At 45.0% G+C, this 144,179-nt stretch overlaps 2 protein-coding genes and 1 long non-coding RNA gene across 3 annotated transcripts; 1 reads left to right on the forward strand and 2 right to left on the reverse strand.

The window, feature by feature from the left end:
- Positions 1-15,618: 15,618 nt before the first annotated feature.
- On the reverse strand, positions 15,619-72,457 carry METAP1 (methionyl aminopeptidase 1). The gene is made up of 11 exons (XM_068232149.1): positions 72,225-72,457; positions 45,644-45,695; positions 44,260-44,375; positions 41,266-41,326; positions 29,942-30,033; positions 28,855-28,938; positions 27,920-28,058; positions 27,261-27,392; positions 25,446-25,589; positions 23,564-23,629; positions 15,619-15,960 (listed from the first exon to the last, which is right to left on the reverse strand). Exons 1-11 carry the CDS (start codon positions 72,336-72,338, stop codon positions 15,800-15,802), a joined length of 1,161 nt encoding a protein of 386 aa, XP_068088250.1. The 5' UTR covers positions 72,339-72,457; the 3' UTR covers positions 15,619-15,799.
- Positions 72,458-72,505: 48 nt separating this feature from the next.
- On the forward strand, positions 72,506-81,759 carry LOC137504137 (uncharacterized). Its single transcript, XR_011019432.1, has 2 exons — positions 72,506-72,660; positions 81,396-81,759. It is a non-coding gene; the product is annotated as an uncharacterized lncRNA (long non-coding RNA).
- A 53,906-nt stretch (positions 81,760-135,665) lies between these two features.
- Positions 135,666-137,089, reverse strand: LOC137570482 (uncharacterized). The gene is made up of 2 exons (XM_068279190.1): positions 136,368-137,089; positions 135,666-136,029 (listed from the first exon to the last, which is right to left on the reverse strand). Exons 1-2 carry the CDS (start codon positions 137,081-137,083, stop codon positions 135,666-135,668), a joined length of 1,080 nt encoding a protein of 359 aa, XP_068135291.1. The 5' UTR covers positions 137,084-137,089.
- Positions 137,090-144,179: the final 7,090 nt, after the last annotated feature.

The raw sequence follows: 144,179 nt of genomic DNA on the forward strand, positions 1-144,179 counted from the left end.
GTGTCAGAGGTGCAAGCAGGGGATGGGGAATAGTTTGATAATGATTACCAAAATTCTAAGCATCTATAGAAGTGATTATTATGAGCACAGGACCAATAGAAAGCTACTACTGCAGTTGAAGAAAGGCCTGTCAGAGCCCCGATGCAGTCGCAACCTCTTCACCCCCTATTGCTACGCTCCTGGTACTAAAACTTCAGATATAGTAAAAGATCAAGGTCCAAGCCAAACAATCATAAGTATGTGGACGTAACACCCACTAAAGTAAACCCGAATAGAATAGAACTTTTGTTATAGTAAATTGCTTGTTTGGGAGTTGGAAACAGCCGTTATTTCCCACAATACAATGAGGTTCACAGACAGCAAAATGTCATGACATCACACTGTGGGAGGGGTTTGACCTCAATACCAGCCATACAGACCCCCCCCCCCCCTCCCTTCGATCTATTTGAGAAAAGGAAAATATTTCTCATGGGAAAGGGGGTATCTGCTACCGAACCTTGGTTAGGTCATTGGGAATCGATTAAAAAACAGCCAGATAAGTACCAAAGCTGTCCTCTGGGTCCTATAGAGCCCAGGTTCTCAACATGTAGTACGAGTACCCCAGTGGGTACTTCTAAAGGTGCCAGGGGGTACCCGGGCTTGATATACTTAACCAAGAATAACAAATTTAGAGTTTATAAAAATGATAAATCTTACTTAAATAACACCAAACTAGTATTTTAGCTAATTAAAAACAATAGTAAATGCTTGGAAATATTTTAGAACCAATTATGTACTATGATTAAATATATTTGTCAAAGGGTACTTGTGATAATGTTTACTATGCTAGGGGATACTTGGTGAGTACAGGTTTTTAAAAGGGGTACATGCCAATAAAATGTTGAGAAACACTGCTATAGAGCAGTTTCCCCAACCCTGTCCTTAAAGAGAAACTCCGACAAAAAAATGTTACTTCATCCCAATCAATCAGTAGCTGATACCCCCTTTTACATGAGAAATCTATTCCTTTTAACAAACAGACCATCAGGGGGTGCTGTATGACTGATATTGTGGTAAAACCCCTCCCACAAGAAAAGTTCAAACTTTTGTCAGTTTCCTGTCTGTGAACCTTATTGTATTGTGGGAAATAGCAGTTTACAGCGGTTTCCAACTGCCAAAAACCATGCAGCAGCTACATCACCTGCCAACAGTAAGGCCCCGTTCACATCACAAACGCGGACGGGCACGCACGCGGAACTCAACGCGTATGAACGCACGCCATCCGCGTTTGTGTGCGTTGCGTGGCTGATCCCATCACTGAAAAGTGAATGGGACAGCCACGCGTTTTTACAAAAAATGCGTGCAGCATGCGTTCCCGGACCGCACAGGTCCGGAACGCATGCAGTGTGTACATCAGATATTGCATTCTATGCAATGTCTGATGTCGTGTGTGTCGGCCACCTGCACGCGTTTCCAAAAGACGGCTGGAAACGCGTGCAGTGTGAACGGGGCCTAAAATGTTCACTGAAGTTCCTCTTTAATGGTGGCAATACATGGTACAATTTTTTTCATACAAGCTTACCATTTCTATGTAGTATAAGGGAACTGCCTAAATTATCCTTTCAGGTTATTCACCTAATTTACCCTTATACTACATAGAAATGGTAAGATTGTATGAAACAATTGTACCATGTATGGCCACCATTAGGCTCACCAACAGTATGTTTTGCAAAAAAACAAAACCACAATCACAGGTAAGGTAATTAGTATTGCAGCAGAGCTTAATTGCCTCTGTGGATTTCCACAAAACATACGCTGTTGGTGGGCCTTGAGGGCAGGGTTGGGGAACACATCTTATAGAGCCTTTCTGCTCCTCTATGTCCCTGTTCCAACACTGGAACCCCTGTAGCAGTATTCAACCAATTTGGTCAAATATTACTCTCTGCCGCCAAAGGGAGGCTTCGGAAGCCCGAGTGCTTTCAATCAAGAGCCCTTCACTCGTGAGGAGTTTGGAGCCACCCATCTTTGCGAGGACTGTGCTCCCGAAATCCCTCATGGTGGGGGATTCAAACAGTGAAGCAGTCACAGCAACGAGGGGACAAAGAGGAGGGACAGGCTCTATAGAACCCAGAGGTGGTATATTATAATCCTAATCCTCGTGTGCACAATGACATGCCTCTGGGTCATTGTACCGCTGCTGCCAGCCCCCCCCCCCCCCCCCCATCTTAAAAGATCACTAGGCTAGCGACAATCTGCTTGTTGCTAGCTGGCTTTGTGTGAGGCTGTCAGTCAGACTCATAGCATCTCTGCCTTGATTCTAGGCTCCCACCACCGCTGTTAGCTTCCACCAATAGAAAGCCAGGCTGTGACCCAGGAAGTAGTTGTGCACATGACATGCCTCTGGATCCTATTAGGATTATAATATGCCACCTCGGGGTTCTCTTTAAAGTGAACCCGAAACAAAGCACCCGCATGTATTTTACCATAGATATCAGTGGGAATATTAGAGAAAACACCTACCATGCTCTGAGTTTTATTTTTAACTGCTCAGCATGCTTCTTACCAGCCCTGATAAAATCCCCAACTGAGCATTCAGTCTGGCTTTGCTCAGGAATCATTATAGCCGAGTCTGTCTTCTCTGATGTCTTTTCAAGCCCAAGCCTGCCCCCTTGTGTCTCTGCTATAATGACTCAGCTATAAATATTCCTGAGCAAAGCCAGACTAAATGCTCAGTCGGGGATTTTATCAGAGCTGATAAGAAGCAAGCTGAATAGTGAAGAATGAAACAGAGAGCCGGGTATGCATTTTCTCTGTGTCCACTGATATATATGGTAAAATATATGAGGGAGATTAGTCTCTGGTTCACTTTAAGTATCTGGCTCATTTATTTTAAAGATTCCCATTGATTTTACAGTTCCTCTTTAACTGCTCACCAGCCACTCCTATTTGTTTATGCCACACTGGTGGTTCCTTACATGCACATCTCAGTAGGCAGTAAGGGCTGGTGCACACCAAGAGTGCTTCTAAGCACTTTTAAAACCGCTTGGCTAATGTTACTGAATGGGAGTGATCACACCAGAGTGATGCGATTTTTTTTTTTTTTGTATGCAAACGCATGTCCTGCAGCATTTTGGAGGCAGATACACCTCAATGTGAAGTATAGAAAGTGGAAAATTGCGCGCACACACACACAAAAAAAGCCAACTGATTTTCCTAGTTTTTTTTTCCCCCAAGTTGATCTCTTCCAGGTAAAAAGTGTAAAATCGCTACAGAAAAACGTTCCAAAGATCAGCAGGCATAAATAGACAATCACTAGGCACATGCCTGAAATCGCTTATAAAAATTGCCTTAAAAAACACTAAGCATTTGTGATTAGGCTAGCGATTTTTGGTGTGAATTATCCATAACTGCACCACACATCAACTGTTGATACGCATGTGGTTTCAAATGTTCCTATGCAGTTGCATTCTAGAACCAGAAGGCACTGACTCCTGGCAAATAGGCAGCTAAAAAGCACATATGCAGTCCACCTGAAAGAGGCCTTGAAATGCAAATTCTGCGTCAGCTCAGAAAATTGCCACTTATCTCTAGTTATTACCACATGTCCATCAAAGTAGACCTGAGCCAGAGAGGGAAAAAAAAAAAGTGAACTTACGCACCTGAGGCTTCTTCCAGCCCCCTTAGTTTGAGGTCCCTCAGTGTTCTCTGGGTTAGCTGCTTTTTACTGTCACCCCAATTACAGTTTAGGAGGACCTGTTCTGCCCATGCAGTTATAGGTCTTTATGACTTGTACATTTGCAGAATGCTCCCGGCCTCAGGAACATTATCAAGGAGAGACAGAATTAAGACAACACTTGCACTGTAAGCACATGGGTCAAGCTGCCTTTAATTATGCTCTGGTATAGTCCAACATTTAGAAAATAATTAAAAGTAAAATAGAACATTTAACCCAAAGAATGAACACAAAACACTACAGATGAGGTTTTCAATACATTTTAATTTAAACAAATATTTGGTTGAAAAGCATATTAAAAATGACAGGCAGACCTTAAATAAACCTGCAGGAAACCCGGTCAGTAGAAACTTAGCGTGAGATGAAGAAAATTCATAACCAGTCCTTAATTTTAGTGAAAAGTGCTTGTGAAAATATTCAGCAGCTCCAAAGATCTTTCTGTAATCAAAAGGAAAGTGAAATAGGTGGGGCTACTAAGCTTTTCTATTGAGTAGCAAGGCCACATCACATTGAAAAATACTTTGGGGTGTATTCACTAAACTGCGTTAAGCAGAACAACATGCATAAAAAGCATCCTCACACAATGAGTTGAGCAGAATGCAATACATTTCATGCAATCCATTACACTCTACTCATGCATAAGACTTTACAAATGCTATTTTGCTTACTGCAGTTTAGCATTTCTACCTCTTTAATTGGAAGGGAACAAACCAATTGGCATACAGGTAGTCCCTTACAAAAACGCCCAACTTACAAAAGACCCACCGATACGAACGGCATGGATTCTCTGTTTCCAAGGGAACAAGCCCAAAAAAAAAAATTCAAATTGGACTTATCGTTTTTGAGAAAATTGATTTAAAAAAAAAATCAAAGAAAAAAGGCTTTTAAACTTGCATAAACAGGTACAAAGGGCAGAGGTGACACAGAGGGGGACACTGGAGGCACAGGTGACAGATGACACATTGTTCTGACTTAAGAACAGATTCAGGTTAAGAACGAACCTACAGTCCCTATCTTGTTCATTAACCGAGGACTACATGTATTGTTGCAGGAGTCACAACACTCCACTGCTCCTGTTGTAAGAGGGAAATGGAGGCTGCTGTTTATTTCCTTTAAAAACATGGCAATTGCCTGGCTGTCCTGCTGTTCCTCTGCCTCTAATACTTAAAGGTAGAAAGCACATTCTGCAGACATGTATGCTTCTGCTGTTCAGCTCTGCATTTATGTTTTGGTACGAGTTTGCATTTTTATTTCCTGTAGGATTTGCATTGGAAAATAAGCACCAATGCGATTTTTCTGCAGCCCATAGACTTACATTGTATGCAATTTCAACCATGTGGCAAAATGCATGCAATTCAAATAAGTGTGCTCATAGAGTTTGTCTAGTCTAACTCCATTCTTGTTTCAAGGTGTGCGATAAGTCAGTATGGAAACCAGAAAGACGTAGTACTGCCGTTGTTCAAAATTAAACAAATATGCCAGCCTCCACATGGTAAATGCAGAACGATCTGCCTAATGTAGTTCAACAGCTCTTACCCATCCCAGTAGGTACTATACAAAACCTCTACTGCCAGATGCTGCTGGACAACATTAAAGACGATCAATGATGTGCAAATACTTGAGTTGTAGTGCTGTATTCAGCATGAAATTGGACCAATCAAGTCCCACTCAGGTTTAAACTAGTCCAATTTCAAGCTGCATATATTTGCATAAACTCTGAAGTATTTGCCTATAATTGATCATCCTTATCTGGCACATGAATGTTAACATCAGACATTTCAACTCTTGAGAAAAAGGTTTTTAGTTGGTCTCTGTTGAAAGAATTAAACACACTTGTTTTCAGCTTAAATACATTTGCTACAGTGCCTCTTAACTTCTTGCAGACCAACAGGCACTCCCCCCATTAAAGCCAATGGGTACCACTTTAAAAATTAAAAAGTCAGATACTCACCTAAGGAGAAGGAAGGCTCGGTCCTAATGAGCCTTCCCTCTCCTCTCCCGATGCCCTCGGTGTCTGCCGCCACAGGGACTCCGGGAGCACTCGGGCTTCCGAAGATGGGCCGCTCCACACTACGCACACGCGATTGCGTCAGAGGGCGCTCGCGCATGCGTAGTATGGAGTGCTCCTGAAGGCTTCCGAAACATCCCTTCGGCAGCGGAAGTGGCAGTATTTGACCGAACTAGTTACGTGGGACCGGGCACCGGGAGAGGAGAGGGAAGGCTCATTAGGGCCGAGCCTTCCCTCTCCTTAGGTGAGTATCTGACCTTTTGATTTTTAAAGTGGTACACATTCACTTTAAGGACCAGAGTTGTTTTTTTTATTTATTTATTTTTACACTTCCAGATCACTGTGATTGGCTTAGTGAACAGGGGGTCAGGGGAACAGGAGCCAATGAAATTGGCTCCTGACCAAGGTACAGATCTTTAAGCCTCATCTACACGGTACAATTTTCCGTCAGACTGGATCTATTAGATCATTTCCAACCGGTCCAATCGGATTGCGTTAGATTTTGCAATAGATTTTGGGTACTTAAAGCAAAATCTATTGCGAAATTGATCAGAAACAATTTGGATGTCTACACACGATGCAATTTCTTGTTAGAGCTATCTAATAGACCTGTCTATCTGATGGAGAATTGTACCGTGTAGATGAGGCTTATGCTGGGCATACACGGGTCGATCGGATCACCCCCCGCCGCATCCCCACGGATCGATTCCCGCTCGTCCCTGCCGGCGCTTCTTACCACCCGCTCGATTCGCCGATATTGTCCGCCTGCGAGGATAGAGCGTGGAATTTATCCCCGCGGCAATCGGACACGTCGGATATTATCAATCGAGCCATCAGAGGCTCGATTGATAAGGGGGCATCGAGCCGTGTATGCCCAGCATTAGACAGCAGAGTTTTGTGCCGATAGGAACATGCAATCGCAAGTGCTGTGTGATTTTAATTACGGCTTGCCCAGAGCTAGATAAAAAAAAAAAAAAAGCCGGTAACTAAGGGTGGCAAATTGAGGTCAGGCCATGGATTAGTTAAGATGAGAATCAAAGCCTCCCTATACAATTCATTTCTCTTGTAGCAAGGTGAGACTTTCTGGTCAATCAGCAACTGTATTGCATAATGAGATTACCGTATATACTCGCAAGCAAGCCGAATTTTTGACCCCCCCAAAAGTGGGCCAAAAGTTGGGGGGGGTCAGCTTGCTTGCGAGTCATGTCCGCTTAGGCACCCCCCGCTATTACCTTACCGGCGGCTTCCAATATTCCCCTCTGTCTCTGTGCAGGGCGTGTAAGTAGTTCACAGCAGCTCGCCCCACGGCTATGTGATGACGGAGGAAGCGTAGAGAGAGCGGTTCCCATAGTAACGGCGATACATATCGCCGCTACAGGAAGCCGCTCTCTATGCTTCCTCCGTCATCACACAGCAGCCACCGTGGGGCGAGCTGCTGTGGACTATTTACACGCCCTGCACGGAGACGGGAATATTGGAAGCCGCCAGTAAGGTAATAGCAGCGGCTGCTGGGGGGGGGGGGGGGGGGGTTAACTACCTACCTACACTGAGCACTATACTGTGGCACTATGCTAGCTATACTGGCCACTATACTAGGCACTTTACTAGCTATACTGGGCACTACCTACCCATACTGGGCACTATACTAGCTATACTTTGACACACTGGGGGGGGGGGGGATTACGCGGCCAGCATTTCCTACCCCCGGCTTATATGAGGGTCAATCATTTTTTCCTGGTTTTTCGGGTAAAAGTTGGGGAGGTCGGCTTGCTTGCGAGTATATACGGTATTACTGATAAGGCTGCAAAGAAAAGCAATTACTGACCATGTTAGAAATGTTCACATTAGCTACAGATTAGATTACAGGGAAAATAAAAATGTCAACATTCAATTGCAAAAAGAGCTACCATATATACTACCAATTTTCTATTTAACAAAAATGCCATAAAGACAGTGCCATTCTGTAAATAGCAAGTCCTTATGGATCAGACGTAAGCTTGATCAAATTGAAAATTTGGGTGGGAATAAAACAATTCATCATACCAGGATACCCGCTTCCATTGTTCCACTTCTAACACGCACCTGCCAACTGCCAGAGCTTTTTTACCAGGGGGAAACGATCAACACAGAGTTCTGACAGCTTTCTCTCATGGCCTGCAAAAAGTTTTTCAGTTATTTTTTTGCTATAGTAACTCTTCTGTGGAATCAGACAAGATGAGCTAGCCTTTACACCCAGTGCAAATAAATTATGTTGCCAGTTCAATGGTGGTCCTTCCCTAGACCATGCATGGGCTCACGAGTACATGAGTACTTTAAATTTGTGATTTGAATGAGGCTTAATTGCCTCAGGTGCACTGCTGGATCTGAAGGGGTTATTTACCCATGAGTCCATCATATAGCGCGCACTCCAAACAGATTGGACGCGTTGCAAGCCTCACCATCGCACACTTCCTCCTTAGAACTTGGAGGAAATGCGTGTAGTGAGGATTGTAACGCATCCAATAGGACGCATGCAAGCTGTTTGGAGCTATACGACGGACTTATGAGTAAATAACACCTTCAGATTCAGCAGCGCACCTGAGGCAATTAAGCCTCATTTAAATCACAAATTCAAGTGCTTAGCCACTCGTAGGTATTCGTGAGCCCATGCCTGCCTTAGACCACTTTCAGTAGGCAACACTGCACATTTGTAACTAATCTCTCCTCCACCTGTCAACCAGTAATCTCTAATCAATAGTATTTCCTTCATCATACAGTTTCCAGAACCCAGATTTCCTATAGGCTAAAGGTGGCCATACATTCATTGATTTTCCCCATTCGATTCATCTGCTAGGAATCGATTTCCCTTAGGTCGCATTCACAGTGAGACGTTATGGTTGCACGTTATGATGTCTTACAACGCAGCTTACCGCACTGCAATGTTAATCCTATGGCCCGTTCACAGTGCGATGTTAGTCGCGTTAAAAAATGTTTTTGCGTTGTGGTAACTCACTGCTTGCAGTGCGTTGCCTCTTAACGCAGACACGTTGCGACTTTGTCGCACTAAACCGCCACGTCCCACTGTGAATACAGCCTAAAATGTCAGATCAATAGTTTGACTGATTTTGTCAAAAAAAAAAAAAAAAAAAAACCATCGAAAATATCAGACAGGATGAACAGGTGGGCAAGAGCATTGGCAGATGGATGGCCTATAGCTTTGCACTGCATCAAACAGTGCAACTCTGCAGTTCAATTTATTTTCAATAGATTCCCTGTTAGAAGCTATTAAAAATTGATGTGCAGTGCAGCTCTGCTCCCAGCCAGTGGCCCGGGGTCCTCTCTGTTGGAGATGCAGACATCACCAGGTCTGCATTTTCCTCATGGCTCGTGATTTGAAGCGTTCTGCGCTGGCGCAGTACTTCTGCACCTGTGCAGAACACTCCAAGCCACGTGAGTGCAATCTTGAGCGGTGTACAGCAGATGCCAACCTGGCCAGATCGGCATCTCCAATGGAGGGGACCCAAGCTGCGGCGAAGGACATATCGGCTGTCAACGGCTGGAGGAAGCCCCAGGTAAGTAGAACTTTTTTTCCCCCCCTGTACCTTGAATCCCTTTAAAGGGAACCCGAGGTGAGAATAATATGGAGGCTGCCATATTTATTTCCTTTTAAGCAATACCAGTTGCCTGGCTGCCCTGCTGGTCCTCTGCCTCTAATACTTTCAACTATAGACCCTAAACAAGCATGCAGCAGGTCAGGGGTTTCTGACAATATTGTTTCTGGTGTAGTTCAGTTCACTACTGCAGCCAAATAGATCAGCAGGACTGCCAGGCAACTAGTATTGTTTAAAAGCAAATATGGCATGGAATCTATCATTTTGGAACATTGGGTGGAAAATCTATAAGTGTATGGCCAGCTTTACTATAAGGAATGATGGGTCAGTCAGACCCTCCCACTGGGCAGGCGTTCCAGCAACAGTAGAGCGTGTGTACAGACTGTCAGCAGACTGCTGAGCGGATCGTTCAGAAACAGTGTTATCAGTCTGCCGACGGACCAATAGTTCCTTATAGTAGTGCATGTATACGCACCTTAGTGAAATACTAATAAGTAAACAATGCAAAATGTCGGTAATGCCAATACAAATGGGAAAACAAAAGCAAAACAGTGAAGAAAGCACATGATTTTAACCAGCTTCACCAGCTGCAAAAAGATGCCAATGCTGTAGACAATTGGTATGATTATCACACTTCCTTTAAATTAAAGATTTAGCAAGTCCTAGCTGTACATTCAGCTACAGCAGGTGGGATGGATAACTGCACTTTTATAAGAAAACATACAGTAGTTTCTAAAATACCAGTAGCTCTTTCTTAAAAGTCCCATACATCAAAATTACATGTATTTACTACCGGATAAGATGGTAGTTATTTACCCTGCAAGTTCATTATTTTCATGGTAGCTGGGAAAGAAATGAGGGCAGAATGCAGAAAGATGAGGCCAACAAAGGTAAACTGCTGCTACAGTTTCATCTCTATATCCTTGGTGGGGAAAAGCTGGAAGACCCAGCTAGGGTGTTGGGCTAAGTTCACACCATTTCCCATGGACCTTGAGAATGACAGAGAATGCTAGGCAAAGAATTATTTTCTATGACTTTTCATGTTGCTTCAGTGCAGCACTTTATAGAATTTTTAGGTGTGTTCTCTCTCAGCCAGCATGGTCATTTCTCCTGAGAAATTACCATGCAGGCAAATGCACAGCGACATTGATACAGCATTCTTGACCATTGTCGGGATTGCGGACCAGGAGACATCAACCCAGTCTTGGTCAAGAATCATCTACAGGTGTCGAGACAGCATCTCCAAGCACACGGTTCTCCTTACCCCTTCTGCTGGAAGCTGCTTCATCATGCGCTGCACCTAATCCCTTCTCCATAGAAACAGATGCATTGCTCTGCTATAGCAGACCAAGGTGTCTGTATAGGACTCGAGCCCCAGTTGTGCATGTAGCTTAAATGACACCTAAACAAAGTGATATGGAGTCTGCTGTATTATTTTCTTTTAGACCATACCAGTCCTGCTGATCTCTTAGGCTACAGTAGTGTCTAGATCACACACCTGAAATAAGCATGCAGCTTGCTGCAGACTTGCAGTCCTGTATACTTTTAGCTCTGTGGCTAAAAGTTTTGGAGGCAGAGGATCAGCAGGACAGCCAGGCAACTGGAAAGGTTTAAAGCAGATCTGTGGTGAATTTACAGCACATTAAAATAAACATATTACTGTTTACCCCATTATTTCCCCTCTTCATTTCTCCTATTTTTGCAGCTCCCCACTGCCAATAACTTCATTAATAAAATATAATTTTTAAACCTTTGGGCCAGATGGCTGCAAAGTAAAGTGATTCCAGGTCAGTACAGTGTCTCCCTGTACTGCTGTGAGCTGAGCTGAAGCCACAGGAGGCAGCTTTCCCTCCCCCCGCTGTCTGGAGTTTGCATCTGCCAAGACAAATTCCTTGTAGGTGCAAACTTACTTGGCGAAAATAAATTGATTCTGATTCTGATAAAGGTCAGGGATGACTCATCAGATTATGTGCAGCAGGGGGAGGCTGAGAGCAGGGAGGAACAGCTGCTGTATTGTCTGCTTCTTCCTGCAGCACAATATTCGTCTAACTAGACAAATAATTAGAAAGGAGCAGAAGAGACAGCACAGCTGTTTCTACTGAGACAGGGACAAAAAAAAAAATCTATTAATTTAAATTGCATTTTGAAAAAGGGCCACAGAACCCCTTTAAAAAGGAAATAAAATATTACAGCCTCAATATCCCTCTCAGTTCAGGTGTACTTTAATGCTGCATACACACTTGAGATAAAAGTCTTTGGAAAAGGCAAGATCACAGACCAATGTTACCCCCTTCCATGTAGTATGAGAGCCATACACTACACAGTCTATTCTATGGAGCTGCACTCCCCATGGATAAAATCTTTGCAAGATGCTGCACACAAAGATGCCCGTACACATTCAAAAGATCATTATCTGCAAAAGATCTCTTCCTGCAATAGATCCATTCCTGCAAAATGCATTCATAGTCTATGAGATCTGCAGATCATCATACACACCTTGTTTAACAGGCAATCATCTGCATATCTGGCAATCATCTGCAGATCTGAAAATCCATCCTGGTGGATCTGATCTGCAGATGATTGCCTGTTAAACCAGGTGTGTATGATGATCTGCAGATCTCAGACTATGAATGCATTTTGCAGGAATGGATCTATTGCAGGAAGAGATCTTTTGCAGATAATGATCTTTTGAATGTGTACGGGCATCTGTGTGCAGCATCTTGCAAAGATTTTATCTGATGGGGAGTGCAGCTCCATAGAATAGACTGTGTAGGTATGGCTCTCATACTACATGGAATGGGGTAAAATTGGTCTGTGATCTTGCCTTTTCCAAAGACTTTTATCTCAAGTGTGTATGCAGCATAAGGATGAAAACACTTTGGATCCAATCCAACAGTTGGATTGACTTCTTATCAAGCCCCATACACACGATCAACAGCTGTCTTTTATGCAGCACAATTGTTGAACAACTTTTGTTGTGAAACCAAATGAAACAGCTAAAAAAAAAAAAAGTATTTTGCTTTTGTTCAAAAAGCTGATAAGATTGATAAGAAGTCAATCCAACTGTTGGATTGACTTATCAGTCTTATCAGCTTTTTGAACAATAGCAAAATACTTTTTTTTAGCAGTTTCAACTTGTTTCACAACAAAAGTTGTTCAACAATTGTGCTGCATAAAAGACAGCTGTTGAGCGTTTGTATGGGGCATCAGTCTGATCAGCTCTTTGAACAATAGCAAAATCCTTTTTTTGGGGTGTTTCAACTGGTTTCACAACAAAAGACCGCTGTTGAGCGTGTGTTATTGTCACTTCTTAAAGTGGATCCGAGATGAACTTTTACTCATTGCATAATTGTGTTCCTTTCCTATTGTTTATAGGGCATTCCTCAAGCCAAATACTTTTTTGTTTTGAATACTTGAATTCCCTATAAACTAAACAAACCCTGCCCACAGTTTTCGGAGAGCCTTGGCATTTTCACACAGTGGCAAGGGCTCATGGGAGCTCAGTCTGGGCAGGAGGAGGGGTAGGTATTACTAGCCAGAGATTTCAGAGGCAGAGGGGAGGAGGGGTAGGTTTTTTTCACAGGCTGAGTGCTGAAGATGCAGATAAGCTTGCCTGTGTGTTAATGTTTACAAACATCATGGCTGCTGTCATTGTATCACAGGAAGAGATAATCATATTCTATTGAATCTGTTTGCAGCTAGATTTACTGTGTAAACTATCTAAGCTTCAGATAAGATATATAGACAAGTTACTTGTTTTAGTTTTTCATCTTGGATCCACTTTAACCAAGTTATCTCAGATGCCAGGACTTAAAGTCAATGGGTACCGCTATCCAAATAAAAAAAAAGTCTTAGGCCCCGTTTCCACTATCGCGAATCCGCATGCGTTTTGCGTATGCGGATTCGCATAGACAATATAAGTGAATGGGCCCGTTTCCTCTTATGCGTCTGCGGGAGCATTTTATTGTGCAGAGAAAATCTGCACGGAAGACCCTGCAGAATTCGCCTGCGTGTGGAATGCAGGCGAATCGCACACAATGTATTTAATAGGGAAATCGCATGCGTTTTCCCCATGCGTTTTTTGCCGCGAATTCGCATAGGTACCAATGTAAATTCACACAGGCAGTGACATGGTTAAAATCGCATATACCCTCACCTATGCGAATTCGCGGCAAAAACGCATGCGTAATCGCATCCGCATGCGATTTAATCAGCGGTGGAATCCAGGCGATTCCGCACCGCAATAGTGGAAACGAGCCCAGATACTCACCTAAGGAGAGGGAAGGCTCGGTCCTAATGAGCCTTCCCTCTCCTCTCCCGGTGCCTTCGGTGCTGCGCTGGCTCCCCCGTTCGTGTCCGCCGCCACAGGGACGTCGGAGGTCTTCGGGAGCACTCGGGCTTCCGAAGACGGGCCACTCCATACTACGCACGCGCGATTGCGTCATATAGGACGCTTGCGCATGCGTAGTATGGAGCGGCCCGTCTTCGGGAGCCCGAGTGCTCCCGAAGGATCCCTTCGGCAGCGGAAGTGGCAGTATTTGACCGAACTGGTCGAATACTGCTACGGGGGATCCTTCGCGGGACCGGGCATCGGGAGAGGGAAGGCTCATTAGGACCGAGCCTTCCCTCTCCTTAGGTGAGTATCTGACTTTTTTATTTTGAGAACGGTTAACATTCACTTTAAAGCATTAGGTACATTGCCTACAGAACACCACAAGTTCTGGTACTGTCATCTTTTCTCATTTGTCACTTCAATGAACAAACAACCCCTCCCAAAAGCAACAATTCTGTGTCAGACAAGAGCTTTAAAACATGATATCTGTGTACCTGGTAGTCATGGTAAGTCATGTAATTACATTCATACAGTTTTGTTTTAAAAAAACAACTGCATCTGCAGCAGTGTGTGAATAGAATTGGATCTGCACTGCATTGGGTGTTAACATCAATGGAGCAGACTGTAGCATATAATGTTGTGGGACATCGCTTTCTCTGTTTATATGGAATACAAAGCATTGCATTCAGTGCTGTTCTGAACATCTCTGCAGACAGAACTACTCATTTTGCATATTAAACTATTCACAACCTGTTCAATGGACTCCAGTTGTGTGCAAACCGTCGCTTCTGGGCATAAGAGATTAATAGATCATATGCAACCTTTGTTATATACCCAAAGTAGACTTATAACCAGGAAGTGAAATTTGCATACATCAGTAGGCAACAATACTAGTTGTCACTTAATTATGAGCTGAACCAGAAGTTTTTTGGTTCACTGTAAAAGCTATGGATTATTTTTATTATTATGGATAATTATGCCTACAAGACAGTGTTTAAAAAAATACATGCTGGGAGATTTGCTTCAGTGAAGACTGCCAGGCAGCTTTATTTTTTCCTCAATAAATCATTATTGTACAAGCTGAACAATTAGAGATGGTTCCCTTGTTTTGCGACAGGAGAATTTTTTTGTGTTACTAAATATATAAATACTTTTTAGGCAAGAGACTGAACATATTCTGTATTGAATTTAGCTAAACCTTAAAGTGCAAACAGCCTCTGATACGTAGTAATGTAATTAAGCTGACAATATCAACTTTCTGTGGTATGGTGTAATAAGAATAATGCAAGACAAGTTTATTAGTTGCCATGGTATGCTTCACTCTGCTGTTGTCCCTCAGCAGCCAGTGCTCCACCAATTGCACAGAGAGTGAGTTGGTTGCAACATATTGGAGATCACAACTGTGTACTACGACAAAGCATGTTAACTGAAAACTGAACGTTTCACTACTGAAGGCACCAATATTATACAGAAAAGAAAATGAAGATAACATGACTAGTAAACGCACTGCAGGACATACAGACAAGTGATTTGCTACCACGGCCTTGAGTGCCAACAACGTTTAACCCAATCCATTAAAGTTTTCTTCAGCACCTGACAATGAAGATGTATGAATTACTAGGTAAAACTGGCCAGTGATCACTGATGTGTTTGCTATTAGGTGCGCCCTGCAGCAGAAAAGACAGCCAGAATTAAAGCCAGGCCAGTCTCAAACACAAATGCATAGCTAGTACATAGAATGATGGAAGTTGTATCAGCACCCCCAAAGAGCCATTCTGTGGGATACATGATCAGAAGAAAGTCTTATGGAGGCAGCATGTGTTTTCTGTCTGAAAAAGACAAGAGAAGGCAATAGAGAAACTTGACACAGACAGATCAATTGTAAAACCTAAATCAAAAAGGCATTTTTGAATATCATTATTTAAAAAGGTGGGGGGTGGGGAAGAAAAAAAACAAGTACAGACTGGTTTCCTCATTGTTTGAAAACATTAAGTTCTTTGTTTCAAGTGGTACAGTGTATTGCTCCATCACACACATATACACTTATGTGATAAAACTCCACATCTCCCTCAGGTACCTTTCATGTAAAAATGTATGGTGCAGAGCAATAGCCACACCATCATATGTATTCAACTAGCAAAGACAAGAGGGGTGTGCTAAGACATAAAATGAGGCCGTCCATTGTCTTCCAATCTCCGTGTGAGAATCTCACAGCCGGTCTCTGTGACTAAAAGGGTGTGCTCAAACTGTGCGGAGCGCTTTCCATCTCTGGTCACTGCAGTCCAACCATCTGGCCAGGTCTCATCCTGCCATCCACCTAGCAAACATAACAAAAGGCATGTTAGGAAGGCTGGTACAACCATTATCAGTATCTATATATAAAAATTACATTAAGCACAAAGAAGGCGCTCAATGAGAGGCTAAAGCCTGGTACACACTTTCAATTATGATTGGACAATCACTGACCAATTTTACCACCTCAATGTAGTATGAGGTTCAACAGATATTGAATACTATGAGCAGAATGTTTAGGTGATAAAATCTGTCAGTGATAGACCAATCATAATTGGAAGTGTGTAACAAGCTTAAAGCAGCCCATACACTCAGCCGATTTTCTGGCCGACCGATCGATCCCGATCGATCGATTGCAAATCGGTTGGCCAATCGACCGATCGACGGCCGATTTCGATGGATTTCCATCGAACTTGCAGGGTGGAAAATTTAGGTCGATCTGATGAGATTGCTTATCAGTTTGCATTGGCCTTAATGGAAATCTGATGGCAAAAAAATGCCATCAGATCGAATTTCAATAGATTTCAAACTGAAATCTATTGGAATTCTATCCTGGTAAAAATTGTTCTAAAAACGCATCAGATAGATCATCAGATGCATTTCTTATCTATCTGCTGCCAATCTGACGAGTGTATGGGCACCGAATTTCAAGTTGATTTTATGTTAAAGGGGAACTTCAGCCTAAACAAACATACTGTCATTAAGTTACATTAGTTATGCTAATTAGAATAGATAGGTAGTATAATCTCTTACCCACCCTGTTTTAAAAGAACAGGCAAAGGTTTGTGATTCATGGGGGCAGCCATCTTTTTGGTTGAAAGGAGGTGACAAGGAGCTGGAGACACAGTTCCAACTATCCTGTGTCCTGATTATCCCTCCCAGCTGCACACGCTAGGCTTCAAATGTCAAATTCAAAATGTAAAAGAAAAAAAAATTGCACCAAAACAGCAGGAAGATCATCAACATCAGAAATCCCATCATGCTTTGCACAGCATCAGGGGAAAAAAGCCCGGGCAGTTTTCTTCTGTGCAGCTAAAAATGGGGCTTGTAAAAGAGAAACAAAGTTCTGATGCTGTGAAACTGTTAAAGAAACACCAAGCCTTTTCAGTTCTGCTGAGTCGATTTTTAGTCCGGAGGTTCACTTTAAAGTAATGGAAATTAAATTAAACCTGTGAGACTTACAGGTCTCAGATTAAGATTCTGGCCTCGGTAGAGTGAAGCCTCTGGATCCTCCTGCTCCCGAGCACCAATCTAGCACTGGGACCCTAAAGGTGCGTACACACATGCGACTATAGTCGTTTGTAACGATCGTTCCCCGATCTTTACCAACGACGATCGTTACAAAAAACGAACCACCGACTATTAAGGCAAACGACGAACGAGCCAAATCGCTACAAAAAAAAGTTCTGTCTCGGCGGATTTTAACCAACGACGATCGTTTGCAAAAGTAGTACATCGTTGGAAACGGTCGTTCGTACTAGGCTTGACATGCGCATTTCACTATTTCTCCCTGAAACTTCTCATTTTTATGCGCAGGCGCAATAGTTGCTTTACGTGATGTAACGTTCGTTCTAACGATCAGATCGTTACACACCTTTTAAAACTAACTTTACTTAGGTCGTTCTTTCATCAATTAAAAGTTCGTTCGTCGTCCTCAACGAACTATCGTTGTCGCATGTGTGTACGTAGCATTAGAGGCTTGTGGCCACATTCCTGTACGAGAACGGGTGCAGTCACACTATGCAAGCGTAGGATGGCTCGCACCAGCGCAGTAGCAAGAAGACGCTGCTCGGTGAACAAGAGATGAGCCTGTTGAGCTCCGTGCTATTGTGCAGCCACCAGCTATCTGCGCAGTGTGGCCGAGGCCCATCAACAAGCCTTGTTAACATGATGCAACCAGAGTGTGAGAGCACACCTTGTTCAGGTTTTCATTCCGAGCAGCAGGCCGGTCCTTCAGACATCGACAGATCGCTTCAAACTGTATTGTAAAAAATGACCAGCACTAGAAGGCTTTCAAGAAAAACTTTTTATTCACCTCAAATAGTGAATAATATGCAGCCAACGTCCATTTAAAGCATCAGATGTAATTATAGCAGAAGTGAAATCGCTCTTATTCTGCCAAGCAATGGATCAACCACCAGATGGAGTAGGCAGTGTCACATTGTGGCGTGTTTCCAACAACGGACTGACGCTGTTTCGGATGGTATCTCCGTCCTCTGTCAAATAGGTAATTACCTATTATGTCCTTTACCTATTTGACAAAGGATTTTATTTTGTTCACTATTTGAGGTGAATAAAAGACCTTTCTTTAAGGCCTTCCAGTGCTGCTCATTTTCTACATTACGCAAGCCTGGATTGGGAAAAGCCTGGATGGGTTATCCAGAGGGTTTCCCTCTATTTGGGACAGTTTTTTCATTACAGGTATTCCTTAAACCTTGTAATCACATTAATTCATTGCTGCATCTGAATGGTCATATTTCAGCTGCATAAAAAATTAAAATTTGCATCAACACGATAAGTCACTTTTGTTTTGCTTCCATGTGACACCACCATGTGTCAAATGCCAACACGTGTGATATCAAATGCTGCGATTGTATGAAATTGTAGCCAAAAGGCGCTCAGTCAACAGTTTAGCATGACAATCATGCAGTTCAGCTGTCTGTGGGAGAAAGGGCCTTAAAGTGGTCTGAAACTCAGCATAATTTCTTTGCTCTAAAACATTCCTCTGTTACATTCTTCGCTGTGCTAATTGAGAAGGAGCTGTCTCTGCTTCTAGCATACACACCGTTGATCAGAGCTCACTAGAAGAGAATATATAATAAAAGCAACTATGAATAAAATGCAATGGCAGCTTTCAGAGTGGATAAACTGTACTTTGTGAACTTTTAATTTTTGAATGAATGAGTAATAAGAAGTGGGAAAACACATTTTTATTGAATGTTATGTCAGAGTTTCAGACCACTTTCAAAGAAATCTGAAGTGAAAATAAACTTATGATATAATCATTTGTATGTATAGTACAGCTAAGAAATAGATTAGCACAAATATGAGTGTCATATGGTTTTCAGTACAGGAAGAGTAAAGCTACGTACACACGTCTGAGTTTTACAAACTACGGGTAATCAGACCAATCCGCGGGGCGGTCGTTCTGACGACAGTTTGCTGGTGTGTACAGTCTGTTGTCAGGCTTAAGGCTCGTACACACGCCTGACTGCAGCCAACGACGGGCGGATCGTTCAAAAACAGCCTTATCAGTCCGCCGACAGACTGTACACACGCTGTACTGTCTGCTGAAAACCCGCCCAGCGGGAGGTGCCGACGGACCAGTCGTTGGCTGCAATCAGGCGTGTGTATGAGCCTTAAGGCTGGTTTTGATCGATCAAAACCAGCCTCATCAGCCTGACGACAGACTGTACCCACCGGCACACTGTCGTCAGAAGGACCGCCCCGCAGTTTGTAAAAATCAGACATGTGTACGAAGCTTTAGAAACTACAGTTCTCTATGCAAATGAGCTTCGATGAGTTCGGCACAGCACTGTCTTCTGAAGCACTTATCTCAACTGTCTCTCACCATTTCCTGTTTAACCACCTGGGCGTTACGGACAAGCTCAGCTCGTCCAGTAACACCGCGGTGGATTGCTCAGGCCCTGGTGGGCCGATTTGCATAATTTTCTTTTTAAACACGCAGCTAGCACATTGCTAGCTTTCCCGATCGCCACTGCTACCCGTTGCGAAAGAGGGCCCCCCCCGCAGACCCCTTGCGTAGCCTGGCCAATCACCGCCAGGCTGCGCTATGTAGTGGATCGGGACTCTCCCTGACGTCACGACGTCATACCGTTCAGAACGGGGATTTCCTGATGGGTTTGATCGCCATCAGCGATCGGAAGGGTGGGCGGGAGAGAGCAGGGAGGGGGGAATCATGTAGCTAGCGCTAGGCTAGCTACATACAAAAAAATAAATTAGGTAAAATAAAAACCTCACACGGCCATGCGCCGCGCGTAATCAAAATGCCAGGGAGGTTAAAGTTTTACTGCAGAGTCCAAAGGGTCAATGCAATGTGTAAACTGCAGTTATTAGAGAATGATGCAAAACGCGTTTTTGTGGCGTTTAACGCAGCGTTTCAGACGCAGCGTTTTTTGGGATCTACTGCCATCCCATGCAAGTGAATGGGAGCGTTTAGAGCTGGCTTTTGCAGGCTTTCATGAAAGCCTGGCAGTAGATCCCAGCGTTGCGTCTAGTCTCAAAAGCAACATGCTGCTTTCAGAGGGAGTAAACGCGAGGAAACAATAGCAGAGACCAGAACTGCTAGCCTTGAACGCTTTTCAAAAGCTAGCTTTTAAACGCTGGCGTTTGAACGCAATGCCAAGCAAAAGCTCAGCAGACGCCCGTGTGAACCAGCCCTTAACCTTCTTGGCGGTAACCCTGAGCTGAGCTTGGGGTAAGCCGCCGCGGAGGATTTCTCAGGCCCTGCTGGGCCAATTTTCACAATTTTTTTTTAGAACACGCAGCAAGCACTTTGCTTGCTGCGTGTTCGGGTCGATCGCCGCCGATGCGCCGCTACCTGCCGCGATACAGGGGTGCCCCCGCATACCCCTAGCGCAGCCTGGCCAATTGCCGCCAGGCTGCGCTATGGGGTGGACCGGGACTCCCTGTGACGTCACTCCGTTCGTCGACATGGCGACGGAGGAAGCCCTGAAGGAAATCCTGTTTAGAACGGGATTTCCGGATGGGGTGGGAGGGAGGCCGCAGGGAGGGGGGGGGGGGGGGGAAATCATGTAGCTAGCGCTAGGCTAGCTACATGATAAAAAAAAATTTAGGCTTAAAAAACCTCCCGCGGCAGCGCAGCCGCAGAACAATTGACCGCCAGGAGGGTTAAGTATTCGTACTACACAACCAATTCATTGTATCAATTTTTTTTGCTTTAGAGTCACTGCAGAAAGTACAGGCTCTTGACTAGCTTCTTAACATCCTTAGCTGTATGCCCGACACTGTCGGGCATGCCGCTCTGTGGCCCCAGGAGTCCCCCATAATAAAATTTTTGTCCCAAATGACTGTAAACCCTTTAGCTAGCACTAGGCTAGCTAGTACAAGTGTCAGGCACCCGCCTCTCCCCTGCGATCCCCCCCCCCACCCCGTTTATACATTAACACCCCCCCCCTCCAGATCCAGCGATCGTGCAGCCTCCCTGCACAGCTCCGGTCTCTCTATTGGGAGGATAGGGTTTGCACATGACGTCGGCGTAGTGAACACCGGAGCTGTCCGGGGAGGCTGCACCGATCGCTGGATCCAGGCTGGGTAATGTATAAACGGGGGGAGCGGCAGGGATCGGGGGGTGTCCAACACCTTTGCTAGCTAGCCTAGTTCTAGCTAAAGGGTTTACAGTCATTTGGGACAATATTAGAAAAAGTAACAAAACCTCCTTTGCGGCGTAACGCTCAGGAGGTTAAGGACTTTCAAAGCAGTAGACTACAATCTTTCCTGATTTTTTTTTTTTTTTTTTTTACACACACACAATTGTCCTTTTACAGAGAGATTTCTCCCACCTAGCATGGGTATGTGTAAAAATACACCCCAAAACACATTATACTACTTCTCCTGAGTACGGCGATACCACGTGTGACACTTTTTGCAGCCTAACTGCGCTAAAGGGCCCAAAGACCTATGAATACCTTTAGGATTTCACAGGTCATTTTGAGGCATTTGGTTTCTAGACTACTCCTCACGGTTTAGGGCCCCTAAAATGCCAGGGCAGTTTAGGAACCCCACAAGTGACCCCATTTTAGAAAGAAGACACCCCAAGATATTCTGTTAGGAGTATAGTGAGTTCATAGAAGATTTTATTTTTTGTCACAAGTTAGCGGAAATTGTTTTTTTTTTTTTCACAAAGTGTCATTTTCCACTAACTTGTGCTCAAAAATAAAATCTTCTATGAACTCATGATACACCTAACGGAATACCTTGGGGTGTCTTCTTTCTAAAATGGGGTCATTTGTGGGGTTCCTATACTGCCCTGGCATTTTAGGGGCCCAAAACCACGAAGAGTAGTCTGGAAACTAAATGCCTCAAAATGACTGTTCAGGGGTATAAGCATCTGCAAATTTTGATGACAGGTGGTCTATGAGGGGCCGAATTTTGTGGAACCAGTCATAAGCAGGGTGGCCTCTTAGATGACAGGTTGTATTGGCACTGAAGTGCAGGAAGCGCAGGATGTTCTCAAATCGTGACCAGGACATGGCAGCAGAGAACATGGGCATGTGATGTATTGGGTGCGTAGACCAATAAGACCGCAATACATTATTTTTGACTAGACCCATGTTAAGGAGAAGGCCCCAAAAAATGTTACGTTCGGAAACTTGGGAGTGGTTTCCACCGAAAAGGCTGGGCATGGTAGCTTCTTGTCATTGGCGGTTGCGTATTGTGTGGCATAACGGTTGGTCTCTGCTACCTGCGGTGGGGTGGGTGAGGGTTTAGCCGGGTAGATGAGGGTCTGATCTGATGGGTATAATGGGTAGCAGTGACAGGGGGTGATTGATGGGTGATCAGTGGGTGATTAGAGGGGAGGACAGATGTAAATAATGCACTGCGGAGGTGCTCAGGCGGGGTCTGAGGGTGTGGGCGGGTGATTGGGTGCCCACAAAGGGCAGATTAGGGTCTGATCTGATGGGTAGCAGTGACAGGTGGTGATTGATGGGTGATTGACAGGTGATCAGTGGGTGATTACAGGGGAGGTTAGATGTATACAGTACACGGATGATTAGGGGGGTGATTGGGTGCAAACAGGGGTCTGTGGGGGTGATCAGAGGAGGGTCTGAGGGGTGCTGTGGGCGATCAGGGGGCGGGGGGGGGGGGCAAAATCAGAGTGTGTGTTTACTAGGGGGGCTGCCCCCTGCCCTGGTGGTCCCTCGATCATTGGGACCACCAGGGCAGGAGGCAGCCTGTATAATACGCTTTGTATACATTACAAAGCGTATTATACGATTCTAACGCGGCAGATCGGGGGTTAACAACCCGCCCGCGCCAATTGGCCGGCGGGTTGACGCTGCGGGTGGGCGGAGCCTAATGCCAGCGGATGCGCGCGATCCCCAGCAATTCAGTCCCCCATGAGCCGCCACCGATCGGAGTTACGCAGCCCTGGGGGTGCCATTTTGCCGCCGCCCATAGGTAGTGGGCGGTCGGCAAGTGGTTAAACAAATGTGTGCCGAATGGTTTATTGTACACTTTTTGCTTCTACATATCAACATATACTACCATCAAAACACATCCATTTCAGCAATCATATTTCACAAAAATCTGAAGAACACAATAATTGTCTATGGTCGAACTGTCAAACATTTCACAATCTGATTAAGGCATCTTACCACCAGCCATGTAGTGTGAGCCAACAAGCAAAACAACGTCACAAAATGTCTATGAAGTGTAAATGATGCCTATTGTAACAGAAATAGGGCAATTATCAAAAAGTGCAGCACACGTACAAAACCGAACAATTCCTTTCACATAAGGCTACTGCACATCCGTTTAAAGCATTCTGCAAAGCAAGTATATGCAATTGTAATAATTTACCATCAAGATAAAAATAGGCAAATGCATCTCAGGAAGAGACAGCTTTGACAGGCTTTCTAGCTTACCTTCACAGATCATTGGTTCAATTGTAAATACATGACCTGGTTTGATCACACCAACCGCTTTGTTTTCTGGAATAAAAAAAATAAAAGTATTTCTAAGCATTGTGTCATAAGAAAGGTCTGCAAAAATTATAGTTAGACAAAATAAGACCACATCATTCTCAGTACGAGGGCTTTAATAACTGGCTAGGGACGGTCAATGAGATGCAAATAATTTCAAATTGATGCAGGATTATGCAACTTTTGTATGCAAATGTATGCAGCTTGAAAATGAACCAATCAAACCCTGCTGAGGTAAAATTAGATTGGTCCATTTTAAAGCTGCATATATTTGAATTCTAAATTTACATACATCAGCTCGAAATTATGTGCATCTCATTGACCATCCCTAAAATTAGTCAACACGTAATGTGCAAGTTAACAATTTAAGGCTACTAATAGTCTACATATTTAGAGTCAAACTCCTATTCCAACTGATTTTTTTTTTTTTAAAAAAATTTGTACCATTCTGACTACAGTTTATCTACCAATATTTACCACCACAGACTTCAACGAAACCTGAAGGTGAGAGGAATATGGAGACTGCCATCTTCATTCTCAAACAATGCCAGTTGTCTGACTTGAGTGCTGGAGTAGAGTACAATAGAACTGCAATCTTCCCTGGTAAAAAGAGCATTGACTGCCCTGAGCACCCCCCTCCACTTTACTCCGCACAGTATCGCCATGGAATACCAGGTGACAACTATTTGACTTTTATACTGCACAAGTTGTTTTATAATAAATGAGCTGAAAGAAGGATGGTGCCCGAATCTGCTTCTTGATTACAATGAATACTTGATTGCTTCTTACTGCCAACAATGCGAGGCACACGTCAGTGGCTGAATGTCAAATAGTGCAAGATATTTTTACAGCAGGAGTTTTGGATTTATTTTTTCTCAACCCACAGATCCTTCCTGACCCTAACAGGAGTGCCACACTCTTTCCTTTTGACGACACTTTTATACTAGGTACACACCATACAATTTTGTGTCAGATGGATGGTTCAATAGATAATTTCTGACATGTCTAATCTTATTTAATCTTAATCTTATTTTCGATCGTTTTTCTGATCGATTTCTCATAGAAGTGAATGGAAATAGATAAGAAAAGATAGCAGTATCGAATCGGAAATCAATGGGAAAATCAAATCGGAAATTCGATCGGATGGAAAATCGACAAAAAATGGCATTGTGTTTACCCAGCATTATTGTCTAACAGACTTTCAAGCAACAAGGCGTTTGTACGACAGTTCAAGGATCCGCCAAGCCAATCAGTCAAAACTGCTGCTATCAGTCTAAAAATTGTTCGTACGCACGCCAATGTGTCGTTAGAACGACAAGTCGTTGAAAAATAGCAGACGTGTGTACGCATCTTTAAATCATTCCACATGCAATAAAAACAGTTTGAGGCTGGTACATTACCTTGCTTATCTAAACCGGCCACCTTTTTATTCCTTTAAAGGAAGCAGATAAAATAATTTGATGGAGGGATGGGGAAAGCCCCGCATGATCAATGTGTGGTCTGCTATTGCCTTCATAAGGTGGGAGAGGCTATTGCATATGCCTTCCCTAGTAGGGAATCAGAAGCTGAAAATATAAAATGCTACTCTGGCTGAAAAAGCATGAGCAGATTACTCAACTACTTGAGTGTGAAATTGATATTTTAGTGATTAGTAAAGCTTCAGTTTATCTGTTGCATCCTCCAATGTTTTGCTTTGTAGCACAGTAAGTAAATACCACTTTTTATTACACATCATACTCGGAAGTGCAACTAGAAAGGCTAATTTCCATTGCTGCTAGTCCAAAAAAAAAAAAATAGTATATTGTCAATGCTTTGGCTAACTTACTGGCATAGTGTGGCACATTGGGGGCTGTATGGAATAATTTATGAATGCCATGTCCACAGTAGCTCCGAACAACTGAGAATCCATTTGCTTGAGCATGCTTCTGAATGATATTGCCGAGTTCTCTATACCGAACTCCAGGTTTTACTGAAGGGAAAAAAAGGGGATTGGATTTACCACATTTAAATAAATCTCATCATACAATTTGGACCAATAAAATTCATAATTCCAAATTACAAGCAAAAAACCTAACAAGGCCTGCATGGACGGTAATCATTTTTCAGTTTCACTTTGGTATTTTAGACTTTTTTTTAATTCACTATTTTGTTTCCCACATGCTGGAGTCTGCTGCAATCAGCACAGCACAGCCAGCTGTTCCCTGGCAGAGGAGAGCAGGGTGCTGCCGTTGTATCAGGGACTGGCAGGGCTGCTACAGCTCATTCTGTGCTGGGGACAGGAAGACTAAAGAGACATCGCCCGTGTCAGCTCCACTTGCCTTAGGCCATGACCCCTGCATGCTGCCTGGAGTAAGGTGTGGCGGAGAAAGCAGTTTGCCTGATGAGTCAGTGCTACTTGCTGGCCAGTATGTGGGCACCTCTTCTGCTCTGCCTGCTTAGCCAGGGAGCTCAGCATGCATGGTGGTCACTGCAGACGGCTAATGGAACGCACAGTCAGGGACCTGCCACTATCTCTCTGTGCTCCAGGCTGTGCTGAACTCCATTACTGACAGCTCTCCCCCCCCCGCCCCCCCCCTGGGATGAGTAAATTACGTCCCTGCTTTACCTTGCAGGGTCGTAGACACTCCTCCCTTGCCACCGTGCACTCCCACTCGCCACCAATTGGTAGAATGATTGCCGGTGATTAATGAGAAGCCGCAACCATTCACAGATACAGAAAGTAACATGGCCACACATTGCTTCCTGTTTAGCGTACTAATAGAACGCTACAGAAAGTAATGCACAAGGACATCTTCAGACCAAATTGTAAAATTACACCTATGTACAATTTCTTTTATAAAAAGTCCCATATTTACATTTGATGTCCCTACTAAACGCTCCAATTGCACCTTTTTTTGTATTAAGAAAAAAAATCAACAAAAAAAAAACCAAATGGTTACCTTAGGGACTGAACTTTTTTAATATGTATGTCAAGAGGGTATATTACTGTTATTTTTATATCATGGATTTGTAAATTGATGTATGCAAAAAAATCCCCTTTATTTCCAAATAAAATATTGGCGCCATACATTGTACTAGGGAAGTATTTTAAATGTTGCAATAGCCGGGACAAATAAAATGTGTGAGTTTTAATTATGGTAGAATGTATTTTTAAAAAAACTATAATGGACGAAAACTGAGAAATTATTTTTTTCCCAGTTTTTTTCCTTATTTCTATTAAAATGCAGTTGGAATAAAATCATTCTTAGCAAACGTACCACCCAAAGAAAGCCTAATTGGTGGCAAAAAAAAAACAAGATGTAGATTGTTTCGTTGTGATAAGTAGTAATAAAGTTCTAGGCGAATGAATGAAAGGAGCGCTATTGCTCTGGTTTTAAAGGAGAAAAACCCTTGGAGGTGAAGTTATTAAACACTAAACATTTCTTTTTGTTTTACCGAATGTGCTAATTTGATTAATTGAGGCATTTACTGCACAAATCTGTAATTTACCTCACTAGCTGGTAATGTAACCGCATTACCAAATGCAGTAATGCTTTGTGAGTTGAGCCCAAGATCTGAATACTGACAATCCAACTTCACTAGAAATACAGAGCCTAGATTAAAATTGAGATCTAGCTGGTTTCTGCTGCCTAGTACTTACCTTCATCAATAGCTTGCATTAAGCATTCAAACGTTGTCTGCACAAGCCTTTTTGCACCCTCATCAACATCTCCAACATAAAAAGTCTCATTCAGATCTCCATGATAGCCATTCCGGTAAACTGTAATGTCCACTAAAAAACAAGTGTGCAATGTAAGTGCATAAAACGTAAAATTCAAGTATACATAGCGGTCTTGATGTAGAACAATGCTGTTTAAACTGGTCATAAACCTATATATTTTGTTGTCTACTGCATTTTAAGTGCTCTTCCAAAAACACACCCAAGTCTTCGCTATCCTACCATACAAGGTTCCACCAACTGGACATTAAGCCAGATCCAATAGCTGCTGATTGATCAGCACACAAACACACAAGATGGTTGTTGCCCCACCCTCTTCAGAGTGTGTGAGTGTGTGTGAGTGTGTGAGAGTGAGTGTGTGTGAGAGTGAGTGAGTGAGTGCGTGAGTGAGTGCGTGTGTGTGTGTGTGAGAGAGAGCGTGTGGAGAGTGTGAGAGTGTGTGACACACACACACACACACACACATCCCCAGCTTGTAAGTAATGCTTGGATGCAATATTCTGAAGTTTTTTGTTTTTTTTAATTCCAACAAGCTCTCTAATGTTTCTTCCCTCCCCATGGAACTGTAGGGTCAGAAGTACCATTGACAATATCTCCTTCTTGTAAAGGCCTCCTGTCTGGAATACCATGGCAGATAACTTCATTCACTGATGTGCAGCAGGACTTAGGAAAGTTATAATAATTCAGCGGAGATGGGTAACAATTTCTAGAAACGCATGCCTGTAAAAAAAAAAAAAAAATTCATGAACATGGTACAATATCTAGTTTGGGGCATTTTAGTGATTTTTCTACAGAAGAAGAAAAAAAATCCTCAGAATTTTCCATTTTGTCTGTCTTGAAGCCAATCCTGACATTTCCTCCCTTACTCTTTGTATCACTGCTCGCCCCCTCCCAGTCTTCAGACACTCTCACCCAGGTCTGCAACAGAAAGTGCATTGAGAAATATCGGCCCATCAGATAGGAACAGAGGTGTGGGAGGGGAAAACAGGAGGGAAAGACTTCAGCCAATCAGGCTTCATTAGTTAAGTCTGAGGGGAAAGTAAAGAAAAAAAGAAAACCCAGCATGCCCTGCAACTTCCTTTGTGTGGCCGATGTACCATATAAGCTCCTTTGTGCAGCGGATGTACTAAATAAGAGCCAAGGAAACTGGGGAATGATGTTTTATGAAAAAGAAAAATAAGAGCGATTTTAACTTTTGGATTGCCTGGTTAGTATCCTTATTACTTGTTTTACCGGATAAAAAAAATAGAATTGATTTTTTATTTTATGCCCGACAGTTACTCTTTAGTACCACGCAGAAGCCTGTGTGAGCCAGCCCTTAGTCATCACAATGTAAGGCATACACTATTAGAAAGTACTGTTTGGCTATTTACTGATAGATTTCTCTAGACCTATGGCTCAATTATTGGAAGCTTATATCTATTTAATAAGGTACATTAAGTATTATAAAAACCACAAAACCAAATGTAATTCAAAGCATGATACAGTTATTTAGAAAAATAAAATGAACTCTCACCAAATGGACTGCATGATCTATCTCTTCAGTTGTGACACCAGCTCTAACCATCATGGCCGCTACACTAAGCACCTCCCTCGCAAGCTGCAGATAAAAACCAAGACAATTCATTGTAGAAAAATGAAAAAATATTAATCTTGCCATTCTTGCCATCTTAACTGGTTCCGGACCGACGCAATACGAATCTACGTCCAGCAGGTGGTGCTGGATGATGCTCTGAATTGCGCGTCCCTGCCGCTCTACACCCGCCACAATTTGCTCTGTAAGAAGGTCAGAAGCCAATTTAGCTCCTGACCGCATGATCACAGAGAGCCAATCATATTGGTTCCCATTGATAGCCAGCGTTCGGAACCAATGAAAGCGGCTCCTGACCGTCTGTCAGCACTCTGCCATCATACAAACGGCAGAGAGAGGAGCCTGCGGCGATGGGGCAGCGCCGTGAACGGCGAGTATGTGCGACGATTTGTTGGGATGCAGCGCTTTACTGTACCAGCAGTCTTTGGTCCTTAAAGAGAAACTCCAACCAAGAATTGAACTTTTTCCCAATCAGTAGCTGATACCCCATTTTACATGAGAAAGACAATGATTTTCACAAACAGACCATCAGGGGGCGCTGTGTGACTGATTTTGTGCTGAAACCCCTCCCACAAGAGGCTCTGAATACCGCGGTACTGCTGGCAAACTGCCACAATGTAACAATGTTCAGAGACAGGAAATAGCTGTTATTAGCTGTCTGTAACAGACAGAGCAGCTAGAAACAGCTAAATAACCTGCCCACAGTAACAATGTCACCATGTAATAAATGTCAGAATGTGAATCTGGGAGAGGAAAGATTTTACAATGAGCAAACACTGACTAAATCATTTATACATAATTATGGTAAAAAATGAAGCACTTTTTTTACTACATTATTTTCACTGGAGTTCCTCTTTAAGGGGGCAGAGACTGCTGGTATGGAAGTGGTTAATGTTGACACACACATAAGATATGTATACATACTGTACACATCACATGCTTTCACTTCATATTGATTCAGAGTGGCAGTGGGGGAAAAAGGATAGGAAATACTAAGCATTAAAATACATACCCTACATACGACACGCATTCCCTCTATATCATCTGGAGATAGAACTTTGATTTGGGAAGTTCCTTTTAAGGCTTGTTCAGACTCTGACATGCCTGATGAAGTGAGAGAATGCATGTTAAACCACTATTAAATAAACAAAAAACAAACAAAAACAGTATTGGATTGATCGATGTCTACAGGGATTGTTCACTAGTGCGTTTACAGGGTGCTGGCATTTTTTTTTTTATTACATGCACCTATTCTGCTCAATTTCCCTGAGGTTTCAAGTACATACTTATTAGAGACCTCTCTCTGAAAGTAAACCAGTCCAACAGTGACGTAGAGTGGCACAACAATACATAGTAGCTTAACCACTTGAGGACCTAGGGCTTTCTACCCGACCGGCCACTTTTTTTCCATTCAGACCACTGCAGCTTTCACGGTTTATTGCTCGCTCATACAACCTACCACCTAAATGAATTTTGGCTCCTTTTCTTGTCACTAATAAAGCTTTCTTTTGGTGCTATTTGATTGCTCCTGCGATTTTTACTTTTTATTATATTCATCAAAAAAGACATGAATTTTGGCAAAAAAATGATTTTTTTTAACTTTCTGTGCTGACATTTTTCAAATAAAGTAAAATTTCTGTATACATGCAGCGCGAAAAATGTGGACAAACGTTTTTGATTAAAAAAAACCCATTCAGTGTATATTTATTGGTTTGGGTAAAAGTTATAGCGTTTACAAACTCTGGTGCAAAAAGTGAATTTTCCCATTTACAAGCATCTCTGACTTTTCTGACCCCCTGTCATGTTTCATGAGGGGCTAGAATTCCAGGATAGTATAAATACCCCCCAAATGACCCCATTTTGGAAAGAAGACATCCCAAAGTATTCACTGAGAGGCATAGTGAGTTCATAGAAGATATTTTTTGTCACAAGTAAGCGGAAAATGACACTTTGTGAGAAAAAAAAAAAAAAAGTTTCCATGGCCTCGATTCATAAAAGTGCCTGCGAGCGGGGAAAGTCGAGCGGGGAAACACCGCTGTCGGTATTTCCGCCTTCAGGGAGGTAATTCATAAAAAATTAGCTAGTTGTGACAGGCGTGCGGAGATACTCCGCTGTAGGCAGGCGTTAGGCTGTCCTACGCATGCGGAAACAGGAGAAGCAGGCGGAATCCCTCCGTGCGGTGTTCTCTCTGCAGCTGCTTGGGAGGTCTGTCCCATTCACTGCAACGGATTCCGCACACTTCTCGCCACATCAGAGGTAGCGGTAATACCCGTCCGCATACCGCTACCTCTAATCTTTATGAATTGACATTTGTTACTTTTGCTGTGATAATCACCGCGCAAGGCGGTGATTGATCACTCTGCTCGTGGATGTCGGCTTTTCATGCGGAAAAAGCCTTTATGAATACATATTTTGCTGTGTGGTCGGTAAAGCGAGCGGCTTTCTGCATTTCCTCATGCGGAAATGCTTTATGAATAGAGGCCCATTTCTTCTAACTTGCGACATAAAAAAAATGAAATCTGCCACGGACTCACCATGCCCCTCTCTGAATACCTTGAAGGGTCTACTTTCCAAAATGGGGTCATTTGTGGGGTGTGTTTACTGTCCTGACATTTTGGGGGGTGCTAAATTGTAAGCACCCCTGTAAAGCCTAAAGGTGCTCATTGGACTTTGGACCCCTTAGCGCAGTTAGGCTGCAAAAAAGTGCCACACATGTGGTATTGCCGTACTCAGGAGAAGTAGTATAATGTGTTTTGGGGTGTATTTTTACACATACCCATGCTGGGTGGGAGAACTATCTCTGTAAATGACAATTTGTTAATTTTTTTTACACACAATTGTCCATTTACAGAGATCTTTCTCCCACTCAGCATGGGTATGTGTAAAAATACACCACAAAACACATTATACTACTTCTCCTGAGTACGGCAATACCACGTGTGGCACTTTTTTGCACCCTAACTGCGCTAAAGGGTCCAAAGTCCAATGAGTACCTTTAGGATTTCACAGGTCATTTTGAGAAATTTCGTTTCAAGACTACTCCTCACGGTTTAGGGCCCCTAAAATGCCAGGGCAGTATAGGAACCCCACAAATGACCCTATTTTAGAAAGAAGACACCCCAAGTTATTCCGTTAGGAGTATGGTGAGTTCATAGAAGATTTAATTTTTTGTCAAAAGTTAGCGGAAAATGACACTTTGTGAAAAAACACAATTAAAATCAATTTCCGCTAACTTGTGACAAAAAATAAAATCTTCTATGAACTCGCCATACTACTAACGGAATACCTTGGGGTGTCTTCTTTCTAAAATGGGGTCATTTGTGGGGTTCCTATACTGCCCTGGCATTTTAGGGGCCCTAAACCGTGAGGAGTAGTCTTGAAACGAAATTTCTCAAAAATGACCTGTGAAATCCTAAAGGTACTCATTGGACTTTGGGCCCTTTAGCGCAGTTAGGGTGCAAAAAAGTGCCACACATGTGGTATCGCCATACTCGGGAGAAGTAGTACAATGTGTTTTGGGGTGTATTTTTACACATACCCATGCTGGGTGGGAGAAATACCTCTGTAAATGGACAATTGTGTGTAAAAAAATAAATCAAAAGATTGTCATTTACAGAGGTATTTCTCCCACCCAGCATGGGTATGTGTAAAAATACACCCCAAAACACATTATACTACTTCTCCCGAGTACGGCGATACCACATGTGTGGCACTTTTTAGCACCCTAACTGCACTAAGGGGCCCAAAGTCCAATGAGTACCTTTAGGATTTCACAGGTCTTTTGTTTCAAGACTACTCCTCGCGGTTTAGGGCCCCTAAAATGCCAGGGCAGTATAGGAACCCCACTAATGACCCCATTTTAGAAGGAAGACACCCCAAGGTATTCCGTACGGAGTATGGTGAGTTCATAGAAGTTTTTATTTTTTTGTCACAAGTTAGTGGAAATTGATTTTAATAGTTTTTTTTCACAAAGTGTCATTTTCCGCTAACTTGTGACAAAAAAAATCTTCTATGAACTCACCATACTCCGTACGGAATACCTTTGGGTGTCTTCTTTCTAGAATGGGGTCATTTGTGGGGTTCCTATACTGCCCTGGCATTTTAGGGGCCCTAAACCGTGAGGAGTAGTCTTGAAACCAAATGTCGCAAAATGACCTGTGAAATCCTAACTCATTGGACTTTGGGCCCCTTAGCGTACTTAGGGTGTAAAAAAGTGCCACACATGTGGTACTGCCGTACTCAGGAGAAGTAGTATAATGCGTTTTGGGGTGTATTTTTACACATACCCATGCTAAGTGGGAGAAATATCTCTGTAAATGACAATTGTTTGGTTTTTTTTACACACAATTGTCCATTTACATAGAAATTTCTCCCACCCAGCATGAGTATGTGTAAAAATACACCCCAAAACACATTATACTACTTTTCCTGAGTACGGCGGTACCACATGTGTGACACTTTTTTGCAGCCTAGGTGCGCTAAGGGGCCCAACGTCCTATTCACAGGTCATTTTGAGGCATTTGTTTTCTAGACTACTCCTCGCGGTTTAGGGCCCCTAAAATGCCAGGGCAGTATAGGAACCCCACAAGTGACCCCATTTTAGAAAGAAGACACCCCAAGGTATTCTGTTAGGTGTATGACGAGTTCATAGAAGATTTTATTTTTTTGTCAAAAGTTAGCGGAAAGTGACACTTTGTGGAAAAAAACCAATAAAAATCAATTTCCGCTAACTTTTGACAAAAAATAAAATCTTCTATGAACTCGTCATACACCTAACAGAATACCTTGGGGTGTCTTTTTTTCTAAAATGGGGACACTTGTGGGGTTCCTATACCGCCCTGGCATTTTACGGGCCCAAAACCGTGAGTAGTCTGGAAACCAAATGTCTCAAAATGACTGTTCAGGGGTATAAGCATCTGCAAATTTTGATGACAGGTGGTCTATGAGGGGGCGAATTTTGTGGAACCGGTCATAAGCAGGGTGGCCTTTTAGATGACAGGTTGTATTGGGCCTGATCTGATGGATAGGAGTGCTAGGGGGGGTGACAGGAGGTGATTGATGGGTGTCTCAGGGGGTGGTTAGAGGGGAAAATAGATGCAATCAATGCACTGGGGAGGTGATCGGAAGGGGGTCTGAGGGGGATCTGAGGGTTTGGCCGAGTGATCAGGAGCCCACACGGGGCAAATTAGGGCCTGATCTGATGGGTAGGTGTGCTAGGGGGTGACAGGAGGTGATTGATGGGTGTCTCAAGGTGTGATTAGAGGGGGGAATAGATGCAAGCAATGCACTGGCGAGGTGATCAGGGCTGGGGTCTGAGGGCATTCTGAGGGTGTGGGCGGGTGATTGAGTGCCCTAGGGGCAGATAGGGGTCTAATCTGATAGGTAGCAGTGACAGGGGGTGATTGATGGGTAATTAGTGGGTGTTTAGGGTAGAGAACAGATGTAAACACTGCACTTGGGAGGTGATCGGACGTCGGATCTGCGAGCGATCTATTGGTGTGGGTGGGTGATCAGATTGCCCGCAAGGGGCAGGTTAGGGGCTGATTGATGGGTGGCAGTGACAGCGGGTGATTGATGGGTGGCAGTGACAGGGGGTGATTGATGGGTGGCAGTGACAGGGGGTGATTGATGGGTGATTGACAGGTAATCAGTGGGTTATTACAGGGGAGAACAGATGTAAATATTGCACTGGCGAATTGATAAGGGGGGGTCTGAGGGTAATCTGAGCGTGTAGGCGGGTGATTGGGTGCCCGCAAGGGGCAGATTAGGGTCTGATCTGATGGGTAACAGTGACAGGTGGTGATAGGGGGTGATTGATGGGTGATTGATGGGTAATTAGTGGGTGTTTAGAGGAGAGTAAACGCTGCGCTTGGGTGGTGATCTGATGTCGGATCTGCGGGCGATCTATTGGTGTGGGTGGGTAATCAGATTGCCCGCAAGGGGCAGGTTAGGGGCTGATTGTTGGGTGGCAGTGACAGGGGGTGATTGATGGGTGATAGGTGATTGGCAGGTGATTGACAGGTAATCAGTGGGTTATTACAGGGAAGGATAGATGTAAATAATGTCCTGGTGAATTGATAAGGGGGGGGGGGGGGTCTGAGGGTAATCTGAGCGTGTAGGCGGGTGATTGGGTGCCCGCAAGGGGCAGATTAGGGTCTGATCTGATAGGTAACAGTGATAGGGGGTGATTGATGGGTGATTGATGGGTAATTAGTGGGTGTTTAGAGAAGATAACAGATGTAAACAATACATTTGGGAGGTAATCTGCCGGCGGGTTTGCGGGCGATCTAATGGTGTGGGTGGGTGATCAGATTGCCCGCAAGGGGCAGGTTAGGGGCTGATTGATGGGTGGCAGTGACAGGGGGTGATTGATGGGTGATAGGTGATTGACAGGTGATCAGTGGGTTATTACAGGGAAGAACAGATGTAATGAATGCACTGGTGAATTGATAAGGGGGGGTCTGAGGGCAATCTGAGCGTGTGGGCGGGTGATTGGGTGCCCGCAAGGGGCAGATTAGGGTCTGATCTGATAGGTAAAAGTGACAGGTGGTGATAGGGGGTGATTGATGGGTGATTGATGGGTAATTAGTGTGTGTGTTTAGAGGAGAGAATAGATGTAAACAATGGATTTGGGAGGTGATCTGATGTCGGATCTGCGGGCGATCTATTGGTGTGGGGGGGTGATCAGATTGCCCGCAAGGGGCAGGTTAGGGGCTGATTGATGGGTGGCAGTGGCAGGGGGTGATTGATGGGTGATTGACAGGTGATCAGGGGGGATAGATGCATACAGTGCATGGGGGGGGGTCTGGGGAGAATTTGGGGGGTGGGGGGTGATCAGGAGGGAGCAGGGGGCAGGGGGGGGTATAAAAAAAAAATAGCGTTGACAGATAGTGACAGGGAGTGATTGATGGGTGATTAGGGGGGTGATTGGGTGCAAACAGGGGTCTGGGGGGTGGGCAGGGGGGGTCTGATGGGTGCTGTGGGCGATCTGGGGCGGGGGGGGGGGGGAGAAAATCAGTGTGCTTGGTGCAGACTAGGGTGGCTGCAGCCTGCCCTGGTGGTCCCTCGGACATTGGGACCACCAGGGCAGGAGGCAGCCTGTATAATACACTTTGTAAACATTACAAAGTGTATTATACACTTTGTATGTGGCGATCGTCGGGTTAACATCCCGCCGGCGCTTCCGTATGGCCGGCGGGATGTTGCGGCGAGTGAGCGGCGACAGGCGGAGGCGGAGGATCGCGTCACGGATGACGCGATCGCTCCGCCCATGCCCAAACAAGGACCGCCGCCATTTGTCAATACGGCGGTCCTTGCGGCGTCTGCTTCCCGGCCGCCATTTGTCTATACGGCGGTCGGGAAGTAGTTAAAGAGGAACTTCAGCCTACACAAACATACTGTCATTAAGTTAGATTAGTTATGTTAATTACAATAGATAGGTAATATAATTTTTTACCCACCCTGTTTTAAAAGAACAGGCAAATGTTTGTGATTCATGGGGGCTGCCATCTTTTTGGTTGAAAGGAGGTGACAAGGAGCAGGAGACACAGTTCCAACTGTCCTGTGTCCTGATAACCCCTCCGAGCTGCACACACTAGGCTTCAAATGTCAAATTCAAAATGTAAAAAAAAAAAAAAAAAAAAAAAAAAAAAAAATTTGCATCAAAAACAGCAGAATGAGAGCAACAACATCAGAAATCCCATCATGCTTTGCACAGCATCAGAGGAAAAAAGCCCGGGCAGTTTTCTTCTGTGCAGCTAAAAATGAGGCTGGGATAAGAGAAACAAAGTTCTGATGCTGCGAAACTGTTAAAGCGGATCCGAGATGAAAAACTAAATATAACAAGTGACTTGTCTATATATCTTATCTAAAGTTTAGATAGTTTACACAGCAAATCTATCTTCAAACAGCTTCAACAGTATATTAATATTTTTTCCTGTGATACAATGGGAGCAGACATGTTTTCTGCTTGTCATTATTACACAATCACACACACAGGCAAGCTTATCTGTATCTAGGCATGCTAATCTGCATATTCTGTGAAAACTCCACTCTTATCTCCTCCATTACACAGGCAACTGATCTGTATCTGCACTGCAGCTCTCAGATTGTGAAAACTCTGCCTCTGAAATCTATAGCTAGTAACACCTTTTTCACCTGCCCAGACTGAAATCCCACAATCCCTTGCAAGCGCCAAGGCACTCTGGAGAAGCTGTGGGTGTGGCTTATTTAGTTTATAGGAAATTAGGGTATTAAAACAAAACAAGTATTTGGCTTGAGGAATGCCCTATAAACTATATGTAAGGAACACAATTATGCAATGAGTAAAAGTTCATCTCGAATCCACTTTAAAGGAACACCAAGCCTTTTCAGTGCTGCTGAGTCGATTTTTAGTCCGGAGGTTCACTTTAAATAAGAAACACAACTTTAGACAATGTAATTATCATGGACGTGAATGTCAAAATGGGCGAGAGAAGATTTAAGGGACTTTGAACGAGGGATGATAGTCTGTGTAAGAAGAGCTGGTGCTAGCATCTCTGATACAACCACTCTTTTAGGATTTTCTCACTCATCAGTATATTAGATGTTTAGAGAGCAGTAGATGAGAAAAAAAAGCAATTAGGACTATTCTGGTAAAAAAAAAAAAAAAAAAAGCTGGAGGAGAAGTGAAAGACGAGTAGCACACAGTGTGCAGCAACAGGAGGGCAACAACACAACAAATTGCAGCTGAATTCAATGCAGATGCATCACAAATCATATCCCACAACAACATGGATTTTTGCAAAGGATGGGCTTTAGCAGCAGGAGACCATCAAGAGTGCCTTTGGTATCACAGAAAAATAGGAAAAGACACCTGTTGTGGGCTCTTACCACTGTGCTTGATCGATCTCAAATTGGTTTGAGTAACATCAATTGGAGTTTAACCTGCTTCTATGGTCAGCTCAGTCCCCTGACTTCAATCCTATTGAGCATTTGTGGGACAAAGTCGAAAGATCACTTCAAAGCTTGGAAAAACCACCATCCAATTTGATCCAACTTAGAACTGCCACTATGCCAGCATGGAACAATTTTTTTTTTTTTTTCACATTTTAACCATGGAACAAATTTCTTCGACGCCATCAGCATATTGTTAAATCCATGCCAAGAACAATATCGGCTGTGATCAGAGCTAAATGTGGACCAACTGGTTATTAGAAAGTGTCTCTAGTATTTTTGGCCACTCAGTGTAAATGAATGTGCATTGACAGCCTGCATTTTCCTTTCATAAAACTCTGGTCTGCCAGAGAAGACATGCAAGACAATACTAAGGCACGAAAGAAAAAACGCCACTAACAAGGGACCACTATAATAAAACACCGTAATAGGGGTACTAATCCACAGTCTATTGTGACAGTCAGGGATTTGTGCAAAACTTGCCACATGCAGCAATTTTTTGAGCAATCGCAATGTGTTTCAATTGCGATCGCTCGAAAAAAAAACGCAAAAATGTCCAGTGAAAAATATGCATTAATCGCGTAAAAATCACTGTTGCAAAAACACTAGCGCTAATAGCTAGCGTTTTGTGATCTCAAGTGTGAATGGGGCCTAAGTAATTCAGAATAGGACACTGCCCTGTCCATTATGCCATCGCCTACTGATTAACTGCTAGTAGGAAAAATAAGTTTGAAAACCAGAACCTCTCCATGATTAACTGCAGAACAGATTGTCACATCAAAAGACTAAAAAGTTTTAGGACATGCCCAGCCCCACCTGCCTTCTGCACTGCTTGGCAAAATCCACCTTTGTTGAGAAATGACCAATCCCTTCCCTTTAGCTTTAAAGTGCGTACAAACACACACTATTTTTGCATCTGATTTTGAATCTCTAGCAATGTGTTATAAGTGTGACTGCACAGGAAGCAAGAAGAAGTAAGTTAAATGAAAACCGGATGGGAAAATTTGCATCGAAAACACAGAAATATGCATGCTATACCACTGACTCATTACAAGTGAAACAAAAGTTTGCTTTCTTAAAACAGAAAGAAAGAATTTGCGATAATTCAGGTTGGAGTGAGCTTGAGATGTCTCCCAGTGGATCACTGCTGAATATATGCAAATTAACCATTGTACCTATTGGAAGCTAAACAAACCTCCAGAACCGCTGGAATGCAATGATGTGTCAGCTTGTTAATTTGTACAGAACCATAATAATCCAACATGCATACAGACTGTTTCGGATTGTTTGATCCTCCTCAGTGCATGGCATGGATAAATTTGGCTCTATGCAGTAGGGCTTGTAACACCGAGAGGTACAGACTAACCACCAAGCTCATGGTGACCCAGAACTCATTGGAGTGTGTAAGGGACTACAATGGTCCTAAAAGCCCCCTTACTAGGATGTTAAGAAAAACAAGTTTGCTTTCTTAGAACAGAAAGAATGTGCGATAATTCAGGTTGGAGTGAGCTTGAGATGTCTCCCAGTGCATCACTGCTGAATATATGCAAATTAACCATTGTACCCTTAGAAGCTAAACACACCTCCAGAACCGCTGGAATGCAATGATGTGTCATCTTGTTAATTTGTACAGAGCCATAATAATCCAATGAGTTCTGGGTCACCATGAGCTTGCTGGTTAGGCTGTACCTCGGTTTTACAAGCCCTACTGCATAGAGCCAAATGAATCCATGCCATGCACTGATGAGGATCAAACAATCCGAAACAGTCTGTATGCATGTTGGATTATTATGGCTCTGTACAAATTAACAAGCTGACACATCATTGCATTCCAGCGGTTCTGGAGGTGTGTTTAGCTTCTAAGGGTACAATGGTTAATTTGCATATATTCAGCAGTGATGCACTGGGAGACATCTCAAGCTCACTCCAACCTGAACTATCGCAAATTCTTTCTGTTTTAAGAAAGCAAACTTTTGTTTTTCTTAACATCCTAGTAAGGGGGCTTTTAGGACCATTGTAGTCCCTTACACACTCCAATGAGTTCTGGGTCACCACGAGCTTGCTGGTTAGTCTGTACCTCATTACAAGTGAATCACATGCTGAACAATGTGTGGTGCGAGAATCTGCAGCAAATGTGAAATCAGTGGCTATGAAGTAGTGCCTTTACTTTCCAAAGGCATAACAAAGGTTGTTAGGCAATACCTTCATTGACTAACTGTACAAGATTTCTTATATGTGACTTGATTCTTATATAGGATTTGGAATACACAACGAGTTTTTTTTCGGCAGATTTACTGGCCGGTCTATTGTCCGATACTTCTTCCAATTATCTTTCTGATTGATTTCCATTCACTGATATGAGAAAATTGATCAGGCAAACAAATCAGATCAGACCTGTCTGAAATTAGCTATGGCGCCAACTGAACTGAACCCAACCCCTCCCCCCCAGCAATCTGACTGTCTTTTAGTCCCACGGTCTTACCTCTTTGAAATGTAAAAGACCCCATCAGTGCTTAGACCAGTGAACCCGGATTTGACAAAAAGGGTCTAATCCCCCTAGGTACCGCTACCGTTTCGGCCATGGCTCCCGTACTGCTGAGAAGCTGCAGCCCGAATCGCTTAGCAGTGTCATGCACCGGTATAGGGATTCTGATGCATGGTGCAGAAAACTGCAGCATTCTGTCCAGAATCACACTGCAGTGTGATCTTTGCTGCCCATAATTATTCATACCCTTGGCAAATTTTGACTAAAGTTAGTTACTTTTATTCAACCAGGAAGACATTTTTTTGATGGGAAATGACATAGGTGTCTCCCAAAAGATAAGACTATGTACAAGAGGAATTATTGAGGGGAAAAAGCATTTCTCAGCTTTTATTTACATTTGAGTACAAAGTGTAGATTCCAAAATTATTCATACACTTCTCAATAATCAATAGAAAAGCCTTTATTGGTTATTACAGCAATCAAATGCTTTCTATAATTTCAGACCAGCTTTTTGCAGGTCTCCACGAGTAATTTTGTCCATTCATCCTTAGCAATGAGCTACAAATCCTTCAGGTTGGATGGTCTTCTTCCATTACTCTGATCTTTAGCTCCCTCCACAGATTCTCAATTTGATTCAAGTCATTTAAAAAAAAATAAATTGTAAGACTGTACACACTTAAACTGTCAGCAGAACGGACCCGTCGTTTATGCATATCAGCCATGTGTACGCACCTTAACAGGTAATACAAGATTGAGCCGTGTCAGCAAGCAAGTCTCCCAGTCTAATAGGATGTTACATTACTGTTGGACGGAACCCTGAGAAATACAATCAGCTACTGAACATTTCATGCTGCCAGAATGTACCCCCCAAAACATGTAAAATCAACAATATATAAAAAAAATTACTTTAAAATTACCTAGTGGATGATCTGCATAATCAGGCCTCTGTATGTAGCTTGGTACTGGCCTCATTGGAGTCTGTAAATAAAACAAAATGAAGTCATATATGCATTACATATCCTTAAAAATGATTCATCCCCCTTGGTTTGTCCAGTACTCCTATATTACAACCTAGGAAAGTGTGCGTGTGTGTGCGCGTGTGTGTCAAATCAATCCATGCTAATGCAGCATTATAAAGATTATATATGCAAATGTATGCACCTTGAAATTGGACCAGTCAAATCCAGTGTTCTCCCCAGAATTTTTTTCCTACTGGGCAGCATGAAAAAGTAGCCGGGTGGGGCGAGATGACAGAATGCAGGGCCGGTGGTTCTCTGCCCAATTCTGCTTACAGCAGAGGAGGAGCTGAGCAGATAACAGCCGGGTGCACACCAAAACTAGCCGGGTGGAGCACTTGCTAAAAGAGCCTGGGGAGAACACTGCAAGGTGAAATTCAATAGTTTCATTTTTAAAGCACATACTCCTGCATCAACTCAGAATGAATCACCATCCCTATTACTGACCACTGCAGCTCCCAAAGGTGGTAGAAGGGGCCAGTGAGAGTTCCAGTAATCAACACTCAACTTTCCCAGAGGATGGATGGAGAACAGGGGTGAGGTGTAAAACCTGCAGTTGTAAAGTACCCCAAGTACTTACAGCAGGTCAGCTACAACACATTTTAAGCCACGGTTTGTAATGGAGGCAAGTAAGGCTATATGGCTAATTTCCATATGCATCACCATGCAGTTTTCAGAATGTCAGTACAATTTAATGACAACCAAGGGATAAGCAGCACCCACCAGAGAAGGAAGACGTGCTCAGGGTCAAAACTTCTGGCCCACAGTGGTAGTATAACTGGAACAACTTGGACGCAACCCAGCACCGTCGTTTTTCAAGATAGGACTTATTTTATTGAATCATCAAGAATTAATGACTTCTTGATGAGTCAATAAAAGAAGCTATATCTTGAAAAATGATGGTGTTGGGTTGCATCCAAGCTGTTCCAGTACAATTGCATGAAGCATATCAGCATCTGGTAAGTGTGGCATTTATCAAAAGCAGCTGGGTTTAACAGCCCCATAGTACTTCTCTACAAGATGCTGCTCCCTCCTCACTTAATTGATGGGATCACTTAATTTCCGATCCCTCAATTGACCCGTTTTGCTACCCCCCCCCCCACTCTAAACTGGCCAGTTGGGACGTTGCTCCTTCAGGCAATTATGGACACGTTACTGTGATACGCTGCTTCATGAAATGCCCATTAGGCTTGCCTTATTGAAGGCCTGCAATACTGTAGCTTTTAGAGCATTTATTGGCTTTGGGCCCGATGCACAAAAGGCTGATAAATTTGCAGTGTTCAAGCACCACCATGCAATTTTACCAGTACTAATGCCAGGGAAGCAGTGCCCATTATTATATAATCCCGAAATCTTCTGCAGCGCTGTACAGAGTATTTACAGTATACAGAATGGCTATGGGATTGTTAACCGAGTAATGCTGAGTAAAACCTAGAGGAAATCTGTTTTGTTCACAGAGCAAAATAGGCTTTGACAAAATTTAACTAAAATTTAAACCATAATACTGCCCACAAATGCCTTTTTCCCTAAGCCAACTAGTGTTCATTTTATGTGGCAATGACAAACTACTATGAATGCATTATCTATGAAGAAAATAAATAGAATCTACCTTTTACTGTAATATTTTAACTATGGCTCCTGAGGGTAAAACAAGAAATAATCAAAACAAGAGGGAGTTTAATAAGTGGGTTTATCTTAGAGCCTCCAACTCACATGACTTAGGGCAAGTTTCAATTAGAAGCGTGCGATGCGGCTACATAGCCACATCACACCACGGGTGGCCTGAACCCAATGCACAGCAATCGAACAGTTTCCATTGCGTGGGGAACGGTGCAAAGCGATCCGAGAATCTGCAGCATGCTGTAGATTCTCGCACAGCTGCATTCGCACGCTGTCTCCTTCAATACACATTCTGCATCAGAAGATGCGGAAGTGATGCGGATGGGAGCGGAAGTGACGCGTACCCGCATCGGCTCCCATCCGCAAATGGAAATGGGCCCTTAACTGGATATGGACAGGTTGGATGCCATCATACACATGGAAAAATTAGCAAGGTCCTTCATCACAGTGTTTTATCAGAATATTCCAATTGTTTTGGTTAGGTTGGTTTGCCTTCTAAAAACAGAAGGAATTTACAATAATTCCGCTTTATGTGAACATCTGTGGTTACCCACAATGCACCCCTACTGAATATGCAAATTATCTTTTTATGCCCCTGAAAGCCAGGCTAGCATCTAGAACTGCTGGTGTCTAGAAAGCCTATAGGCTTTAAATTTTACACAGGCAAACCAACCTAAGCATTGCTTTTTAGTAGAGGGCTTTTTGGGCCCATTTCCTACGTTTTTTCGCATGCAAATTCGCATAGCAATACAAGTGAATGGGACTGTTTCCACTTGTCAGGATTCCTTTGAATTTTTCTGTGCAGAAAAAATTTGCATGGCAGAGCCATCAGAATTCGCATACCGCTATGCGAATCGCATACAATGTATTTAATAGGAAATTCGCATGAAGTTTGGTTATGCGAATTCGCATGAAAATTTGCATAGAAACAATGGAAAAGCACACCAGCACTGCCATGGTTAAATACGCATACATCGTCATCCATGCGAATTCGCATGCGAAATTCACATCCGTATGCAAATTTTTACCGCGGCGATTCGCACCGCACAAGTGGAAATGCAGCCTTAGCCCCTATACTCTACTTGTGGTTTTGGGTCACCCCGAGCTGCTTGGTTACGGTGTCCAAGGCTTTACTCTACTTTATACAAAGTATTAGGGAAAAGGACAGAGGAAAGGTGATCCCTACTGTTATTCCTATAATTCATGCCATGTTACCAAAGTTACTATAGCCTAAAAACCTCAAATATGTCTAAGTTATTTGGCACACAAACTGACCAGTGGATAATATGGTTTGAGTTTTCCAGTGTATCGATAGCCTGGCCAAGGATCCGTGTTGGCTTCTCCTTCCATCGTCCATGGTGAAACCAGATGTTGTTTACCTTTGTCATCTTCTACATTACAAAAATAGATTGTGAAAAAAGCTTTAGTTTCACAAAATATAACACTATTTAAAACAAAAACTGAGCTAGCTCCTTATTCTAAGTTGGAAAGCCTTGCATCTAGTACAGATTACATTTCTACTACTGTGTAGTAAAAAAATTCACCGAAAACAAGGATCCTTGCCACAGCAGTCACCTAACATACAACCATTCCTGAATAAATTAAAGATTCCGATTAGCCAATTTTCCCATTACTCTGATGCAACATGGCCTCCTGCACTCAACTAGTGACCTACCTGAGCACCTAGCGATCCTACACACGGATGGGATGTTCATACGCTCCTACAACATGAACTTAAATAATGCTGCCACATATTCCATCCTACACAGAACAATTTACTTGCTCTCAAACCAGTATCTCGCTGTCAAAATGACGCACAACAACTTTCTTCCACAAGAGTATAGTTACTACTGATTATGGCATTAAAAGAGAGCCAAGCACCCCATGAAAGTAATTATGCGCTGTGCATGCAAACTGTCTATTTTTAGTGAATACACCCCATTATCTGTTAGCTGTAGCTCAACATGTGTTCCTTATACACCCCTTTCTTATGGTTGTTGCTTTATTGTATATAGAAAAGCTACATTTTTTTTTAACAGTAAAACTAAAAGCTACATTTTAACATGTTTGTGTTTGTAGCACATACACTAGAAAAGTATCTTGGCTGTGGTCAAGTGAAAGCATTCCTTTGCATGGAATAGGACACAGTGGTCATGGGAGGGGGCCTGATCTGTATTATCTGCTGCACAAACTATTTAGAATCTCTTAGCATGCAGCTTATTGCAGCTGACACAGCAGAGATCTTGTATCACCAGGGAACCTTGCAGCCATGGCAATTTTTAGGTTGAACTTTAACAAATGGTTACCCGAACAAACAGGACATCAAGCAAGCCAAGTTGTAGATATCAGGCAGACTGATTGCACTCCTACCAAATATATATTGTTTTGCTTTTCTTTTTATACATGTCCTATTATCTGTAAATCAACATATTAAAAAGAACTTTGCATTTAATAAGTGGCTCATATTGCGAACTACTAATCACAAGTAAGAGACACAGAGGTATTGAAAACAACACAGCACAAAGCGATTACATTTAAGATGTGAGGAAACACTACATACTACAGGGGTAGGAGTTTTCTCCCTTACTTTATGGTATCAGCATTGCAGTCAAATATCTAACAAGATGTGAAAGGAATGAAGGTAGTCCACAACACTTACTTGCTTTTTTGTGAAGTAACTTGTGTGTTGCCCAGCTTCCCCGGAAACATTCCTGAAAAATAAAAAAAGTCACACAAAAGATGTAAATTAGGTGGGTTATCAAAAGGTATTGAGATGTTCCATGCCCATTAGGAAAATCAAAACGAAAGGCCCATTCACACCTGAAAGAGGCAAAACGATAGCGCCTAGTGTTTAGCGCGGTAAAATCAATGTACACTCAGGATTAGGAGTGATCGCGATCAGCACTCTAATAAGCACTGTATCTCAATCGCTCCAGAATCACGAGAAAATGCTGCAGGCAACACGTTTTGCGTTTGCCATTAAGCGCAAAACGTCCCGCTATCGGCAGCAATCGCAGCAGTGAGATCACTGTTATATGGTTACAATTGCGCTAGCGCTTGAAAAAGTGCTAGCGCTTCGGCGATTAGCAGGAATCACCTGCTAATCGCTGTAGTGTGAATGGGCCCTTATAGTAGGTATGGTTTTATGTAAATAAATGCTGCTGGAAGATGAACCAATGGACAGAAGGCACCACCCCCAATGTTGAAAGTCAAAGCAAAAAGTTGCTCAATCCTAGATCAGTTAATCTGGGCACACAGCCCATCTGCTAATAAAGGCCTCACACCATAAACTGCAATGTAATATTGTGGCTATTACTCACCTGTAATCAACACAGGACAAGACTACGTTAATAAAATATAAAAAATTGGTTTTGTGTATCAATCAGACATATTGGAGAAGCTCAGGTCGACATGCTCAATCAGGTGCAGGGGTGGTAATGGCATGCGATAATCGCACATGACTAACGCAATGGAAACCCCCGGTCGCTGTACACAAAATGTTTTATATCTCCTCCCCCGTGCAATTAAACTTTATTTGTCCGCCGTCTGCACTGAGCGTCTGTGCCATATTTCTGCATTCGGGTCCCAGGTGACTACTGGCACATAGCACATGGGGCTCCTATGTCACATCACACATGTGCCCCTCATGCTTTAATGCAGACAACCACATGGGAGGCACAAATGCAGAAGGTACAATGCTGATACTCGGGGCGGATGGGGGCAGACAGGTAAAGTATAACTGCTCTGGCAGGTTTGGGGAAACATATAGGGGGACAGCAGCCGGAGCAGCTGAAAGATTTAATGCTGAAATCAATTGGGAATCGGCCTGCAGTTTATTGCGGCCAGGCCAACAGATCTCTCTCTGATCAAACCTAAGCTTGGTCAATTGGCCGCCAAAAATAGCTAAACTGTATGGCCACCTGAAAGGACAACTGTAACAAGGAGGCTGCCATATTTATTTCGCTTTAAGCAAAACCAGTCGCCTGGCTGCCCTGCTGATCCTCTCGCTGATTGGAGGGAAGTGACGTGGGCGGGTAGCGCCGATACGGAGGAGGCGGGGGAGCGGCGCTAACAGCCAGACGAGAGGTAAACATTTTGCTGGCGACACGCTGCGTGTCGCCAGCACTGTGGGGCGTATAGCGGCGCGCAGGGGGGGGGGGGGGGGTCTTGGAGGCACACCATGGGGCAACAGAGGCTGGTGTTAGTGTGCACAACCAGCCTCTGTGCCCCACTAGCATAAGTAAATCCCACCTCTGGTTCTCTTTAAGGAAAGAAATACACTTACTGATTTAGACAGTCCTGCATAATAGGTTCATAAATCATGTATGTTGACATTGTAGAAATAGAACCGATAATGTGCTAAAAAGCAATCGGTTATACACAGGATCAATTAAAATCTACAAATATATCATGAACTTAAAAAACTGGAGCCGTGAGGTCCAGCACAAGTTGCAGGAAACCACTTAAAAGGATGGCAGGCACTCTGTGCGCTATTCTTAGCTGCATGGTGAACTCTCACACCAGTGATATTTAATGAGTGCTCCTAGGATGTCATTTCTGTCTGTGGTGCAAATGAAAAACTTAAGTCACTTGTGTCACGATTCTATACAAACTGGTATGCTGGAGAATCTAAACACCCGAAGAATTAAATTACACATATTGGTAATTAACACAGAGAAGCCAGGATGTGAACAGGGCAGTCTAATCACTAACAGCCTCATCTTTATATCCAACAGCCTGGAAGACCTTCTCAACCATTCCTATATAATGCCTGAGGCATATAAAGATAAGGCAGTTCGTGATTAGAAAGCCCTGTTCACATGCTGGCATATCGCTAGCCACCAGGCTGCAGAATAAGCAGAATGCACAGATCAGTTCCCAGACTGTAAATGTTAAAGGGAACCTTAACTGCTGCGGAAAAATAAATTCACTTACCTGGGGGCTTTCCCAAGCCTCCTGCAGCCGTCCTGTGCCCACGCCGGTCCTTCGGTGCCCTCCGGTCTCCCTCCGCCGCTAAGTTTCGATTTCGGACGACTGCCAGTCGTCCTGGGGCCTCTTCCGCATTCCTGGTCGTAAACTGCAGTAAAGCGCGTCCGCATGACGCGTTTGACGTCATGCGATGACGCGTTTGGCGTCATGCGGACGCGCTTTACTGCAGTTTACGACAAGGAATGCGGAAGAGGCCCCAGGACGACTGGCAGTCGTCCGAAATCGAAACTCAGCGGCGGAGGGAGACCGGAGGGCACCGAAGGACCGGCGCGGGCACAGGACGGCTGCAGGAGGCTTGGGAAAGCCCCCAGGTAAGTGAATTTATTTTTCCGCAGCAGTTAAGGTTCCCTTTAAGGCTGCCATAGTTCTATTTAAAGTGTAAAAGGGCCCGTTTCCGCTCGTGTGAATCTGCATGCGTTTTCTGCATGCAGATTCGCATAACCAATACAAGTGGATGGGCCTGTTTCCAATTGTCAGAAATCCTGTGCAGTTTTATGTGCAGGAAAAATCTGCACGGCAGAGCCATCAGAATTACAATGTATTTAATAGGAAATTTGCATGCGGTTTCACATAAAATCAACGTAAACACACACAGGCACTGACATGGTTAAATTCGCATACTTACTAACATATGCGAAAACGCCCGCAAATTCATGGTAAAATTCGCAGCCGCGTGCGAATTAGTTTTCACGTTTTCCACTAGTAATTCGCACCACACAAGTGGAAACAAGCCCTTATTCTAATCATTTCATTTGTTGCAACAAAAGCAGGTCATTCAAGAATACAAAAAAAAAAAAAAAAAAAAAAACCACTAGAGCAAAGTACAAATATTATATTGTCACCCAACATAATCATGACATGCACAGATATTGTTCAGTAGGCCTGAACGATATATCGTTTTTGGATCGACATCGCGATCCCGGAAATGCCAATTCCGGGATCGCCATGGCAACGATATTCACACCCCCTCTGCAGCCCGTCCAGCTGTCCCCTCTGCCGCTCTCTGTGCAGCGGCAGTTTGCGGTGGCTCATTGCACACTCGTTCGAGTGGAGGCGGGACACTCCCACAACTTCCCACTGTGCAGCCAATCAGCAGAGCGGGCAGCAGGCTCCGCCCGCAGGCTCTTACACTCCTCCCAACATTAGCTGGGCGGGCCGCAGACTCCGCCCGCACGGCTGTCAATCGCTGAGTGCTACGAGAGTACGAGTGGCAGACTCCACCCACACGTCCCGGTGGCTCAATATTTCCTCCACATCATAAGCTGGTGAAGAATCCCCAGTAATATAAATAACTTTTTGCCTTGTCCCAGGTATGTTTTGCTCAACTTCTACAGAGTGTGTCTTTAAATGTAATGTGTGATGCTGCTGGTAAGAACAGCAGAGACTCAGATTTGGGTATCATCATTAAGGCTGTTAGGTTGTGGTCTTGCCCCCTTTACTATAAAGTGCCAAACATTAGGCTAGATTGTAGCTTCATGTGTGTTAAACTGAAATATTAGAGCCGCCCGTAGGTCTCAAAAAATCTGTTGGATAGCACTATACTGAGCCAACACGTTTTTTGTTTGTTTCTAATGCATCTGAAAAAAACTCCCAACAGGTCTACACCCTATTAATGCACAGACTAACCAAAAACTCCAGAAATAATTCCAATGATCTGTCCAGCCATCTGTGTTAGTGGACACCAGAGATTAACTTTCACTTGACAATTTATGGATGTCTGGTATGCTGCTGACAATCACTTTTTTGTATGGAGCGATTTGTGTCACTTTTTTTTAAATGGTATCAACTGAGCAGCAGGCTCTCACCTGGCAACTCCCTCCTCCCAGTGCTTTAACATCATTTGCTGGGCAGGCGGCAGACTCCACCCGCATGTATGTCAATCAAACTATGTAACATGGCCAGCAGACTCCACCCGCACTCCTGCATGTTTCTTATTAATAAATACCTAATTGAAAGCAATTCTTGGCTTTAATTTCCATCACTGCATTTTAGATTAATAGCTATTTGTTTTGATACATTCACATAATGCAGTGACATTTACAAACATCAATTTGATAGTATGATATAATTTTCTGTCAGCGCATGTTTGTAAATGGTACTGTGTACATTGTGAATTTAGTGCTAAGGCTTGATTTGAAGAAAATCTTGAAACGAAGCCGCAATTTCTGACAGAAATCGTTCCAATTCAATCTTTTCCTAAAATTGTTCAGGCCTATTGCTCAGTGTCTTCAGCTTGCTCAGAGAAACCTGTACATAAGCTAGACTTTGACCGCTAAGTAACAATTCTTTGGGACGCAAAAAAAAAAAAAAAAAAAAAATCATCAACTTTCCCTCTGCTCCAACAGATTAGCCCCACTACTCCACAGCTAGGTACACACCTACGATAACTTCCCACTGGTGCTATAGAGGGGATACATAATGGAGCAGCTTCCAGGAGGGAGGATGAGAGAGAATAATGCATTGGGCAACGTCTGCCGACTCCTGTGCTCATGCAATTTTCTCTGATGAAACTGCCCCTTTTATCTTTGAATGCAGGAAATAAATATTGAGAAAGTTTTCATGCACAAAGAGTTACAAACAAACAAAAAAAAGCTGTGCAGCCTAAAAATGGTAGTGTGGTGCTTGCAGACTGAACTAAATATAACATTATTAGACAAGATAGCAGCTGCCAGCACTAGCTGACTGTGACAGGTGGGGGAAATAAGAGGTTTACATATATGACATAACTGGATGAAAGGTATGTAGTTTCATGCCATAGCCGGGAGCCCAAACATGTTAAACCCAAAAAAAAACAGAAAACATTTTTACCCTGGTCCCTCTACAACTACGGTAATTTCAGAAATACAGGCAAGTAAAGCTACTTAACTCCAGCCTAGTCAGCTAGGTTTAATAGAAAAAGTGACACTACAAGGTTCAGAATAAGCATCCAAGTACTGAACAAAAAGTTGCATAATGAATGTAACCATTAAAGGGCAACACCTGTTCAAACTGAAAAAAAAAATTAAAGCACACTATAGTTTATCTAATTCATTTACAATGTTTGTGTCACATTGTGTTAGGCTTAAAGGTTACCTTAGCTCTCCTAATGCCCACCGCTCCCTCCGTTTTCCTCCGCCCCCCTCCTGTACTACCTATCGACCCTCCCCCTCTCCCCACCACCCCACCCACCTACTGACGTCACAACTACGTAGTGTGCTCATGCGATCAAGGGAGGCACCCCGCACCTGGGCAGTCAGCCGCGACCACTCCGATCAGGAAGTTTGGGGGGGGGGGGGGGGGGGAAGTTGAGTCGGTAGGCAGTATCAAAGGGGGAGGAGCAGTGGGCATGAGGAGAGCCCATTACACATGCCTGCCCCGCCCAAACCACGGTTTTAAATTCTTTATCCTTTACGGTGTTTATACACATCAATTTTCTCATTGAATTCCTTGCAGATGTTTCATCATCTCTTGGGAATAGATTCTAAAAATTGTCAGATCGATGGAAGAGGATTACAGGACTGCGAGGGCACAGGACTGCTGCAGGGGGCTGGTAGAAACCCCAGGTGAGTAAAACTTTTTTTTTTTTAATTAGACTTAAGTGCTCCTTTAAAGTGCTTAAGCTAGTGGAAACTGCTTACAGATTCCACCACTTGTGTGCGAAACCTTTACAACACGACTGCATGGATCCCGAGAAGCCAAATAGCTAACATGTCTCATGCTGGATACACACGTTGCGTTTCCGCGTTCGATGCGGCGTTCGATTCGATTATTTCTGAGCAATTTCCGAGCGCATTTCGATTATTTTTAGGTCGAATGCCATGTAAAGTATGGCAAATCGACCTAACGATCCATCGAACTGCGAATCGGACATGTTGGAAATAATCGAATCGACGCGAATCGAACGCTGCATCGACGCGGAAACGCAACGTGTGTATCCAGCATCACAGTTCTTTACCTACTCCAAGTCATTCATTCACTAGCTGAAAATTGTGCACAAATGTGATGTAATGCATTTGTTGCTAAACAAGTCTTCCTTCCACTAGGCCCATCATAGTAGTGCTGATTGCTACCAAAAGCCATCCGCCCTCTTTGTATGACTCAAGAGGTTATCCTATGTAGGATGCAAGGGAGTGGTGACCTATGAAAAAGAATCACAACCCTGTCTGAAAATAGAAGTTATAAAGCAACCCATCGCCTCCACCTTTCAAAATTCTCTTCATTTCATTGGCATTGACAAACCTATTTTATACATGACACTTGCAATTTCACACAATGAAGTAAATGAAAACCGGCCACTTCTTTGTGATTTCCAGCCCTTTAACAAGCCACTTTGCCCTCTACATATTTCCAAAGTGACATTTATTTCAGCAGAGAAGGGCAGGAGCACTAATGAAAGCAGTCAAAGATAGACTCATTCCTACTTACATTTTTGAAAGGCTATACGGTACTTAAAGCGGTATTGTCACCGTAAAAATCAAATTTCAACAGCAACTGGTCTGAGTGTATTAAGTGATAAAGATGCTAATCCTGCATTCAAAACTTTCTGCAGTTATGATTTGGAGTCCTCACATACTCCGCGTTCTCACATACTCCGCGTTCTCACATACTCCGCGTTCTCACATACTCCGCGTTCTCCCCAGAAATTTTCTCCAGCCGGGTGGCATGAAAAAGTAGCAAGATGAGATGAGTGGTGCAAGATGAGAGAATGCAGGGCCGGCGTTTCTCTGCACAAATCTGCTTACAGCAGAGGAGGTGGTGAGCCGATGACAGCCGGGTGCTCTCCAAAACTATCCGGGTGGAGTACCCGGCTAAAACAGCCTGGGGAGAACACTGCATACTTAAGGAGCACTTGCCCTTTAGTAGTCAGTGCCAAACAGTTGCATGCTGGGGTTTCTTATCTATAATATATACCTTCTCCATTTATTTCCCTGTCTAGCTGCTTATCTGAAACCCGATCCCCTGCTCACTTGTGTTTACACGCAAGGCTGAGGTGACTTAGCGACTGGAGGAGAAAAGAAAAAAAGTAAAGGGCAGAAATGACATCAGGATTTAGCCTAAACTGTGGGTAAAAAACATGGTTCCCAACAGGAACAGAATTCTCTTCATTTACTATATAAAATTCACTGAAATCAAAACATGGACAGTACATTACATGTGTTATGCAAGTAGATCAAGTAATTATTTACTTATGTGTTTTTTCCCTGACAAACACCCGCCCACACCCTCAGACCCCGCCTGAACACCTCTCCAGTGCATCATTTACATATGTTCTCCCCTCTAATCACCCCGTCACTGCTACCCATCAAATCAGACCCTCATCTGCCCCTTTGCGGGAACCCAATGACCCGCCCACACCCTCAGACCCCCCCGCCCCCAATCACCTCCCCAGTGCATTGCTTGCATCTATTCCCCCCTCTAATCACACCTTGAGACACCCATCAATCACCCACTAGCACACCTACCCATCAGATCAGGCCCTATTTTTCCCCCTGTGGGCTCCTGATCACTCGGCCAAACCCTCAGATCCCCTTCCAATCACCTCCCCAGTGCATTTATTGCATATATCACCCAGAGACACCCATTAATCACCTCCTGTCATCCCCTAGCACTCCTATTCATCAGATCAGGCCCTAATCTGCCCCCTGCGGGCTTCTGATCACACGGCCAAACCCTCACCAGCCCCACCGCAGTGACAGAAAAAAAATTTCTGATCACTGCTGGTCTCTACGACTTAATTGTGGCTGAGACCAACCGTTATGCCACACAATACGTAACCGCCAATCCAAGAAGCAACCATGCCAAGCCTTTTCGGTGGAAACCACTCCAAGTTTGCCAACGTAACATTTTTTTGGGGCCTTCTCCTTATAGGGGAACTGAAGTAAGAGGTATACAGAGGCTGCCATATTTATTTCCTTTTAATCAATACCTGTTGCCTGGCAGCCCTGCTGGTCTATTTCTCTGCAGTAGTATATGAATAACACCAGAAACAAGCATGCAGCTAGTCTGTCAGATCTGCATGCTTGTTCAGGGCTATGTGCATCTGCTGCATGCTTGTTCAGGGGCTATGGCTAATGGTATTAGAGGCAGAGGATCAGCAGGGCTACCAGGCAACTGGTATTGCTTAAAAGAAAATAAACATTGCAGCCTCCATATACCTCTCTTCAGTTCCCCTTTAACATGGGTCTAGTCAAAAAATGTATTGCGGTCTTATTGGTCTACACACCCAATACATCACATGCCCATGTTCTCTGCTGCCATGTCCTGGTCACGATTTGAGAACATCCTGCGCTTCCTGCACTTTAGTGCCAATACAACCTGTCATCTAAGAGGCCACCCTGCTTATGACCGGTTCCACAAAATTCGGCCCCTCAGACCACCGGTCATCAAAATCTGCAGATGCTTATACCTCTAAACAGGCATTTTGAGGCATTTGGTTTCCAGACTACTCACGGTTTTGGGCCCCTAAAATGCCAGGGAAGTATAGGAGCCCCACCAAGTGACCCCATTTTAGAAATAAGACACCCCAAAGTATTCCGTTAGTAGTATGGTGAGTTCATAGAAGATTTTATTTTTATGTCACAAGTTAGTGGAAAATGACACTTTGTGAAAAAAAACAATAAAAAAAAATCAATTTCCGCTTACTTGTGGCAAAAAATAAATTCTATGAACTCACCATACACCTAACGGAATACCTTGGGGTGTCTTCTTTCTAAAATGGAGTCACTTGTGGGGTTCCTATACTGCCCTGGCATTTTAGGGGCCCTAAAGCATGAGGAGTAGTCTAGAAACCAAATGCCTGAAAGTGACCTGTGAAATCCTAAAGATACTCATAGGACATTGGGCCCCTTAGCGCACCTAGGCTGCAAAAAAGTCACATGTGGTATCGCCATACTCAGAAGTGGGGTATGTGTAAAAATACACCCCAAAACACATACTATTTCTCTAGAGTACGGTGATACCACATGTGTGACCCCCTTTTTGCAGCCTAGGTGCGCTAAGGGGACCACAGTCCTATGAGCACCTTTAGGCTTTACAGGGGTGCTTACAATTTAGCACCCCCAAAATGCCAGGACAGTAAACACACCCCACAAATGACCCCATTTTGGAAAGTAGACACCCCTAAGTATTCAGAGAGGGGCATGGCGAGTCCGTGGCAGATTTCATTTTTTTGTCACAAGTTAGCAGAAATGGAAACCTTTTTTTTGTCACAAAGTGTCATTTTCCGCTAACTTGTGACAAAAAAAAAATTCTATGAACTCACCATGCCTTTTAGTGAATACTTTGGGATGTCTTCTTTCCAAAATGGGGTCATTTGGGGGGTATTTATACTATCCTGGAATTTTAGCACCTCATGAAACATGACAGGTGCTCAGAAAAGTCAGAGATGCTTCAACATGGGAAAATTTACTTTTGGCGCCATAGTTTGTAAACGCTATAACTTTTACCCAAACCAATAAATATACACTGAATGGTTTTGTTTTTTTTAATCAAAAGACATGTAGCACAATACATTTGGACAAAAATTTATATAGAAATGTTACTTTATTTGAAAAATGTCAGCACAGAAAGGTAAAAAAATCATTTTTTGTGTGAAAAATTCATGTCTTTTGATGAATATAATAAAAACTAAAAATTGCAACAGCAATCAAATAGCACCAAAAGAAAGCTGTATTAGTGACAAGAAAAGGAGGTAAAATTCATTTAGATAGTAGGTTGTATGACCGAGCAATAAACCGTTAAAGCTGCAGTAGTCTGAATGGAAAAAAGGCTCTGGTCCTTAAAGGGAACCAGAGAGGAATACAATTTAAAAATAGAAAAAGGCTTTTATACATACCTGGGGCTTCTTCCAGCCCAATAAGCCTGGATCGCTCCCACGCCGCCATCCTCCGCTTCCTGGAACCGCCGGTACCGGGCCCGTCACTTCCGGCGGACGCGGCCAATTGTCCGCATCACAGGGGCTCCCTCCATACCCGTACGCATGCGGCTGCGCAGTAGGCAGCCTCATGCGTATTTGTATAGAGGGAGCGCCGTGTGATGCGGAGAATCGGCCGCGTCCGCCGGCCGACTCGCAGCAATGACGGGACCCGGTACCGGCGGATCCAGGCAGCAGAGGACATCGACGTGGGAGCGATCCGTGCGTATGGGGCTGGAGGAAGCCCCAGGTATGTATAAAAGCTTTTTTTTAATCATCTCTGGTTTTCTTTAAAGCGGAATATAACCCAGCATTTAAACTTTGCTCTAAAACATGATTTACAGCATATTATATGCAACCAGCATTTTTTTTTTACTAGACCAGCATTGGAAGGGTTACACACAGAGCTTTAAAGTTCCGTGGAGAGAAATGCAGAAGCATCTGAAATTTATATAGATACATTTAAGTAAACAATGTAACATACAGTATGTTTGGAAAATGAAAGATCAGACCAATTTTACCCCCTTCCACGTAGTATGAGAGCCATACCTACACAGTCTATTCTATGGAGCTGAACTCCCCATCAGACAGAAATCTTTGCAAGATGCTGCACACAAAGATGCTTTAGACATTCAAAAGATCAGTATCTGCAAAAGATCTGTTCCTGCAAAATGCATTCATAGTCTGATATCTGCAGATCATCATACACACCTTGTTTAACAGACATTCATCTGCAGATCAGATCCACCAGGATGGATTTTCAGATCTGCAGATGAATGTCAGTTAAACAAGGTGTATATGATGATCTGCAGATCTGATAGACTATGAATGCAATTTGCAGGAATGGATCTGTCAGGAACAGATCTTTTGCAGATACTGATCTTTTGTGTCTGTACAGCATCTGTGTGTGCAGCATCTTGCAAAGATTTTTTTCTGATGGGGAGTTCAGCTCCATAGAAGACTGTGAAGGTATGGCTCTCATACTACATAAAGGGTGGTAAGATTGGTCTGTGAGCTTTCATTTTCCAAAGACTATAGTCTGATGTGTGTATGAGCCTTTAGTTGTTGCATCTTTACAAATCTACGATGGTACAGTGCCTCATGGAGTGGAAGAATGGCATTGACTCCCTGGATCAAGTCCGCCTGACAGTACTACAGGCTAAATCCAGTATTTTGTCAACGCCCTTAAAGCAATATGCAGCGTATGCAGTAGAAAGACCATGGTATACTTTGAGCGTAAACCATGAGGCACTATATTTAGAAAGGAATGTTTGGAGACGAGGGCCACAGAGCATCCCATCTTGTCATGTAGAAATCTGCTAACTTGCTGCCAATAGACAACCACAGGACAGGTCCAAGTCATGTGAAAAAAGGAGCCTAGATCATTGCATTTGGGACAGAGGGGGTAAACCTTAAAAGGGCTTTTTGTACCTCCTATAATTGTCTTAGTAAATGTGATTAATATTTAAAGGGACTGATAATACATGTGCCATAATCAGCATGGGTTTTGGAATTATGGGTGGCATGCTTAAATCATATCTGAACTAACATGTTACCTGACAAGATAAACATGGGAACACAGAACCAATCCAATAGAGAGCGTTTTCCACAGTGCAAGGGTTAACAAACAAGTACAGTATATACTGGCGTATAATACTACTTTTTAACCCTTGAAAATCTCAGAAAAGTCAGGGGTCGTCTTATACGCCGGGTGTCATTGATGCTGGGTGATATGCCCTATCCTGTTACCGACTCTTAGATCTCGTTGCTGAGGACTGTAGTGAAGCGGCGCAGGCACACGTGCAAGATCTGAGAGGCAGAGGAGGTGGTAAATAGGATACAAGGGCGGGCCAGAAGGATGAAAGAAGCGTGTTTTATGGGCACAGCGCAATCTATTCTTCCATACCTCTCTGATAAACCGGTAGACAAGGAGAGCTGACCAATGCACTTAGGTAGAGGGAGAGTTGACCAATCAAACAAGTCAATCGCCTATATACTGTTCTATACTGGGTACCACATACAGTACAGCACCAGTATCTGTTCATACATAGCACCAGTATATGATGTTTGTTTTCCATTTTTATTTTGTGTGCGTTGGAAGAGGGGTAGTCTTATACGGCGGGTATATCCCAAACTCTATATTTTAACTGGAAAATTTGGGGGGGGTCGTCTTATACCCCGGAATATACGGTACTTGAGGCAGTCAAGATGCAGTAGAATTGCAATGGTTACTCTGAAAAAAATAGAAGCCAAAAAAAAAAAAGTGTCTGGCTGAACAACGACTCCTGATGATTAAGTGCTGAAAAGATCAAAAAGTAAATTATAGCTCACCATAGGAGCTGAATGAAAGATGCTACAATTGTGTTCAAAATTATTCAACCCCCAGTGAAATTGAGAGTTTTGGCCAGAACACTACCACAAAAGTTTTGGGATAGTGTTCTGTGGACTGATGAAACAAAATTAGAACTGTTTGGGCCCATGGAACAACGCTATGTTTGGAGGAGGAAGAACAAGGCCTATAAAGAAAAGAACACCTTGCCTACTGTGAAGCATGGCAGGGGGTCAATCATGCTTTGGGGTTGTTTTGCTTCTGCAGGTACAGGGAAGCTTCAGCGTGTGCAAGGTACCATGAATTCTCTTCAGTACCATATTGGATGAAAATGTGGTGCAGTCCATTACAAACCTGAGGCTTGGGAGATGTTGGACCTTTTAACAGGACAATGATCCCAAGCATACCTCTAAGTCCACTAGAGCATGGTTGCAGATTAAAGGCTGGAACATTTGAGTGGCCATCGCAGTCTCCAGACAAATCCGCTTGAGAACCTCTGGTGGGACTTAACCTGCCTGGCCTTCTGATTCCCGCAGCCCTGGGAAAGTTTTTTTTTGTGCAGATTTTTTTTTTTTTTTTTTTTTTTTTTTAATCATGTAGCTAGCCTAGCGCTAGCTACATGATTTCCCCCCCCCCCCCCCTCCCTGCTTCCTCCCTCCCAACCCTCCGATCGCCGGTGCAAAGACCCGTTCTGTACGGGATTTCCTTCAGCTTCCGCCATCGCCATGGCAACGAACAGAGTGACAGATGTCACAGGGAGTCCCGATCCACCCCTCAGCGCTGCCTGGCACTGATTGGCCAGGCAGCGCACGGGGTCTCGGGGGGCCCTGTATCGCGGCGGATCGGCGGCGAACGGGTAGTGTTTAAAAATAAATAAATAAATTCAAATCGGCCTAGCGGGGCCTGAGCGGTGACCTCCAGCGTCTGTGGACGAGCTCAGCTCGTCCAGAACGCTAGGGAGGTTAAAGAAAGCAGTTGCAGCGCGCAAGCCTAAGAATGTGACTGAACTGGAGGCTTTTGCCCATGAAGAATGGGATAAGATACCCGTAGATTGTTTCACATTTCAGATTATATAATACCGCGCCAAAAGTTCATACAGTGATTACCAATCCTTTTACAATCAACAGTCAATGGGATCGCTGCAGAAAAAATCCAGTCACTGAGCCATATAGTTCAATTGTACTGCTGCGCTCTCCAATCCTGTAATACAAAACACACTCCACATAGGGCAGTATTGTTCAAATTCTGTGATCCCAATTATCACCAGTGTCTTGTGCTCCCCCGGTGTCATACACTTATATCCCTCGTCCCCTCTCGCTAGATGCTCACCAGATTAATACCACCTCAGCTTTCAGGTGGGTCTTAAGCATGTCATTATATTCACTTGTTCCTATAAGGCAAAAAAGAGCTCCACATAGAGTAGTAAAGTTCAAATAATACAATCCAAGTGCTACCAACACTCCAGCTGTGCAACACCACCCGTTGACCGTGTCACCGCACCACTTTGCATGCCACACCGCTCACCAGATGTAACCCACCTCCATATATAGGTGGATACTGCACTTTTATCTCCAATCAATTCAACGATCCTCAGTAGTTTAAAACGAAAAGTCCTTGCAAGAGGCTTGTTTGTTTTCACTAAAATATTGCTCAAAACATAACAAGAAGACGCATATAGCGTATTACTGACAACAGTGCCTCGGTGCGTAACCAATCTATTGCACTTACGCCTCCTGAAGCAGTCTGTGCATATCGTACAGGTGGATGTCAATGCCCATCCGTCTGGCTCCCGGGTCCGCTCCGACACTTCCGCGGTCTCCCATTCCGCCTTCACGCTTAGTTGCAGGGTATATCAGTAAGCGCTTCTCTATCGACCGGCCAGTCCGTGCGCCTCCTCCATCCTATGCGACGTCAAACGTACAGCTCCGCTCTACGCGCGTTTCGTCTTCACGCCAGACTCTTCAGGGGCTCCGCCTCCCGACATCTGCATACATACTCCCTGCCACCTCCTGATTGGAGGGTTAGCTTGAATGTGCTCGGATGGGCATTGTTTACAATACTCCATAGAAATCATAAAAATTGTTTAAAATACAATTACATATTCACAGTTATACATATTCTTACATATCCTCAAGCTGTATTCTATTCCTCAGTTACCCTTTTTCTAACATTGCGTAATGCTCCATCTCGTGGCTATTTCTTAGACTTCCCTTCCGCTATGTATCTATATACCTATAGTGCCCCATCTTGTGGCCATTCATCATAGTGTCTTTCCCATGTCACCTATCTATATCTCCAACATAATTAATTCTTATTCACTAGTAAGTTGAATCTCATATTGAATCTTTTCCTATGTGAAACCATGTTTTTTTAGTGCTCCATAATTTTATTAAAGTGCCTAGTGCTATATATTGCCACTCACCAATTGTGATCAATTAAAGTGCTTATTAACAAAACCCTCTCTGTGACCTCACTCTCTGATAAACATGAATTCAATTTTAGAGAGATCCTTACTAACTGAACTCCTTTAGATAGTGCTTGTGTACTATTTTTTATATACATGATATTTGACTATAAGGTGCTATGTGCAACATTTTCAGTTGATATTAATTATTTGTCAATTTGATGTACAGTGTATACTCCCACTTCTATTGTGTTATCTATAAAGTGCTTGTGTACTATTTTTGATATTTGACTATAAAGTGCTATGTGCAACATTTTCAGTTGATATTGATTATTTGTCAATTTGATGTATACTCCCACATAGCACTTTATAGTCAAATATCAAAAATAGTGAATAGTGAAGGTGCTCTGGTCAGATGAGACCAAAATGGAACTTTTTGGCCAAAATGTTTCGTTGCCATTTCTATGCGGATATTCACGTGGAATCGCTCGCACTTTGTGCAACGCGATTTTAACCAGGTCAATGCCAGCAAGCATTGACATGGATTTTTAAGCGGAAACGCCGGGAAAACCGCAATACTAAAATGCTTGCAGTTTTCCTATTTAGTTACATAACCGACGAATCGCGTGCGGGTGTGCGGCGTGCAAATTCTGATGGGTCTGCTGTGCAGATTTTTTCTGCACGACAAACCGCACAGAATCCCGCACAAGTGGAAACAGTCCCATCCACTTGTGTTGTCTATGCGAATCTGCATGCAGGAAACGCATGCAGATTCACTCTAGTGGAAACGGGCCCTAACAGTTACTCTTTAAAGCAAAATTCGGGAAGGATCTTACAGGACAAATATGGTAGGTACAAGCTTGCTACCTAAACTATAATTTATAGCAAAAACCTGAAGTAAAAATAAATTAATGAATTGTATATGTTGTACAGCCAAGAAATAGAACATTAGTAGCAAAGAAAATAGTCTCATTGTTTTCCAGTACAGGAAGAATTAAACTTCAGTAGATTCATAGAAAAGCAGATGCCAGCTTTCCTGCTATCTTTGTCTGCTTGAGAATTAAACTTCACCTGTCATCTATTGAAAGAGTTTCTCTGAACTATTCAACTTAAATACAGTCCTATTTTCTGAAGCACTTAGAGCCTCTGACAAAATACGATAATATATTTATACATACCTGGGGCTTCCTCCAGCCCCAGCCGCATGGATCGCTCCCACGCCGCCGTCCTCAGCCTTCTTAGTCGCCGATAACGGGTCCCGTAAAAGCCAGTCAGGGCTAGTCGACGCAAGCGCAGTACGCTCCATTGTACTGTGCAGGTCCATGCGTAAGGCAGGTGCTGGAGAGACAGAGGGAGTCACTGTGCATGCATAAAACTGGCCCGGTACCGGTACTTGCGACAGAGAAGGCTGAGGACGGCGGCGTGGGAGCGATCCATGCAGATGCGGCTGGAGGAAGCCCCAACTTTGTATAAATCTAGAATCTTCTTTTGTCTCCGAGTCTCTTTAAACCACAGGTGTCGAACTCCAGGCCTGGAGGGCCAGATCTATGCCAGTGTTTAGAAAGCACTGAGAAAAAGAGGAATGTGTTCTACCTGATGGACCACACCTTTCCTGATTCAGACCAATCAATTAAACTGAGCGGTGTCAAAAACATGTGAGCACCTCGGCCCTGGAAGGACCAGTTTGACATCCGTGACTTAAACAGTCAAGAAACAGAGAAAGACAACTTGAGATAAGGTTTTACTGCAGGAAAGTTCAGAGAGTCATTTCTGCTTTGTTTTATAGCTTAAAAGAGTGTTTTTTTTTTAAACTGCAACTGCAATAAACTGATGCAATGTTACAAAATAAAGAAATAAATAAGCCAATAACTGAAAACATGAGACTTTTCTTTGCTACTAGTGGTCTTATTCATTATCCGTACTACACATACAATTCATTATATTATACGTTTTCACTTCAGACTTGCTTTAAGAAAATCAAGGCCAGATTTACAATAAAACATATGTGCTTATGATGATCTCTTCTACAATAAGACCTTTGTAAATCAAATAGACTACTGTGACATTAATTAAAATGGTTTCTTGTGCCCAAAAGGCTGACCTTATCAATTCTAAAATGCTTGTGACTTGAAGCCCTTGAATCAAGTGTGGCAAATTGCAGCAGCTTACGCTTAGCTGTTGTCATTTTAATAACTATGATCTAGAATAGATCAATACTAGATGATTAGTCTAATATCACTCATGTGATAAAACCGGAAAATTGTATACTTACCTTCGGTAATTTTCCTTTCCTGGATTAGAAGATGGCGGCATACAGATGGGTTAGGCCACGCCCCCTGACCCCAATAGGACAGCACATATTATAAATTCAAAGAACCCGCCCCCTCCAGCCATTCTCTTGAAAATCAGTCCTCGAATGGACCAGAGGGTGGGATTCGTATGCCGCCATCTTCTAATCCAGGAAAGGAAAATTACCGAAGGTAAGTATACAATTTTCCGGTTTCCTGGATAGAGATGGCGGCATACAGATGGGATATACAAAATCAGAAAAAGAGGGAGGGAAATGCATAAACACACAATTTATTTATCCACTGCAGACAATACAGCTTCACCAAAACTCAGAGAAGTAAGACATGCAGAGTTCACATGATAATGTTTTAGAAAAGTATTAGAGGAAGACCAACTGGCCGCTCTACATATAGAGTCCACTGAGACCTTTGCAAAGGATGCCCAAGAGGCTGCCATCCCTCTTGTTGAATGTGCATGCATCTCTCTAGGCACTTGCAAACCTTTACTTTTGTAACTCATCTGGATAATCTTGACCAGCCAACTTGCTATTGTTCTGGCTGTTACACCTTCACCTTTTTTAGCACCCTGGATGTTAACAAACAACCGATCAGAATTTCTAAAAGACTGAGTCTAAATAGGCCTTGATGCTTCTTCCTACATCTAATGGATGACTTTCCTGGCCTGCATGAAACGTTGGCAAGGTAAGTTCCTGAATAATATGGAAGGATGAGGACACTTTTGGTATGTCCTGAATTACTGGCCTAATAACTACCCTGTCTGGGAAGAATTGTAAGAGATTTTCCGTACAACCAAGTGATTGTATATCAGATACTCTTTTTGCTGATGAAATCGCCACAAGGAATACTGTCTTCAATGTAATGTTCCATACTGATGCCGACTCGACCGGATGAAAGGGTGCATTTGATAGCACCTCCAATACCACACAGAGATCCCACTGGGGGAAAAAAGGCTTTCTTGGAGGCCTTAGTTTTTGAACAGCCTGTACAAACTGAACAACTATAGGATTCAGAGCCCATCTTATACTAGTCAAAGCAGAAAGAGCTGAAATTTGCACTTTGATTGCTGACAGGCTCAAGATTTTGTCTACACCCGATTGAAGAAAACTTAAGATATCTTGTACTTTTGGCGTTAAGATGTCAAACTTATTGGCTGCTGCAAAGTTAGCAAATCTATCCCATATTCTGTGATATGTGGCATTAGTTGATTTTTTTTTTTTTTTTTTTAAACCATCAGTAGAGTAGCAGATACTTCTTCTGAACATCCTAAAGCTAGATACTTCCGCCTTTCAATTTCCAGGCCGTCAAATTGAGGCTGTTGACATTGGAGTATAATTGCTCTCCTTGTATCAGAAGATCTGGAATCTGAGGAAGTTTGATTGGCTGTCCCACACTCATCTCCATTAGCATCGGAAACCACGGTCTCCTGGGCCAGATTGGTACAATAAGGATGATCATGTTTGATTCCAAGGTCAGCCTTTGAAGCAACTTCATTATTACTGGAAATGGAGGAAATGCATATCCTAGGTTGAACTTCCAAGGTAATGTCAGACAGTCTACTCCTGCTGCTGTCGGATTGTGGTAGCGGGAGAAGTAAATCGGTAACCTCGTGTTCTCTGGGGAGGCAAACATATCTACCTGAGGAAGACCCCACTTCTGGACAATCGATTGGAAGACTTGAATGTTCAACGCCCATTCGTGAGGATTCACAAATTGCCTGCTGAGATGATCCGCCAAGCAATTCTGGGTTCCCGGAAGATATACCGCTGTTAAAGTTGATAAATTCTTCTGTACCCAAGTCATTATATGGGTTGTTTCCTGAAATAAGGCTTGACTTCTTGTCCCTCCTTGCCTCCTGATGTAAGCTACTGCTGTTGTGTTTATCTGAAGAATTACATGTTTCCCCATGATTACATGCTGAAACGCTCTTAAAGCTAAGTATGCTGCTCTTAGTTCTATAATGTTTGAGGGAACTCCCTTCTGTAGTGTCCTCCACTTGTCCTGCACTTGAAGACCTCTGCAATGGGCTCCCCATCCTACGAGACTGGCGTCTGTAGTCACCACAACTGGATTGTCCTGTAACAGTTGGTAGCCATTTTTCAGGTGTTTTTCCTGAGTCCACCAGATCAATGAGTTTCTGACCCGTAATGGTAGCACAATCTGTTGTGACATTGACTTCTTGTTCCATTGCTTTTAGAAAAAAGATTTGGAACTGCCTTAGATTCCAGTGTGCCTAATTCACCATGGGAATTGTGGATGAGAGAGTTCCCAGTAGGCTGAGACACTTTCTTGCAGATAACTATCTTCGGGACAGAACTGACCTGATATTCTCCTGAATTGATATTACCTTCTGTGCCGGAAGACAGACTTTGTTCTGCATGGTTATGGACCTTGCTCCTAGAAATACTAGGTCTTGAGAAGGTGACAACTGACTCTTCTGTAGATTTACTATCCAACCCAATGACTGAAGTTCTGAAAACAGAATTTGCTGATGCTGAAGAAGAAGTGAACGATTTTGATTGACTAACAGAATATCGTTCAGGTAGTGGAATATTCGCATACCCTTCTGCCTCAGAAACGCTATCACTGGTACTAACACCTTCGTAAACGTTCTCGGAGCTGTTGACAGGCCGAAAGGCAAACTCTGAAAATGCCAGTGCTGATTGTTTACTGAGAAACCGAGATATTTTTGAAAACTTTGACGTATCGGGATATGAAGATAAGCGTCTGCGAGATCGATTGTCGACATCCAATCGTTTCTTCTCACAACCCTTATTATGGTTTGAAGAGATTCCATCTTGAAGCGACGAATTTTTATATATTTGTTGAGAAATTTCAGGTCTAGAACTGGACGCCATCCCCCGGAATTTTTTGGCACCAAGAAGAGTGGAGAGTAAATTCCTCTGAATTCTTCTTGCCGCGGAACCTTGATTACTGCATTGGCTTGAACTAAGGCTTTACTACCCACTCGTCCTTTGTCGTTTCCACCCAAACATCCAAGAAGGAGCGCAACCTTGCTCCCACTTGACTCGCCTGGGTGGTCGCACCTTCAGAACGTCTTCTGGCCTTGGCTAGTTCCAGAATTAGGCTTGGTTTTTCCTGACTTAAGAAAGGACGACTGGGTGCCCCTCTTTCAATTCCTACTAAACTGTTTCCCAGGTTTGTAGGATCTTGCTTGTTGATATCTTCCTGAAAATTGTCTCTTATTTGGTTGCTGACGAAAGGGCTTAGTCTTTTTATCTTGTGGCAACAATCCGGATTTCCCACCGGTAACCTTGGCTATCGCCCCATCTATTTCTGTACCGAATAGGTGTTCGCCATCGAATGGTATCTTGCACCAGTTATTTCTTGAAGATTGGTCGGCCGACCAAGGTTTCAACCATAGTGCCCTCTTGGCTGTTACATTATGTAACATTGCTCTAACTGAAGATCTTATAGTATCAATTGCTGCTTCCCCTACGAAGTCACCCGCCAGTTTTAATTCGTCTAGGACTTTGATAACTTCTTGCCTGTCAGTACCACAATTAAGGGCTATCTCTATGTTTTCCACCCAAACCTTGATTGCTTTTGCTAAAGAGGTCAGGGCCACTGCTGGCTTACATGCTGCTCCAGTTGCAAGAAAGGCCTTTTTAATGTCAGTATCCACTTTTCTATCCAACGGATTAGAAAAAGAAACAGCATTTGTCCATAGGCAAAGTAACATGTCTCGCCAGCCTCATAATGGAAGCGTCGACCACAGGTGCACAATCCATTATTTTCGTATCTTCATTACTGAAGGGGTAAAGTTTCATAAATCTGTTTGATAAAGACGGTTTTTGTTCCTCCTTAATAACTTTCATCATAGGAAAATTTGGCTGTCTGTTCAAATGTGGATAATATTTATCAGGCTCCTGCTCCACCTCCTTATCGTTTTCCCAGCCAATAGCTGACTTAATGGCTTACACAAATGCTGGAATTAAAGCAAAATCAAAACCCCACTGGATGAAGACCCGAAGTGGATGCAGCCTCATCTATCTGAGCTTGAGGCGCCGCTGCAGTCTGCTGAGACACAGCCATTTTGTCAAATGTTTCCTGCACGGCCTGTTGGATTAGAGACATTACTTGCAGGTTATCCGCTTCTTTGTCTCTTCCCAATTCCGCAAAACATGCCTCACACACCATTTTGTCGGGAAGGGCTGGCTGAGCACAGGACCAACACAAGGATTTAGCTGGTTGGGAATATCCTTGATCCTCCCTAGCCATGGGAACTGGAGATTTCTGCCTTCTATGAGGGCTGTAGGATCTTTGCTCAGAGTAATGTCTATAGTAAGCATAATCTGGAGAATATCTCCTATTAGGAGATCTTCTTCGAGAATCACGTCTATGCCCAGGAGATCTGCTTCTATCTGATCTATAATTTCCACTACTATAGTATCTTTCTGGAGACCGTTTCCTAGAAGGAGAGCGTCTCTTGGATGTGCGCCTTTCAGGCGATCGTCTATCATCTCTCTTGGACTTTTCTTATCTTTCAGGCGACTTTCTTCTAGATGAGCTTGCATCATAAGAAGATTGTTGTCTCCCAGGTCTTGAGGATGACCGGGATTGCACCCCTCTTAAGGACTGGTGGCGTTTAGTCACCTCTTGTCCACTCTCTCCCTCATGCGGACTGTGGAAACATAGAAAAAAGAATATGTTCCACTAAAAACATCCGTATAAAATAAGAGGAGACAGCACTCTTTTTTTTTTTTTTTTTATATTATATAACACCCTTGTGAGAAAAGGAGCGACATTTAGTCACTCAGTACCTCTCCTGGGGAACTGAAGGATCTTTCCTGCGTTCTTCCTATAATCATATTAGCATACAGTCAATTCAGAGAATAAAAACATATTACCTGCTCAGATGCCCGTCAGAATGCTTATCGCAGGTACCTGAAGACCGAGTTGGGTGAGGAGATAAGAAGCTGCCCGGCTGCTGCCTACCGCAGGTTCCAGTGTAGTGCCAAGAAGCAATGGAAACTTCTCCAGCCAGAGCGGTACCGCAGCGTTCAGAATCAGCTGCCACCCGCTCTGGCGTTCTGCGCCTTCCGGGATCCCTGAGAGTCAGGTGATCCCTTCAACCAATCAGCGATGGTCACGGCAAATCCCGCGAGATTACGCCTTCCGAGCCGGCTCGCTGAAACAGACAGCGCCGGCTGCCAGCAGGGATAATGCGGCTAAGAGAGCTCTCCCCTCCGCATCTATAAGCCCCATTTAGAGGCCGCAATGCACCGCACAGACGGGAGAGGCTGAACCCGTCCGGAAAACGCCAAAAAAATTCAACAAGGGTAAAAACGGCGCTGTAAAAGAAAAAGATAACAAAATTTAAAAAACAACAATGTGCTGTCCATTCGAGGACAGTTAAAAAAAGAATGGCTGGAGGGGGCGGGTTCTTTGAATTTATAATATGTGCTGTCCTATTGGGGTCAGGGGGCGTGGCCTAACCCATCTGTATGCCGCCATCTCTATCCAGGAAACAGCATTATACATGGATAAGCATCAATATTAATTTTAGCCTCACCCACAAAGGCACATCTGAAGCCTAGCTGAGATCAGTACTTGATTCATTGGCTGACAGTTCTGTGCTCACACTGTACAGATGCATCATTAGACTGTAGGCTAGAGATAAGTCTGTTGCTATAGAAGGGGCAGAGAGACAAGCAGGGAGTGAGTCGATTCTCGTGGGTGAGCAATGCGATCATTGCTTATTCAGAATTGGGGAGCGCCAAGGATACAGCTTGCCGAATCTTTAGCAGACATTGGGCGGACGCTGAAAAATACAAAGGCAGAGCCATACAATATATACCCAATCCATAGTTAGGGAAGTGAACCCCAAACCATTAAACAAAACAGACAGCCCTGCTTAATCAAAAATGTATGTCAAACACGTGGAAATGTAAGTAAACAGAACAATCTGTATTAGGGATGTGTCCCTTTAAAACCTGCAATGGCAGTTAAAGAGAACCTGTACTGAGTAAAAATATTTAAAATAAACACACGAGGTAACTTCAAATGAACATTACATAGTTACCTCGCCATCAGTTCCTCTCAGAAGCTCACCATTTTCGTCTGACAATAATCCCTTCCAGTTCTGACAATATTTTGTCAGATTTGAAATATATCAGTTGCTGTCAGTAAAATATCAGTTGCTGTCAGTTATAGCTGAGAGGAAAACTGATGTACCAGGTAATGTCCATGTTTCCCTATGGCTCAAGTGGGCAATGTTACAGTTTAACTGTGTGCTGACCAGAAAGCTGTTATGGGTAATGGCCATTTTCAAAATGGAGGACGGAAAATTCCCTTGATCACAGTGAACAAACAGGACGCGGGACAGAAGAAAGACACTGAGGAGTAGACTACATGGAAGGTAAGTATGACTTGTGTATGCTTATTTTGACTTTTAATTTTCAGTTCAGGTTTTCTTTAAACCTAGTTACTTGCCTATGTAGAGGGAAGGCTCTGGCTACTTTTGTGGTCCTCAGCGCATCCGTACTAGATGTGAGCAAGTCCAGGCTCTCCCACATGTAGTACGGATACACGTCTTTGGAAGCACCTGGGGAGTATAGTGCTTGTTTCTGAAGATTGCCTAAAGAGTACTGAAGACATAGCCTGATGCATAACTTCAACGGGGAATGTCGCTGGAATGCCAAGATGGACCAAGGATCAGGAAGGCTATATGGTATCCCGAACATTCTCTCTACATAGGTATGTATCTAACCTAGAATTTCCTCATTTCAGGTTTGCTTTAAAGGAAACCTGAGATAAACAAAGTATACAGATTTATACCTAGGGACTCGTTCTCAGTCACTAAAATAATTTTTCTCTGATCAACGGCCAATCTGATCATTTGGATCAGACGACTCTTCATATGGATGTTAAGGCCTGCTTTCACTAGACCCAATTTCTGAAGCAACTGCATTTTGCCAAATGCAAGGACACTTTTTAGTAATGTAAATCACTGTGCTCTGTTCCCACCAGCGAGACGTGGCTCCTCCCAGGAAAAATCCAAAACAGAGTACTCTATAAATTAAAAGGAACGCCAGTTTTCTTTTATATATCCCAGAAACTGTATCTGACTTCTCCCAGTTTATCATACATCCTAATTATTGGAGATGATCCAATTGTATGTTGGTATGTAGAATGGCTTTCTCCCAAGCTTCTGCTACAACCAAAAGATCATCCAGGTAAGGGATTACAAAAATCTCTTGTGAAAGCCTGCGCAGAAGAGTGGACACAAGCGGGCTTCGCTTTTTCCACTGGAGCAATGGGGGATGGAAAGCAGCTACTGTGCATGCACACAGCGGCACAGGTAATGGTTATTGTATAAGTTTTGGGGAGGCTGCCAGCGCTGGAACAGAGGGAAGCCTCAATAGGATCCAGAGGCTTCCCCCTCCCAAGGTAAAGTATCTGCAATTTAAATGAAAGTCATAGTTCCTCTTTAACACTTGATTGCCAAGCTGTCTGAAATTGACCAGCAATGGGCAGTAAATGTGGCCATACCTCAGGCGACTTGGGGGCCGATTGACCATACGATTCGATTATTATCGAACTGAATGAAAATCGGTGCCGCCAAGTGCATGTCCAACTGACAATGTAACAAATTTCAGAACGAAAATTGGTTGCATTCTCGATCGCACATGCTGCAAGGTGTGCGCAGTGGGAAAGGCGTGCAGTTTCCCGACGATCGACAAACACGATGAAACGCCCGACGCTGTGCCCCCCTAATGTAAAAGTCCCCCCACTGCCCGGTGTACAGTATACATTACCTGTCCGTGGCTTTCCCTTGTTCCCCACTTCTCCAGGCACATTCCCCTCTCCATACACGCATGCCTCACGTGGTTTCCTAGCAAGGGCGCGCGTGTGGCATCTCACACGTGCGCCCTTATTAGGAAATCACGTGGGGCGTGCAGTATGCAATGGAGGAATCCCAGAAGCCAGCATGAGGAGACCAAGGCGGTGATATTCTAGCCCACCACGGGCTTCATTCAGTATGTTTTTCCCCAAATTCAGGGGGACTTTAATAATAGATCTGTGCCTGGAGATGGAATTTAACACTATTGATCTAAAGGGGAATCACAGTGTGGCATACTTATTAATAAACTCCTTACTAAACATATTTTTTCTGCTGATCTAGTGTGGTAAAACTACTACAACAGAAAGCGTGGGCATTTGAGTGCAGTTCTAGAATCAACAAAAATGGAATTGTGAACTCATTTTAAACATCCAGTATTTTTGCAGGTCTTTAAATTGATCCTGTTGAGTTAAACAGTTAAAGCAGGGGTCTCAAACTCTCGGCCCGCGGGCCATTTGCGGCCCTCGAAACAATATTTTGTGGCCCTCGCCGGCAAAAGCTTCCTTATAGTTCGCTTCAGTGCTCCCAAGTAATCCGCCGCATCCCCGCCGCTAAACGAGAGCTGCAGAGCCCCCAAATCGCCCGGGGGGCAATCCACCGGCATTTCCTGGAAGGGGCAGAGCTTTCAGCTTCAGCTCTGCCCCTCCTGACGCCAATCGCCGCATGGATCGCGGCCTCTCGCCGCCCCTCTCTGTGAAGGAAGAGTGAGAGGGGCAGGCAGAGCGGCGGCGATGCACCGCGATTGTGAAATTCCTTAGCCTCATCCTGACTTTGCCTCCTGCGGCCCCCCAGGTAAATTGAGTTTGAGACTCCTGAGTTAAAGGATTGGTTATAAACAAAAGGGAAAAAAATCTGCATGCAGTCTCATAGTATATTATTTGGTCAAATGTTATTGTATTTATCCCTACTGCCAGCAATATAAATAATGCATCTCCCAGAATCTTCAATACCCTAACCACCAATAACAAAAGAAACATCCAAAAGTTAATTATTCACTAAATATTGTCTGTACTGCTCATATGACAAAAAAAATGACAGCTTCATCAGATAACTGAGTAAACAAACGGCCACTGATGCTGCAATAGAGTATATGCTGCTACACTGCTGGTGAGCAGACTACTGACAGGCATGTAATGTAATGAATGTAGGCAGCACAGACAGGGGTGATCACTGTCTGTGGGGGATCCAGAGGCACATGGATGGGATCATCCATGTGCCTCTGCAGCAATGCCAGGGAAGCTGTGTGCAGCACGTGTCTGGTACCCCATGTAATAGAGGTCAGTCTGTGGCTCGCAGGACAGCAGCACACAATCCCTGCATTGGCTGGCTCTATTACAGCGCAGAGTAGGCAATATTCCGGACCCGCATGCAGCAAGGCTAGGTGGCTACCAATGATGTGCAAGGCGTAATACAGACCGGTGAGCCAGCCGCCCGCCCAGCTGTGTGACAAGTACCTGCGAGCAGAAATACGAGCCCTGGATACCCAGCTTGATGCACGTCGGGCATTGCAGCTTGGCCTCGCTAGTGCAGTCTGCCGTCTCGCACACTCTGCTCTCCACCGCCGCCATGCTTCACCCGGGTGCACCCACAGCACGGCGGGGAAGAGGGGGGAGGAGGCATAGAGAGGGCGGGGCGCAGCCGCAGGCCCAACGCGGAGTGACGTGCTAGAACAACAGGAAAGGGAACAAGTCGCACAGCTGTCCAATCTGCGCCAACCACAGGCAAGCAGGTCTCTTCCAATAGGTGGCGGCGGCTTTAGTAGGCGCGGCTGCAGCCGGTGCTTTGCTCATACGCGACAGCAGATAGTCGACGTTTGTGATGTGGTGGGTGTGGCTTCTCCGGGTACGGGAGACGGGGAGAGGAGACTGTTTGGCAGAATCGGCAGACAGAGTGAGAATTCTTCCTGATGATTCAGTGCTCGACACGTGTTCCCAAATGTAGCTGCTTCTAGGGCACTCCTGTGTACCGACAGCATGGACGGGTGTTAAGAGTGATTAGCACTGTGGCGTATAGGAACTACATGGTGTTGGGCTTACACGTCTCTTAGCTTTTGGGGTCTGTACTGTTTGTCAACCTGGAGCAGCTGCATGGAACAGATAATGAAAACCCTAAGAGACTGATGTCAACAGGACAGTTTGTAGACTAAATTGCACCCAGAGCAAAGGAGTAAAAATTGCTCCCACACACCCTGGACTCAAGTATGTTATTTATAACTAGTTGACCTAAGGGGCGCTAGTTCTCTCTGTGCTGCTGCCAGTCAGTGCGTGCACGCACCCGTCCGCCCGCTCGGCCTGCCCACCCTGCGTCCTGTCCCAACAGCTGTCAGTGCTTGACATGCATAGTAGCGCAAAGCAATGACACAGGGACACTTGTGTTTCATTGTATAGGATTATTATTATTTATTGTATTTATAAAACGCCAACATATTACGCAGCGTTGGACATTAATTTAGGTTACAGACAATATTTAGGGGTGACATACAGCAATATGACAATGCAGGAATACAAGAAAACCAGATCACACAGCACAGTATGAGTACAAGGTAATGCTTAGTCAGTCACTGGATGGGAGCATGGAGATTAGGCAAGTAGAGTTCACTCAGATGCATAGGATGGATGCACAGTAATGGCGGTGCATGATCAGGTAGGACACAAAAGGAGGAGGACCCTGCCCAAAGGCTTACAATCTAGAGGGAGAGGTAGGGGACCAGAGTTCAACTGTGGGTTTAGAGCAGATGTGAGGGGTGGTAGGCCAGAGTGAAAAGGTGAGTTTTGAGGGCCTTCTTGAAGGTGTTGAAGGAGGGGGTTGCCCTAATGGGTGGAGGTAGGGAGTTCCATAGTGTTGGAGCGGCTCTTGAGAAGTCCTGGAGGCGTGCATGGGACTGGATGATGCGGGGGACGGTCAGGCGAAGTTAATTGGAGGAGCGGAGTGAGCGGCTTGGTGTGTATCTCTGAGTAAGATCAGAAATGTAGGTTGAACAGGTTTTGTGGACAGATTTGTAGGTCAGACACAATATCTCGAATCTTATTTTGGACTGGATAGGAAGCCAGTGGAGGGATTCACGGAGGGGAGCCGCCCTGGTGGAGAGATGAGAGGAGTGGCTAATTCTGGCTGCCGCATTCATGATGGGCTGCAGTGGGGCTATTTGGGTCATAGAGAGACCAGACAGAAGGGCATTGCAGTAGTCCAGGCGGGAAATTATGAGGGCATGGATGAGGAGTTTGGTGGTGGCAGAGGTCAGGAAAGGGCGAATCTTACAGATGTTACGAAGGTGGAAGTTGCAGGACTTTGTGAGGTTTTGGATGTGGGGAGTGAAGGAGAGTGCGGAGTCCAGGGTGACACCCAGACAGCGGGCTTGAGAGGTAGGGCGAATGGTAGTGTGGTTAACAGTGACCTGCACATCTGGGAGGTCCAGGGATGACCTGGGTGGGAAGATCATAAAATTCCGTTTTGTCTAGATTTAGTTTCAGGAACCTAGCAGACATCCAGAAGGAGATGGCAGATAGGCAGGAGGAGACCTTGTCCATGGTAGTGGTGGATATGTCAGGGGTGTGGAGGTAGATTTGGGTGTCATCTGCATACAGATGATAATTAAAACCCATGGAGGAGATAATCTTGCCAATGGAGGATGTGTATAGGGAGAACAGTAGGGGGCCAAGGACCGAGCCTTGGGGGACTCCCACTGAGAGGTGGTTGGGGGTGGATGAGGACTCATTGAAGGAGGTCGTGAAGGAGCGGTTGGAGAGGTAGGATGAAAGCCAGGTCAGGGCGAGTTCGTGAATGCCCATGGACTGGAGGAGTAGGGGATGATCTACTGTATCAAAAGCTGCTGAAAGGTCAAGGAGGAGGAGAATGGAGTATTTACCTTCAGCTTTAGCTAAGGCAAGGTCATTGACCACTTTGGTGAGAGCCGATTCGGTTGAGTGGGTAGGCCGAAATCCAGATTACAGTGGGTTTAGTAGTGAGTTGGCATTGAGGTACTGGGTCAGGCGTTTGTGAACCAGACGCTCAAGGAGTTTTGGGGCAAAGGGGAGGAGGGAGATCGGGCGGTAGTTGGAGGGTAGCGAGGGGTCGAGGGAGGGTTTCTTGAGCAGGGGAAGTACTGTGGCCTGCTTGAAGTCTGAGGAGAAGGTGCCTGTGGATAGGGAGAGGTTAAACAGGGTAATGAGGACTGGGGCCAAATCCGTGAAGTGCGACTGAAGTAGATCAGAAGGGATAGGGTCAAGGGGGGAGGTAGTGATATGGGAAGTCTGCAGTAGGTGGTTGACTTCCTCAGTGGTAGTAGGAGTGAAGGAGGTGAGGGGAGGATAGAGTGGAGGAGGAGTTGGTTGTAAGCGGGTGGGAGGTGAAGATTGGATATTTCCTGACGGATGGAGACTATTTTGTTGGTGAAGTGGGTGGCTAAATCTGTGGCAGAGAGGGAGGAAACAGAAGGTGGGGGGGGGGGGTTAAGCAGGGAGTTGAAGGTGCCAAAAAGACACCGGGGATTGGAAGCTTGTGCTCCGATCAGCTTGGTAAAGTATTCCTGCTTTCGCATGAGCAAGGGCAGTGTGGAACTGCAGCAGGTTAGTCTTGTAGTGTAGGAAATCCTGGTGTAGTCGAGTTTTCCTCCATTTTCGTTCATTGGCACGTGTTTCCCTCTGGAGGTTGCGAGTATGGTTAGTGCGCCAGGGCTGGGGGTCGGTTGCAGCGGAATATTGGTGGAGCAGCTTTCTCTAGGGCTAAGAGAGTTTGGTGATACTGAGCTGCAGCAAGATTAGGACAGGTTAGGATGCAGTATTTAGACCTCCAGTATAGGTAGCCAGGTACTGGTGCATATCTCTCAACTTTTTGAGATGAGAAAGAGGGCACTTAAGCCATGCCCCTGCCACACCCCTGATCATGCCCCCATCATACCCTTAGTCACTCATACCATAAAGATTTCATAAGAAAAATATGTTATTTTATGATTCAAACCACACTGGTCCTTTCTATCCTGGTTCATTTTCCTTCATATTATCATTTTAAAATTAAAGCTAATGGGAACCGGTTTAAAAAAAAAAAAAGGTCAGATACTCACCTAAGGAGAGGGAGGCTCTGGGTCCTATAGAGCATAGTTCCCCAACCCTGTCTTCAAGGCCCACCAACAGTACATGTTTTGCAGGAAACCACAAACATTCACAGGTGAGGTAATTAGTGTCTCAGCAGAGCTGATTAACTACCTCTGTGGACTTCTACAAAACATGCACTATTGGTGGGCCTTGAGGACAGGGTTGGGGAACACTGCATAGAGCTCTCCCGATGCCTGCTGCTGTCCTGGCTCCCCCGTAGCGGTATTCGACCGTTTCGGTCAAATACTGCTGTTTCCCGGCCGAAGGGAGGCTTCGGAAATGCTTCGGGAGCCCGAGTGCTCCTGAAGACGGGCCGCGATAACACTGCGCACACGCGCGCGCCCTCTATCACGCACTCGTGTGTGCGCCGCCTGTCTTCGGGAGGACTCGGCTCCTGAAGACTTCCGAAGTCCACTCGGCGTGGGATGAGAACAAAGGGCACAGCATCGGGGCCACCGGGAGAGGAGAAGGATGGCTCGTTAGGACCGAGCCTTCCCTCTCCTTAGGTGAGTATCTGCCTTTTTTTTTTTTTAAACCGGGGTTACATTAGCTTTAATATATCTATTTAAAGGATGTCAAAGTTTAGAGTCAATCAAACACATTTATTAGTAGAGAAATTTATATTTACATAGAAAGAGGAAAAAAAAAGTCCTGAAAGTAGGACAAATGAGGAGGAAAGAGGGACAGGCCTCCCAAAGAGGGACTGTCCCTCCAAAAGTGGGACAGTTGGGAACTATGCAGGTGCCCTCCGTATTGATATCCAAGTATAGGTGTCCCCTGTATAGGTTAGCCAGGTGTAGGTGCCCACAGTATAGGTAGCCAGGTATGGGAGCCCCCAGTATAGGTGCCCCAGTATATGGGATGCTTACTATCATTACTTCCTGATTAGTGAAAGTTAGCGGCGTTACAGACAGAGGAGCCCGGCAGCAAGTGAAATTGAAGCTTAGAAGAAGGTGAGTTGTTTCTAGGAGGCTTTCCACTGGCTATAATGCTGCAGTGGAGCATGGAGGGGGGCCCTATCGAGAGGGAGGGGTCCCCCACCCAGGAGCTAAGTCCCAGGGTTTCTGGTTGAAACATTGACTATTTGATCTGGGGCGCAGCAGCAACCCATGCAGTCCCATTGATCAGCTCCAGCACTGCAACAGGTCTCCTTTGTTTTTCTTGGCAGCTATACCAAATAAAGTGTTATAAACCTAATAGGAAGAGATAAAAGCTAGCATGCCTTGCCCTCCCACCACCACCACCACGGCAGAGCAGCTAATTTGTACACACAGTATGTTAATGTAACGATAGGTGTCAGCACGCAGAGAGAATCTGATTATTGGCGATCTGCAATACCACCAAGAATGCAGATATACGCCTGATTATCGATGATCTGCAGAATCAGCGATAATACAGATGTATTGCTAACCTCTGGACACCAGAATAGTGAGTGTGTTTGGTGTAACAGTAACAACTCTGAGTGGAGACCACCAGAGGAGCTGGCGGCCTAAGACTCCTGAGGAATTCACCCCTTACTGTGGGTGATATTCCTGTAGCCTGTGGACCCCTGGGCGAGGGACCGAGGCTGGATTGCAGGAAGCCCTGCAGCTCAGGGGCGTAGCAATAGGGGGTGCAGAGGTAGCGACCGCATCGGGGCCCTTGGGCCAGAGGGGCCCCGAAGGGCCCTCCCTCAACTACAGTATTAGCTCTCTATTGGTCCTGTGCTCATAATAATCACTTCTATAGATACTTTGAGTAGTGGTAATCATTAACAAACTGTTCCCCACCCCCTTCTTACACCTCTGACACTGTAGTTGCCATTGGAAGGTTTTGGTGCACCGTATTAATTGCTATGTATAGAGTGCTTGGGGGGCCCCATTGTAAAACTTGCATCGGGGCCCAGAGCTCCTTAGCTACGCCACTGCTGCAGCTAATATGAAAGGTATTGCCCTGGACTGGGCTAATGTAATACAGTGATAGCACAATCCTAGTCTGGGGTGTGAGGTCCGTAGTCACAACACCCTGGAACTAGTCTGGAGCATAACATAAATGATAATACAATTCCCTAGTCTTGTGTGTGAGGTCCGTGATCGTCAACACCCTGGAACTAGTCTGGAATATAACACAAAGACAATACAGTTCCCTAGTCTTGGGTGTGAGGGCCTTGATCTCAACACCCTGGAACTATGCTAGAGAATACACAGAAGATACACAGTATTCCTAGTCTGGGGTGTGAGGGCCTTGATCTCAACACCCTAGAACTGGTCTAACAAATAATAACAGTACAAGGTAATCTGTCTCAGTGTGACTTCCCAGGTCCACCTGGTTCAAACACACTGTAAGGATCTGACTATGGTCTGAATGCTTCCACAAAGTGTTTGCAATGGCAGACAACCAACAACTGACAAGCAAGCAGAATATATAGTAGCTGAACTCTGCTGCCCCGCCCGAGCCACTCAGCCAATCAAGAGTCCAGCAGGAATCGGCTGATCGTCCTGATCAGCTGACATTTCCCCTGCTGGTATAAAGGTCCTGACTTCTGGCCCGCGCGCGCGTAGCTCCTCATCCATCTATGTGGACTAATAGACCCAGCCACTCCAAAGGCACGCTGCTGCGTACAAACCGCCACCTTGGACGCGGAAACAGCCGCTTTGCTGTTAGAACATGCGGCGGCTTTTCCGCGTTCTGCCACACTACCAGACGCATGCCTATGCGTGCAAACCGCCACGTTGGACGCGGAATCAGCCGCCTTGCTTTCAGCACATGCGGCGGCTTTTCCGCGTTTTCTCACAGTTAACAATATGTCTGCTTCCATGAAAGTAGAAATGAGACACACTGCAATTTTAGTGCAGGATTTCTATCAGCTGTAACAAAAGTTTTTGTGTAAAGGTTTATTATGCTGTTGCATATCTTTTAGAGTAGAGAGGAAGTTCTGGGTTTACTTTCGCTTTAATATTCAAGTCTGAGCCAAATTATGGTGGGTACTAATGCTGCCATGGCGTGGCGATGCACCAAGAAAGGATAGTTACTAAGGTAAATATACAATTGGCTCTATTCACAATCATGTTCCGTATGCGAAAATGCAATAGCCGTAAATTCCCGACTGAAATAAGATCATCTTGACATTCACAACATTTTACGCATCTTTTTCTGTACAAATTCTCAAATAAAGTGGAAAAATGTCTACGAAAGGCGGTGATTTCCGCAAAGATTCTAAATTTACAAAGACATAGGCGCACATTATTTCTGACTTAACTACAGATTTTATATCACCTACTAGTATTTGATCGATATTTCGCTTCCCATTGACTTAAAGGACACCCGAGGCGAAAATAAACTAATAAAATAAACGATTGCATCTATCTTCCTTCTTCTAAAAATGACTTTTTAAGATATTCCACAGTTTTATTTTATGTTTAAATCTACTTTTTAAGTTTTAACTGTTTTATTGTTTTTGCTCAATGACACATTCATTGAAGTATGCCAGAGCAAAAATCTATGAACTATTGACCTTTTTATCTCTTTCCTGCTCTCAGAAGCCATTGTCTGCTAGGAAAGTGTTTTATAGTTTGAATTTCTTATCAGTGAGGGTCACACAGTAGTCACTTCCTGTCTGAGCCAGCCCCTTACATACCTGATATTTAACTCTTTCAGGCAGAGAAAGAAAAAAACGAACACAGCATAGTTATTTGTGTGTTAGGCACTGTACATACCCATGTCTATCTCATCATGTCACATGTCTCCTCGGGTATCCGTTCAATGGAGTCTGGAGCCTTGAGCGCTGTGTTTGCTGGACTTTAAAAAAATGTTGCCAATTTTTTAGGCGGCTTTTTTCCCCACATGGTTTCCTCATGTTTACTTCCTGATTACGCATGTTTCCGCAATTTTTTTATGCAGTGTTCCTGCATGCGGAAAACACGTGGACATTTTTTGTGAATGTGGAAAAAATGCTGAAATTATCACTGCTGATAATATAGCGGTAAAAAATCCATTTCCACATGTGTAATTGTGAATAGAACCCAATCTCACTATTCCCCTGGTGCCTCCATGGCAGCACTAGTGGGCACTAACTCACTAAAATAACAACAATTGGGTGGGATGATAAAAAAAATAAATTTGAATACAAATAAGAAAAACAAAATTACATTTTTACATTAGAAGCAGAGTAAATAACTGCTTTCCCAAAGTCTGCTGATGGCAAGGCAACTGGATCAATCTTGTAGTGATTCACAAAGGTGTCACTTGAATCCCAGCAAGCTGCCTTACAAATTGTCTCTAAAGTTAGCTTGCCATTGTAGGCCCAAGAGGATGCCATCCCTCTGGTAGAATGAGCGTTAAGCTCAAATGGAGACTGGAGACCTTTTTCTCTGTATGCCTTTTTGATTATTAGTACAATCCATCTAGCAATTGACCTAGTAGAAGCCGCATTGCCTTTGTTATAACCAGAAGAACCAATAAATTATCAGGATCTAGAGTACAATGTTCTGACTTCAAACCTTTCTGTAGAAATAACAGAATGTCTTTAAAGTGTAACTGTCGGGCATAAAATCAAAAATCAATTCTTTATTTTTATCTGGTAAACAAGTAATAAGGATGCTAACCAGGCAATCCAAAAGTTAAAATCTCTTACTTTTCTTGTTTATAAATGATCATTCCCAAGTTTACCTTACTCTTATTTGGTACGCACAAAATTTAGTACTCAAAAAGGAAGTTGCTGGGCATGCTGTGTTGTCATTTTTTGCTTCTGTACATGAGTTACTGTAAGTCTGAGGCGAAATGTACCAAATAAGAGTCAGGTAAACTGGGGAATGATCATTTATAAACAAGAAAAGTAATAGAGATTTTAACTTTTGGATTGCCTGGTTAGCATCCGTATTGTGTACCAGATAAAACTAAAGAATTGATTTTTGATTTTATGCCCGACAGTTACACTTTAACTTGCTGTTTTAGGCTGCTTTCACAGTAAGACGTTACAGGTGCACGTTAGTGCAGCCTGTAACGCTCCCCAACGCACAGCAATGTAACTGCAATGGGCTGTTCACAGTGCCCACGTTGCGTTACATTGTAACGCTGCACGTCAATCTAGAGTGCAGCATGCTATAGCGTTAGAGCGGCTTTGCCGCGTTACCCTGCTTGCACAGGCGCAGTGATTAGCCACATGGCTAATTAATATTTACTGCACTGTGCTGACGTCACTGGCGGGACCACGTGATTCGGAGTGTTCCGCTCACGTGGTCTCCACCAGCGCATGCGTACTATAGTACGCATCACAGACGCATCAAAGAGCCGCTTAACGCCGCTCTTTGCTAGCGTCCTCTGCCGCCACCACCATGCGTTGCACGTTATGCGACCTTAACGTAGCACCTAACGCAATGCCTTAATGTGTAAGTAGCCTAAATGGGTCAAAGGACTCTGTACTGGCCAACTGTACAAACTTCTTCCAAACACAATCATAAAGAAGCCTAGTTGTCTGTTTCCATGCTGAAAAAAGGGTTTGAACCACTTTTTAAGAACAACCTCAAATCAATAGTCTATTCCTCTCAACTTTTTCAGTACAGCCTTTGAGGATTCGGATGGAGGAAAGTCTTCAGGGGGAGGAGTCATTGAAACAGAGGAAGTAGTAGAGGGGGATCTCTGATATTAGGAGTCGGAACCACGGTCTCCTCGGCCAATTACGGGATTACTGCTAGTACTGTACCTTGATACTGTCTGACTTTCTGCGGAAACCTGTGCGTTACGGGAATTGGAGGGTAGGCATATGCAGTGTTGAATTTCCACTCCTGGTCCAAAGCATCTGATGCCAGAGCTGTCTAAGTCGGATACCTTGAATAGAAAACTGGAACCTTTTTGTTAATGCGAACATGTCTGGTGTGCTCCATGCTTCTACTATCATTGCAAATACTTGTGAGTGAAGTGACCACTTGTTGTCTGTTTGCTTCCTTGATAATCTATCCACTAATTGATTTTGTTTCCCTGGAAGATAGACTGCTGAAATGTTGGATAGATACATCATCGCTAACATCATTATAGGTTGAATTTCTACTAATAAAGATTTGCTTGTTGTCCCTCTTTGATTCTTGATATACGATATACTGTATATTGTTGTTTAAACAAAGGGAACAGGATGATCTTGAAGTGCTGGCAGGAAAGCACATAATGCCTGGTGGGCAGCTTTGAGCTGTAGTACATTGGACACTAAAGGTGTTTATACATCAGGCTACTTGGCGGCCAATCAACCATCCGATTTGATTGTTATAATAATAATTATTATAATCGAACCGGATGAAAATCGGTGCCGCCAAGTGTATGCCCGATCAATGATGTGATTGATTTTGGGCCAAAATTGGTTGCATTAATTGGTTGGACATGCTGCAAGATGTCTGGCCATTGTGGTCAGTTGGGGGTGTGGCAGTAACGGGGAGCAATATCAGGACGGACGGACGTGACAACACCCGACACTGTCCCCCCAATAGTGAATGTGCCCCCAATGCCCAGTGCACTATACATTACCTTTTCAAGAGAGCAAAGAAAAAAATGTGAATACCATTTATGACTAGCAGCACCAGGTAAGAATTATGTTTTAACTAGTGGTTAGATCTCCTCCTTGGGAGCACGTCATCACCATGGAAGAGTCTAGTAGGGAATAATTTGTGCACATATTATTTATGCTGAAGCTAACGCCCTCCTTTGCTGTACCTGTTTTGAATGCAAGTTGTGTAATTTGCCCGTTTTTCGAGCTCTGCATATGTATGCAGGTAGTTAATTCGGGGTGCAGCCTCTGTCTGGAAGTGCTGCCAATCTCTCCTGCTGTACAAAGCTATACCTGTCCGCGGCCGTTGCTGGGTCTGGGTGCTGTCCTCAGTCCATACACGCGCCCACGTGGCTGCTGGAGTACATGTGGACACGTGTGCCGTCACACACGTCCGCTTTACTCCAGCAACCATGTGGGGCTGTATGGATAGAGGAGCCCAGAGTCGGTGGTAGACACAGACAGGTAATGTATAATGCACTGGGCACCAGGGGGGGCACATTCACCATTAGGGAGGACAGCATTGGGCCAGCGAGGTGGCAGATGCGGCGTTTGAAGACCGATTCGGGATCGATTCGAGCATGAAATTGATCAGGAATTGGCTTGTGGTATATGGGCAGGCAACAAATCTCTCTCTGATCAGAGAGAAATCTGTCGATCTGATCATACATCGTCTGATGTATGGGCTCCTTCACTGTAACCTTTGGTAACTCAATTTTTCTTGGACTACTCAGTCTTGAAAGGTTGTCCCACAGCCCGCCTGGCTGGCTTCTAAAGTTACAACTTTCTACTGAACTTGAAGTAGAGAGCGACAATTCCGATGATTTCTTTCCTTGTGCCACCGTAGGAGACTGACTTTCATCTCTTCTGAAATATAAATAATTGCATTAAGAGTGTGGTTGCTCCACTGATCTAGGAAACCCAGCTGAAATGGATGGAGACTTCAGTGCGCCCATTTTATCATAGGTATGGTCAAGGTCATTGATCCTATTTTTAATAAGCATTCCCTTGTTGACAGATGATATGGATTGTGAACAGCTTCCGTCTTGTGGATTAGCACATCAACTTTGTTGACTAGTAGTACAATTGAGCTTTTCATGGTACAAAACTGGTACAGTAACCTTGCTTTTTCACTGCTGGAACCAATGGCAATCACAACACTTAGTAAATACTAGCTTACATTTTGGTTTGTTTTTATCTTATATTGTGCATTTTATTTTATGTATTTTTCAGTAAATACTTTATGCACACACTTATTTATTTATACTTTTGAATAATTTAAAAATCATTGCACAGTAGCAAGAAAAAGTATGTGAACCCTTTGGAATTATATGGATTTCTGCACAAATTGGTCATAAAATGTGATCTGATCTTCATCTAAGTCTCAATAATAGACAATAGTCTGGTTAAACTAATAACATATATAATTCAATGTTTCCATGTTTTTATTGAACACACCATGTAAACATTCACAGTGCAGGTGGAAAAGACCACTTTACTTACGGTAAAGTCTTTTCCAGTAGTCATGAGGACAGCACCCCTGGATGAGACTTGTCTCCCTCCCCACTGTGGACAGGAAACTGTTAAAAGAAGAATTTGCATAAGCAATAGGCAGCCACATATAAGATACTACACCTGCCACAGTACCTCAGTTAATAAAAAGATGACACTGACATTTAATGATGCTTACACAAATTTATTTCTCTTTCCTACCCAAATAAGGGCGGGTTGCAGGGGTGCTGTCCTCATGACTACTGGAAAAGACTTTACCGTAAGTAAAGTGGTCTTTCCCAGAACGTCATTTCGGACAGCACCCCTGGATGAGACGATATACAAGAGTTAAAACCTTAGGGTGGGACCACAGTTTGCAAACCTTTCCTTCTGAAGGATAAACCTGCAGAGGCAGATACATTAAGGCGATAGTGCTTTACAAACGTATTGTGACTTGACCAGGTCGCAGCTCTGCAAATCTGATCTATAGAGGCCCCTGCCCTCTCTGCCCAAGAAGTCGAAATTCCTTTTGTGGAATGAGCCATGATAGAATTTAATTGCTTCCCCTGTGTCTGATATGCTGAAGAAATAGCCCCAAAAAATGTATAATCTGTGTAGGATTTATTAAGGAAGATTTCTCCCAATTAATGATCCAACCTAGATCTTGTTGTAAGACTATTGTCGTAACAATCTGATCTCTTACCGAATTGGGAGATGTCCACCAAAACAGAAAATCATCAAGTTAACCCAAAATGTTAACTTTTCTCTGTCTAAGTGTAGCCAGAACCCCAGACATTACCTTCATAAACAACCCTGGAGCTGAGGATAATCCGAAAGCATTAAACTGATACATTCTTACCACTTCCTCCATCTGGATGGCAAACTTTAAGCATTATTGAGAAGTCAGATGTATCGGTAATTGAAGATACGCATCTTTTCAGTCTAGAAAGGCTAGGAAATCGTCCTTCTGTAAGAGATGAATAATAGATTAAATCCATCCTGAATTTTTTTGTATTTTACCTTCTGGTTTAGACTCTTTAAATTTAGTATGAACCGATAATTTCCCTGTAGCTCATTTACTAGAAAAACACAGGGCAATAGAATCCCTGTCCTCTGACATTTCGGTACTTCTCGAATTACACTTTTTTTCCTAAACAGGGAAAGGACTTCCGATTGTAGGGCTGAAAACTTTATTTGGTCCTGCAAGCGGGGAGTAATGCAAAAGTTCTTAAAAGGAGGCTGGCTGAACTCTATTCTGTATCCCTCCAAAAACCACCTTAAGGGCTCTTTCCCACTAAGACGTTGCGTTAGATGCGACGCTAAGGTCACATAACGTGCCCGCAACGCATGTGAGCTTTGAAGTAGGACGCTATTTAGAGCCACGTTATGCGTCTCTTGATGCGTCTGTGATGCTTACTTTTTGACGCATACTATCGGACGAAAACGGCGCATGCGGCAAAAGACTGCGGAGAGCACCTAAACGGAAAACTCCGCATCACGTGGTCCTGCCAGCCAATAAGCGGCCGCTCCAGGAAGTTAACACTGCAGTGCATATTAATTAGTCATGTGGCTGGCCACAACAGCGGACTCTCCCCTCCTCTCCTGCAAGAAAAAACACACATTATTGAGCATATGCAAACAGTCTAATGCGGCTAAAACCGTGTATAACACACAGCATGGTGTACTTTCTTTAAACGTCCAACGTTACACTGTAACACAACGTGGGCACTGTGAACTGCCCATTGATTTTTCATTACTGTGAGCTGGGCTGCGTTACAGGCTGCTCTAACGTGCGCCTGTAACGTCCCACTGTGAAAGAAGCCTAAATAACCAATATTTTGTGCACTGTAGTTGCCATGTTTTGAAATTTGCAATTCTCCATCTCACTGGAATACTAGCGTCATTGCTTACCTGACTTCTTGGTAAAAGTGAAGTTGGACTTAGGCTTCTGTGACTTGTAGGGAGCCCATCTCCTGCCCTTAGAGGACTAGGGATCTGACTCATTCTTAGAAGAGGGACGAAAGGACCGTTTACTTTGAAAAGGTCCTTTCTTAAAGAGACTCCGTAACAAAAATTGCATCCTGTTTTTTATCATCCTACAAGTTCCAAAAGCTATTCTAATGTGTTCTGGCTTACTGCAGCACTTTGTACTATCACGGTCTCTGTAATAAATCAATGTATCTTTCCCTTGTCAGACTTGTCAGCCTGTGTCTGGAAGGCTGCCAAGTTCTTCAGTGTTGTGGTTCTGCTATGAACTCCCCCCTCAGGGGGGAAAGAAACACACAAATGATCTCTTGAGATTCAAAAGGAAGGCTGTATACAGCCTGCTTGTGTATGGATGTATTTTCTATGTGTGGACATACTGTACATCAACCTACTTCCTGTTTTGGTGGCCATTTTGTTTGTTTATAAACAGACTTTTAAAAACTGTTTTTAACCACTTAATGCGGCGGGGAGCAGCGAAATTGTGACAGAGGGGAATAGGAGATGTCCCCTAACGCACTGGTATGTTTACTTTTGTGCGATTTTAACAATACAGATTCTCTTTAAAGGAATACTATCAATACCCAAGTGTTCTAAAATGACAATGTACAAATAATGTCTAAGTTGCTTTGTAAACATTTTCCTACCTTTCATGTTAAATATCAGAGGCAAAAGCTGTAATTTATTGAGGGTAGGATTAGCTATATTGGGACAAATCAATTGCAGAAGGGGTGTCTGCTTCAATGCACAGCCAGAGTTGCACATCAGACTACAGAAAGCAATATCAAACATAAACTCTGAAAGCAAAAAACAGTATTAAAAGCTGTGACAATTAGTTACATTTCCTCTGCGCTCTACAGACACTTCAGTCCGAAACAGAGCTCCCAACAGCTGTAGCTCCTGTGTCCTGTCTCTCTCTGTCACACACAGAGCTACACAAAGAGTTAACTGATCAAGTGTGAGGGGAATTTGTCCTCTCTTCATGGCTCAGAGTCAGTTTTGTCAGTAAAGTTTGAAAGTATTTTGATAACAGTAAACAAAGAGGTTGCTACTAAAATGTATACACCAGTACTTAGCAGCACTTCCCAAACAATTCCTCAATTGAAAATATGTGAATCGATAGTATTTTTTTTTTTTTAATGTGTGTGTCTGTCGTTCTGTCTAGAGGGTCGTCTAACTGACTCAAACAGCAGACCCCCTTCACAAGGTACACCACATAACTTGATTTTGAAGAATTGTCATCATTCCAAGTTTTTACCCATATACCTCTTATGGCTGAATTAACTAATGCCGTAGTTCTGGCCGTAATTTCAACCGTATCATCTGAAGCGTCCACTAGATAATTGGAAGAATCCAACTTTAGGGAAATCATTCACAATTTACCAGAAATCCTCAAAAAGGTAGGTCAGTTTTGTTTGATACCCTTGAAAAATATGGATCTAATTTAGGCGGGGTTCTCCAAAACCCTGATCTTTAGGAGAAGATAACATTTAGATAATGATCTGGGCCAAAAAGCCCTTTCCCTAGATTATCCCACTCCTACTTAAAGAGAATCTGTACTGTTAAAATCGCACAAAAGTAAACATACCAGTGCGTTAGGGGACATCTCCTATTACCCTCTGTCACAATTTCGCCGCTCCTCGCCGCATTAAAAGTGGTTTAAAAAAAGTTTGTTTATAAACAAACAAAATGGCCACCAAAACAGGAAGTAGGTTGATGTACAGTATGTCCACACATAGAAAATACATTCATACACAAGCAGGCTGTATACACCCTTCCTTTTAAATCTCAAGAGATCATTTGTGTGATTCTTTCCCCCTGCAGCTATCTTCCACTGAAGTGTCAGACTGTCTCTTCCTGCAGGGTGCAGACAGCTCTGCCTGTATGTAATTCCTCAGTATGTGAAAGCCCAACCAGCTCAGAGGAGGATTTATCCAGCTTGTAAAAGATAAGAGAGAAGCTGCACTAATCTAAATAATACACAGGCAGTGTGCAGAGAGGGGCCTGGAGGGGGGAGATGCATCACAGAACCACAACACTGAAGAACTTGGCAGCCTTCCAGACACAGGCTGACAAGTCTGACAAGAGAGAGATAAGTTGATTTATTACAGAGATGGTGATAGTAGAACGTGCTGCAGTGAGCCAGAACACATTAGAATAGCTTTTGGAACTTGTAGGATGATAAAAAACAGGATGCAATTTTTGTTACGGAGTCTCTTTAATGCTAATCTTAAGAGTAGCATGGACTGGAATAAGCCGAGAATGAGTATCCGCCAACAGGGCTGTGGAGTCGGAGTCGTGGAGTCGGGCAATTTTGGGTGCCTGGAGTCGGAGTCGGGAAAAAATGCACCGACTCCTAATGAATTTGTAACTGTAATTAAAATAGAAAATATGATAAAATGTTCTATTTCTCAGATAATAGTCATTAAAAATAATGTATATATACAGTATATATACAGTAATAGCTGTGCTTAGTCCACAAAAATGAAATAAACCAATCAAAATTAGTTACTTGTGCTGCTTTAATAAAGCAGTCCCCGTATTTTTAAGGTCAGATATACACATCTGATTGTGACTGTATATATGATGTGTACACAGGAAACTCTTATATATACTAAATAACATCTATGCTGTAAGAATAAAGCCTGATGTGTAGCTGTGTCACTAATAGAGATGGTCAATGAGATGGAAATAATTCTGCATTGATGCTGATTTATGCAAATGTATGTACTCCCTTTGCTGATGAAATGAAATAATTTGATATGTTGATAAAATTTGGTTTAGTGACTGCAAATTAAAGGGTACCTGAGACGGATGAAAAGTAAAGTTTTATACATACCTGGGGCTTCCTCCAGCCCCCTTCAGGCTAATCAGTCCCTCGCTGTCCTCCACCACCCGGATCTTCTGCTATGAGTCCTGGTAATTCAGCCAGTCAGTGCTGTCCGGCCGCATGCCGCTCCCACAGCCAGGAACATTCTGCACCTGCGCAATAGTGCTGCACAGGTGTAGTATGCTCCTGGCGGTGGAGTGTGTGCCTGCGCACTACGCCCGACTGGCTCAAGTACCTGGACTCATAGCAGAAGATCCAGGTGGTGGAGGAGGACAATGAGGGACGGATTATCCTGAAGGCGGCTAGAGGAAGCCCCAGGTATGTATAAAACTTTAATTTCATCAGTCTCAGGTTTACTTTGTTACACAGTAGTACTGTACTCTACATATGCACTCCCCACAGAGCTGCAGGGAATCCACTGAGAATGCTGTGCACATTGAACACAGAGGTGTTGTCTGTTTACAATCTCCTTATTCCCCTGCAGAGTACCTGCACATCATTCTTACATGTACCCACACTTACATTGCCTAGGGCCTGATAGATGTTCTTTGTTCCGGTTTGTACCTTTTACAAGTACTCTTACCAAGGACTAGTTTTAGTCTAAAGGGAATATATATAGTAGTCTACATATCCTTCTCACTTCAGTTGTCTTGTAAAATTCCTAAGCGTTGGCAGTTGAGACGAATTTCACGTTACATACTTTTAATCAACAAAATTGTAATATGCAAATTAGAGGAGTCGGAGTCGAGGAGTCGGAGTCGGTGGAATCCTAAACTGAGGAGTCGGAGTCGGTGGATTTTTGGACCGACTCCACAGCCCTGTCCGCCAAACTCTCATACATTTGATCCAAAGGTGTCAAAGATTTCTGCTCAGACTTAATACCCATTGTCTCATGCATAGCCATTAGTAAGTCTTTCATTAATTCAGGAAAAAAACATTTCGGTTAGGCCTCTTTTCCACTATGAAATGCGATCGCAACCGCATTTGCAATCCCAATCGCACTTCAATTTCCACTATGCGATTGCGCTACTATACCTATAGTACAGCTCAATCGCATACAACGCAGGAGGATGACGATTGTGCTTTGTCCAAATTGCATCGCAATCCGATTGCACTAATGGAAATTACTGCTGCAGTTTCCATTAGTTTAACGCACCTCGCGATCAGAATCAAATCGTAACTCGCAGGGTAGTGAAAAAAAAGCCCTTAGTCAGTTTTACTCAAATCTTCCTCCTAGTTTGATACATTTTCTCTGCAGAGAGAGTTACTATAAAGGAGGCAGCCCCAGCATTCCTTTACATGTGCATTTTTGTTTAAATTGCCTCTCCTTGCCTTGAATCTGTCTAGTTCTTCTAAACAATCTATTTAATTGCTGCAGCTTAGAAGAACTTCAAGAATGTTACACATGTAGGCTTTCTGATGTGAAATTTATCTGAAAACAGGAACCCAAGGGGTTAAAAACACAGCCTGGGTATTCTGGGTCTGGGATGCAGTTTGTTCTGCTCTCACTGCAGCTGCCTGGGAGGTCTGTCTCTCCATTAGCTTGCCTGTTATTGCTGTCTTATCGCCTTCTCTAAACAGCCAGGGTTTCTCTGCTCACATTTGCCTGCTCTAATTTTTATGAATTAACCTTCAGTGACATGTGTTGTGATAATCTCCGCACAAGGCGGTAATATCCCGCACCTGATCAGGAATTATGGATTTTCATGCGGACACAGGTTTTATCAATGCACACTTTGCTAAATGGTGGGTAAAGTCAGCTGTTTTGAGCATTACCGCATGCGGGAATGTTCTATGAATAGAGGCCTATGTCTCTTGGAAGCAGGAGGCATAGTTGGAGGTGCAGACAACATAGGAGATGATGGATTAGCTATAACAGGCAGATAAGCCATAGCAGTACTAGTCCCAGTCCTATCTGAAGCAGCTGAGGCGGTAGAAGCAATAGCAGAATCTTTAATTTCTTATTGCTGTAGTCCTTCTCTGTATAATACTGGCACAATTTCCATTCAGAGTTGCCAATCCATGCTGACTGGACTGAGTAGAAGATTTTTCAGACTTTTCTCCTGGCAGACTCAAAGCACCAGAGCTGGGGACTGAACCCAGGTATTAGTGTATGGTAGGTAACTAACATATCCATTATACCACCAACACTAAACGATAGCCAGCCATTAGACAAATTATACATAACATACATCCAGCCAAGCAGAAGAAACATAACCACATCTACTTGCCAGAGAGGGATCCTGGGCAGATTTAGCAGATTGTGCAGGAGCTGACCCAGAGGCGTCCTCCATGATCCCAGCCACAAACCAGAGTGCATCATGGACTCTACAAACTTATACCTGTGCTGCTGATTTGATGCAGCTGATCTAATTATGCATGCGGCCCCTGCCGGCTAAGCATATGCTTAATCAGCTTCTTACCTTAAGGAATCAGCTGTATGCTGAATCAGCATTGCTGATTCCTAATCACCGCCGCAGCCCCTGCCGCCCGGCTCAGACTTCAGATCATGCGGGACGCCAGCGCGTGACTACCTCCGGGTCCACTGGAAGTGAACTCTCTCCAATGCACGCACCTGCGCGCATAAAGTTGCTGTCTCCGATGGAGAAGCCTCCTCCACGCTGCAGGGCTCCGACTGTTCACTGAACAGCGCTGCTTGGAGCCCTGGAAAACGCTGCCCCTGCCGCCTGACATGGATGGCACTCCTGGAGACCTCTCCCATGCATCCCGTCCGGGACAGGAAACTAAACTGAGGTACTGTGGCAGGTGTAGTATCTCATATGTGGCTGCCTACTGCTTATGCAAATTCTTCTTTTAACAGTTTCCTGTCCACAGTGGGGAGGGAGACAAGTCTCATCCAGGGGTGCTGTCAGAGATGACGTTCTGGGAAAAGTATGTGAACCTTTGGATTTAATAACTGGTTCAACCTCCTTTGGCAGCAATAACTTCAATCAATCATTTCCTGTAGTTGCAGATCAGACATGCACAACGGTCAGGAGTAATTTACTGTTTCAGTTCAGAAATATTCTTGGGATGTCTGGTGTAAATAGTTTTCTTGAGGTCATGCCACAGCATCTCAATCGGGTTGAGGTCTGGACTCTGACTGGGCCACCCCAGGAGGCGTATTTTCTTCTATTTAATCTGCTGGGCATTCTGATTCCCGCGGCCGCATTTTCTTCGTCTGATTTTTTATTTTTTTTTATCATGCAGCTAGCCTAGCGCTAGCTACATGATTTTACCCGTTCAGCTCCTTCCCTCCCACCCTTCTGATCGCCGCCGGCAATCACGCCTATAAGGAAATCCCGTTCTGAATGGGATTTCCTTGAGGGCTTCCCCCGTCGGAGTGACGTCATGGACGTCGTGACGTCACAGGGACTCCCGATCCACCCCAGAGTGCAGCCTGGCGGCGATTGGCCAGGCTGCGCACGGGGTCTGCGGGGGGGGCCCTCTTTCGCGTCGGGTAGCGCCGGATCGGCGGCAATCGGATAGGACACGCAGCAAGCAAAGTGCTTGCTGCGTGTTTTAAAAAAAAATTATTCAAATCAGCCCAGCGGGGCCTGAGCGGTGCCCTCTAGCGTCTCTGGACAAGCACAGCTCGTCCAGAATGCTAGGGAGTTTAAGCCATTCTGTTGTTGATTTAATTCTATGGTTTAGGTCGTTGTCCTGTTGCAACATCTATCTTCTGCTGAGCTTCAACTGGTGGACAGATGGCCTTAAGTTATCCTGCAAAATGTCTTGAAAAACTTTGGAATTCGTTTTTCCTTTGATGATAGCAATCCATCCAGGCCCTGACGCAGCAAAGCAACCCCAAACCATGATGCCACCACCACTATACTTCACAGTTGGGATGAGGTTTTCATGTTGGTGTGCTGTGCCTCTTTTTCTCCACACATAGGGCCATATGCAATACACTTTTTCTCCTGAGTTTTCTCCTAGGAGATAATTTTTCATCTTGTATTTAAAATAACTTTTCAGCATTTTGGAATTGAAAAAGTACCAAAAAGTAGTTGAAAAACTACTATCAAAATTATTTTGAGTAATGTCTTGCTTGCCACTGATTAAAAATGCACTTTATTTAAAAGTTATGAAAATATCACCTAGGAGAAAACTCAGGTGAAAAAGTGAATTGCATATGGGCCATAGTGTTGTGTGTTTCTTCCAAACAACTGAACTTTGGTATCATCTGTCCCAGGGGCGTAGGGATAAGGATAGCAGGCATAGCAATGGCTATGGGGGCCAACGCCACTAGGGGGCCCCATCCTGGCAGAAGGCAACTTCATTAAATATATAATTTTAAAACAGAATACTCGCTGCCCCCCAACCTCCTCCACACACATACAAACAGTCCTCCATTGCTAAGGTTGCAGATACAGCAGCATCAGGCAGGCGAGAGGGGACTATTTTCTCAGCCTGTTTGCTGCTTGCGGAAGAACACTCCCTGGCCAGCCCGATAATTAATTTTTAGTTCCGGCTAGGGATGAAGAGGTCTAGGTGGCGCTGCTGAGCAGGGAGTATCAGAATCTCACATGAAGACGTGAGAAACTCCACTGCTCTGCATGAGAGAAGAGGGAAAAGCTGCTGCTCAGGCTTCCTGCTCCTGGTAAGTGTGTGTGTGTGTGGGGAGGGGGGGGGGGTCCGCTGCTAATCCCATAGTTCCCAAGCAGGCATTAAGAAAAGTAAGCCACACCCACCTTGCGCGCTAAGCCATGCCCATCACCCGCAGTAAGCTCCGCCTCCCAGTGAACTTTGGAAACTTTATAATGGAGAGGGAGCTCCCTCCACCAGCACCAACACTGATCTCTCCCTCCCCAGCACCCACACTGACTTCTCCATCCCCCTGCAACCCACACTGACTTCTCTATCTCCCCCTTCCTCCTGCAACCCACACTGACCTCTCTATTCTCCCCCCTGCAACCCACACTGACCTCTCCACCACCCCCTGCAACCCACACTGACCTCTCCATCCCCCCCCCCTGCAACCCACTCTAACCTCTTCATCCCCCCCCTGCAACTCGCACTGACCTCTCCACCCCCCCCCCTCTGCAACCCACACTGACCTCTCCACCCCCCTGCAACCCATACTGACCTCTCCACCGCCCCCTGCAACCCACATTGACCTCTCCATCCCCCCCCCCCTGCAACCCACATTGACCTCTCCATCCCCCCCCCCTGCAACTCACATTGACCTCTCCATCCCCCCCCCCCTGCAACTCACATTGACCTCTCCATCCCCCCCCTGCAACCCACACTGACCTTTCCACCCCCCCCCCTGCAACCCATACTGACCTCTCTATCCCCCCTGCAACCCACACTGACCTCTCCATCCCCCCCCCCTGCAACCCACACTGACCTCTCCATCCCCCCCTGCAACCCACATTGCCCTCTCCATCCCCCCTGCAACCCACACTGACCCCTCTATTCCCACTCTGCAACCCACACTGACCCCTCTATCCCCACTCTGCAACCCACACTGACCTCTCCCTCCCCCAGCAGCGTCCATCTGACCTCTCCCTCCCCCCCCCCCCCCACAACCCATACTGACCTCTCCATCCCCCCGCTTGAACCTACACTGACCTCTCCCTCCCCCCCCCTCCTGCAACCCACAGTGACCTCTCCTTCCCCCAGCAGCGCCCACACTGACCTCAAACAGAACCTGCACCCCTTCCCCCACACTGACCTCTCCCTCCCCCAGCAGCATCCACACTGACCTCTCCCTCCCCCCCCCCCCCCTCCTGCAACCCACAGTGACCTCTCCTTCACCCAGCAGCGCACACACTGACCTCAAACAGTACCTGCACCCCTTCTCCCACACTGACCTCTCTGGGTACCTGTACTCCTTCCCCCATAGACGACACCCAGTGCCCTCACCCACATGATGCCTAGTACTACCTGCACCCTGTGTTAATATGTCACCCTATACACCTGCACACAAACTTTATTTTAATACTCTAAATTGATGTATTTCTTATTCCAACTGTTAAAGTGGACCTGAACTCTTGCACAGGACAGAAGGAAAACATATACAAAAGTGCCCTGTATGTATTTAGAGAGTTTAGCCTGTCTAATTCCCCCTCACCTGTGTCTAATCACAAATTGTAATTCAATCTCTCCCCTGTGTCCGCTGACTGCCATGGCAGATAAGCGCATTTAAAAGTACAGGATGTTAACAATATATCTGTTTCCATGAAAGCAGGAAGTAGACACACTGCAGATTTATTGCAGTATTTGTATCAGCTGTAACAAAGAAATGTTTTTATTTAAAGGTTATTATGCTGTTGTGTATTTTTTAGATCATAAAGGAAGTTCTGAGTTCAGGTCTGCTTTAGGCTCCCTGCACACTGCATGACATTCCGATTTGTAATCGTTTTTTTTACATCCGATTCTGATTTTTAATCGTTACTGCATGCTGCGTTTTTTTCCTCTGTTTTTCTGTTGATTGAATTCAGGGAAAATCAAAATTGTAAATCGGAACCGGAATCGCAAAACAGATTTGCAGTGTGCAGGGAGCCTATAAAGAAAAAGCAGAAAGAGTCAGTGTGGTTAAAATTATGAAATGATGCCTTTTGCTGATAAATTCTTTGTGGTATGTGTGACTAGGGGTGTGAGGTGTATCTTAAAGTGTACCTGATATGCAAACAAGGATTTATACTTACCTGGTGTGAGGAAACGCGGAAAAGCCGCCGCAAACGCTCAGAGTGAGGCGGCTGTGTCCGCGTCCAACATGGCGGCACAACACGAAGAAACCGCCGCATGGGTAGAGCGGTGGAGTCCGCGTTGGATGCGGCAGATTGCGCGCATGACAATGTTAATGACAGTGTGGTTGGAGGCGGGGAGGTCGCCGCTTGCTTGGAGAGCAGCGCGGCGGCTCCCGCGCCCGAGTCAGCAGATACATTGCAAAACATGTCTGGTGTGGCTGGGACTGATGGTCCACACAGGTTCAGAAGGACGTGCGCGCGCTGAGAGGCAGAGCTTATATGACAGCCAGAGGAGAGTCAGCTGACCAAGCTGGTCAGCTGACATTTTCACCAGTTCTCATTGGTCCAGCACTTAGGGGTGGCGCTGGAGAGCGCTATGGTATATATACTGGGTGCTGGTCATTCTCTGGTTGTCTGCCGTTGCGATCACTACGTGGTAGCACTCAGACCTTGTCTGTATCTGTGTTCTAGCATAGTTTCCAAAGGTGTTGATGATCAAGGAACTCACGCCTTAGCATTAGGAATATTGAACTGTATTATTTGTTATGACCTTCTGCCTGCCTGACTATTCCTCTGAACTCTGATTCTGTACCTTGCTATTTCTGATATCCTGTTGCCAAACTCTGCTCGTTCCTGGACTCTGTATTTGCCTCCTCACTCTGTACCTTGCTATTCTGATACTCCGTTGCCAAACCCTGCCTGTTTATTGGATTCCGTATCTGTCTCCTGAATCTGTACCTTATCTGTCTGTGTGTTAACGACCTGGCCTGCCCGACCTCGAGAACTGACCTTACTGCTAGAGGCAGTTCCCAGACCTGTTAGTGACACCCTCTCTCTGGTGTCACTCACGCTCTGTCCTTCCTACTCTCAGCCTAGCTCCTCCCCCGGGAGAGTCTAGGCCATCAGAAGGAACATACTCCTGTACCGTACGCAAAGTATCTGTTGCATCTAACACTCACTTGTTATCAGGTGTCCAGAGGTTAGTAGATATATCTGATTATCGGTGATACTGCAGATCACCAATAATCGGGTATATTCTGTATTCTAGGTGATACTGCAGTTCACCGGTAATCAGACCCTCTCTGTGTTACACCGATCGTTACACCTGGCTCTTCTTCCAGCCCCCTGTTGTCAGTGGACTCCCTCGGTATCTCTCTGGTCCCATATGTTCTGCCACTGTCATCCTCCATGAAGTCTCCGACTGCTCCAGTGGCTGTGAGTGTTCGGTTACAGAGCAGTAACAGGCTTTAACTAACTGCGCAGGAAGCACAGGAGCCTGACTAGGGAGGCACGCTGCCAAGTCTATGTATGCTCAGTAGACCTTCAACTGCCAGGGCTGACAGCAGCAGAATGGATGGACACCGAGGGAGCCCATGGATTTCAAGGAGCTGGAGGAAGCTCCAGGTAAGTATAAATCCTTGAGTTGTTTTCGTCAGGTTTACTTTAAGGATGTCCATCTTTCTTATGTCAAAAAGTTGGCGGTATGTACTACCACCACCAAACAGGGGGACCACTAGGTTATGGCACAAAGAAACCACTGGCAGGGAGAGGCTCGTTTGCGAAATGGGGGGGCCCTGACTAAAAAGTTTGCTATGGGGCCCAGTAAGTTGTAGCTACGCCCCTGATCTGTCCACAAAATATTTTGCAAGTACTGCTGTGGAACATCCAGGTGCTCTTTTGCAAACTTTAAATGTGCAGCAATGTTTTTAGGACAGCAATGGCTTTCTCTGGGGTATCCTCCCATGAACCCCATTATTGTTTAGTGTTTTACATATCATAGATTCGCTAACATGGATGTCAGCATATGCCGGGGACTTTTGAAAGTTTTTAGCTGATGCTTGTAATGATCCGCTCAGCTGGCTGCACAGGCAGACAGCTGTTTGACCATTCCTTATGTCTGAGGGATGCAGGTCTCTGGAAAAGAGACCTAGCTTCATCTTGCAACTTTCAGAGTTGCTTTGCTGAGGGATTTGCATACATGCAAATTGCCCAGCTGTCTCCTTTGAGGGCTGGCAGTATAAAAGCCTTCTGCTCCCAGAAGGCTTTGCTGGTCATAACGGTTTGTTTATACACTCCTGGAGTGTCAGCCTTCCCTGTTGGATTGTTATAGTTATCTTAGAGTAATTCTGGGGACTGCACTAGGCAGCTCCTCTAGTGCAGCTAGCTTGCTTATCTGTTTTGTCTATGTTGCCTCTCTGCTGTGATTGTCCTGTCGCCAACGGTGGTCGATAGGAAATCGTCCTGTCTGTCTGGGGGTGCTAACCAGAGCAGCGGTTGCTACTGGTAGCCCCTTCTGTTTCATCTGTCTTACTTGGATTGCACTAGCAGTAGCGGCTGTAGATCCTTTTGATCTGCTTTCTTGGAGTATAGCTGGAGCAGCGGTTGCTACCAGCTATCTCATCTGTCTGTCTTGCTCGGATCGCACTAGCCCCTAGCGGTAGCGGCTGTGGATCCTTCTGATCTGTGATCCTGTCCCTGAACCCGGATCGCACTCGCTCTGGCGGAAAGAGCAGTGGATCGTTCCTATCCTGTCCCTGAACCCGGATCGCACTCGCTCTGGCGGAAAGAGCAGTGGATCGTTCCTATCCTGTCCCTGAACCCGGATCGCACTCGCTCTGGCGGAAGAGCGGTGGATCTTATCTGTCCTATTCCTGTTTTCCGTCTGTCTGTGTGTCTGTCTTGTCTGATACGAACGCTTGCTGTAGGCTCGGTGAGGTAACCGTTAAGCAAGCGCTCGCGTTCTCTGTTTCGTGTTTGTGTGTCGGTGGTTAGTTAGGGTGGCGTGCTTGTCTCTGTTGCGCTTAACATGCGGAGATCGCGCTGTAAACGCATTCGCTGTTGCGAATGAGTGCGGTGTTCGCGTTTAGTTAGCGTTTGTTATTTTCTTTATCATTCTCATTCGGGTTGGCGACTAGATTGGTGCACACACACACATTCTGTCCCTGTGCTCATTCTCATTCGTAATCGCTTCTCTTGCGATTGCGTTCTCACTTGGTTTCCTCTGTTGTGTGTTCACTGTCGCAGGTTGGCGACGAGATTGGTGGACATACATACATTCCTCCTCTGTGCTTATTCTGTCTTGTGTCGCGGTTAGCAATCGCCATCTCTTGCGATTGCCTTCTCACCTGATCTTCATGGTTTTGTGTTCATCGTTGCTGGATGGCGACTAGATTGGTGGACACACATACACTCTGTCGCTTTACTGTCTCTCTTTAAGGGCTATTTTGCCCTGCGTTGCTTCCCTTCGTACAATTCCTATCTGGCATCTGTGGCAGAGCAGAGCATCTGTTCCTCTGCACTCCACAGCTCCATCTGCCGACAGGAATTTCCCTGCGTTGCACCTTTTGCTGGGTTCTCTCAGATTATACGCTTGTGGAGGATTTCTGCAGTGTCAGCGCGCGTCCTGTGCGCTGACCACGGAGAGAATTCCACAATCGTTACAATGCTCTAGGATTCTTCTTCACCTTATTGAGCATTCTGCGCTGTGCTCTTGCAGTCATCTTTACAGGACAACCACTCCTAGGGAGAGTAGCAGCAGTGCTGAACTTTCTCCATTTATAGACAATTTTTCTTACCGTGGACTAATGAACTGCAAGGCTTTTGGAGATACTTTTATAACCTTTTCCAGCTTTATGCAAGTCAACAATTCTTAAAGTGGACCCAAATTAAAAATACAAGATTTCAGAAATTATTATTTATTGTATTTATAAAGCGCCAACATATTACGCAGCGCTGGACAATAATCAGTGAAAAGCAGAGAGCACACGTTATGAGTGCTCTTACTAGTCTAGTGCATGGCTCACCTACTTTCCTTAACAGTGCAGGCCCTTTATACTGTGTATTTCATATGTGCATATAGAAATAAAATCTATTTTCTAAATTATAATAATAAATAGCAGCCTTTTTTCAGCTGCATGATGACAAATATAAAATATTTTACATTTATTGGAGGAACCCCTCCCTTCCTTTCATATTGGCGGGACAAAATCCGGCAAACTGGTTGAGTAAATGGTGTCTGGCAATGGAGGAATTGCTAATGGCTGCCCCCAGTATAACCCTAGTTATGAAAAGAGAAGGGTGAAAAGCATGCACTGAAATAGTCATAGGTTTGAAGGAGTGTTTATTTATCTTTGTATGTGTCAGAGTGGTGCAACTAAATATTTTTAATTAAAAAAAATGTTTGGTTTGGGTCCGCTTTATTTGTAGGTCTTCTGAGAGCTCTTTTGTGCAAGGCATCATTCACATCAGGCAATGCTTCTTGGGAAAAGCAAACTCAAAACTGGTGTGTGTTTTTTATACATTAGGGCAGCTGCAACCAACACCTCCAATCTCGTCTTATTGATTGGACTCCAGCTGGTTGACACATCACTCCATTTAGCTCTTGGAGATGTCATTAGTCTTGGGGTTCACATACTTTTTCCATCTGCACTGTGAATGCTTACATGGTGTGTTCAATAAAAACATGGAAACATTTAATTATTTTTGTGGTATTAGTTTAAGCAGACCCTGATTGTGTATTGTTGTGACTTAGATGAAGATCAGTTCACATTTTATGACCAACTAGTGACCTTAGCCCGTTTAAAAACGGGCTCAAGGTCTGTCACCGGCGCGCACACACGCCTACCCCTCCTCGCCCTGTCCGCCCGTCATTCCCCTAACTCAGTGTCTCTGCGTCCCTGCACATACGCACAACAAAAAACCACACAGGGACATGGGACGGAGAGACACTTGCCTATTATTAGGTAGGATTTGTGCACAAATCCATATAATGCCAAAGGGTTCACATACTTTTTCTTGCTATTGTGTGTGTGTGTGTGTGTGTGTGTGTGGATAAGGGTTGATAGTTTGATTACCATTGCCTGTCTCAGTTGCCTGGTTCTTAGATTTCTGTCTAGAAAAAATCTATGTGCAGGGGGAGGCTGAGAGGACAATAGTCACCATAGTTCCACCAAATATTGATTTATGTTCCACCTCTGGGTACTGTACTGTCTAGGAAGTGGTACTGATTTATGGAAGTCATTCAAACTATTATTCATTTTGCAAGTATTCTCACTTCATAGAATCAGTGCCTAGGACTTTTACCCAAATCCGTTTGCTACATTACATCAAAACTGTCAAATCTTGAATAGAAATCAGTTATTTTGATCTGAAAAGCTAGATACGTTAGAGTGAAATACATGGGGTGTGCTGCACACCTCTGTTGGTTTCATTTCATTTACAGCCTGACTATTTTTTGCTGTTTTGAGTGCTGCCTATTTTTTGCTGTCTTTTAGAAACCATGTGTAGACCATTTATGGGCTAGCAGCCCCAGGTTTTATCTTTGTTTAATTGTCAGTTAGTGGTACGTCTCTTCTGAGAGGGCATGTCATCGGCGTGGAAGAGTCTGGTATTGAACAATTTGTGCACTGGCTGTTTTTTTAAGCCAACATCTTCCTTTGCTGTATCTGTTTTGAATGCAAGTTGTGTAATCTGCCCGTGGTTGGGCTCTGCACATCTATGCAGCTGGTTAATTTATGTGCAGCCTATATTTGAAACCGCTGACATTTTCTCCTGTTGAAATACATTAAAGTACTTCTGAGGTGAATTAAATAAACTAGCTTTACTTACCTGGGGCTTCTTCCAGCTCTTAGTGGTCACTATGTCCCTCGCCGCAGCTCTGGTCCTCTCTCCGGTCCCGCTGGCAGGCTCTGACGTATCGCCGACCCTGGCAGGTTGGCCTCTTTTTCGCAGGCGTGTACGCCCAGTGCCACGAGCAACCACATCATACGGAGTGTACTGGAGCAGTTGCGCTCAGCTCGCGTGCACACCTGCGTCCCCCAGCCCCACTGGGGTTCGGAAATCCTTACAGCTACCAGCTAGACCCCAGAGAGGATCAGAGCTGCAGCAAGAGACAGAGGGCCCACTTTGGGCTGGAAGATGCACCAGGTAAGTAAAGCTAGTTTATCTAATTCGCCTCGGAAGCCCTTTAAAGGAAAAATAATTTGCAGTATCTATCAATGAGATAAGTCATACGTTGCTACAAAAACAATACTTGAGGTGGGGAGAAAACACCACCAAATGCCAAAGGAAAGCCCAGCAAAGGCTGTTCTTCCTGAGACAACTGAAGAAGTTCGGTATGCCCCAAGAGCTGATGAGAAGCCTCTACACGGCCACCATCGAGGCTATCCTTTGCTCCTCTATCATTGTATGGTACGGAGGTGCTACCGCAAGCGACAAGTACAAATTACAAAGAGTGATCAATGCTGCAGAAAGAATCATTGGGTACCCCTGCCACCACTTGACCTCCTCCATGCATCCAGGCTAAGAACCAAGGCAAACAGGATTGCACAAGACCCCCACCACCCTGGTAGTCGCTTCTTCAACCGCATGGGCTCAGGCCGCCGTAACAGAACTATTCCCTCCAAAACTTCCAGGCACAGGAACTCCTTTTTCCCCCAAGCTGTGCTCCTTAACTAGTGCCCCTCACTCAGCATGTCCTCCTGGCAGGGCTCCACGGTCACCTCATTCTGCTAAAGAGCTAAATAGGCCCCTATATCTGCATGTTTATTCTGTCTGTGTTTTTTGTATCTTTGCACTATGTAAATTTTGCACTTTGTTCAATACCGGTGTGTACCACAAATAATTCTGGGTGTGGCATGCGCCCCACTTGACAAAATAAATAATTCTGATCTGAAGTTTTGAATCGGGATGAAACTATTTATTGGCTAACTTAAAAAAATAAAAAGAGTAAGCTTTCGTCAATTCCGCCTTCATCAGACTTGAATTCTATACGCTTACAAGATGTTGGAACAGACAACTCTATACATGCAACATCAAAAGGGGATACATAGATTTTTGGGGGGAAACGTATACATGCCATTAAGATACCCTAATTAAAACAAAACATCCAAATTGGGTCTTAAGAGGATGTTAGCTGCTACTACAGTGCTACAAAGTCACTTTACCTCATGATAGGAAGTTATTCTTCATACAATATTTTTTGCATTGAAAATGACTTCTGCTGGATAAAATATGCACGTAAAAGCATTTGCACAGAAGGATGTTTTTATAGTTCTTAGCTCACCTTCTCTTTGTTTCAGAAATACAACCATTAAAGTGTCAGTCACTTTGAATTTTCTTTGACTTGACCAATAATGCATGGCTTCTGTCTTGAATTCACAGACATCATGCTGTGCCCTGCACATAATGGTTTAGTGGAGTAATTTCTAGAATTGAAGGTCGAACAATAGCACTCGCTATTCACTTTATTGTGATCATGCGGAGACTGTTTCTTATCACTGCTAAATGTAATATTTCATACGTTTTAACTATTTAACAGACAAAATGCAAATTTATATAAATAATCCGAACATTTGTATAGTGCTTTTCTCCTCTCAGACTCAAGGGGCTTGATTCACAAAGCCGTGCTAACGCATAACACGACTGTGCTATGCGTTTAGTACGCAAGTCAACTGCGCAGTAGAGCAGACCCAATTGGGCTCGGCTATTTCTGCCAGAGCCCGTCAGAAAGCCACTACTGCACATGCGCTGGAGGCGTAAAGGTAAATATTTACATGCCTGCTGTTGGGAGGCTGCCAGCACTGGATACCAGAGGGTGTAGAGTACGGGGGAAACCTTTTTAGGATCCAGAGGCTTTCCCTCTCCCGATATAAGTACCGCCAGAGGCTTTTTTCTTTATAGATTCTCTTTAAAGTAAACCTGTAAGGATAAAAACCTCCCCTGGGGGTACTCACCTTGAAAGTGGGAAGCCTAAGGATCCTAAAGAGGCTTCTCTCGACGTTCCTCGCTGACCCCTTCCACCGATGGGACCCATTGAAAAATAGCTACGTTCTCATAGGTGCAATAGCTACGTTCTCCTCGGGCAGAAATAGCCGAGCCCAACCAGGTCTACTCTACTGTGCAGGAGCAAGGCATTGGCGCCTGCGCAGTAGAGTGGACCCGATCGGGCTAAGCTATTTCCATGGGAGCCCAGCGAAAAGCCACTGCTGCTCCTGCAACAAGCCCCGACAAGCAGATTTTCGGGGGTCCTAGCGCTGAATCCCCTCTGCTGAGGAGGACGGTGAAAGCCTCTTCAGACTCCAGATACTTTCCCCTCCTGAGGTAAGCCTAAAGGCACTTTTTCTACCTTCAGGTACTCTAAAACCACAAAAAAAGGTTGCGGTAAGCCAGCAGATAGCAATGATTCTGTTAGTTATAGTATATTTTTATACAGTACTATACTTTGTATTAAATATTTTTCTATAAATGTTTTTGGATTGTGGAACGAATCATCTGAGTTTCCATAAATCCTTATAGGGAAATTTGCTTTATATAATAGTGCTTTGGATTACAACATGTTTCAAATTATGTTCCACTTTACATATATAATAGTTGCTTTCATATGCTGAATAAAGAGAAGATATAAAACAGTGATGGCTAACCTTGGCACTCCAGCTGTGACATAACTACAAATCCCATCATGCCTCTGCCTCCCCGAGTTATGCTTAGAGCTGTCAGAGTATTGCAATGCCTCATGGGACTTTTAGTTTCACCACAGCTGGAGTGCCAAGGTTAACCATCACTGATATAGAACAAGACCAGCTCTTGGGATTTTACTAAATTAGCCAATAGCTATTAAGAATAATAACAATAATAGTATTAATATGTAATATTAATAATAATATTAATAATAAACAATTAGAGAGTATGGAGGGCGTAACAACCCATTTTTTCCATCCACATTATCTGGGAGTCGCAGGTGTTGTAAAATCCTTGCATTTTGTCCTGAAGTTAGACCTTAACTAGACTAAAACTAGATACTAAACAGCTTTTAAAAACACAATTTGCACTTCCGCCAGCCCACCGTAGGCCGGGAGGTCCCCCTCGGGGTCCCTTTGGCTCCTCTCCCGGTCCCGCAGGGCGGCTCTGTTAATCAGCGATTTTGGCTTGAAGTTGCCAGCTCACGTCCCCGCCACACACGATACGCTTAATCACGTTGGCCGCTACATGTCATCACGCCGCCCAGCGCCAGCTGAAGTTGCCAGCTCACGTCCCCGCCACACACGATACGCTTAATCACGTTGGCCGCTACATGTCATCACGCCGCCCAGCGTGATGATGCGTAGTGTGCGCGGCAGGGACCTAGTGCCCCTCGCATACTGGTGACTTCAGGCCGAAGTCGACAATTAACGGAGCCGCCTTTGGGAGAGGAGCCAGGAGGACGCCGGGGGACCTCGTGGCCTATGGTGGGCTGGAGGAAGCCCTAGGTAAGTGCAGATAGTGTTTTTAAAAGCTGCTCAGTATCCCTTTAAATGCTAGCTTTCACCTTTACCACAAGAATAAAATTGTCCTGGTTGCCTTGGACAGTTAGTAATTTACTGTAGTAACAAATAAACATTGCTATTTTTAAACCACAATAGGGACATTATCTACATGGTTTAAACATGAATGCACATTAAGGATATATTAAGAAGCTATCTAATATGTCACATAAAGCATACAGTAATTAAAAATAAAATAAAACACAAACTACCGGTAATTATTTTCATGTGTCCTTGTGTGATAGATCAGTAAATGAATAATGGTGTCATCATCCAGACATGGATTTTCTTGGTGCTTGTGTTGAATTCATAGTGAATTGTTGTCATTCCATTTATATTACTCTTGACACAGGAAATCATTAAAACATGCAAGATATTAGCACACACACACACACACACACACACAAAACGCTGCATCATGAAATGCAAAGAACAAATATAGCCTCCACTCTAATCCTTGCATATTATTAACTGGTAAGAACATCTGAAATTGTTCAAATGTGCATTTACTATGCTATTTGGCTGGCTGTTTTATTGGCATATTTTAAAGGGACTCCGAGCAGTGCAGAAACTATGGAATGATGCATATCATTGTAAAGCTCTCTTTCTCCTCTTTCCAATGATATATAAACCGCCACCCTACGCCTTTCAATTTTCGCTATTTTCGCGATTGAAATTGCAGCGGCCGCTATTTCGATTGCGAAAATAGAGAAAACTAAAAGGCGTAGGGCGACGATTTAGGGGTCGTCAGAAAGAGGAGAAAGAGAGCTTTAAAATGATATCCATCTTTCCATAGTTACATTGTATTACACAGGGCGACTTTTTCCTAAGGTCAGCAGCTCCATTCTGCTGAATGCGGCTGCTGACTTTGAGAAAAAGTCGCCCTGTGTAATACAATGTAACTATGGATAGATGGATATCATTTTAAAGCTCTCTTTCTCCTCTTTCTGACGACAATTGTCGCCCTACGCCTTTTAGTTTTCTCTATTTCTGCGATTAAAATAGCGGCCGCTGCAATTTCAATCGCGAAAATAGCGAAAACTAAAAGGCGTAGGGTGGTGGTTTATATATCATTGGAAAGAGGAGAAAGAGAGCTTTAAAATGATATGCATCATTCCATACTTTCTGCACTGCTCGGAGTCCCTTTAAAGCTAATGTGACCCCATATTTAAATAAAAAAAAAGTCAGATACTCACCTAAGGAGAGGGAAGGCTTGGTCCTAATGAGCCTTCCCTCTCCTCTCCCGGTGCCCTCGGTGCTGCGCCGGCTCCCCCGTTCGGGAGTCGAGTCCTCCCGAAGACAGGCGGCACACACGCGAGTGCGTCATAGAGGGCGTGTGCGCAGTGTAGAGCGGCCCCTCTTCGGGAGCACTCGGGCTCCTGAAGCATTTCCGAAGCCTCCCTTTGGTGGGGGCACAGCAGTATTTGACCAAACCGGTTGAATACCGCTACGGGGGAGCAAGCTCAACAACAAGGACCGGAAGAGGAGAGGGAAAGCTCTATAGGACCCAGAGCCTCCCTCTCCTTAGGTGAGTATCTGACTTAGCTTTAAAGCAGCATACACCTGCATCTGGAGTATAGCATACACTTTTGGACATCAAACTGTAGAATGGACATGACGTTTTAGACAGGTATGATGGGCAACTAAATTAATCAAAGTGATGGAATGTCTCACTTACCAAGAGAGGTTAGACAAACTGGGATTATTTCGCTTGGAAAAAAACGATGACTGATTAACGTGCATAAATACATCTAAGAGCAATATAAAAGCTTGGCACATTTGCTTTTTATCCCTGTGTCTGTACAAAGGACTAGAGAATGTATCTAGGCATGGAAAACATTTTTTATTTTTTTTTTGAAAGTTTCTTTTTATTGTCATTTTGTAATAGATTGCGGAAAAGCCGCCGCGCGGACTGGCAGCGAGGCGGCTGGTTCCGCGTCCAGCTCGGCGGTTTGCACGCGGCAGCGTGTGTCCGATGTGGCTGGGCCTGTTAGTGCACACAGATTGAGGAATACGCGCGCGCGCGCTGTGATGGCAGAACCTTTATGACAAACGAGGAGGGATCAGCTGAACAGGTTGGTCAGCTGATCTCAGAGCGAGTGGCTATTGGTTGAACAGCGATGGGTGGCGCCGGGGAGCGCCGCTCTATATATAGTTATTGCTGGTCAGTCTCAAGTGGTCTGCCGTTGCGAACACTTACGTGAAAGCACTCAAACCATAGTCAGATCCCACAGTGTGCTAGAACCAGGAGGACCTGGGAATTCACACTGAGCCAGATTACTTCTGTGTTACTTTTGTGTTATACTTCAGACTAGTTCCAGGGTGTTGAGACCACGGACCTCACACCCAAGACTAGGGATACTGTGTTACCATTGTGTTATACTTCAGACTAGTTCCAGGGTGTTGAGACCATGGACCTCACACCCAAGACTAGCGATACTGTGTTACCATTGTGTTATACTTCAGACTAGTTCCAGGGTGTTGAGACCATGGACCTCACACCCAAGACTAGGGATACTGTGTTACCATTGTGTTATACTTCAGACTAGTTCCAGGGTGTTGAGACCACGGACCTCACACCCAAGACTAGGGATACTGTGTTACCATTGTGTTATACTTCAGACTAGTTCCAGGGTGTTATTGCTTTCCTGACTATCCTGACTATCCTTCTGCTTTCTGATTCGGTACCTACGCATATCTGATTACCTGTTGCCAACCCTGCCTGTCCCTGGTTACCGAATCAGCCTTCTGTCTCTGTACCTTATCGGCCCGTGTGTTGCCGACCTGGCTTGCCCGACCTTGCGAGCTATGCCTCTCCATTGAGAGATTAGTCTCCAGTCCTGCTTGTGACGCCCACCTTCTAGGTGTCACTTAGCCACAGGGCCTTCCTGCTATTCAGCCTGGGGCTCCACCCCTTTGGAAGTCTCAGGCTGTTGGAAGGTCTTCGCACTTCCCAGAGGGAGGTATTTCTCATACTGCCAAGGACCACCTGCTCCTCGGGTGGTCCCACTCAAAGTCATTACTGTTGCACCAAACACTCACTCTATATAGGTGTCCAGAGGTTAGTTATACTTGTATTATTGGTGATTCTGCAGATCATCAATAATCGGGTATATATCTGTATTCTTGGTGATACTGCAGATCACCAATAATCAGATTCTCTCTGTGTGACACCGATCGTTACACATTTTTTATATATTTTACACATACACATAAAGAAAACAACAACACCAACATTCCCCAAAACAGTCGGGGATTATAACATTTAACTTTAAGAAGGCGGCTTACAACATTGAAACTGTGCTTACATCAGATTACACTGGAAGGGGTATCTACATTAGTACATTAGACAGTTGACATTTGCATCTTTCATTCATAGCAATTCACAGTAGGTTCCATGTACCTGAAAAGTAATGTGTAGATTGTTAACCAGGAGCTTGCACCTCTCCCTCATGTACTCCTAGAATTGGGCAATAATTTTAGTATTTAAAGAGCACCACTGTTCACAGAGCTAGCGTGTAATTAGAAGTGTCATGAGTAATTAGTAGCTTTGCTGCTCCATTAAAGCAGTAGGATCAGCCATACTATGCCAGGGAAAAAAACACATATATAAGTAGATAAATACTTGATCTACTTACATAACACATGTATTATACTGTCCACGTTTTGATTTCAGTGAATGTTATATAGTAAATGACAAGAATTCTGTTCCTGGTGGGGGCCATGTCTTTTGCCCACAGTTAAGGCTAACTTGTGATGTCATTTCTGCTCTTTACTTTTTTTTCTTGTCTCCTCCAATCGCTGAGTCGCCTCAGCCTTGCTTGTAAACACAAGTGAGTAGGGGATTAGGTTTCAGATAAGCAGCTGGCAGGGAAATAAAGGGAAGAGGAGGAATAGATTATAGAGAAAAAGAACCCCCAGCATGCAATTCTTTGGCACGACTACTAAAGGGCCAGTGTTTCTTAAGTATGTGATAACTCCAAATCATAACAGCAGAAAAAGTTTTGAAAGTTTTGAATGCAGGTTCAGGATCTTTATCACTTAATACACTCAGACCAGTTGCTGTTGAAATTTGATTTTTATGGTGACGATACCGCTTTAAGGGAGGCGATCCTGTCTACTATTGAATTTATAAGAGTGTAGATGACTGCACTTTCTAATCAGAGGATAATGTGTCCCTATTCTTTGTCCATGTGTCCCATACTTTTTGGAATTTAGCAGCGCATCCTCTAGACTCTAGAGCAGCGATGACGAACCTATGGCACGCGTAGCCGAATCTGCTGGCACGCCATGGCTGCTGCACCCTGTCCTGCATGAACTGGCCACGGCGTCTACTGGACGCGGAGCCAGTTCATAGCCCGCAGCCCTGCTCCAGCCTCCATGGTCTTCCGGCAGGCAGAGCAGGGCTACAGGAAGATGGCGCCCAAAGCCCTGTACTGGAGACTATTTGTGTCTCCAGTACAGGGCTTCGGGCGCCATCTACCCGTAGCCCTGCTCTGCCTGTCAGCGCGGGAGATATGCAGGAGGATCGAATGGGGAGCTGCGCGCCAGAGGCCGGCCGGGAGAGGAGACTTCTGTCAGGTGAGTAATTTCCTTTTTTTGCAGGTAAAATGTGGCCCACATTGCGTTATTTTCTGGTGAAATGTTGCCCACATTGCGTTTTTTTCTGGTGAAATGTGGCCCACATTGTGTTATTTTCTGGTGAAATGTGGCTGACTGCATTTATTTTCTGGTGAAATGTGGCCCACACTGCGTTATTTTCTGGTGAAATGTGGCCCACATTGCATTATTTTCTGGTGAAATGTGGCTGACTGTGTTTATTTTCTGGTGAAATGTGGCCCACATTGCATTATTTTCTGGTGAAATGTAGCCCATTGCGTTTATTTTCTGCTGAAATGTTGCCCACTGCATGTATTTTCTGCTGAAATGTGGCCCACTGTGTTTATTTTCTGCTGAAATGTGGCCCACTGAGTTTATTTTCTGCTGAAATGTGTTCCACTGCGTTTATTTTCTGCTGAAATGTGGCCCACATTGCGTTATTTTCTGGTGAAATGTGGCTGACTGTGTTTATTTTCTGGTGAAATGTGGCCCACATTGCATTATTTTCTGGTGAAATGTGGCCCATTGCGTTTATTTTCTGCTGAAATGTTGCCCACTGCATGTATTTTCTGCTGAAATGTGGCCCACTGTGTTTATTTTCTGCTGAAATGTGGCTCACTGAGTTTATTTTCTGCTGAAATGTGTTCCACTGCGTTTATTTTCTGGTGAAATGTGGCCCACTGCTTTATTTTCTGCTGAAATGTTACCCACTGCGTTTATTTTCTGCTGAAATGTGGCCCACTGCGTTTATTTTCTGGGGAAATGTTGCCCACTGCGTTTATTTTCTGCTGAAATGTTGCCCACATTGCGTTATTTTCTGCTAAAATGTTGCCCACTACATTATTTTCTGCTAAAATGTTGCCCACTGCATTATTTTCTGCTAAAATGTTGCCCACTGCATTATTTTCTGCTGAAATGTTGCCCACATTGCGTTTATTTTCTGTTGAAATGTTGCCCACTGCATTTACTTTCTGGTGAAATGTTGCCCACTGCGTTTATTTTCTGCTGAAATGTTGCCACTGCATTTATTTTCTGCTGAAATGTTGCCCACATTGCGTTATTTTCTGCTAAAATGTTGCCCACTACATTATTTTCTGCTAAAATGTTGCCCCTAGCATTATTTTCTGCTAAAATGTTGCACACTGAATTATTTTCTGCTAAAATGTTGCCCACATTGCGTTTATTTTCTGGTGTTTGGGGTAACTGTTGCTGCATTTATTATTTAATGGTCATAGTTGGCTATATTTGCTGCTTTGGGGTTACGGCGGGTATACTAATAAATAGCATCACACAGTTCATGCATACCCATGATGCAAATCCTCATTTCACCACATCATGGCGGAAACACTGCTTTCTTATGCCTCGCTGTTACATCATTACGTTAGCTCCACCCATACGATGTCATGGCCACGGCCATTTTACGGTGCGGTGCGCAAACACCCCCCCCCCTTCCCCATTGGCACTCAAGTGATAAATAAGTCGATGTTGGGTCGCAGTCTGGGCACTCGGCCTCTGAAAGGTTCGCCATCACTGCTCTAGAGATATACGCTGCTTTGTATAAATGTAGGGATGAGTTAATTAATTTTTTCCAAAATGAGAGTGTTGGAGCGTCTTGTTGTTTCCAATTCAATAGTATACATTTCCTATAGTAGAATAAAAGCAAACCAATGAGTGTTCTTTGGACTCTAGTTGGAGCTAGTGCTGACACTTCTCCAAGGAGACAGTAAAAAGGTTCTGCAGGGACCCAAATTTTAGTTATTTGTGTGATGTACTTACAGATTTCTTCCCATTTCGTAACTATTTGGGGACACAACCAAAAAATTTGATCTAAGTTTGCTGAGTCTTCTCCACATCTCCAGCATTTATTAGTGTTTGAGGAATGATATTTTGCAAGTTGAATATGGGTGATATATGCTCTGTGTATTATTTTGAATTGTATTAGTTTGTCTTTAGAGGCGACTAGATACTCGAATGATCAGGGGCGTTTCTAGGGTCCTTGGAGATCGGTGCACCTGTGGGCACTAGGTGAGGAGGTATAGGCAAAAATGGGCGTAGCCATGAGGTGAGTGGGCGTGGCCATGGGTGGGCCAAATGTACATGAACTTAGCAGCGGTGTAAGCTACAGATAACGGGCCTGCCCATCGAAATATTGGATGGAGTCCCCTGTCCTTTATTTAGATAATTTACAATCAGTATAGGCATAGATCAAAGATGTATACGCACATACAATTTTGATTGGTCAATCACTGACCAATTTTATCACCCCCGTGCAGTAAGTGGGCCAACAGACAATGAATTTGATGAACAGAGCTAAAATTGGCTAATCAAAATTGTATGTGTGTACCAGGCTTTACAGCTCATACTGTACATACTGAAAGTAGCAGGGATCAGCATACAATACAGCTGGTTTACAATCAGTAAAGGCACAGAGTAACACCTTACACTGTACACACTGGCGGTAGATCAGCACACAGTGCAGGCACTAGAGAACAGCGTATTACTGTACATACTGTAGGCAGCAAAATTCAGCACTCTACAGCTAGCGTGCCAAAAATATGAGGATCAGGTTGTGCGGCGGGCTTATCGCGCCGCATCGAAAAATGGGTGGGCCATGGACCAGAATGTAGGTGTGGTAACGGGTGGAGACAAATTTACATGAACCTAGCAATGGTGGGACATTAGATTAGGACAGTGGTGGCGAACCTTTTGGAGGCCGAGTGCCCAAACTGCAACCCAAAAGTCACTTATCTATCGCAAAGTGGCAACAGCAATTTAAACGAAATACTGTACAAACGTTTTAACTCATGCATGAACATTATGGAAAATCCAAGTTGAAAATAAACTGTGAAGATAAACAATTTCATCCATCCTACTACTGAAAAATGTATTCAATTTTTTAGAACCTCCCAGTTTTATTTTCTGTTTTAAAAGGCTAAAAAAGTAGGTTTAATGCTATTGTCTCATATGATAAGGATTCAGCTTTTCCTATAGTCTCACGGTTAGCAATGATGTGACCCCCAACAAGACAAATTCAGCAATTATGAGGCCCCCAACATGACAAATTCAGCAATCGTGAGGCCCCCGACATGACAAATTCAGCAATCGTGAGGCCCCCGACATGACAAATTCAGCAATCGTGAGGCCCCCAACAAGGCAAATTCAGCAATCATGAGGCCCCCAACAAATCATGAGGCCCCCAACATGACAAATTCAGCAATCATGAGGCCCCCAACATGACAAATTCAGCAATCGTGAGGCCCCCAACATGACAAATTCAGCAATCGTGAGGCCCCCGACATGACAAATTCAGCAATCGTGAGGCCCCCGACATGACAAATTCAGCAATCGTGAGGCCCCCAACAAGGCAAATTCAGCAATCATGAGGCCACCAACATGACAAATCCGGCAATCGTGAGGCCCCCAACAAGACAAATTGAGCAATCATGAGGCCCCCAACAAATCATGAGGCCCCCAACAAGACAAATTCAGCAATCTTGAGGCCCCTAACAAATCATAAGGCTCCCAACAAGACAAATTCAGCAGTCATGAGGTACATAAATAGACAGCATTTCACATAAATAGGCAGAATGTCCTTTTAATATGGTAGCCCCCCAGGTTAGGTAGTGACAGGGACCCCCAGGTTAGATAGTGAGTGACAGGCGCCCCCCAGGTTAGGTAGTGAGTGACAGGGACCCCCGTTAGATAGTGAGTGACAGGGACCCCCAGGTTAGATAGCGAGTGACAGGGACCCCCAGGTTAGATAGTGAGTGACAGGAACCCCAGTTAGTGAGTGACAGGGACCCCCGTTAGATAGTGAGTGACAGTGACCCCCGTTAGATAGTGAGTGACAGGGACCCCCGTTATATAGGGAGTGACAGGGACCCCCGTTAGATAGGGAGTGACAGGGACCCCCTTTAGATAGTGACAGGGACCCCCTTTAGATAGTGAGTGACAGGGACCCCCGTTAGATAGTGAGTGACAGGGACCCCCTTTAGATAGTGAATGACAGGGACCCCCTTTAGATAGTGAGTGACAGGGACCCCCGTTAGATAGGGAGTGACAGGGACCCCCTTTAGATAGTGACAGGGACCCCCTTTAGATAGTGAGTGACAGGGACCCCCGGTAGATAGTGAGTGACAGGGACCCCCGTTAGATAGTGAGTGACAGGGACCCCCTTTAGATAGTGAATGACAGGGACCCCCTTTAGATAGTGAGTGACAGTGACCCCCTTTAGATAGTGAGTGACAGGGACCCCCGGTAGATAGTGAGTGACAGGGACCCGCGGTAGATAGTGACAGGGACCCCCTTTAGATAGTGGGTGACAGGGACCCCCAGTAGATAGTGAGTGACAGGGACCCCCAGTAGATAGTGAGTGACAGGGACCCCCGGTAGATAGTGAGTGACAGGGACCCCCGTTAGATAGTGCGTGACAGGGACCCCATTAGATAGTGAGTGACAGGGACCCCCGTTAGATAGGGAATGACAGGCGCCCCCCCCCCTTTAAATAGTGACAGGGACCCTCTTTAGATAGATAGTGACAGGGACCCCTTTTAGATATGATAAGGATTCAGCTTTTCCCATAGTCTCACAGTTAGCAATGATGTGACCCCCAACAAGACAAATTCAGCAATCATGAGGCCCCCAACAAGACAAATTCAGCAATCGTGAGGCCTCCGACATGGCAAATTCAGCAATCGTGAGGCCCCCGACATGACAAATTCAGCAATCGTGAGGCCCCCAACAAGGCAAATTCAGCAATCATGAGGCCTCCAACAAATCATGAGGCCCCCAACAAGACAAATTCAGCAATCGTGAGGTCCCCGAAATGACAAATTCAGCAATCGTGAGGCCCCCAACAAGGCAAATTCAGCAATCATGAGGCCCCCAACATGAAAAATTCGGCAATCGTGAGGCCCCCAACAAGACAAATTCAGCAATCATGAGACCCCCAACAAATCATGAGGCCCCCAACAAGACAAATTCAGCAATCATGAGGCCTCCAACAAATCATGAGGCCCCCAACAAGACAAACTCAGCAATCTTGAGGCCCCTAACAAATCATAAGGCTTCAAACAAGACAAATTCAGCAGTCATGAGGCACATAAATGGACAACATTTCACATAAATAGGCAGAATGTCCTTTTAATATGGTAGCCCCCCAGGTTAGGTAGTGAGTGACAGGGACCCCCAGGTTACATAGTGAGTAACAGGCGCCCCCCCAGGTTAGGTAGTGAGCGACAGGGACCCCGTTAGATAGTGAGTGACAGGGACCCCCAGGTTAAATAGCGAGTGACAGGGACCCCCAGGTTAGATAGTGAGTGACAGGAACCCCAGTTAGTGAGTGACAGGGACCCCCGTTAGATAGTGAGTGACAGGGACCCCCGTTAGATAATGAGTGACAGGGACCCCATTAGATAGTGAGTGACAGGGACCCCCGTTAGATAGTGAGTGACAGGGACCCCCGTTAGATAGTGACAGGGACTCCCTTTAGATAGTCAGTGACAGGGACCCCGTTAGATAGTGAGTGACAGGGACCCCCTTTAGATAGTGAGTGACAGGGACCACCGTTAGATAGGGAGTGACAGGTGCCCCCCGTTAGATAGTGACAGGGAGCCCTGTTAGATAGTGAGTGACAGGTACCCCCGTTAGATAGTGAGTGACAGGGACCTCCTTTAGATAGTGACAGGGACCCCCTTTAGATAGTGACAGGGACCCCCTTAGATAGTGAGTGACAGGGACCCCCATTAGATAGTGAGTGACAGGGACCCCCGTTAGATAGTGAGTGACAGGGACCCCCGTTAGATAGTGACAGGGACCCCATTAGATAGTGTCACTTCTGCATATCAGCGGTGTACGCTAGGTCATAGTGCCTGTTCCATCTGGTCGCCGCTGATCGAGGTCTGACGCTCAGGCAGCGGGGACAGCCGGGGGGGCAGCGGCGGCCAGGAGGGGACAGCGGGCAATGCCGGGCACCCCTGGGGAAGAGATCCGGTGCACCCCAGGACAGATTGGGGGCACATGCCCCCCAAAATAGGGCTAGCGACGCTCCTGCGAATGATTTAATAAGGACATTCTCCCAATCCTCATCGTAAATTGTAGGGACTAGGTTGACCCATGGTTGTTTATAAACTGAATATAACGATTGGTGTCAGCACGCAGAGAGAATCTGACTATTGGTGATCTGCAGTATCACCAAGAATGCAGATATATACCTGATTATTGATGATCTGCAGTATCACTGATAATCAGATATATTGCTAACCTCTGGACACCTATGTGTGTGAGAGTGTTTGGTGTAACAGTAACAACTCCGAGAGGAGACCACCAGAGGAGCTGGCGGCCTAATACTCCTGAGGAATTCACCCCTGACGGTGGGTGATATTCCTGTAGCCTGTGGACCCCTGGGCGAGGGACCGAGGCTGGGTTGCAGGAAGCCCTGCTGCTAATCTGCAAGGTTTTGCCCTGAACTGGGCTAAAGTAACACAGTAATAGCATAATCCTAGTCTGGGGTGTGAGGTCCGTAGTCACAACACCCTGGAACTAGTCTGGAGCATAACATAAATGATAATACAATTCCCTAGTCTTGGGTGTGAGTTCCGTGATCATCAATACCCTGGAACTAGTCTGGAGTATAACATAAATGATAATACAATTCCCTAGTCTTGGGTGTGAGTTCCGTGATAATCAACACCCTGGAACTAGTCTGGAGTATAACATAAATGATAATACAATTCCCTAGTCTTGGGTGTGAGTTCCGTGATCATCAACACCCTGGAACTAGTCTGGAATATAACACAAAGACAATACAGTTCCCTAGTCTTGGGTGTGAGGGCCTTGATCTCAACACCCTGGAACTATGCTAGAGAATACACAGAAGATACACAGTATTCATAGTCTGGGGTGTGAGGGCCTTGATCTCAACACCCTGGAACTGGTCTAACAAATAATATTAACAGTACAAGGAAATCTGGCTCAGTGTGAATTCCCAGGTCCGTCCTGGTTCAAACACACTGTAAGGATCTGACTATGGTCTGAATGCTTCCACAAAGTGTTTGCAATGACAGACAGCCAGCAACTGACAAGCAGCAGAATATATAGTAGCTGGACTCTGCCGCCCCGCCCGAGCCACTCAGCCAATCATGAGTCCTGCAGGAATCAGCTGATCTCCCTGATCAGCTGACACTTCCCCTGCTGGTATAAAGGTCCTGAGTTCAGACCCGCGCGCGCGTAGCTCTCCATCTGCCTATGTGCACTAACAGACCCAGCCACACCAAGCACACACCGCCGCATGCAAACCGCCGCGTTGGACGCGGAAACGGCCGCTTTGCTGTCAGGACATGCGGCGGCCTTTCCGCATTCCACCACACTACCAGACGCGTGTCTATGCGTGCAAACCGCCGTGCTGGACGCGGAGTCAGCCGCCTTGCTCTTGACACACGCGGCGGCTTTTCCGCGTTTTCTCACTCTGAAGAATGAGGTTCTGTAAGTAATATGATATGTTGGTACAGTGTAGATAAGGACTTCTGGAGATTATGCTTCTTAAGAGTATCTTCCAATTCTGAGGTTTGTAGGCTAAGTCAAGTGTTCTCCTTCCAAACTGTGTATAATAAGCGATGGAAAAATATTTTACCACCTGTGTCGAAGGGGGTACTTCATTGTAAGAGTGGTTCAAATGTGGAATATCTTATCAAAGAGAATAGTTATGGTCAATTCTATAATTTCGTTTAATACATTTTTGCATGTATGCTTTCTGAACTTTAAAGGACATCCACAACTATGACTGGATGTAGGTAGATAATACGTTGATCCAGTCAAAGAAATGGTTTGTGAAGCTGAGTTTGAAGGACATGTCTTTTCTCAACCTAGATAACTACTGGTATGTTACTATAAAAAATGCATGCCTGTGGAAAACTTACAGAATGTAAAGTTGCATGCAGTTCAGAGACTAGGGCCCATATGCAATTCACTTTTTTAGCCTCATTCACACCTGCCCAGGAGAAAAACTCAAGAGAAAAAGTGAGCTGCATATGGCCCCAGAAGCATTTCCATGCAAATATTTTCTCTTTGTGTCTTCAAATCTTCATTTGCCTTACTATTGGTTTAGATGGTTACCGATTAAAGGGATGGCTCAGTACTCACTTTAAAGGATACCACAACTGACAAAAAAAGGAAGGTGCAGTGGCTAGAGAAGGAACATTAGATACTTACCGCCTCTCTTGTTCCCTGCAGTCAGCCGCCAGTCTTCTCCACTAGATGCCAGTGTCCGGGCGACTCTCCTGACCTCTAACCCAGACATACTGCACTGCGCATGCGCAGTATGTCCGTTCTTCACTGCTTCTGACGGCGCATAATTTCGGCAGAAGCAAGTTCACTCCCCTGGCTCCTCCTTCCGTGGAGCGCAAGACGCTATGAAGGAGGAGCCAGGGGAGTGACATTGCTTCTTCCAAAATTATGCGCCAGGGCAGAAGCGATGAAGAACGGACATACTGCGCATGTGCGGTGCAGTATGTCCGGGTTAGAGGTCAGGAGAATCACCGGACACCGGCATCTATTGGAGAAGACCAGTAGCTGACGGTGGGGAACAAGAGAGGCAGTATGTATCTAATTTTCCTTCCATAGCCACCGCACCTTCCTTTTTGTCAGTTGTGGTATCCTTTAAGGCTCAATTTAAAGGAAACCAGAGACGCAATAAAAAACAAGTTTTATACATACCCGGGGCTACCTTCAGCCCCATGCACACAGATCGCTTCCACTCCACTGCCTGCAGCTCCGGTATCTGGTCCCGATAGGTCTGTCAGTCTGCGCAAGTGAGCCCTCTTCATATTTCTCCAGCGTCCGCTACTATGTTGCGGCCATGCTAGTGGACTTTCGCAGTTGCGCTAGATGCTACCGCACAGTAATTAGGTTTAGCTTGCGTAAGTGAGGAGCGCACGATACGCAGAGAGGACCGCTTGTAGCATGCGCTCATCACAATTACCTTGTGCTCCTTAAAGAGAATCTGTATTGTTAAAATCGCTCAAAAGTAAACATACCAGTGCGTTAGGGGACATCTCCTATTACCCTCTGTCACTATTTCGCTGCTCCTCGCCGCATTAAAAGTGGTTAAAAACAGTTTTTAAAAGTTTGTTTGTAAACAAACAAAATGGCCACCAAAACAGGAAGTAGGTTGATGTACAGTATGTCCACACATAGAAAATACATCCATACACAAGCAGGCTGTATACAGCCTTCCTTTTGAATCTCAAAAGATCATTTGTGTGTTTCTTTCCCCCATGCACTGAAGTTTCAGGCTGCTCTTTTCTTCCTGCAAACAGCTTTGCCCTTGTTTGTAATTCCTCAGTATGTGAAAGCCCAGCCAGCTCAGAGGACGATTTATCCAGCTTGTAAAAGATAAGAGAGAGAAGAGAGAAGCTGCTCTAATCCTAAATAACACACAGGCAGTGTGCATAAAGGGGAGTTCATAGCAGAACCACAACACTGAAGAACTTGGCAGCCTTCCAGACACAGGCGGACAAGTCTGACAGGGGAAAGATACATTGATTTATTACAGAGACTGTGTTAGTAGAAAGTGCTGCAGTTAGCCAGAACACATTACAATAGCTTTTGGAACTTGTAGGATGATAAAAAACAGGATGCAATTTTTGTTACGGAGTCTCTTTAAAGTGACTTGCACTGATGGGCAAGTTTTTATTGATGAATTAACTTAATTGTGTGAAAAGAGCCTAAATGTGCAGTGCAAGATAGCTTAGCTAAGTGTACAGCACATTGTTGCAGTAATTAATCTCTGTTGGACTGGAATTCCATCAGATAGTAATCGATTCCTGGCATACATGGAAAATTAATTTTAAAAGATTTTAGCAGAAATCTAGGGAGCATTAATCGAAACACAAGCATTATATAGTGTTAGGCTGTGGGAACATTCAACCCCCACTGTTGCCTCCCATTGACATTTTTCAACTTGTCCAATCAGACTTTAATTTCCAAAGTCACAGCCAAAGTCCATGAATAGTGAAATGATCCGATATGTTCGAGCAATAGATGTTGAGCAGAGTAGATCATACTGGGAATAGATCCGAAAATGAATCCATCAATTTTGAAGCTTCCATAATACAAAGGTGTTGTACAATAAGATACAGTACAGTGTATGAAATAATTATGAAATGTATCAGGTTTTTCACTGATCATTTTGTACATAGAAGGTGCAGGGAGGAAGGAGCATGTGCATTGGACAACAGGTACTGGAAGCCATTAGAAAAGGTCTTCAGATTTGAGTAAAGCTGGCTATAGACTAATAAGACTGCCATCCGATGTGACAAGACAAGATACTTCTCTGGTCGGAATCGATTCAGAAAGAGATCGATTCCTACCACACAGCCAGGTGCAGATCAGCCATGACGCAGCTTGAGGCATGTCATTCAGGTGGCAGATTACCTGGGGGCAGTGCTAGGTATAAACTGGAAGTTGTTGTTGTCAGGAACCGGCCCCACGACAAGCCTCCAGAGACGGTTCCGGACTGGGGGTTGGATTAGATCACGAGGGGAAGCAGCCTTATTCAGGCTAACACAAGGCTGTCACCCCTCAAAACGATTCTCACTGCCACCACTAGCTGCTGCTAGACACTTCAACAATTCTGACTCTGCTTTCGAGTGGTCTGCACTCAGTCCAGCATTTTCATATTTGGGTCAGCTTCGCGCTTAGGCCAAATACGGGAACGCCACACACACAACACAATCACACAGTAGCAAGGCACAATCAGGCACTGAACTTGCAACGCAAATTACACTGCAGTCTCTCCAAGACTATGAGCTGTTAGTACATCAGAAGTCAAACTTATTAAATAAATATTTAATATTCCAGAAAAAAGTGGAACAGCGCAAAAAGTAAAATATACAAAATATTTACAAAAACAAGGTAAAAATTAAAAAGACACACAACAAGACAGTTTGCTCAAAGATAAAAACGGGAACAAAACGTTACCAGCATGAAGGTCTGAACTTTGTTTGCGGGAGACCACAATGGCTGGTAGGACCAGGGCAGTTCTAGCGTCTTTGCTATCTCCAGGGAACTACAAGTTTTGTGTCCGTCAAGCTGATTTTTATAGAAAGACAGGTAGCCTGGGGCTACACAATGTTCACATCCAAAATTAATCCAATTTCCCCCAGATTGTGACAACACCGTTCGCTGGGACCACTGTCACATCTTTGCTTGCTGTGATATGCAAACTTCAAGGGTTTCCTGTCCCACTTAGACTCTAGCCCAATATTCAGAACAACAGGTAGCCGTTCACATGTATAGGCTTCAAAGCAAATCAAACACTTCCAGCCCAACTGGTCGGGTAATTGTCTAATTAAGCGTTTCCTTGCTAGAGGCTAGGTCAGGGGTCGGCAACCCGCGGCTCCAGAGCCGCATGCGGCTCTTTTTCACCTTTGCCGCGGCTCCGGTAGTGTGTGTCAGTGGCTGCGGCGCGCGTGTGATGTGTGCTGCCGCTGGCCGGTGTAATATCAGCTACTGCAGCCCCGCACGTTGTGCAGCCTCGCATGCGCAGTAGGAGCACAGGGCTTCGGGCGGCCATTTTCCCATAGCCCTGCAGTGTAATGCAGGCAGGACCTGACGTCGGGAAGGAAGAGGATCGTGGGAGTTGCGCGCCACAGGGAGGTCGGGACCGAAGGTCAGGACAGGAGGAGATCGTGACAGGAGGTCTGACTAGGTGAGTAAATGGGTTTTTCTTTTTTTATATCTGCTGAAGGATTGTGCATATTGGGGTCAGATCTGCTGAAGCATTGTGCATATTGGGGTCAGATCTGCTGAAGGATTGTGCATATTGGGGTCATATCTGCTAACGATTTGTGCATATTGGGGTCATAGCTGCTAACAATTTGTGCATATTGGGGTTGTGGTGATATATTGGGGTGCTGATGATGTTAGGAATAAAGGAACATATTCTTTCATTTTTCTGCCTGTGTTCCGTGTAGGTCTGCCAGAAGGGAGCTGTTACCTTGAGTTGCTTGGGGCAAGGAAATGGGTGATTGTCTTGACCATATGAGGTGCTTTGAGTTTCTGTATGCAGTTCCTCTGAGAGTGCTAATGGGATTATCTGCCTGGCTTTTTGAACCCAGGAGACAGCCCATTGTCTCAATACACAAAGCAAGAGGACCAGAGTCTGGAGACTAACACAGGAATGTTGGAAATGTACATGACAGGCTACTGGAAATTAAATTATTAGTGGAGGTGCAAACGATACCCTGTAAATTACATCTATTGGAAGGGGGTTGGAATCTCTGCAGACTTTAAAAACGGAGACAGGAAAAAGCCTTTATCAAGTTTTCACCTGGAGTTGAAAGCCTCACTTCACAATCTTTGATGTATAGACTTTTACCTGGAGATGGAATATGTCTGAGATTAAATTAAAACCTAGTTCCTCCCCTCCCCAAGGAAGTTGCAGCCTCCAGGCGTAGCTCAGAGTATAAAAAGCAGAGGCAGATACCTAGTAAGACTCTTCTCTTGGAGATAGCGCATAGCTAGAGATGATCTCGACTTCTGGTCGAACAAGCGGCATGCTCCTGCCGACAACGTTGAGACCTTCAAGTTGGTAACGTTTTTAATCCCCATTTTTATTTTTACGCAAATATCCGTGTGTGTATCTTTGTAACCTCTTATTTTTGTAACTTTTATCTAGTAACATTTTTACTTTGTCTTTTTGTAATCTTTTGTATATATTAAGTTCTGCATTGTTCTATGTTTTTATGGAATATTAAATCATTATTTAATAAGCTTGACTTCTGCTGTACTAAACTAACACTCATAGCCTAGAAGAGACTGAAGTGTAACCGTGTATAAGTTCATGCCTAATTGTACGCTTGAGCAACACTACCGTATGAAATTGTAATTGCATTGTGTGTATGAGGCACTTCTGCGCTCGACAGCCGAGTGGGACGTCTAACAGTATCGTTCGGAATGACTGTTAGTGGTTTTGCTTCATTACAGCGTAAGATTGCAACTGTGTGTGTGTGTGCGTGGCGTTCTCGTATTCGGCCTAAGCGCAAAGCTGACCCAAATACGAAAACGCGGAGTGCGTGTTGAGCACTCGACAGCTGAGTGAACGTGTCTAGCAACGGCTAGTGGTGGCAGTGGGAAGTGTTTGAGGGGTCCCAGCCTTATTTTTAGCTTAAACAAGGCTGTTCCCCGCTTGATCAGGTCAAACCCGCAGTCGGGAACCGTATACGCAGGCGTGCCGCGGGCCGGTTCCTGACATAATTGGCTGGCAGCGGTGGGATCGTTTAGTACATTAGTACGCAGTTTAGCTCGCTATTCTGAGTACTAAAGGCTGGAAGCTTGCTAGAAGCAACTAGCCTACAGAAGTCTACTCAGTGCAGAATCTATATACGTTTTTTTTTTGTTCAAAGATACACACTTGGTGTTTGCTTTCCCTCCCCCCCCCTTTTTTCTTTTTATTTTTTGCAACACAATGGCTCAGAAAGCATCCAGCTATGCAAGGCAAAACAAGGAGATACTACTCAATCTGTGTGAGCACAAAGGCATCGAGACGGTGAGCGGCCAGACTAAGGAGCAGTTAGAAGATCCACGGGGGAACTGCACACCTACCCTGGAGGTGCAGGATTGAAAATGTCAATAGAAGAATCCAGAAATCCGCACACTTCATATGAACCAAGTTCAAAATTTAATCAGAACATCGTGACACAAGCCATTCCATCAACCAACGATTCTGTCACCATTCTGTGTTTTATTGCCTTGACAAAGGGGACCCTGCGTGGCCCCGAAACGAATCGTTGGTTGATGGAATGGCTTGTGTCACGATGTTCTGATTAAATTTTGAACTTGGTTCATATGAAGTGTGCGGATTTCTGGATTCTTCTAAGGAGCAGTTAGTTCGTGCGCTCGAGGAGTATGATGAGGCAGAGCAAGCCCGTGCTTCAACGTCAGCGGATGCAGCTCACGACACGCCAGAGGAGGAATCGCTCCCGCCACAGAATGCGAGTGGAGACGATGTCCTGGATGATCCACCGAACACGGAGATGACATCTCTGGAAGCTGATCTACAGCTACTAAACTCGGCTGATCCTGAACTGCGCCTAAAGCTGATCCTACTGCACCGACAGGCAGAGAAGGAACAAGCGGCACAGCGAATCCAGGCCGAGAGGGAACAAGCTGCACAGCGACACCAGCTGGAGCTGGCTAAACTTCAGCAGCAGAACCGGTCTGCTGGACCCGCAGAACGCGAAGGTGAGCGAGTCCACAGAATCCCCCTGGATAAGTTCCCCGCTATGGACAAGGACTCTGACATAGACATTTTCCTACAGGGGTTTAAAAGGACTTGTTGGCAGTATGGGGTGCCCTGTGAGCAGTGGGCAAGATATCTCACACCAGGGCTGAGAGGCAAGGCCCTGGAGGCGTTTGTGAGTCTCCCCCAGGAGGAAGAAACAGACTTTGAGGCGATTAAGAAAGCCATCATTGCGCGATACCACCTCACGCCAGAGGTGTATCGCAAACGTTTCAGGACAGTGCAGCGAGGTCCTAATGACAGCTACCTGGATCATGATTGCAACCTGCGCACTGCCTTCCAGCAGTGGTTAAAAGGACTGTCAGTCAAAACCTTGGATGCCCTGCAGGAGCTGATGATAAAGGACCAGTTCCTACACACCTGTCCTGTTGAGGTCCGGCTGTTTGTGCTGGATCGAGAACCAAAGACAGTGGATGAGGCTGCGGAAATGGCCGATTCCTACACGGCCCATAGAGCACCCGAGTCCCGGAGGACTACTACGCCCAGCTGGAGAGGAGAACAGATTGCTAAACCTGTTTCACCCAGCACCCAGAGGAGGCAAGCACCGCTGTCTCCTGGATTCAGGCAACCAACCACTGACACTCGGAAATGCTTTGTATGTGACAGGGTGGGTCATATCAGCACGACTTGCCCAGCGAGGAAGAGGGAGGCCCCAAAATCCAGTGAGGCCTCAAACCCCCATGAAGTCCCAACTGCACTGTGTGCTACCAGGAATGCCACTGGCTATGCAGAGAATCTGCAGCTTGTCACGGTTGGGGGTACAGTTGCCACTGGGCTGAGAGACACTGGAGCAGAAGTGACTCTCATACATCCCCAGCTTGTGAACCCAGAGCAGTACATACCTGGGAAAATGATTGCTGTCAGAGGAATTGGGGGTGTCGCCCCAGCCATACCCACCGCCTTGGTCCACCTGAATTGGTGGGCCGGCAGCGGAATGAAAGAAGTTGGGGTAACTGACAAAATCCCCACCAACGTTTTGCTGGGTACTGACCTGGGACGGTTAGTAGCCCAGTATGAGCCTACTCCAAACCCTGTGGAGCCTGCATCCCCAGCAGAAGTTCAGGACTCTTGCAAGGTACTATTTGATAACACAGTGCAAGTGGGGAGTGCTGGTGAGGCCCCAGGGGCTACGGACTGTATACTAGGAGCCAGCCCTAGTGGGTCTCCAGTGCCTAGGCCTGGAGTGGGACATGTTGATACAAAGAATGCAGACATTGATAATGTCATTTATGACACACGGACTGTCGATGCGATCGATGCAGGAACTGTTGATGCTACTGGTGAAGTGCTGAGTAGCACTGGGTATAATGCGGCAGATGTTGATGTGGAATGTGATGTTTTAAATGTCAGTATGTGTAAGACGGATAATGCTGATGTCATATGTGTTGTGCTACATAATGCTGTGTGTCACGTGGACACTCCGCCAGCTGCAGGAGTAACCAGCAGTCCTCGCGGGGCTGCAGCAGATGAACTGCCCACTGAAGGGGCAGACGGCACCAGGCCAGATCTTTCCCCTTCAGATGTTTTTAAGACCAAATGTGATGTGATTCATGATGTGTATAATGTGGGCACTCCCTCAGCTGCAGTGGTAACCGCAGCGCTAGCGGGTCTACAGCAGAGGGACTGTCCACCAAAGTGGCAAATGTTGCTGGGTCAGCCGCATTCAATTCGGAACCTGGCCCAGAGGGCCCAGGAGCCTCTCCGTCTGCAGCCTTCCTGGAATGTGTGACAGGCAGCACTGAGCTCTCTGGGGCTGTTCGATTTGACAGCAGCCTGGGAGAGCTCAGGGGGCTAGCCAGCAGGTCACCGGCTGGGAGGGGCAGGCTCAGAGGGTTCTGGGAAGTTATTCCCTCGGAGCTGTCTGAAGGGGAGGAGGCAGACCGGCAGATCATCGTTCCCCAAAGGGACAGAGAGATAGCTCCTGCCACTATAGAGAAAGTGCGTGTAGCGACGGTTGGAACCCTTCCCCAGCTGCAGCACTGTCTTTATGGTCGCGAATTCACGGTCGTCACTGACCCACATTCCCCTGGGTGGTTACGTCCGGTTGCCAAGGGCAACGACACATTGCAGAAACCTGACCTAGCTTTCCATTCGTATAACTGGGAGCTAACTGACAGGTGGGGAACCCTCCTGAGGATGCTAAAGGGTTTCCCCACCCGGCCAGGCCGTCAATGTAGGCTTTGGCAGGATGATTCGTTAGATTCACCTGCCAGCGCCATCTGGAAGGGGAGCAATCATGGGAATGCTGATGGGCTGTCCCGTCAAGCAGAACCAACAATGTAGGGGCTGGCAGGATAATCTGGGAAGATCATCTGCCTTGCCCCATTCTAAAGAGGGGATGTGTGGTGATATATTGGGGTGCTGATGATGTTAGGAATAAAGGAACATATTCTTTCATTTTTCTGCCTGTGTTCCGTGTAGGTCTGCCAGAAGGGAGCTGTTACCTTGAGTTGCTTGGGGCAAGGAAATGGGTGATTGTCTTGACCATATGAGGTGCTTTGAGTTTCTGTATGCAGTTCCTCTGAGAGTGCTAATGGGATTATCTGCCTGGCTTTTTGAACCCAGGAGACAGCCCATTGTCTCAATACACAAAGGAAGAGGACCAGAGTCTGGAGACTAACACAGGAATGTTGGAAATGTACATGACAGGCTACTGGAAATTAAATTATTAGTGGAGGTGCAAACGATACCCTGTAAATTACATCTATTGGAAGGGAGTTGGAATCTCAGCAGACTTTAAAAACGGAGACAGGAAAAAGCCTTAATCAAGTTTTCACCTGGAGTTGAAAGCCTCACTTCACAATCTTTGATGTATAGACTTTTACCTGGAAATGGAATATGTCTGAGATTAAATTAAAACCTAGTTCCTCCCCTCCCCAAGGAAGTTGCAGCCTCCAGGCATAGCTCAGAGTATAAAAAGCAGAGGCAGATACCTAGTAAGAATCTTCTCTTGGAGATAGCGCATAGCTAGAGATGATCTCGACTTCTGGTCGAACAAGCGGCATGCTCCTGCCGACAACGTTGAGACCTTCAAGTTGGTAACGTTTTTAATCCCCATTTTTATTTTTACGCAAATATCCGTGTGTGTATCTTTATAACCTCTTATTTTTGTAACTTTTATCTTGTAACATTTTTACTTTGTCTTTTTGTAATCTTTTGTATATATTAAGTTCTGCATTGTTCTATGTTTTTATGGAATATTAAATCATTATTTAATAAGCTTGACTTCTGCTGTACTAAACTAACACTCATAGCCTAGAAGAGACTGAAGTGTAACCGTGTATAAGTTCATGCCTAATTGTACGCTTGAGCAACACTACCGTATGAAATTGTAATTGCATTGTGTGTATAAGGCACTTCTGCGCTCGACAGCCGAGTGGGAAGTCTAACAGTATCGTTCGGAACAACTGTTAGTGGTTTTGCTTCATTACAGCGTAAGATTGCAACTGTGTGTGTGTGCGTGGCGTTCTCGTATTCGGCCTAAGCGCAAAGCTGACCCAAATATGAAAACGCGGAGTGCGTGTTGAGCACTCGACAGCTGAGTGAACGTGTCTAGCAACGGCTAGTGGTGGCAGTGGGAAGTGTTTGAGGGGTCCCAGCCTTGTTTTTAGCTTAAATAAGGCTGTTCCCCGCTTGATCAGGTCAAACTCGCAGTCGGGAACCGTATACGCAGGCGTGCCGCGGGCCGGTTCCTGACAGGGGTCATAGCTGCTAACAATTTATGCATATTGGGGTCATATCTGCTAACAATTTGTGCATATTGGGGTCATATCTGCTAACGATTTGTGCATATTGGGGTCATATCTGCTAACGATTTGGGCAAATTGGGGTCATATCTACTAACGATTTGTGCATATTGGGGTCATATCTGCTAACAATTTGTGCATATTGGGGTCATATCTGCTAACAATTTGTGCATATTGGGGTCATATCTTCTAACGATTTGTGCATATTGGGGTCATATCTGCTAACGATTTGTGCATATTGGGGTCATATCTGCTAACGATTTGTGCATATTGGGGTCATATCTGATCCTGTATATAGCATTAAGGTAAGAAACAATATATGCAGTTTTAGATTTGTTTTATAATGGTTTTGCGGCTCCCAGTTTTTTTTCTCTTTTCGGAAACGGGTCCAAGTGGCTCTTTATGTTTTAAAGGTTGCAGACCCCTGGGCTAGGTAGATATTTCCTAATTAAATGTCCAGGTTTCTTTGGGCTATTCAACGTAACTTGTCTATTCAATTCAGACAATTGTAGCTTCTTTGCTGGAACCTGAATGCAAATGTAATTTACATTGTGTAATGATCCGCTTAGCTGGCTGCACAGGCAGACAGCTGTTTGACCATTCATTATGTCTGAGGGATGCAGGTCTCTGCAAAAGAGACCTGGCTTCATCTTGCAACTTTCAGAGTTGCTTTGCTGTGGGATTTGCATACATGCAAATTGCCCAGCTGTCTCCTTTGAGGGCTGGCAGTATAAAAGCCTTCTGCTCCCAGAATGCTTTGCTGGTCATAATGGTTTGTTAATACACTCCTGGAGTGTCAACCTTCCCTGTTTGATTGTTAACGTTATCTTAGAGTATTTCTGGAGGCTGTATTAGACACCCCTCTAGTTCAGTCAGGTTGTATTATTTGTATTGCCTGTTCTGTCTGTCTGGAGGTGCTAACCAGAGCAGCGGTTGCTACTGGTAGCTCCTTATGTTCATCTGCTTGGATCGCACTTGCCTCTAGCGGTAGAGTTGGGCCGAACGGTTCGCCTGCGAACGGTTCCATGCGAACTTCAGTGGTTCGCGTTCGCGTCCCGCAGGCGAACCTTTGCGGAAGTTCGGTTCGCCCCATAATGCACATGGAGGGTCAACTTTGACCCTCTACATCACAGTCAGCAGGCCCAGTGTAGCCAATTAGGCTACACTAGCCCCTGGAGCCCCACCCCCCCTTATATAAGGCAGGCAGCGGCGGCCATTACGGTCACTCGTGTGCTGCCTGCGTTAGTGAGAGTAGGGCGAGCTGCTGCAGACTGTCTCTCAGGGAAAGATTAGTTAGGCTTAACTTGTTCCTGTCTGGCTGCATACCTGTGCTGTGAACCCACCACTGCATACCTGTGCTGTGAACCCACCACTGCATACCACTGCATACCTGTGCTGTGAACCCACCACTGCATACCTGTGCTGTGAACCCACCACTGCATACTTGTTCAGTGAACCCACCACTGCATACCTGTGCTGTGAACCCACCACTGCATACCTGTTCAGTGAACCTGCCACTGCATACCTGTTCTGTTCAGTGGACCCGCCACTGTATACCTGTTCATTGAACCCACCACTGCATACCTGTGCTGTGAACCCACCACTGCATACCTGTTCTGTGAACCCACCACTGCATACCTGTGCTGTGAACCCACCACTGCATACCTGTTCAGTGAACCTGCCACTGCATACCTGTTCTGTTCAGTGGACCCGCCACTGTATACCTGTTCATTGAACCCACCACTGCATACCTGTGCTGTGAACCCACCACTGCATACCTGTTCTGTGAACCCACCACTGCATACCTGTTCAGTGAACCTGCCACTGCATACCTGTTCTGTTCAGTGGACCCGCCACTGTATACCTGTTCATTGAACCCACCACTGCATACCTGTGCTGTGAACCCACCACTGCATACCTGTTCTGTGAACCCACCACTGCATACCTGTTCAGTGAACCTGCCACTGCATACCTGTTCTCTTCAGTGGACCCGCCACTGTATACCTGTTCATTGAGCCCACCACTGCATACCTGTGCTGTGAACCCACCACTGCATACCTGTGCTGTGAACCCCCCACTGCATACCTGTTCTGTGAACCCACCACTGCATACCTGTTCAGTGAACCTGCCACTGCATACCTGTTCTGTTCAGTGGACCCGCCACTGTATACCTGTTCATTGAACCCACCACTGCATACCTGTGCTGTGAACCCACCACTGCATACCTGTTCTGTGAACCCACCACTGCATACCTGTTCAGTGAACCTGCCACTGCATACCTGTTCTGTTCAGTGGACCCGCCACTGTATACCTGTTCAGTGAACCCGCCACTGCATACCTGTTGTGTTCAGTGAACCTGCCACTGCATACCTGTTCTGTGAACCCGCCACTGTATACCTGTTCTGTGAACCCGCCACTGTATACCTGTTCTGTTTAGTGAACCCGCCACTGTATACCTGTTCTGTTTAGTGAACCCGCCACTGCATACCTGTTCTGTTCAGTGGACCCACCACTGTATACCTGTTCAGTGAACCCGCCACTGCATACCTGTTGTGTTCAGTGAACCTGCCACTGCATACCTGTTCTGTGAACCCGCCACTGTATACCTGTTCTGTTTAGTGAACCCGCCACTGTATACCTGTTCTGTTTAGTGAACCCGCCACTGCATACCTGTTCTGTTCAGTGGACCCGCCACTGTATACCTGTTCAGTGAACCCGCCACTGCATACCTGTTGTGTTCAGTGAACCTGCCACTGCATACCTGTTCTGTGAACCCGCCACTGTATACCTGTTCTGTTTAGTGAACCCGCCACTGTATACCTGTTCTGTTTAGTGAACCCGCCACTGCATACCTGTTCTGTTCAGTGGACCCGCCACTGTATACCTGTTCAGTGAACCCGCCACTGCATACCTGTTGTGTTCAGTGAACCTGCCACTGCATACCTGTTCTGTTCAGTGAACCTGCCACTGCATACCTGTTCTGTGAACCCGCCACTGTATACCTGTTCTGTTTAGTGAACCCGCCACTGCATACCTGTTCTGTTTAGTGAACCCGCCACTGCATACCTGTTCTGTTCAGTGAACCCGTCACTGTATACCTGTTCAGTGAACCCGCCACTGCATACCTGTTGTGTTCAGTGAACCTGCCACTGCATACCTGTTCAGTGAACCCGCCACTGCATACCTGTTGTGTTCAGTGAACCTGCCACTGCATACCTGTTCTGTGAACCCGCCACTGTATACCTGTTCTGTTTAGTGAACCCGCCACTGCATACCTGTTCTGTTTAGTGAACCCGCCACTGCATACCTGTTCTGTTCAGTGAACCCGTCACTGTATACCTGTTCAGTGAACCCGCCACTGCATACCTGTTGTGTTCAGTGAACCCGCCACTGCATACCTGTTCTGTTCAGTGAACCCGTCACTGTATACCTGTTCTGTGAACCCGCCACTGTATACCTGTTCTGTTCAGTGAACCCACCGCATCAGTGCGCATACCTGTGCAGTTAAGTGAACCCACCTACCTACGTGAGTGCACGCAGTGTGATATACCACTCCGTGCATACCACTTTTGGCATGTATCCCACTCCGCCATGCCCCCCTCCAGGTGTTAGACCCCTTGAAACATCTTTTCCATCACTTTTGTGGCCAGCATAATTATTTTTTTTTTTCAAAGTTCGCATCCCCATTGAAGTCTATTGCGGTTCGCGAACTTTAACTCGAACCGAACCTTCCGCGGAAGTTAGCGAACCAGGTTCGCGAACCTAAAATCGGAGGTTCGGCCCAACTCTATATAGCGGTAGCGGCTGTGGATCCTTCTGATCTGTATTCTTGGAGGGTAAGCTGGAGCAGCGGTTGCTACTGGCTACCTCATCTTGCTGTACTTGGATCGCACTCGCTCTGGCGGGAAGAGCAGTGGATCCTGCTAACTCTGTTTCTATCCTTGGATCACACTCGCTGTGGTGGAAAGAGCGGTGGATCCTGCTAAGCTCTGTTGCTGTACTTGGATCGCACTCTGGCAGAAAGAGCAGTGGATCTTGCTAACTCTGTTTCTATACTTGGATCACACTCGCTCTGGCGGAAAGAGCAGTGGATCCTGCTAGCTCTGTTGCTTTACTTGGATCGCACTCGCTCTGGCGGAAAGAGCAGTGGATCCTGCTAACTCTGTTTCCCTACTTGGTTCGCACTCGCTCTGGCGGAAAGAGCAGTGGATCTTTCCTATTCTGTTCCTCAACCCGGATCGCACTCGCTCTGGCAGAAAGAGCACCGGATCTTTCCTATCCTGTCCCTGAACCCGGATCGCACTCGCTCTGGCAGAAGAGCGGTAGATCGTATCTCTCATATTCCTGTTTTCCGTCCGTCTGTCTGTCTTGTCTGAAACGAACGCTTGCTGTAGGCTCGGTGAGGTAACTGTTAAGCAAGCGGTCGCGTTCTCTGTTTCGTGTTTGTGTGTCGGTGGTTAGTTAAGGTGGCGTGCTTGTCTCTGTTGCGCTTAACGTGCGGAGACCGTGTGTAAACGCGTTCGCTGTTGCGAATAAGTGCGATGTTAGCGTTTATTTTCCTTATCATTCTCATTGTATGATTTGCTGTGCCTTTGCTCTGCTCCTGGGTTTACCTCTGCTTAGTCTTGTGTCACCTCTGGCAATCGCCTCTCTCGCGATTGCGTTCCTACTCTGTTTCTGCTGTTGTGTGTGCACCGTCGCGGGTTGGCGACTAGATTGGTGCACACACATACATTCTGTCCCTGTGCTCATTCTCATTCGCAATCGCTTCTCTTGCGATTGCGTTCTCACTTGGTTTCCTCTGTTGTGTGTTCACCGTCGCAGGTTGGCGACAAGATTGGTGGACATACATACATCCCTTTTCTGTGCTTATTCAGTCTTGTGTCGCTATTAGCAATCGCCATCTCTTGCGATTGCTTTCCCACCTGATCTTGACGGTTGTGTGTTCATCGTCGCGGGTTGGCGACTAGATTGGTGGACACACATACACCCTGTCACTGTGCTCTCTCTCTTTAGGGGCTATCTTGCCCTGCTCGGTTGCAATTCGGAAAATTCCCATCTGGCATCTGTGCCAGTACAGAGGCTTTGCTCCTCTGCACTCCACAGCTCCACCTGCCGGTGGGAATTTCCCTCTACTGGTGCTTTGCACCAAAGCTGGGTTCTCTCCTTTCATACGCTTGTGGAGGTTTTCCGCTGTGTCAGCGCACGCCTTGTGCGCTGATCACGGAGATAATTCCACAATCGTTACACATTGACATACAGAAACTCAAAATAGCAGCTTCCTTCAGCCAGGTGACTATTATACCCCCAAAGCCAGACGGCTTCTGAATATATATACACATCTGAAATAGTACACAGCAGAAAGAAAAATGAAAAATAGGGCTTCTGTATTATATGCAATATCACCAATGGCTGCAATATTATGACACTTCCCCTTTCAAAATGGCGCACCACAGATGATTCCCACGAATCGTCTTGCCAGCACCTACACTGATGGTTCTGCTTGACGGGACAGTCCATCAGCATTCCCATGATTGCTCCCCTTTCTATGTTGAATAGTGAAGTTATATTGCTGGAGAACTGAGCTCCATCTCAGCAATTTGCCATTGTCACCAGAAACCCAAAGTAACCAAGAGGGTTGTGGTCAGTGACGACCGTGAATACGCGACCGTAGAGATAGTGCTGCAGCTTTTGTAGGGCCCATACAATTGCCAAGCACTCCTTCTCTATGGTGGCGTAAGCTACCTCCCGGGGTAGCAGCTTCCCACTTAAATACAGAATCGGATGTTCTTCCCCAGCTTGGTTTACCTGGATTAACACAGCACCTAGGCCAAAGGCTGAGGCGTCCGTCTGGACTACAAACTGTCAGCTGAAGTCTGGTGCTTGCAACACTGGAGGGCTGGCTAGGGCCCTCTTCAGAGCTGTGAATGACTGTTCACATTCTGGCGTCCAGAGGATCTGCTTGGGCAGCTTCTTTTTTTTACGTCTGTCAATGGCTTGGCAAGGGCACTGTAGTTGGGGACAAACTTTCTGTAGTACCCAACAGTTCCTAAGAAGGACTGGATCTGTTTCTTTGTTAGGGGGGTGGGCCAGGACACAATGGCATCTACCTTCCCAGTATCTGGACGAAGCTCTCTCCCCCCCCCCCCCACACCACATGTCCCAGGTACTGTACCTGCTTCATACCTATCTGACATTTGTTAGGTTTGACTGTTAGTCCCGCTGCAGTGATTTGTCCCAGGACCTGTGACAGCTGTGCTAAGTGGTCTTTCCAGTTGGCACTATACACGGCAATGTCATCTAGGTAGGCGACAGAGCAGTGTTCCAATCCTTCCAGGAGGAGGTGGCTGGGGCATTCTTCATCCCAAAAGGCATCACATTGAACTCAAACAGACCCAAGGGGGTGATAAAGGCAGATCTCTCCCATGCCTTAGCCGTTAGCGGGACCTGCTAGTATCCTCGACTTAAATCTATGATGGTTAGATATTGCGCAGCGGCTAGCTTATCTAACAATTCGTCGACCCTCTGCATTAGGTAAGCATCTGAAGCAGTTATCGAATTTAGTTTTTGATAATCTACACAGAACCGGGTAGTCTGGTCCCATTTGGGTACTAGCACTACAGGTGATACCCATGCGCTGTGCGAAAGTTGGATCACCCCTAGTGACAGCATTCCCTCAATCTCCTTGCTGATGTTGGCCTGAACCTCAGGGGAGACTCTATACACTGACTGTCTAACCGGCTTGTTGTTTCCGGTGTCAACATGGTGTACAGGCAGGCTGGTCAGACCAGGGTGGGCTGTAAAGGTACCACAGTAGAGGGTCAGCACATCAGATAGCCCAGTCTGCTGCTCTGCTGTCAACTCTTGATCTGCACCTCAGTAACAGAGTCGGTCTCCTGGGTGGAGGCCAGGATGTCAACCAGGACCTCTGCTTCACCGCCCGGTAGTAAACTGCAGACAGGGAAAGCGCAAGCGGTTCTATCATGATGTTCCTTTAAAGGACTTCCGAGGCCAAAATCTGCCCCCAAAACAGAAAAAAAGTGAACTACCTGCATGACTTTGTAAGGCACGGAGGACGCCGTCCGCGCCCTCCGTGCCGTTCCGCCTGGTCCCCTCTGCTCAATAGCCCCCCGAAAGGCTGTGACCCCACGGTCCGGGTCGGTATCTGCAGCCTGCATAAAGATGGCCGCCGGAGCTGGCCACGGCTGCGCAGTACGCATAGCCGCTACTGCGGCTGCGCAGCTCTAGGGCCAACCCTCACAATAAGCAACCAGTAAGTGGGGCAGGTAGCACTCCCAGTCTCTCACTTGCGATTCAACAAGCACCTTTAGCATCTGTTTCAGAGTACCATTGAACCGCTCACATAACCCATTTGTCTGGGGGTGATAAGGGCTGGCCATGATGTGTTCTACCTGCATTTGCTTACAGAGGCATTCCATTAGGCGCGACATGAATTGCGGGCCGTGATCGCAACCTTGTCTGCCCATATGGAGCTCAGGGCTACAGCTTCAGGGTAGCAAGTGGCATAATCTACCACAGTGAGAATGAAACCCTTACCTGTGCTACTGGGTATTGCTAGAGGCCCAATAATGTTAACAGCAACCCTCTGGAAGGGCTCCTCTATTATGGGCAAGGGCCTCAGTGGGGCTTTGTCTGTGTCACCTGCTTTCCTGACTCGCTGACATGCGACACAAGACCGGCAAAAATTGGCAATATCTGTCCCCATGTGGGGCCAATAAAAGTTGTGAGCAAGACGGGCTTTGGTCTTGCGGATCCCCAAGTGACCAGCCAAAGGCACCTCATGTGCTATTCTCAATAGCTGCTCCCTATACCTGTGGGGAACAATCAACTGCCGGTCTGCCTCCTCCACCTCAGACAGCTCAGAGGGAATAACCTCTCTGTATAGTCTGCCTTGCTCCCAGTACACCCTCACTTTGTCGCCCTCGGTCGGTGCCCTGTCCGCCAGGCCCCTGAGTCCCTCCAGGCTGCTATCAAGTCGTACAGCCTCAGAGAACTCAGCACTGTCATCCACAGGCACCAGGGAGGTGGCAAACTGAGAGACCTCTGGGCCCTCAGAGCCAGGCTCTGAAGTGGAAGATTCTGACCCAGTGACATCAGCCCCTTCAGTGGACAATTCGTCTGCTGCAGCCCAGGTAACCACGGCAGCTGACGGAGTGTTCACCTTACACGTCATTATGCAACAAATCACATATTACATCAACATTATCTGTATTCATGGTAACAACAGGTCTCCCTCCAGGCCTGGGCATTGGAGACTTACTAGGACTGGCTCCTAGTACACAGTCCGTAGCCCCTGGAGGCTCACCAGCACCCCCCACTTGCACAGAGTTATCAAACAGTACCTTGCATGAGTCCTGGACTTCTGGTGGGGATGCAGGCTCCAGGGGTTGGAGTAGGCTCATACCGGGCCACTAACCGTCTCAGGTCAGTACCCAACAAAACGTTTTTGGGGATGGCATCAGTTACCCCTACTTCTCTCATTCCACTGCCGGCACCCCAGTCCAGGTGAACCCATGCAGTGGGTATGGCTGGGCTGACACCCCCAACTCCTTTGACAGCCATAGTCTTGCCAGGAATGTACTCCTTCGGATTCACAAGCTGGGGGTGCACTAGAGTCACCTCTGCTCTAGTGTCTCTCAGGCCAGTGGTAACTGTATCCCCAACCATGACAGCACAAATTGCAAAAGACAATGCACTCTGACCAAAGTGTGTGCTAAGAGAAAAACTGAACAGGAAAAAAGTACTGGGTAGCTCACAAAAACAGCACAACACTTATTCAGGGTATCAAAAAAATTCATAAACATTTTATTTCAATATACATAATTCCGATATACAAATTATGAAAAACATCTAAAAACTGACCAACCTAAATCTTCCACATATATGCTAGATACTATCCATACTATCCATAATAATGATATAGACTGGGTCATATAGATCAAACAATGCAACCTTCAATGGCAATTCATTAAGCAACGGTGTAGGGTGCTCATGGTGTGAGCACTCTAACACCTATGAACCCGGGTTCAGTACTGCATTCCTGGTTGCAAACAAAACAGCTTGGGCCCGTCAGATTTTGGGGCTTCCCTCTTCTTTTCTGGGCATGTAGCACTGATATGACCCAGTTTGTTACATGCAAAACATTTCCGAGTGTCAACGGTGGCTGTTTTAACTCCAGAAGGCTGTGGTGCTTGGCTTTGCTGGGTGATCAGAGGAGAAGGTCTTGTGGTCTTTTCTCCCTTCCAGCTGGGTGCAGTAGTCCTTCGGAAATCAGATGCTCGATGTGAAGTGTAGGAATCAGCGACTTCCGCTGCCTCATCCACGGTCTTCGGCACTCGGTCCAGTACAAACTGCCAGACCTCAACAGGACATGTGTGGAGGAACTGGTCTTTTATTATCAGTACCTGCAGGGCATCAAAGGTTTTAACAGACAGTCCTTTTAACCACTGCTGGAAGGCAGTGCGCAGGTTGCAAGCATGATCCAGGTAACTGTCATTAGGACCTCGCTGCACTGTCCTGAAACGTTTGCGATACACCTGTGGCGTGAGGTGGTATTGCTTAATGATGGCTTGCTTGATTGCCTCAAAGTCCATTTCTTCCTCCTGTGGAAGACTCACAAATGCCTCCAGGGCCTTGCCTCTCATCCCTGGTGTGGCATATCTTGCCCACTGCTCTTGGGGCACCCCATACTGACGACAAGTCCTTTCAAACCCCTGTAAGAAAGTGTCTATGTCAGAGTCCTTGTCCATAGCAGGGAACTTATCCAGGGGGATTCGGTGGTCTCGCTCACCTCCGCGTTCTGCGGGTCCAGCAGACCGGTTCTGCTGCTGAAGTTTAGCCAGCTCCAGCTGGTGTTAGTGATGGGCTTTATCCCTTTCTGCCTGGTGTCCCACTCAGCACTTTCCCTCTCGGCCTTATGTCACCATTCAGCTCGTTCCTTCTCTGCCTGATGTCGACGTTCCGCACGATCCTCCTCGGCTTGTCGATGCAGTAGAATCAGCTTTAGGTGCAGTTCGGGATCAACCGAGTTCAGGAGCTGTAGATCAGCTTCCAGAGATGCCATCTCCGTGTTCGGTGGATCATCCAGGACATTGTCTCCACTCGCATCCTGTGGTGGGAGCGATTACTCCTCTGAGGTGTTGTGAGCTGCATCTGTTGGCGTTGGAGCATGGGCTTGCTCTACCTCATCATACTCCTCGAGGGCACGAACTAACTTCTCCTTAGTCTGGCCTCTCACCATCTCAATGCCTCTGTGCTCACACAGGTTGAGTAAGTCGTTTTGATTCTGTTTCTTATAGCTAGTTGCTTTTTGAGCCATCGTATTGCCAAATAAAAAGAAAAAGGGGAAGGGGAAGCAAAATGCCAAGTGTGTACCTTTGTGAAAAAAAGTATATAGATTCTGCACTGAGTAGACTTCTGTAGGCTAGTCGCTTCTAGCAAGCTTCCAGCCCTTAGTACACAGGATAGAGAGCTAAACTGCAGACTAATGTACTGAGCGTTCCCACCACTGCCAGCCAATAATGTCAGGAACCGGCCCCACGGCAAGCCTGCAGAGATGGTCCCGGACTGGGGGTTGGATTAGATCGCGAGGGGAAGCAGCCTTATTCAAGCTAACACAAGGCTGTCACCTCTCAAAACATTTCTCACTGCCACCACTAGCTGCTGCTAGACACTTCAACAATTCCCACTCTGCTGTCGAGTGGTCTGCACTCAGTCCAGCATTTTCGTATTTGGGTCAGCTTCGCGCTTAGGCCAAATACGGTAACATCACACACACAACCCAATCACACAGTAGTAAGGCACAATCAGGCACTGAACTTGTAACGCAAATTACACTGCAGTCTCTCTAAGACTATGAGCTGTTAGTACATCAGAAGTCAAACTTATTAAATAAATATTTAATATTCCAGAAAAAAAGTGGAACAGTGTAGAAAGTAATATATACAAAAGATTTACAAAAGCAAGGTAAAAATTACAAAGACAAACAACAAGACAGTTTGCTCAAAAATAAAAACGGGAATAAAATGTTACCAGCATGAAGGTCTAAACGTTGTTTGCGGGAGACCGCAGCGGCTGGTAGGACCAGGGCAGTTCTAGTGTCTTTGCTATCTCCAGGGAACTACAAGTTTTGTGTCCGTCAAGCTGATTTTTATAGGAAGACAGGTAGCCTGGGGCTACACAATGTGCACATCTAAAATTAATCCAATTTCCTCCAGATTGTGACATCACCGTTAGCACGGATCACTGTCACATCTTTGCTTGCTGTGATATGCAAACTTCAAGGGTTTCCTGTCCCACTTAGACTCTAGCCCAATATTCAGAACAACAGGTAGCCGTTCACATGTATAGGCTTCAAAGCAAATCAAACACTTCCAGCCCAACTGGTCGGGTAATTGTCTAATGAAGCATTTCCTTGCTAGAGGCTAGGTAGATATTTCCTAATTTACTGTCCAGGTTTCTTTGGGCTATTCAACATAACTGGTCTATTCAATGCAGACAATTGTAGCTTCCTTGCTGGAACCTGAATGCAAATGTAATTTACATTGACATATAGAAACTCAAAATAGCAGCTTCCTTCAGCCAGGTGACAATTATACCCCCAAAGCCAGACAGCTTCTGAATATATATACACGTCTGAAATAGTACACAGCAGACAGAAAAATGAAAAATATGGCTTCTGTATTATAATCAATATCACCAATGGCTGCGATATTATGACAGTTGTGACACCATGGGCTTGATTCACTAAGACAAATAGCATGCCTTATCCGAGTTAACACGCCTTATCCGAGATAACTCGCCTTATCGACGATAACACTCCTTATCAAAGTTAACACACCTTATCAGAATAGCATAGCGAGCGCTACGAACCCGCAGGGGCTCAGGGCAGGACGAGTGGAGCTCTTGTCATTGACAATTAGCAGGCATAAGTTTGTAGCATGTGCTATGCTACTCTGATTCACCATTCACCAGCCCCTCATTTGCCTGCCCGGCACTGCACCAGAAGAAACAGCTATAAAGGAGAAGGAGCCGTCTCCACTGAAGGAGGGGAGACTGGGACCCAGTGCCGGAAGAGCCGCAGACATCTACCAACTGCCGTCAATGGGGGCATCTATACCTGGCTACCTATACTGGGAGCACCCATACCTGCCGTCCTATACAGGGGGCACATATACCTAGACTCCTATACTGGTGGCACCTATACCTGGATTCCTATACTGGTGGCACCTATACCTGGCTCCCTACCTACCTATACTGAGGGCATTTTGTTTTGTTTGCATGGTGCAAATTCTCAGTTGCTGTGCAATCATTTCAAATGGGGGAAGGGGGGGTGGGCGCACCCTCATACTTTTGTTCCAGGCAGCAAACATTCTAGAACCGGCCCTGCACACAGCACATCGGGTTTCAATAGATTCCAACATGGGATATGCTTGCTAAAGTATTTTGAAATGCCTATATGTGAATAAGACAAAAATGCCTTGCATTTTTTAATGCCTATGTGTGCACATGCTCTGGCCATAAATGTAGGGTCTGTCCTCACAAAGGCATTATTAAAATGCCAGCTATTTTAGGATTATTCACACATAGGCATTTAAACATAATTTGCAATAGTTTAGAAAGCATCTCCTACAACTGGACATCCTCAGTGTTTTGAAATGCTTCAAAATGCAGTATTTTAAAGTGATACTGAAGCCAGTCTATAAAAAATCTTAGATACTCACCTATGGAGAGGGAAGGCTCTGGATCCTATAGAACCTTCCTGGTCCCCTCTCTGTGTCCTCGGTCCACCACTGTCATCCCATTGCAATTATTTGACCAACTGATCAAATACGCCTTTGAAGATCCTCGGAAGGCTTTGGAAGCACACGTGTCCCCGACTACTTCCAAAGATGAGTCGCTCCATACCGTGCATGTGCAAGCACACACTTACACATGCGCAGTACACAGCCTCCTAAGGACTCCTGGAGAAGACAAATTTAAATGTGGTACAATGGGGAAATGAGGACACCGAAAGATGCTCTATGAGATCCAGAGCCCTTTTTTAGCTGGCTTCAGACTTCCTTTACAGGAAACCTAAAGTGAAACAAAGGAGGCAAGTGGGGCTTCTTATAGCCCCCTGTAGTCGTGGTCCCTCACAGTCTGCCCGCTCTTCTCCGTTCAGCATCTGTCCCCTCTAAAAGCTGCATGTGCGCCCCAGGCCAAGCACCTTCTCAATTGCACTCCTGTGGCTGGAAACATGCTGCACTTGTGCAGTTCGTAAAAATTGCAACTGTGCAAGCAGTGAATGCTGTGTATGGAAGCGCAATCAAACAGGCGCGCGGTCAAGAACATGTATGTGCATCTGGCTCAGTCGCCCAGCTTTTAGGGGGGCACAGCTGCTGAATGAAGCAGAGCAGAATGACTGCGAGGGACCTGAAGAACCTCATGGTGCTGGAAGAAGCCCCAGGTACGTTACATTGGCCACTTTTGTTTCACTTTAGGTACTCTTTTTGTCACCTGAAGCTTGGTAAACACGCCTGAGTGTTCTCAGCCAAGGAGATCAGTTAGTGTTGTCTCTGCCAATTATCTAAAACAGGTGGTCCCCTACTTAAAAAAGGGCTCCGTTTAGGGAGATTGTAAATTGACTTTGTTCGTAAGTTAAGTTCTGTATTAAACATGGTGAAACATGTATAAATTATTTACTTTCAGAAAACTTTGGATTTGGACATACTGTATAGTATATACTATGTTTTTTGGTTGTTTTCAACATGCTTTGTGTTTTAAACTACTTTCAACAGTTTATAGAATACTGTACATTTAACAAAAATAGGTAATAAAAAAACAAAACTGTATATTTGGACTTGTATCTCTGAAATGTTGTGGCCAATGTTGATCAGGGTTTTCTGAGGCCCTGTGCACATTGACCCATTGATCCAGTGTGTATAAATTCATGTCACCAGTTCTACATCTATTTATAGACTTGACTGGGCATGTGAGGTGAGAGTTTACGGCGCTATCTAAAGGTGCTGATACATTATTTGATTTTACATTGAGCAATTAAAGGGACTCCGAGCAGTGCAGAAACTATGGAAAGATGCATACCATTTTGAAGCTTTCTTTCTCCTCTTTCCAATGATATATAAACCGCCGCCCTACGCCTTTCAGTTTTCGCTATTTTTGCGATCAAAATTGCGTCGCCGTGATTTCGATCGCAAATATATCAAAAAAACTAAAAGGCGTAGGGTGGCGGTTTATGTTGGAAAGAGGAGAAAGAGCTTCAAAATGGTATGCATCTTTCCATAGTTGCTTGTATTACACAGGACCACTTTTCCCCAAAGTCAGCAGCTGAATGGAGCTGCCGACTTTGGGGAAAAGTCGTCCTGTGTAATACAAGCAACTATGGTAAGATGCATACCATATTGAAGCTCTCTTTCTCCTCTTTCCAACGACACATAAACCGTTGCCCTACACCTTTTAGTTTTCAATATTTTTGCTTTCGCCTAAAAGGCGTAGGGTGGCGGTTTATACATCGTTGGAAAGAGGAGAAAGAGAGCTTCAAAATGGTATGCATCTTTCCATAGTTTCTGCACTGCTCGGAGTCCCTTTAAAGAGACAACACTGAAGCGAAAAAAAAATGATATTATGATTTGTATGTGTAGCACAGCTAAGAAATAAAACATTAAGATCAGATACATCTGTGTAATTGTTTCCAGTACAGGAAGAGTTAAGAAACTCCAGTTGTTATCTCTATGCAAACAAGCCATTAAGCTCTCCGACTAAGTTAGTCATGGAGAGGGCTGTTATCTGACTATTATTATCTCAACTGTTCCTGGACTATTTACTTTTCCTCTGCTAGAGGAGAGGTCATTACTTCACAGACTGCTCTGAAAGACTCATTTTGAATGCTGAGTGTTGTGTAATCTGCACATATTATAGAATGATGCAATGTTAGAAAAAACACTATATACCTGAAAATAAAAGTATGAGAATATTTTCTTTGCTGCTAATCTTCTAGTAATTATTCATAGTACACAACCAATTCACTTTATCATATTTTTTTTTCGCTTCAGTGTCTCTTTAAGCTATTGACTTTATTGGATGATCAACAACAGTGTGGCCCAAACACTGCAAGCGAGATCTTATGCAATTCTCCTTCACTAATGGAGATAAACAATGTTGTGCCTTCATGCTCTGAATGCACAAATCAATTCTGTGTGATCAAAAGCATGGGAACAGTAGCGGATTCCTTTACAATTGATCAATATTTTCCATGCTGGCTGATCGAGTAAATTGGTTGATTCAACTAGGTATCGGCCAGTTTCCATCGATCGAGCAGAATGGAGCATAATCAATTCTCCCCCAACCCGATTAAATGATCTAATCCAATGGTCAATCGTACAGGAAAGTCGAGTAATGTATGAATTCAAATATCTGAATTCAAAGTGATCAGATAAGCACCTCACCTCAGCTAATGTGTACTGGGGTCCTGAAACGCCTAACAAATTAGACCAATTTCTAAAAGTGAGAGCCATAAATTACACAAATGAAATATATGGTATCTGTAAATTATTAGAAATCTTTGGGGTTGGTTTTTGGGAAGCCCTTCTTGATCCACTGCTTGGACTGCAGTCTACCATGCTTCTTGTTCTGTTGGTGGCAACCTTTCTGGTTGCTTATAATTGTTGTGGGAAATCTGTCCTCCTTAAAGGGAAAGTCCAGGAAGATTAAAAAGCAAAAATCTACTAACCTGCGGCTTGCTCCAGCCCCTGGCAGCCGTCCTGTGCCCTCGCCGCAGCTCCGCTCCCCACCAGTGGCCGGGGTTCCCCCCCAGTACAAAACGTCTCCTGCGCTTCCGCGTGCGGCTCACGGAGTTGCGCTGATGTCATCTGAACTGTACTATGCAGGCGCAGTAGTTCGGCTAAAGCGCAGGTAGATGCCAATCTGGCAAGGTCGGCACCTGCACCAGAGGGGACCGGGAGCCACCGGAGCTGCGGCGAGGTCACAGGTCGGCTGTCAGCGGCTGGAGGAAGCCCCAGGTAAGTAGATTTTTGCTTTCTGGATCTTCCATTTAAGCTCCTTCGCTCTAGTAACTTCATGCTTCCGACTCTGCATCTATTGGTGCCTGGGTCTGACTTGACCAACCATGGTGGTAAATAAGTTCTAAGCGACCCAGGCACCAATAGATGCAGAGTCAGCAGCATGACGTTAGTAGAGCCTTAGAGTCTAAGGGTTTCCAGCTCTATAAACTCTCACCACTTATTACCAGTCACTCCACCAGCCCAGGGGATGTACAAAGCTCTTTCATGCACTCCAGCAGTGGATGCAGTGCTTTGTAAGGAGAGGGAGTTTGTATGTGTACAACCTAGCGTCTAGGTGTGAACTTAGTCCCATAGCTCCATCCCAGGCAAGTTTGTGGTGAAATAAGTTGAGTCTTTGTCCTTGACCTAAGTGCATTCTTATGCTAGGTGCACACCATACAATTTTCTGTTAGATTTACCTGACAGATAGATTTTTTCCAACATGTAGGAAAAAAATCTATCTGGCAGGTAAATCTAACAGAAATTTGTATGATGTGTACCTAGCATTAGTCTGTTAGTTGTCAGCATTCAGTAACAGTCTAATCCCATTCCTGTCAGAAGGCAGAGAACAACCAGAGTAATGTCACTGTTCAAAGTTTAGTCACAGTGCAGATGACATATGTACTGTTCTCTAAGTCGGCCTAATTAGTTTGCACACGAAAAGCTGGAACCTTCCTATCCTTGCACATAAAACCTTCCCTCAGTCAGCACTCAGGGCCGATTGCTCGGTCAGCTTTGGCTAGTTTTCTTAGTAATTGAACTGGGCCTGCTTTATTCTGACTGTCTC

The sequence above is a fragment of the Hyperolius riggenbachi genome, chromosome 1 (genome assembly GCF_040937935.1).
Source record: "Hyperolius riggenbachi isolate aHypRig1 chromosome 1, aHypRig1.pri, whole genome shotgun sequence".
Classification (NCBI taxonomy): domain Eukaryota; kingdom Metazoa; phylum Chordata; class Amphibia; order Anura; family Hyperoliidae; genus Hyperolius; species Hyperolius riggenbachi.

What these genes read in the sequence shown, in the direction of transcription:
- LOC137570482 (XM_068279190.1), bottom strand. Translation starts at nt 137,083, where the DNA reads ATGGACAAGGACTCTGACATAGACACTTTCTTACAGGGGTTTGAAAGG. An exon ending in TGTTTGCAACCAGGAATGCA is followed by an intron (nt 136,030 to 136,367) that starts GTACTGAACCCG and finishes CTTTGGTCAGAG; the next exon opens with TGCATTGTCTTTTGCAATTT.
- METAP1 (XM_068232149.1), bottom strand. Translation starts at nt 72,338, where the DNA reads ATGGCGGCGGTGGAGAGCAGAGTGTGCGAGACGGCAGACTGCACTAGC. An exon ending in CAATGTGCCACACTATGCCA is followed by an intron (nt 23,630 to 25,445) that starts GTAAGTTAGCCA and finishes TTTTTATTCCAG; the next exon opens with AAAACAAAGCGGTTGGTGTG. An exon ending in TGAACCAATGATCTGTGAAG is followed by an intron (nt 15,961 to 23,563) that starts GTAAGCTAGAAA and finishes TATGTTTGCTAG; the next exon opens with GTGGATGGCAGGATGAGACC.